General features: G+C 39.4%; 6 protein-coding genes and 1 non-coding gene across 10 annotated transcripts; 2 read left to right on the top strand and 5 right to left on the bottom strand.

Moving 5' to 3' along the window:
* The first annotated feature begins 4716 nt into the window (after positions 1 to 4716).
* On the top strand, positions 4717 to 23243 carry si:dkey-251i10.3 (uncharacterized protein LOC553498 homolog). The gene is made up of 14 exons (XM_017702908.2): positions 4717 to 4955; positions 6472 to 6574; positions 7962 to 8032; positions 8401 to 8614; positions 9721 to 9876; positions 12023 to 12142; positions 13324 to 13418; positions 13819 to 13942; positions 14783 to 14860; positions 14968 to 15358; positions 18398 to 18840; positions 20228 to 20412; positions 21173 to 21272; positions 22063 to 23243. The coding sequence occupies exons 1-14, from the start codon at positions 4948 to 4950 to the stop codon at positions 22360 to 22362; spliced, it is 2388 nt and encodes a 795-aa protein (XP_017558397.1). The 5' UTR covers positions 4717 to 4947; the 3' UTR covers positions 22363 to 23243.
* Positions 23244 to 29346: 6103 nt separating this feature from the next.
* Positions 29347 to 39825, top strand: si:dkey-251i10.2 (uncharacterized protein LOC562682 homolog). Its single transcript, XM_017702856.2, has 5 exons — positions 29347 to 29539; positions 35583 to 35695; positions 37816 to 37925; positions 38543 to 38607; positions 39446 to 39825. The coding sequence occupies exons 1-5, from the start codon at positions 29347 to 29349 to the stop codon at positions 39544 to 39546; spliced, it is 582 nt and encodes a 193-aa protein (XP_017558345.1). The 3' UTR covers positions 39547 to 39825.
* A 7709-nt stretch (positions 39826 to 47534) lies between these two features.
* On the bottom strand, positions 47535 to 51650 carry si:dkey-251i10.1 (uncharacterized protein LOC100038774 homolog). The gene is made up of 4 exons (XM_017702906.2): positions 51423 to 51650; positions 49559 to 50045; positions 48661 to 48801; positions 47535 to 48085 (listed from the first exon to the last, which is right to left on the bottom strand). The coding sequence occupies exons 1-4, from the start codon at positions 51531 to 51533 to the stop codon at positions 47928 to 47930; spliced, it is 897 nt and encodes a 298-aa protein (XP_017558395.1). The 5' UTR covers positions 51534 to 51650; the 3' UTR covers positions 47535 to 47927.
* Positions 51651 to 56985: 5335 nt separating this feature from the next.
* LOC108430427 (pre-mRNA 3'-end-processing factor FIP1-like) lies at positions 56986 to 77769 on the bottom strand. The gene is made up of 16 exons (XM_017702905.2): positions 77483 to 77769; positions 75373 to 75412; positions 75044 to 75104; positions 74532 to 74638; positions 74164 to 74222; positions 73808 to 73918; positions 72660 to 72790; positions 71765 to 71898; positions 71241 to 71340; positions 68632 to 68776; positions 66347 to 66370; positions 65983 to 66040; positions 64974 to 65035; positions 63418 to 63613; positions 61515 to 61673; positions 56986 to 60315 (listed from the first exon to the last, which is right to left on the bottom strand). Exons 1-16 carry the CDS (start codon positions 77541 to 77543, stop codon positions 60189 to 60191), a joined length of 1575 nt encoding a protein of 524 aa, XP_017558394.1. The 5' UTR covers positions 77544 to 77769; the 3' UTR covers positions 56986 to 60188.
* Positions 77770 to 92528: 14759 nt separating this feature from the next.
* On the bottom strand, positions 92529 to 131845 carry prrc2b (proline-rich coiled-coil 2B). Of its 3 annotated transcripts, none has more exons than XM_037533510.1 (31): positions 131690 to 131845; positions 123593 to 123771; positions 122754 to 122931; positions 119834 to 119936; positions 119380 to 119443; positions 118153 to 118296; positions 117339 to 117667; positions 116358 to 116485; positions 115273 to 115436; positions 112922 to 113009; positions 112364 to 112517; positions 111315 to 111648; positions 110570 to 110736; positions 108490 to 108691; positions 107422 to 107635; positions 105039 to 107051; positions 104572 to 104759; positions 104232 to 104347; positions 103880 to 104021; positions 103598 to 103674; positions 102895 to 103176; positions 101003 to 101104; positions 99955 to 100147; positions 99580 to 99677; positions 98803 to 98930; positions 98376 to 98616; positions 97061 to 97228; positions 96862 to 96941; positions 96400 to 96487; positions 93909 to 94118; positions 92529 to 92963 (listed from the first exon to the last, which is right to left on the bottom strand). In XM_037533510.1, the coding sequence occupies exons 2-31, from the start codon at positions 123705 to 123707 to the stop codon at positions 92799 to 92801; spliced, it is 6675 nt and encodes a 2224-aa protein (XP_037389407.1). In that variant the 5' UTR covers positions 123708 to 123771; positions 131690 to 131845; the 3' UTR covers positions 92529 to 92798. The 3 variants fall into 3 exon arrangements, with proteins under 3 accessions (XP_037389407.1, XP_037389406.1, XP_037389408.1); XM_037533509.1 differs by having other exon boundaries at positions 92799 to 92963; positions 131706 to 131845; XM_037533511.1 differs by having other exon boundaries at positions 92829 to 92963; positions 93885 to 94118.
* Positions 119125 to 119265, bottom strand: LOC119262315. Its single transcript, XR_005129545.1, has one exon. It is a non-coding gene; the product is annotated as a small nucleolar RNA SNORA68 (small nucleolar RNA).
* Positions 131846 to 139938: 8093 nt separating the features above from the next.
* LOC108430425 (inactive phospholipid phosphatase 7) lies at positions 139939 to 143697 on the bottom strand. Of its 2 annotated transcripts, XM_017702902.2 has the most exons (4): positions 143316 to 143697; positions 141730 to 142415; positions 140711 to 140743; positions 139939 to 140555 (listed from the first exon to the last, which is right to left on the bottom strand). In XM_017702902.2, exons 2-4 carry the CDS (start codon positions 142205 to 142207, stop codon positions 140167 to 140169), a joined length of 900 nt encoding a protein of 299 aa, XP_017558391.1. In that variant the 5' UTR covers positions 142208 to 142415; positions 143316 to 143697; the 3' UTR covers positions 139939 to 140166. The 2 variants fall into 2 exon arrangements, with proteins under 2 accessions (XP_017558391.1, XP_017558392.1); XM_017702903.2 differs by lacking the exon at positions 140711 to 140743 and having other exon boundaries at positions 139946 to 140555.
* Between the last annotated feature and the right edge of the window lie 482 nt (positions 143698 to 144179).

Here is a 144179-nt window from a genome sequence, read left to right as displayed (position 1 = left end):
TGTTGTTATTCTTACTCAAAGGAGTGTTCATTAGCAAGAGAAGATAATAGTTTGCAGATACTCATGTGTTTGACAGCTATAATAATAGTTATATACAGTTGCTGTGACATACTGGTCGTTCACCTGTGGTCCACCATATATTGTCTTTACCCTCTGCATTTTTGTAGTCAGTGTGTTGCTTGTCATGTAAGCTTCAGTGCTCTGCTGTAACACTGACCGTTCTGCCGCCGTCCTGATGCACATTTGTTTGAGCTGCAACCAAAAAAGCAAGAAGGCTCTGATTACAAAATCTACACCGTCGCCGTATATTTGTCAAATACATCTGAAAATGTATGAAAATACACTGAGCCAAAATACTGTATAACACACTTTACTCTTTGGATACCTTCTGAACTTAATTTGTATTCCAGTATCTTAATTTTAATTATTAGCAAATTAACCTTTAACATGACAAAAGCAAGTGTCGCTCTGTGAAAATGCAGTTATGATTTGATATCTTGTTTATTTGAAATACACTGTGTGTGTGTTAGAGGTGGGAGTCTTTAGGCACCTCACGATTCAATTACAATTCGCAGAGTTGCAATGCAATTATAAAACGATTATCAAAGCATCTTGATGCATCTTTTTTTTTCTATACAGGATCTCTTTCTTTCTCATTGTGTGAGGACTTGGTAGTTTTAAAGCAAAGTAGTTGTAATGATCCATAATGAATTTACTTCCAATATGTTTTATTAATAAATCAAATGGAAGGGATCTCGAAGGCTCTCATTCACTGCTCATTTAAGACGCTGCTGCCACTCATCTGCAATAAAATGCAGTTACGGTGAAATAAGATCCAGTGGCAGTGGCAGTTACAGCCATCATGCCCATTTAATTCAGTGATTTTATAACTTCGTTTTGGTCTCGTTGTAGAGTCAGGGGTCACTGTGTCAGTAAAATATCTTCAAGACTGGACACTGATTCTCAGCTCCAAAGCATGCAACATAGCATGAAAGCCCTGGTTCTCAACAACTGAGAAGACTGCAGGTCACATAGCAACGAAATTTCACCTTGCTCGTAGCTACAAAAAGGCACATTAAATCTGCAATGAGAGACTGTCAAAAACATATAAGTTGCGACTTTTTCGAATTCCCCCATTCTACCTTAAATGGGGCACATTTACATCTGGCGCCTCAGTCAGAATTTAAGATGGAACGGAAGCATTCGAACAAGAAGTGACTTCAGCCTCATAAAACAGCCGAACGTTGAGAGGTATTTTACAATAAGCTGCTCTACTTCTGAGGAAAAGTTTCCCAATGGAAAGGGGAGGGATGTGGCTGTAGCTGAGCTAAAGCTTAAAGCAGAATAAAGTAACCTAAGGTTGTGTTTTCATTCTTTTTTTTTTGCCTATACTTGGACATTCGCATACACTGAGACATACCGGGCATTAAATGTTGCAGCTCCCAAGGTGGTTTGATTTTTGTTGAAAGGACAAAATGTTTACGTTCTGTCAACAATACGGTATAAATATTTATAAAAATATATCGCAACGCATCTAAGAATCGAGTTTTTCCCTCAACCCTAGCATGTGTTTTACTGCATACAAGCATGATTAATGCAAAGTACAATGCAGATCACAAAAGTCAGTACCATTCATTCAGCTTATGTATATTATATCCAGTTATATGCATAACTTGTATTAAGCTTACTACTTAACTTTATCTAACTAAAAAGAATATAGTCAAATATAAATGCATTTTTAAAATATATTTCACAAATACATGCTTTGGCCATTTCCATACAAAAGAATTTGATAGATACTTCTGCAATATATTATTTCAATATGGGCAGACTAGGTGTGAAAGACTTCATTAACTGCATTACTCAGTAAAAAAAAAAAAACTGTGTGCCATAAAACTGCTGCTTGCTAACTGCAAATCCAGGCCCATAACTGTGCATTCATAGTTAATGTGATGAGAATGTGACGGTGCTCAGGACAAAAGGTCTGTTGCAGTTAAAGTCATAGAGACTTACTGGACAGGATGTTACTGGGATTGTAAAAAGTAACATGTTTTATATCAAAGCACAACACTGCACTCATTAATACTCCACAACAGATCACGGTAACCAATCAAAAGCACCATAAACATACAGAAAGGGCAGATAATGTGTACAGTTTGGTCTTTGTGACATCACAAAAACAGTGAATGTTTTGCAGCTTATACAGCCATATGGACTGCATGAACTGAAGAGTCAACAATGTTTTAAAACTTTAACTGTGTTTACACACTGCAACAAACGAATATTTAAAGTAAGGAATATTTAGTTTTCGCTACTGTGCAGGCCCTTTAAATGGGAATTCCACTTTTTTTATTATTATTATTATTTCTGTATAACCTAGAAATGGAGATCTACCTACATCTCAGAATGCCTGTTTATGTTCCTGCACATGCTGTTAGATGATCAGCAGCTAAAGACCTTCTGTAGACACCTTCCTCTTTCTGTTAATCTTCTTCTAAACTGGAGAACTCAGTTCCACCTTGGATGGCAACCTCAGTGCTCAGTTTTAAGAAGCATTTGAAAAGCATATCTCTTTAACTTAAGAGTTTAATTAAGTTCTACCTCCCTTTTGAGATTTATCTTCTCAATCTGAGATGTCTGCTTCATATGATCTTAATTGAATACTCTTAATTTCTTCTATTTGCCATTAAGCTTGATCACCTGCTTCTAAAGATGTTGAGCTGCCACTGGTATGAAAAGGGCTGTATAAATAAAGATTAACATTACTATTATTTTTTTGTTGTTGTTGTTATTGATGTGAAAGGGTTCATTGTAGAGAAACTTGCAATTTCTTTACAGTGATGATGATAGGAACCAGGGGTCTACAGTACTATACTACACACTTAGTTACTGAATGGACTTCTAAGTGTGGTGTATTAGTTTTAACACTGTTCAGTACAGTAGTATTTTGGACACAGCATAAGTTTTGTTTGGGGGGCTACTTTGCCTTACAATGCCCTACATGTATCCTTCCACCATCGAACGATAAAATAAGCCGTTTCCTTTAACGTTCTCTAAGGGAGCTTTAGAGGTGGACGTCTGGTTCCTATCACCACCACTGTGAGCACTTCCGACTCTGGAAATTTCTCTAGAATGGAGCATTTCACACAATCCACTCTGAAACACTCTTGTTTAAGGTTAATGGTGGACTTAAACATTATGATTAAGCTTAAACGTTTAATGATGGAGAAATTCTGAAAAAACTGGTGGATCTCCCCTTTAACGTATTTTGCGGATTTTCAAATAGCCAGCACAGTCCTTCATGGCCAACTCATAAACATGCCTACATTTCCACGGAATTTTTAAAAGTTACACTTCAGTTTTTCCTCTTTAGGTGTCTACAGTTAAACACAATCATCTGCAGAATCGAAGGAAGTTTATTTTTTTCCATATCGAATAAAATCACTCAGAGGAGGAAAGCAGACGTGCTAATAGCATTCGCGTGAGCTTCTTAGCTACGTTAGCTAACGTTAGCTACTAGCGTCGCGCACTCGTGGATAATTTTCATTAAAATAGTCATCAACACAACATAAAACCCCCGAGTTTACATTGTGGTGCTCTTATTGTTCGCGTAATAGTGCTTGGTGACTTCATTCTCACCTGTAATGAGGAAAGTCTGTCAGTATGGCCGTTTTTCAGGAACGTTAGTGTTAGCTTAGCTTCAACTGCTGAGTCACTTATAACCGAACCTACAAGCAGCTCGAGCTCCAATAAACGGTCCTCAGCGCTGCTGCAGCCTTATAAAGCGGAGAGTACAGGTTCTAGATAGATAGATAGATAGATAGATAGATAGATAGAAAGAAAGAAAGAAAGAAAGAAAGAAAGAAAGATAGATAGATAGATAGATAGATAGATAGATAGATAGATAGATAGATAGATAGAAAGAAAGAAAGAAAGAAAGAAAGAAAGAAAGAAAGGATAGATAGATAGATAGATAGATAGATAGATAGATAGATAGATAGATAGATAGAAAGAAAGAAAGAAAGAAAGAAAGAAAGAAAGAAAGGATAGATAGATAGATAGATAGATAGATAGATAGATAGATAGATAGATCTTTTTGTATGAAAATGGTAATAAAATGCATTTGTTAAATGTATTTTCAAAATGCATGTATTTTTATTTGTTATTATATGTTTCTCATTTATAGTTTTAATAGAGGTTACAGATATAACTAAACAGTACTTCTGTGTTCTGCATTGTACTTTGCGTTATCCATGTGCGCATGCAGTGAGACTATCATACACAATGTTTTCAAATAAACAAGATATCAAATCAGGACTGCGCAGGTCCTGTGTTGTAGTCCTGGCGACCCCTGGTTCCTGTCGCCACCACTGTAAAGACATCCGAGTCAGTAATTTTCTTCACCATTAAACCATCTCAGATCAAAGCGTTGCCAGTGGCTTTGTTTACATCTCCATTACTAAGTTACACAGAAAGTTTGAAAAATTAAATTCCCCTTTAAGAAAAACTGCTGTGATGGGCAGGCAGTTTAATTTTACAATATAATAAAAACATGTAATATCAAATAGTACTTTATTAACACCATAAAGAATTATTATTGTTATTATTATTTTATTATTTTATTATTATTGACAAGTTTTTTGTGCTGTTTCCATGTTCTCGATGCTCATTGGATAAGAGCGGTGCTACGTAGGCCCTGTGCGTCTCATGCGTCATATGCAGTGGCGAAGCTGCGGCTGTGAGAGCTACTGAAGCTGCAGTTTGTTGACGCCGTTTTAAAAAGAAAAGGCGCTGTTTTTTCTTAATTAATGGCGGTGTCGACGTTGTGCCGCCGTTGACCCGTAAACTAACCCGTGGTCGTGTGATTTCCGAGCGGAGTGCAGACGTTTCAGCCGCTTTCTCTGCGGACACGTGGCCTGCAGGACACCCAGCGGAGACGGAGCCACGATGAGAAGGTCCGTAAGTTTGTCCTTTAGTCTGTGAACGCTTTACACACCACACACGACCTGCCCGCGCTGTTACTGTCTGGCTGATGCGCTGGAAGGAAATGTGGGCTTAAAATCTTAAAATGTAGACGATAAAATCATTACATATTAGTCCTGTCACTCCCTTTAAATGTTAATGGTAGATGTGTTAAAGGGAAATTCAGACGATTTTCAAAAAAAAAAACAGCATAATTAAGTGGCTGAGATGTAAGCAGAGTTATTCAGAGTGGTTTGGTGTGAAATCGTTGATTGTACAGAGAGATTTCTTTACAGTGGTGGTGATGGGAACCAGGGGTCGCCATGACTACAACAACCGTTTTATTTACTGTCCAGAACCACCAGTGAACCTACACGTGTCTTCTGAGATTTCATATGGAATGTTGATGATAGTGAAGTTGTGGAAAGTCAAAAAAAAAAGGTTTTGCCCCACAGCATTCTGCATGTATCCCTCCACAATGAATAAAGAAAAACAGGATAAAATCATGTCTTAAAACTGTCATAAAGCAACATCCCTTGCAACCTATACTCTTCTGGGAAGTTTTTAAACTAGATGATGGAACATTGCTGTGAGGAGTTGACGGAGCATTAGTGAGGTCGGAGACTGATGTTGGATGGTCAGTTCTGGGTCACTGCAGATCATCCCAAAGCTACAGGATGGACCTCCATCACTTCAGAGAACACAGTACCACTGCTCCGCAGCCCAATGCTGAAGGAGCATTATACTAGGAAAGCACAGTGATATCAGAATCATATCAATGTCGACAGATAATTGCTCAAAAGTTATCAGACAGATTGGACCAACATTTAGATTTCTCAGATAATGGCCAATGAGGGTATATAACATAACAGAATTAGCACTTAGCTGTCTCCTCCAAGCATATTGAGACATCTAGTAATGTCACATTACCTGTCTCGAGGAATGGTATACTAGCCTTCACCCACCCAGCTTTGCAGCATAGTGTGATGTTGGAGACCTAGCTAGGGGGTGGAATTGGTAGTGAAAATTGGGTAAAAATAAATATAAATGTCATATTTCTTTGTGATTAAATGATTAATTAAAAGGTGACTCTGGTTCTAAATTTTATGAATGTTTATGTATGGACATTTCATTTACAAGACAGATATTGGATACTGCCTTTGAATTACAGTTCCCATAGTGCGTCCTTGTTTCACACCCCTTCCTCTAGCCCACAGTTGTCATTGGACATGGTAACCTTAAGTTCATGTGTGGCTACTCCAGAGCATCCCATTGCATTGGCCAGAGCTTTTCTGTGGAGATAATACAAGCTGTTGTAGTCCTGTGTCAGCAGTGGGTGCACCTTAAAGCAGTTTGTTCAGTGTGGGAGTAAGTATGTAAGCCGGGGAGATTTGAATGACAGGTAGCAGATTATTGTCTTGTTTACGTGCTGAAAATCCATATATAAACAAAAATAAGGCTTCATAACTTTAACGACAGGCATGAATTGTGTTTTCTCCCCTCCCACAGAAAAGGTGTTAAAGCTGTTCCAGCAACGATGGCGGGTGGTGGTAACAATGAGGAGGAGTTGTCCCCAGATGATGAACACATCATCAGCGCCAGTGAGGAGGAGGTAATACCAACCCCGTCATCAAAGCTGCTGGCCACGGACAGTAGACACTTGTGGTTTTTTTGGTGGTGGGTTTTTTTTTTTTTTTGACCAAGAGCTTCATCCCTTCAAGACAAGAGAACTGCAGTAATAAGCAACAAGTAATGAGTCATCAGGCTAACGACACATCAAAGGCTTGGCTAACACCTCAACACTCACTCTTAAAACTAAAAATAAAGACTTCTAAATGATAACTGACCAGGATTCACAGTTCAGTTCATTAGGATGGAAACTTTGCATTGAGTTGACATTCGTCAAAATTCAAGAAGTTAATAGGGTTCGTCACACACACACACACACACACACACACACACACACACACACACACACACACACACACACATATATCTCCATCCATCCATCCATCCAGCCATTTTCTAAGCCGCTTCTCCCTCAGGGTCACAGGGGGGTGCTGGAGCCCATCCCAGCAGTCACACATCTCATTTACACAAAAGGTATTTGAATTATCCATAGTTGATGCTAATTAATCCATAGAAGATACTGTTTATACTAGATACTGAATAATTCATAGTGGATACTGACTAATACACAGTAAATACAGACTAATTCACAGGGAATACTGACTTATTCATGGTGGATACTGACTTATTCATGGTGGATACTGACTAATTCATAGTAGATACTGACTAATTCATAGTAGATACTGACTAATTCATAGTAGATACTGACTAATTCATGGTGGATGCAGAATAATTAATAGTGGATACTGTCTAATTCATGGTGGATACTGAATATTTCATAGTGGTTACTGAATACTTCATAGTGGTTACTCAATAATTCATAGTGGATGCTGAATAATTTATAGTGAATAATGACTTTTGGTGAATACTTAACAATTTATAGTGGATACTGACTAATTCCCAGTAAATACTGAATAATTCATAGTGCATACTGACTAATTATTAGTAAATACTGAATACTGACTTATAGTGGATTCCTAATAATTCATAGTAAATACTGAACACTTCATTGTGAATACTGACTAATTTATAGTAAATACTAAATAATACATCATATATACTTAAAATTGTAAATATTAAATAATTCACAGGGTAAATTAATAATTCAAAATAGAAATAAAAAAAAATGTAGTAGGTGGTCAGCAATTAATTTTCAATACAAAATATAGTACATAATGAATGATGGATATTCCTTATTGATTACAAAGGGAAATTTGGGTATAAGTAAAATATAAGTATTCAGATTAGTAGGTGAATAGGAAACCTAGGGTTTAAGGGATTAAAGGAGTGCAGTTGAAAGTCTTACCTTTGAGGTGTGTATTTCTGTAGTTTAAGGATACTATGTATGTGCTGATTGTGTATCTGTACAGGATGGCAGCGATGATGAGAGCAAACACGCCAAACTGCTGGAGGCCATCAGCTCTCTGGGGAAGAGGAAAAGGTCAAAATCCCATAAATCTGTTATTTTTGGGGGTTTTTTTGTATTTTTACATAATTTGAAAACACCAGCTGCCCTTTACATGGTGTGAACATTTCCAGAGAAATTGACCAATAAAATGTTCCAGAATTAATTGCAATAAATTCTCCTTCTTTAATTTAAATTTAGTTGAGAATGTTTTCCTTCCCTTGTAAAGTTACCATTTCAGAGTTATGACATTTTGTTCTCAGAGCTCAGAGATTTAGGAGACACTTTCTTTCAAGCATATGAGTAGTGGACAGTCAAGACATGAATAAATTATTTCCAGTTTGAGTGCAGTTCTGAATATTTCAAATATTTCCTAACTTTTTCACCCTGACTCCTGCCTGCAGGATGAAGCGGACGGAGCGGTCAGAAGCAAGTGTGCAGGTTTCTGAATTTTCGGTCAACGCAGATGGAACTGGTGAAAAGGTCAACCTCTCTGACCTGCTGGGCACCATGGACAAAACACCTGGAGCACCAAACAAAACCAAGCAGCAGCTAAAGAATCTGCAGAACCGCAAAGAGACACTGGAACTGCCACTGAGCAAACAGCAGACAGAGAAGGTCAGTGTTCATTATAATTGTTGCCTGTGTAATTATTGAATAATTCATTGTAGGTACTAAATAAGGCATAGTGGACACTGAAAAATTCATAGTGATTATCGAAGAATTCATAGTAGATGCATCATGATCAGTAACTTCAATAATTCATAATACTTGTTAAATGATTCATAATAGTTATTGAATAATATATAGAAGACACTGAATGATTCATGGTGGTTGCTAAATAATTTCTACTAGTTTCTTAGTTTCTGAGTAATTCTTAGAACATATTTAATAATACAGAATAGTTACTGAATGTTTCATAGTGAATACAAAATAATTATTAGAAATTGTTGAATAATTCTTAGTAGTTACTGAATAATTCATAGTATTTATGGTAGATTTATTGTAGATACTTAATAATTAGTAAGCCATTTGGATAATCCATAATAGTTAATGAATAATTAACAGTGCATACTAAATAATTCTTTGAAACTGTTGAATCATTCACAGTAGATCCTGAGTAATTCATAGTGATTGTGAAAGAAATTATTGTAGATACTTAATTATTCATAAGTTTTGAATAAATTCATTATAGTTACTGAATAGTTAATAGTTGTTACTGAAGAATTCATATAAATTATTGACTAATCCTGAATAATTCAGAGGCGTGAAGGATTTATATAGCTGATATTAATGTTTCATAATGATTGTTGAATAATTCATAAGTTATTTAAAAATTATAGTAGACTAAATAATTCATAGTGATTACTGAAAAATTCACAGGAATTTTTAGTGAATTTATAATAGACACCGAATAGAATTAACTCAGTGTATGATTAAGACTGAGGCATTTATTTACAAATATATAACGTATATGCTGTGGCGACCCCTAAAGGGAGCAGCCGAATGAAGAAGAAGAAGAAGATATAACATATATGCTAGTTTAATAGCAGTTACAGAATAATTTTTTGTAGTTTTTAAATCATGTTTGCAGGTCTGTATAATAATCTGTATAGTAATAAACCTGTTCTAAAGGTCTCGGTCAGCGCTGATACTGATATTTCAGATCAGATCAGAAACTCTCTAGTTATGTGTGCTGATGTGTTGTAACTGTCTCTGAGCAGATCCAGAGAGAGGTGGCATATGACAAGAGCAGTAAGGAGGTGTCCCGGTGGGAGACTGTTATCACTCAGAACCAGAAGGCAGAGCAGCTGGTCTTCCCACTCAGGCAGGACCCAACAGGACCTAAACGCATGGAGCAAGTGGTGGCCGGCTGGAAGGTGTGTACTCTCTGAGTTTGTGTGGTGTTTTTCTGAATTTTTTTATCCATCAGAATAAATATGTCAGTTTTCAGAGTGTTGCGACAGCAGCAGCTTGTAAGTAATGACAGCAACTTTGTAAGTCCTCTAAGTGTACAGTGTGCAACTTTTAAAAGTAAATCATCACACACTCACACTTTTTGACACTGTATGACACACTGCTATCTGTAAACATGGACACATCAAAGAGTCAAAAACAACTTTTGAAGTCTGAATTTTGTCCATGCTTTATTCTTTTAGACAACAGTGTGTTAGAAACCAGATAATCAAGACTATTAGAGATGCACTTTAATGCACTTTAATTTTAGATTGAAACCAACAACCCTCCTACTGTCTACATTATAACTCCTATGTAATGTAATACTTATTTGCACAACTGTACAAATGTTCATTTCACTCTGTATATAATTATTATACTATATGTCTGCACAGACCTGCATACTTGGGGCAGTCATGGGCTGAAGGTTAGGGATCCAGCCTTGTGACTGGAAGGTCGCCAGTTCGATCCCCAGAGCCGACAGCACATGACTGAGGTGTCCTTGAGCAAGACACCTAACCCCCAACTGCTCCCCGGGTGCTGCAGATTGGGCTGCCCACCGCTCCGGGCAAGTGTGCTCACTGCCCCCTAGTGTGTGTGTGTGCTCACTAGTGTGAATGTGGTGTTTCACTTCACGGATGGGTTAAATGCGGAGGTGAAATTTCCCCATTGTGGGACTAATAAGGGTCTCTTAATCTTAATCTAATACTGTATGTATAGATATTCATATTTGCATATGTAAACATTCCTTTCACACTGGCTTTTGTATACTGTATTCTATATATTGCATGTTTGCATGTTTCAGTTAAGCAACCTTGATTAAAACCTGTAGTACATTGAGAGAGATCCTCATTTGCAGTGTAGCCGAGCCAATACAGAAGTCAGCGATTGGGAAGTTAAATAGTAAAATACAAATGAAATGCTAAAGTGAAATAATAATAATCCTAAAAAAATCAAATGAATGATTAAAATTACAAAAATATAGAAACTCAATGAATATGATAAAATATGCATAAATAAAACAATGAAAAAAGGATGTAAAACAAAAGCTTGCAATATTAAAGTAAATTAAAATCAAATAATAAAAATGAAACACCCAAAATCACTTTAAAAGTGACCTAAAATCAAGTAAAACAGTTGCAGGCTTGATTGGAGTTGATGTTTTTGTTCCTTAGTATTCATTAATAACCTGTGTGTTTGTCTGTTCTGTTCAGTGTTGTATGTCATACGTGTTTGCACTCAGCAAGAAAAAATCTTTGTATGTTTAACATACTCAGTTAAGTAAAAATATTTGCTTCTGATTACTGAAGAGTTCCATGGTTTGAGGTAAGTTTGTGATGATTTAGGCATGATGGTAATTGGTGGGCCGGGGCCACGTAGCCCTAAAGTAGCAAACTTCAGACACCAAACATGTCTTGGCTGTGGACGCCCAGGCCTGCTCTGTAGGTGGTGTGTCAAAAACCTGGCTTTGCATCTAAACATTGATGTATTTTCATTTAATAATTACTTACTATTCTCAAAGTGCTGACTTAGTATCTAGAAATAATTTGCTGATGTCTCCAAAATTATAACTTTACAGTAGAAGGAAAAAAACACTTTTCCTTTAATGTAAGTCAATGGACCCAGACTTTTCACAAGTAAATTTTGGGTCTTTTATTTTGGTCCATTTATTATGAAATTTACACAGAATGTAAAGGACAGCTACTAAAAGGAGTATTTTCAAAATTTTTGAAAATAATGAAAAAAAGGAGTATTTTTATGTCAGAAGCTGAAAAATGGCAAAAATGGAGATACAAGGTTTTCCAAATCAGTGAAGTACTTATTTTCTCAAGATTTTGACTTCCTAGAATAATCCGTATTTAGACTGAAATTATTCAGGATAGTAAGTCATTATTTTGAAAAAAGAAGTAATTTCTATAAGCTAATTGTGGTATGCTGCCACCAGAAAAGGCGGGGAAATATAACGGTGAAGCATATATACTTTTCTTTTCTACCTGGTCCTCCATGCTTTACTGATCAGCTACACTGGCAGAAAGGGAGAACTTCAAGGTGATTTCTTCTCTTCGATAGGCTAAAACTCCACTGGAGAAGGAGATCTTCAGCCTCCTCCACAGCAACAATCAGCCCATCCACGACCCCTTGCTCACCCCAGCAGAGGAAGCTTCCATCAAGGCTATGAGTCTAGAGGAGGTGAGACTAACAATGGCTTTATCGTACTGATGTGAGTTTTATTTGTCACATACATAGTCATACACGGTTCAACTAGCAGTGAAATGCTTGGATAACTGCCTGCTCACATGAAGTAATACGGTAACTGGGGGGATATGACATCAAGTGGAATATAGGGATCAGAAACAGCAGTCAAATATAGCAATATTGTACAGAAAAAATTAACAATCATAAAAGGTTAATCGTACAAGGTTAATAGTGAGGCCCAGTCGCATTTCTTATTTTTACCCCTACCCCTTGTTTTCTAGTGTCGTCTTGCCCCTTGGAACGGAGTTAAAAAGGGTAGTGGTTGAAATATTCCCTGTGAAATGGGACCCCCAAAATAAAGGAACATTAGTTCATTAACAGACTACTTGTGGTGCTCTGTAGACGACCCTGCCGGTCTGCAGAGGAGGGTAAAGTCCAGCAACCTCGCTGCTGGGCTTTACTTACATTTAGGGCATCGTATGCCTTAAAAAAAGGGGGTGGGTGTTATTTATTATCACTGACCCTTAAGTCTTCAGTGATATGAAGCTGAAGTCAGCTGTTCACCAGCTTCTCTTACGAATTCCTGTTTCAGCTTAAACGGTGCACCAGTTACATTTTAGCACCTCAGGCTTCAGAACTGTTAGACCGTTTAAGGTGGAACAGGAAATTTAGCCAGCTAGCTAACAAGACTTCAGTATAGTACAAGCCATTTTTTACGCTTGATATGAAGAAAAGGACCAAACATGAAACATACATAAGATAATACAGTGGTTAGCATCATTTTTTTAAGAGAGAAAATTCTCACATTTATTGGTTTCTTTGGTCTCTTGTGCAGCCATCCTGCTGGTTTATCTTTTTGCCCATCACTGTTTGGAGTGTAACTCTGAAAAACCTCCATGTGGAGGGCCATGTTGCCCTTCCCTCTCAGCAAAATCAGGACACTCTACCCCAAGGCGTGTATGCGCAAAAGGGAGGGGTAGGGCTAAGTGGTAGGGGCGAGGGGGAAAATGAGACTGGGCAGCTATTTGGAAGGCGTTTCTGATAAAATGGCCAGTGAATGCACGTTCACGGTTGTTAACTATCTGAAGTTCAGCGTTTGGTGATCCAGCGTTTGGGATGTAGTAGATTTTGGGCTGCTGATCGCGCTTGGTGTAACAGTGCGGTTTGTTTTGCAGGCGAAGATACGTCAAGCTGAGTTCCGAAAGGCCAGAGTGCTCCAGTCTTACTACGAGGCCAAAGCCAGGAGAGAGAGAAAAATCAAAAGCAAGAAGTGAGTGAGGAAATTCAGATCACATGTCAAACGGAGCTGCTGAGAAACTTCACTGACAGTCGTGATTCCAGAGTTGTTGCTGTGAATTAACAGTTATTTAAAATAATAGACTGTTTAACAAGAGCTGCAGATGCTGAATCTCTATCACTTTTCTTGTTCTGTATTTTATTCTGTTTCTTCTTTCTTTCATGTCTTCTATTTCTTTTTCTCTCTGTCTCCTGTGTCTCTCCCCACTCTCTCCTTTTATCTTTCTTGTTCCCTCTTTTTTTATTCTGTCTCTCCCTTTTATCTCTCTCTTCCCTCACATCTCTATCTTTTATTCTCACTCTCTTTCATTTGGTTGATTTTCCCTCTATTTTGTCTTTTCTCTCCTTACTCTCTATCTCTGTCTCTCTCCCAGGTATCATAAGCTTCAGAAGAAGGCTAAGGTGAAGGCGTTTCTGAAGCAGTTTGATGAGATGATGAAGACGGATCCTGCCGGCGCTCTGGAGGAGCTGAAGAAGATGGAGCTGTCCAGGATGCAGGTTTGCAGTTTAGAACCCTGCATTATATAAGAGCATAACTGGCCCATAAAACTCGACTCATGAAAGTTTTTTAGCCTAAGTTTTGTGTCTTTGATCATATTAAGCACAGTTGATTATTTGATATAATTTTGAAATCTAAATACTGATCTTCCTTTAAAATGTTAATTTGATATCATTTTAATCCAATGGTGAAACCTCGAATTGTACCACGAGCCCTTCGAGCTTCGAGTACAGCTCGGCTTGACCCACCATCCTTCAAGGAGCGTGGAAGACAAGCGTTGAGAATGTTCTCTGTACTGGCACCCAGGTGGTGGAATGAACTCCCACTGGCTGTCCGTACAGCAGAGTCTCTTGCTGAGGACACATCTCTTTACACAGCAGATGAATGAGCATTGGATTAACTATTGTTTGCAATATATTGTGCTGCACTCAAGTATTATATTTTATTGTATGGCACTGTGTATTGTAGTTTACTGTATTGCAGAGTTCTGTGTTCAGCTCTGTTCCTTTTCTCTCTGTATCAACAGTGACTTTTTGTTTCTAGCAGTATCTGAGCTCAGGACTGTTTTTCTCTCTAACATATTGGTAACTAGCAAAGATACTTTCTCTAGATAGACAAAGCACTTCTTGTAAGTCGCTCTGGATAAGAGCGTCTGCTAAATGCTGTAAATGTAAATGTTAAGACTTTTTTGCTGTCTTTTTGGCTGTTTTTTGATTGCCAAAAATGGAGCTACAAGGTTTTATTCCAATAGCAGTGATGTACAGTCAGTGTTTTGCAGCCCTACTGTGAACGTTTTTGGTGATTTCAGTGATTCTAAAGACTTTGTTTCTGATTCTCAGGAAAGGATGTCGCTGAAACATCAAAACAGCGGCAAATGGGCCAAGTCAAAGGCCATCATGGCGAAATATGATGATGCGGTAAGGAAAGTTATCTAAAATGTTCTTTATTCTTGTAGCTGCAGAGTATAAAGTGTCTGTTTATATTCCCTGCTTGTTTTTATACTGTATCCACTCCTCTGTTTCAGGCTCGTAAAGCCATGCAGGAACAGCTGGAGATGAATAAGCAGCTCACTCAGAAGCTTGTGGTGCCTTCTGACGATGATGATGATGAGGAGAGAAATGTCGAAGAAGCGGACGCTCTTCCTGACTTCGTGAATGATCCTGAGCCGATCCTGGACTCTGTTAACCCCTGGATGAGGGGCAAGCTGACCCAGGAGCATTCAGAGCCGGAGGTCACTGCTGTCGCAACGGAAACGGCAGTTGAAACTAAAGATGAGGGACAGAACGGCCAGCGAGAGGACGAGGAAGAGGAGGAGAACGAGGAAGAAAAACTGCTGAGGGAGTTTGAGAGGAAGCGCAAGTTACGGCAGGATGAAGACGATGATTTGGTTCCAGTTCCACAAGAAGAGAAGCAGGGTGAGCGTTTTTCACTGTGTTTTACGAAACCACGTCACTTTTTAGCCATTTTTAGCAAGCTGAGGTATCATTTAATAAACACGTTATTAAAGATTTATACAAAAATAATGGACACAGGTCAGGGGTCATCAACTCAAGTGTTACGAAGAGCCATTTTGTCCTTTCAACAGAAATCAAATCACCTTGAAAACCACAGTATTTTATGTCTGCTTTGCCATCTTGGCTGTAAATATGTCTCAGTATGTGCTGAAATAGTAGTGTAGGCTAAAACAGTAATAAAAAGCAGCTGTATCTACTTTTCTCACATCTCTGGCAGGAAGTCTTCGTCAAAAGTTTGAACAGTTTCTTGTAAAATGTCTCTCAATATTTGATGTTTTATGAGGCTAAAGTCAGCTTCTCGTTCAAATTAAACAGCCTGAAATTGTAACTGCTGCACCATTTAAGGTGGAACGGGACAATTTGAACGAGAAGCCGACGACAACTTCAGGCTTCATCATGTTTGTCAGTTTCTTGTAGGAGATTAAACATATCAGGAAACCAGCCGTTGTGATTTATAGATCACATTTATAAATGATTTATAAATGCAAATTAGTCCATCCATCTCCAAATCATCGATGTTTGTCTTAAATATCTCTCTTTGCCATTTCGTTAACTATTAGCTTGTTGTCTAACTGTTTTCTGAGTTGCTATGGTAACCAGCAGACTGTGCACCAACCTTCAGGGCTAAAGGGTGAATTAGCAGTTAAACTGCTGAACGATCAGCAGAGCTTCATTTTACTGCAAAGGAGGATTATTTTATTTTAGTTGCAGACCGCTGTCATAGACGTTATTTACATACAAGGTGTAAAGCAAGAAAATTTCTGTGAAGAATTCTAAATTAAAAAAAATGTTAAATTTTTGTAGTACACTAGTTTCTTATTTACCATACATCATTTAACATCTCTGCACAGTCTACCATAGTACAGTGGGCAGGGCAGAGCAGTGGGGTCTGTGCTATAGACACATCCACCCTCAAATGACTGCTTTTTTTTTTTTTTTTTTTGTCTGAAGAGCAATTGGTGGTTGTAATTTTTGGGGATTATTTTTTCTGTTCTGATGAAGTTCTTATTTATTTTAATCAAACCAACCTGTGTGGAAGAGTGAAGTATTTAGTTTTACACAATATGTACTGTTACACCCTGAATCATCATTGAAACTGACTCTTCAGGTGAACATGGCTCTATAAGGTGACTGGCATGGGGCTCATTACATGGAAACCAACTAGAACAGGGGTTATGGAGAAACATCAGTCTTAAAGGACCAGTAATCAAATTCAACAATAATGTAGGATATAAGCTCATTAACATTTTAGAGAAAAATGAAATATGCAAAATTGTGGCACATTTAATGTTTATTTTTTCTCATTAAACTCGTCATTAAAAGTTACAGAAAAATGCCATATTTATAGATAATGTGTCAACTTATTTTCACTTCTGCATATGACTATACATCCTGCTCACTAATATTGTTCTCAGTCCTGACTTGTAACATGGTTTTTGGGCTTATCGTGTCATATTTCAACAATCTGATTGGCCGTCATCCACGAAATTCACCTAAAGCTGCATTAATTCATCCCAGTAGTGAGAATTGTCTCACAGATCTAACATCCCTGATTTCACTTTTGACTTCAGTTACCAGTTAATGAGAAATCGTGCTTTGTGATCCCTTCTTGATATGCACTCTGCATGCTTGATGTTGGTGTTTTTCCCTTCTCCAGTGTGAATTACTGCGCACTTTACTGCTTTCCCCGCACTAACGCACCTAATCCAACTCATTCAGCTCACAGATGGCTTGATAATTAGCTGGTGAGATGTGTGCAATGACTCAGAGGCTCTAGCACATCTTGATTCCACTCACAAAGGGCTTGATAATTAATTGATAATTAAGTTTAATAATGCGTATTAAATCTGTGTAAATGCTGACCAGTTCCGAGCTCGGCTCCACACGCACTCCTCTCATTGTGTTCTTATTTAGTGAAAGGAAAGGCCTTGTGGGTGTGGCACAGATACACGTCTGAGAATATGGAATACAAAGATAGAAATATCCTTTAGCAAAAGCTTGTCCATAGAGGTTTTACCTCCTGTGTTCCTTTCTGGTAGCATTAGTCAGACGTCACAATAGACAGGTTCTCGTCTGTGGGGGATTTTGTGAAAAACATTTTAAAGCTGATTTGTTCGGCGATGCAGGCGATGGAAACTATCAGTAACATTTATTAAATGTCAATTATCAGTAATGTTTTTTAAATGTCACAGTTTTTTTTTTTATTTGATTTTGTTGTTTGTCAATACTTGAGAATTGAATTGTTGCATCAAACTATATGGCAATATTTTTAACGGGAAAATAATGCAATTACATTGTTGTGGCAGGATTTTCATGAGGCAATATAAGAATTACCAATATGACTACCCAACATTATTTTCACTGTACTCTTTCTGTTACATTATAAGTAGGCTAAGGAAAAGGCTAAAAAATGCACATGATTTAAAATATGCATGTATTTTTTGGAAACATGTCAGACTTTATTTACTCAAATACAACAATGACATTACTGGGTAAAATCTTATTATTTATGTTATGAGATCAGTTAGATGTAAAAAAAAAAAAAAAAAGTCACACATCGTTAAACCTTTTTCTTGTTTTTTTTTTTCCGTATTGTGTACATTTGTTTTATGTGCAAAAACAGTACACATGACAATTTTCAACCTCTTTATTCATAGCAATAAAACTGTTTAATTCTTTAAGACTGATTGACATATGTAAATGAGCTCTTCTAGTTAGCTTCTCTGCATTGTGGCTCATTCAGAAGCAATACGGACCGAAACACTCTTTAAAATGTTCGTGCGAGTGGGCGGGGCAAATTTGCTGTAGGCTGCTGTAGGCGGGCCCATTATATGGGCCCTTTTAATGCGTTTTCATTCAATCGCTTTCAATAATCACATAAAAAATGTGTATACAATGAAAGGTCATCATTTGCAAAGCTTCCCATTTCTTTCCCCATAGTGATCCCTGTGGATGTAGCTGAAGCAGAAGAGGTTGCTGGTGAGAACGTGATACAAATTTCAGATGATGAGGATAAAGAAGAGGAAGAAGAAGAAGTCGTCGTCTCTGAGTTTAACAGCCTCTTTAACAGACTGATGAAAAGCAGCAGCGTGCCCCCAGTGCCGGAGCAGACTGGGGCCGAAGAGGCCGAGCTTCTGGACGAAGGGCTCGTCCGGGTCCGAACCATGGACGACCTGGAGGCCTTGCAGCAGGACGTTGTTATGGACACTACGCAACCTGCACCCGCATCGGCCACACCTGCTCCCAGCATGGAGACCACATCTGAGCCTCCGAAGAAGAAGAAGAAGAAAAAAGGAATTGACCCAAACGAAGTTCTGACCAAAGAGGCCAAAGTCATTAAAATGCCTTTAGCGCCAACTGTGGTGGAAGAAGAGGAAGAGGAGGTTAGTGAAGTGATCTGGAGTTTTTTTTTTTTCCTCATTTTTGAGGATTTTTTTATGTTTGATGCTTCTTAAATGAACGGTACTTATAGATATACCTCATTCTAAATATAGTCGACCAACAACAGGGGGGCAGTCATAAGCTGGAGGTTAGGGAAACAGCCTTGTGACCGGAAGGTCGCCGGTTCATTCCCTTGAGCCGACAATATGTCACTGAAGTGCCCTTGAACAAGGCACCTAACCCCCAACTGTTCACCTGGCACCATGGATGCCCCTAGTGTGTGTCTACTAGTGTGTATGTGGTGTTTGACTGCAAAGATGGGTTAAATATGGAAGTGAAATTTCCCCATTGTGAGGCTAATAAGGGTCAGTTTAATCTAAAACCAAGACCTCTTTGGTGATTCTTTCATTTTACAACGGAGCCTCATGGCTAATGTAGTTAATAAGCAGTGAAATCTTATACCCCACCAATAAGCTTGGTGCTAACCACATGCCTCAGTCATCACACACTTGTCTCAAGCCGTGTGGAGGTGTTCAGTAATCTATAATAGAATTGATTATGTGGTTTCTGACACTATGAAACACTTATGTATAAACATGGGCTAAAGTACAGACAAAGTTTGCAACCTTTGTAATTGACCAGTAAGTACACCTTTGTTTTTTTTGCACTCTCTGGCCATTTTATCAGCTCCGCTTACCATATAGGAGCACGTTGTAGTTCTACAGTTACAGACTGTAGTCCACCTGTTTCTCTGCATACTTTGTTACCCTGTTCTTCAGGGGTCAGGACCAGCACAAGGCAGGTACTATTTGGTTGGTGGATCGTTCTCAGCACTGCAGTGACAGTGATGTGGTGCTGTCTAAGTGTGTGTTGTGCTGGTCTGAGTGGATCAGACACAGCAGTGCTGCTGGAGTTTTTAAACACTGTGTCACTGTCTACTCTATTAGACACACCTGCCTTGTTGGTCCACTTTGTAAATGTAAAGACATAGACAATAGCTCATCTGCTGCTGCATCCTCTAGTCCTTCATCAGTGGTTACAGGGTGCTGTTGCCTGGTGGACTATTCTCTTTCCAGCAGTGAACTCCAGCAGCACTGCTGTGATCTGATCCACTCGCACCAGCTCAACGCAACTTGCAATCCGGGCCACAACCCATGTTACAAAATGTGCTTGAACGTTGTGTGCAGTTGCAGATTTTCACCAGAAGGGTCCCCAAATCCCCTCCAAATTTCTTTTGTTTCTTACTGGTATTATAAATTATTTCAATTATTTAAACTTGTTGTTATTATTAATGAAGAATATTACTGATTTAAAAAAAAAGGGATCAAAAATCAGAACATTTCTGTATAGACAAATATGAGAAATCTGACCCTTTACATTTACCTTCAGGTCCATGCAGAGCAGACAGCCATCATCAAAGAGGCCTTTGCAGGAGATGATGTCATCTCAGACTTCCTAAAAGACAAAAGGAAGCAGGAAAAGGCAGGGCAGGCAGAAGTGGTGGACCTGACCCTGCCCGGCTGGGGGGAGTGGGGGGGTGTCGGCCTCAAACCCTCCAAGCGCAAACGCAGAAAGTGAGTATTGAAATCTCTTCTGGCCAACAGACTGTGAACACACTTCATTGATTAATAGAGCTGTACGATATAGACAAAATACTAGTATTGACATTATACTTTCAGTCCCTAGTCCATGAAGCCCATATGTCCATATATGGTAACAAAGCTCCAAAAAAGCCTGTTTGAAATTCATTGTTACCGTGATCTCACAAAAACCAATGTCTACATTTCTGCTTATTAACCCAGCTGAAATTAAAAGGAGAGTTTCAGCCTGAAGTGCTTTTTAAATGAGGCACAATACAGGGCAGCCAGTTAGAACAAAGCTCATTTACATATCGCTGCTGTCAGAATAAAACCTTGCATCTCTGTCTTTTGTTGTTTTTCATTTTTTCATGATTTGAGATGCCAGCTGCACTCTCAAGTTGCTACGAGTCTCATGGTGAACAGACAAGCAGAAAATGCTATGAAATGACTTTTAATAAAATCTTTTTTGCATTAACTTCTGTTATAAGTTAAGATTTTTTGCTTCTCCTGTAAAGTTTCATTTTTGGAAATAATGAGGTTTTTAGTCAACAGTGGAGATTTAGCAGTAACAAAAAGAGCCTTTTTCATTGTGAAGGGTACAGAGAAGTCAGTTAACAATGAATTGACTGTCATTGGTACATAAAACCACACAAATGTTGTAAGTGGACCTCAAATGTAATCTAAGAAAAATGTAGGATTCATTTCCATAGGAAGAGAATTCTAACAGCCTTGCTTCCATCATCATGTTTTTTAGATTTCGTCTGAAAGCGCCTGCTCCTCCTCTGAGAAAAGATCAGAACCTGCCTGATGTCATCATCTCTGAAAAGAGGAATAGTTCCGTAGCCAACCATCAGGTAAGCAGAAGCTTCATCGGTTTTCAGGGCATTCACCCTGAGATATGTGTGTTTATTGTAGGGCTGTCAAACAATTCAAATAACTGATCATGATTAATCATGTTCTTTTGTGTAATTAATTGCTAGTAATTGCATTTATTTTCTTAAATTTATTCCTGAAGAAAGACTGTTCCATTTAAAAGCAGTGCATTTTGTTATTTCTGTATAATTGGACAAAATAAGCCTGTCAGATTGAGTTTATTACTTTCAGTAATTCAGTTACATTGATTTCATGCATAACCGGAACACTAAATAATTACGCAATTTCCACAGAGTGAAAGCAGTTTCTAATTTTCATCAGCAACATCCAGTGAGAGCAACAGTATTTGCATGTTACACACACAGACACACACACACACACACACACACACACACACAGTCAATGGTTCAGCTCCTCTGAGATTGTAGTGGTGGCCTGCAAGAGACTTGACCTCAAACCTACTGAACACCTTTGGGATGAATTAGTGTTGATTGTGAGCCAGGCCCTCTCATCCAACATCATTGTCTGACCTTACAAATGCTCTTCTAGATGAATGAGCACAAATTCCCCACAGATACTCTCCAAAAGCATTTTCAGAAGAGTGGAGGCTGTTATAGCTGCAAAGGAGGGGTGCAAACCCCATATTAATCCCCATGTTTTTGCAATGGGGCGTCAAAGAAACTCATGTAGTTGCAATGGTCCGGTGTCCACATACTTTTGGCAGTGTACCTCAAATGATTTCACTGTGTCCTTCTTTGCTGTGTCCTGCAGGTCAGTCAGCTGCCGTTCCCCTTCCAGAACAGCACTCAGTTCGAAAGCTGCGTCCGCTTTCCAGTCGGGCAAACCTGGAACACGCAGACCACCTTCAGAAAACTGACTGCACCCAAAGTGGTCACCAAAATGGGTGCCATCATCGAGCCCATGAGCAAAGAGGACCTTCCGCCAGTGAAGGAAAGCTCCGGGGCAGGGAGTGGAGCAACCATCGTGCTGGGGGAGAAAGTGGAGGAAGAGACAAAGAAAGCAAGAAGAAGAAACCCACTGCAGAAGAAGAAGAAGAAGAGCAGACAGTAGAGAAAGAGAGAAAACAAGCATTGGCTGGCGATTCTGATGTGATACGGGCTGGTTTTCCGGTGCCATGCGTTATAGTGATTTGGATTTCATGGCTGTTGAGCATGAGTCGTCTTCAGTGAACCACACTGAAAGAAAGGAATAAAAAGACATTGATTAAACAGCCTCTTCTGTACTTAAGGACAGATTTAAAGTAATGATATTTTTTCAGTATTCTCTGTAGAACCAACTCTACCTTTTATTTACTTCTTATAAAAAAGCAGAGAGTATAAAGGATTTGCTGGTTTTTTTTTTTTCTCTGCGTCTTCTGTGTCCCTTAAGCCCTTCTGTGTCATACGTCATACAGTTTTCCCCTGCTTTTTTAAAGGTAACCAGTTTGAGGAAGTATGTAAACATTGCTGAAGTTACAAAACAAATTCACGTGCCAGTCTTTGCATTCTGTATATACAATCTAAGCTGCTAAATTAAGCTGTTTTGGAATTCCTTGTTTTTGTGATGTCACAGAAACCATGCATGTACAAACAGTATATCCCCTTCATTCAGCCTACAGCAGGTTAACGCTGAGGTTTTAAGGAGTGTTTCAGCCTGGGTTGCTTTTTGAATGAAGCACAATATGGGGTGGCCAGTCAGAACAGAGCTCATTTGCATACATTGGTCTTAAAGGTACAGTACCAATAACAGTCTAAGGGATAAAGAGAGGTTGGGGAAACAATGTAAGGATGTATTATGACTGTTTGTGATATGTAATCCCACACAAATGCCATTTATGGACCTCTGGTGCACAAAATAAAATACAGGAAAAATGTAGGATATGGGCCCTTTAACTATGTGTCTCTGTTCATGTTACTGGTTCCTGATTAAATTGTTATTGCTCATACTCATCATTCCTTGTTCTGTTGCCTCTGGTGCAGTTTTTTTCCTGCAGTTACTCCAGAAAAAGTAAGACATTTTTTATCATGTCTTATTTAAATATTCCATTTCTGCCCACTACGTTAACCAATTATTCTTATCACTTTGGACAAGGGGACTATTTAATTTGATAAGAGAAAGTAATCTGGTTTCCTGTAAGAATCTTTTTTTTCCTTATTTTTTTATTTATTTAACAAAATTGCCACCCCCATCGTTGCAAATTATCTGATGATTATGATTTATTATTATTATTATTAAGCCAAAACAGCAGTATTTATCTTATTTAAAGAGGAAAATATCTGCATAATTAAATGCTTAAGACACATTAACTTAAGACAAATGTTTAAAAGTCATTCAGAGCGGTTTGGTGTGAAATGCTCAGTTCGAGAGAAACTTAAGTCAGAATTGTGGTCAGTGGTTGTGATTTTGGCTTACAACCTATTTTTTCCCATGCATGGTGGAGCAGTACATTCAGGGTAATGTTAGGACAAAGAGTGCCCAGATTATTTCACATTTTCTACTATTTTACCATCGGCATTCCATATAAAAACTAAGAAGAGCCTGGTGTTTTGAATGACTGATTACATCTTAAACACTGATTTATGGAGAACCTTTGAATTTGGTAGAATTATCCTTTAAGCGTTGTTAGGCATGACATGGAGACAGTCAACCATGCAGGGTGTTGTTGGGCCAAATGATCCCCAAAGAAAACATTTTCAGATTTAGCATAATTTCCATCTTCAAAAACTCTTGGGTGGCATTCACCTTTAAAGGTTGTTTGTGGTTGGTCATTAAGAGAGGAGGCAAATGGGGAAAACATGTCATGATACTTGAAGACCTTTGCACAATCTGTACCACTTTAAAAAGGCTGAAAAACTACTCACTTACAAATGATGGTTCTTTAGGGGGTTCCTTAGTAAAGAAAATTGTTCTACATAAAGCCATGAACACTCAAAGAACCCTTTTCTATGATTAAAGCATTCTTTTCATGTTGAAAGTGTTCTTCAGATTGATTGACAATGTGCTGTAGATGGTTCAATATAGAACTTATTTGAAAAGGATTCTGTTATTACAGGCTTGACATCATGCCAATAGCAGAACCGTTTTGGTGCTATATAGAACTCCTTTTAAGAACAATGAATCTAATGAACCCTTTCTCCATGCAAAAAAACTTCATCATGAAAAGGATGCTTTGAGTGTTCATGGTTCTATACAGAACCATTTTCTTTACTACAGAACCCCTGAAGCACCATCGTTTTAAGAGTTAGTGCGATGATATTTTTAAATCTAATTCATGGCTCTTGTAGCACAAAACAGGATTAATATTCTGCCAAATATGAATGAGCATATGAGGTGATGTCATAATGGGCTGCCGTCCAATTAGCTACTTTGTTACTATGCAGTTTATGCAGTTAGTCTACATTGGCTGATGTTACAGACTCTCTGTAATTGGTCTAAACCTGTATTTTTATGATCCATGCAGATGTTCAGTTTTCTAGAAGTGCTGATTATGCCAATTGTATACTCAGAACAGAGTATCATGTAATTATCACAATAACGATGTATTTCCCACTTCTACACCTCGTTATTCTTTCTGGAAGAATTCTGTCAATGGTTTTAGAAAGATTTACTAAAATACACTACATGGACAGAAGTATTGAGACCGCTTCTAATTATTGAGTTCAAGTGTTTCAACCACACCAATTGCTAACAGCTGGATAGAATTAATATAGCTATGCAGTCTCAATACACAAACACTGGCAGCAAACTGGGTCGTACTGAAGAGCTCAGTGGCTTTAAAGATGGTGCTATCATAGGATGTCACTCTACACAAGTCAGTTTGTGAAATTTCTGTCCTGCTAGATCTGCCCCTGTCAACTGTAAGTGCTATTAATTTGAAATGGAAGCATCTACGATCAGTAACAGCTCAGCCACGAAGCGGTACAACACACAAACTCTGCTAAAGCGCACAGTGTCTGTCCTCTGTTGAATCACTCACTAAAGAGTTCTTAATTGTCTCTGGAATCAACTTCAGCAAAGGAACTTCGCATTAGGAGCTTCACAAAATTGGTTTCCATGGCCGGGCAGCTACACACAAGCCTAAGATCAGAATGCACAATGCCTAGTGTCGGATGGAGTGGTGCACAGCGCCGCCACTGGACTCTGGAGCAGTGGAAACGTACTCTGTGAAGTCAATAATCATGCTTCGCTATCTGGCAGTCAGATGCACAAGTCTGGGTTTGGCAAATGCCAGGAAAACGTCACCTGACTGCATTGTGACAGCTGTAAAGTTTGTTGGAGGAGGAATAATGCTGTGGGGTTGTTTTTCAGTAGTTGGTCTATAGGTCCCTTAGTTCCACTGAAGGGAAATCTTAATGCTTAAGCAGTCCAAGACATTTTGGGCAATTGTGTGCTTCCAACTTTGGGGGAACAGTTTGGGGAAGAACATTTTCGCTGTGCAAAATAAGGTCCATAAAGGCCTGGCTGGATGAGTTTGGTGTGGAAGTTCACCAGCCCACACAGAGCCCTAACCTCAACCCTACTGAACACCTGTGGTGTGAACTAGAACAGAGATTGCAAGCCAGGCCCTCTCGTCCAACATCAGTATCTGAGCTCTTCTGGATGAATAGGCGAGAATTCCCACAGACACTTTCCAAAATTGTGTAGAAAAGTGGAAGCTGGTATAGCCGCAAAGGGACCAACTCCATATTAATGTCTATGGATTAGAATGGGTCATAAAACCTACTGTGGGTGTGATGTGAAGGTGTCCCGATTCTTTTGTCCATGTAGTGTACGTATTTCTAACCTCTCAGAACCTTTTGGTGGGAGTTTCATGTAACATAACGAATGGAAATAGGGGTTGGATTTGTCTCATGTGGTGCAGACAGCATGGGCGGAGCTTAAGAGGGAAAAATAAAACCTGAAGTGATATGATACACCCTGAGGTAAACCAACGGCGCCATTCACAGAATGATACAGGATACACATTCAGACAGTTCAGTGAACTTTACGCTCGTCGTAAAGTTTGTCTCCTTTCAAATGACGTTTTGTTGATCTGTTTGTTGAAGTTAAAACATCCTCTAAAGAAAAATGTTAAAATCAGTAAATAAACAGTAGTTTTGCATTGAAATGTACAGAGGTGTGCTCGCTGTAGAGGATGTGTTCACTTACTTACACTCGGAAAGTCAACCACATGTATTTTGGTGGGGTGTCCAAACTTTTGCATGCAATTGTAGCAAATGTGACAGTGAGCAGAATACTTTATTAAAGATTTTATTACTGGTTACTGATGTTATTTGTAAATCTGATTGGTTCTGGTAACTATCCCTTAAGGTAATACGTTTTGATCATTTTCATTATTGTTTTTATTGATATTTTTCCATTGGCATCATCACAGTCTTTCACAAACACACTCAGTCTTTAATACACCCACCGAGCACTTTATTAGGAACACCTGTACACCTTCTCACTCATGCAGTTATCTAATCAGCCAATTGCGTGACAGCAGTGCAATATATAAATTCTTTCAGACAAAGGCATCAGTTTCAGTTAATGTTCACATCAACCATTAGAACGGGGGAAAAATGTGATCTCAGTGACTTTAATCATGGCAGGATTCTTGGTGCCAGACCAGCTGGTTTGTGCTTTTCTATAACTGCTGATCTCCTGAGATTTTCACACACCACAGTGTCTAGAGCTCTTTAGTGCAGTAAAGAAAGAAACGTCCAGCAGTTATGCAGACGAAAACGCCTTGTTGATGAGAGAGGTCAGTGGAGAATGGACAGACTGGGTCAAGCTGACAGATCACGGTAAGACAACCACTCTGTACAACTGTGGTGAACAGAAAAGCATCCCAGAATGCACAACGTGTCAAACCTTGAGGTGGATGGGCTACAACAGCAGAAGAGCATGTTGAGTTCCACTGCTGTCAGCTAAGGACAGAAAACTAAGGCAGCAGTAGGCACAGGCTCAAAAACAGCCTGGTCAATCATCGTTTGAATGCCACAGCCTATCTGAGTTTTGTTGCTGATCATATGTTTCCCTTCATGGCAGCAATTTAACATCTTCCAATGGTTACATCCAGCATGATTATGCACTGTGCCACAAAGCAAACTGGTTTCATGAACATGACAATGAATTCAGTGTTTTTCAGTGGCTTTCCTAGTCACCAGATTGGAACCCTTTGGGATGCGGTAGAATGAAAGATTCACAGCATGAAAGTGCACATGACAAATTTGACTAAAATCTGAAAGGAATGTGTCCAACATCTTGTGGACTCCATGCTATGAAGAATTAAGGCTGTTTTGAGGCTTATTATTCACTTGTTAAGCTTTGGATGTGCTATTCAATAATAACTACTATGTATTATTTAATATCTACTTAGAATGATTAAATATCTATTCTGAATTATTAACTGACTATTAGGAACCATTTTGTATCTAATATGAATTATTTAGTATCTACTATGAATTATTCACTGACTACTATAAATATTCAACAGCTTCTATGAATTATTCAATACCTAATACATATTATTCAGTACCTTCGATTAATCAATTATTCAGTAACAATTATGAATCATTCAGCATCTATTATAAATTATTACGTACCTATTATAAATCATTTAATATCTACAACGAAATATTCAGATTATGAATTAATCAGTACTAAAAATTATACAGTACCTACTATGAATGATTGTTATATACTCAACTGACACGCCAATAAAACAACTTGTGTTGAACTACAGCATAAGCAGGTCTTCAGCGAGTAACTTCTAGAACTGCAGTGGAACTTCTTAGTCCATTACTTACTTAGTCCTTCTTAGTCCAGCATTAGGTACTGAAGTTTGTCAGAGTCTGTTCTTCTCTTTCTGGTCTAAAATGAAAAGCTACAGTGAGAGGAGTGAGTAACAGTAAATCAGAACAGGAGCTGATCCAACACAGCAGAATGACGTTTAACTAAAAAAACAAGAATGAGAAACTAATTGTTACGACTAGAATGGAAAAAGTAGATCACGTTTCTTGTGAATATAATCATTTGAAAATACTCAGGACTCACGGGTCACTTTATTAGGTACACCTGTTCAGTTGCTTGTAAACACAAATAGCTAATCAGCCAATCACACGGCCGCAACTCAAAGCATTTAGGTATGCAGAGGTGGTCAAGACAACTTGCTGAACTGCAGACCGAGCATCAGAATGGAGAAGAAAGGGGATTTAAGAGACTTTGATCATGGCGTGGTTGTTGGTGCCAGACGGGCTGGTCTGAGTATTTCAGAAGCTGCTGATCTACTGGGATTTTCACGCACCACCATCTCTAGGGTTTACAGAGAACGGTCCAAGAAAGAGGAAATATCCAGTGAGCGGTCAGTTGTGTGGCCGAAAATGCCTTGTTGATGTGAGAGGTCAGAGGAGAATGGGCAGACTGGTTCCAGATGATAGAAAGGCAGCAGGAACTCAAATAACCAACTAGAATCTCCGAGGAACGTTTCCAACACCTTGTTGAAAGTGTGCCACGAAGAATTAAAGCAGTTCTGGAGGCAAAAGGGGGTCCAACCTTTTACTGGCAATAAAGTGGTTATATGTAAATCGAGTGTATTTACATATTACTTGAGTATGTAGAACTGAGTATCTTTAGACATGACCTCACACTGGGGCTTGATTTCTAATGGTCAGGACTTGGTTTGTTAAGTGGATGGATTATATTTAGAGGATTGTCGTCACCTAAGGCTGGTGTGATATGGAAAAGAACGAATGGGATTTTGAGGAGTAAAATCTGCATTTTTTCGGCTAATTTTCAACACAACAAAGAGTCTCTTTGTGTTTTTACTGAAAAGAGCATGAAGCTCTCTGTCAGTGAGGAGATTTCTTGGAAGCAGGAGTTTCACCTGACAGGGAATGAATAGTGGATGAGGGAAGGGAGAGAAGTGATGAAAGAAATCAACCTTTTTTTCATGCCGCTGTGACTCAGCACAAATTTCCCTCTAAAGCCAGCTGCCAGAGGACTGTCCAGTCTGTCCCACCTGGGGAATATATCCATGCGTCTCTGTTCACAGTAACTTGGCTGTAGTTTGACATGAATGCTGTGTTTTTTGGTGTTTTTTGGCTCCAGGCCGTGACCCCTGTGCTGGGTTTTCCTACAGGAGCTCCGGCCTCAGTCTGTGAGAGCATGAAGCCTCAACATTCAGGAGTTCAGCCTCAGCCAAACCAGCCTCCGTACATCATTGAAACCAGCAACAGCACCTTTCAGAGTGGACAGCCTCTTACAGGTAAGGCTGAAAGAGGAATTCCACTGATTTCCTTACATTTCTACATATTTCATTCAGAGCAGTTTGGTGTGAAACGGTTCAGTGTAAAGGTTTTAAGTATCCTTGAATGAATTTCAAAGCCAAAATCTTCTCTAAACTATCGTAAAACAGTGTCTCAGACACCAGCCAGTGAATTTAGAACCATTTCATGTAATAACTTTCTGTGAGGGAGCTTTTAGAGGTGGCTGTCTGGTTCCTATCAACTCTACTGTGAACAGTTCTGACAGTAAAATTCCCTTTAAGAATAAAAAAAACATTCTCATGTACTTTCCTGATGGTTTCATCATCCAGACAATCTATTTTCCTTCACAAAAATAGTCTGTAGTCACCTGCTTTCTTCTGAAATGAGGGGTATTTATAGTGAGTTTGGCCTGCTTTGCTGCAGTAACCGCCTCTACTCTTCTGTGAAGGCTTTACTCTAGATGTTGGAACATTGCTGTGAGGATTTGGTTGAGCATTAGTGAGGTCAGGTACTGATGTTGGATGGTCAGTTCTGGATAACAGCTCATCCCAAAGGTATTGGATGGAGCTCAATCACTCCAGAGAGCACAGTTCCACAGCTCCACAGCCCAGTGCTGGGGAGCTTTATACACCTCAAGCCCACACTTGGCCTTGGACATGGTGACCTCATGTGTAGATGCTCCAGAGCCCCATTCTATTGTTCAGTGTTTTTCTGTGGATATTATACACCCTGTATGTGCATAATTAAACACCTGTGGAACCTTAAGGCAGCTGAAATCACTCATTAGTAATAATAATAATAATACATTTTATTTAAAGCGCCTTTCAAACACCCAAGGACACTGTACAGATAAAATGGGAAAAAGGGTCAGATAAAGCAGAAAATAATATAAAACAATTAAGAGTTATTAAAAGCAGTCCGAAACAGGTGTGTTTTCAGTTCAGATTTAAAAGTCTTGAGTGAAGTGCAGGAACGCAACGAAATGGGGAGCGAGTTCCATAACTTTGGGCCAACAACGCTGAAGGCTCGTTCACCGAACCCTTGTAGTCGAACTGGAGGAACAACCAACAGGTGAGCATCAGCGGAACGGAGAGCAAGCAGGGCAGTATAGTGAAACTAAAGAGGACAAGTAAGGGGGGGCCAGGTTCTGTAGTGAACGGAAGACCAAGAGTAATGTCTTGTACTGAATGCGGTATTGGATGGGTAGCCAGTGAAGGGATATCAGTTTTGGGGTGATGTGCTCAGAAAATTTCGACCGTGTCAGGACCCTGGCAGCAGAATTCTGCACATGCTGGAGCTTCTTTATTCTACTGCCAGGCAGTCAGGCCAGCAGATCATTGCAGTAGTCCAGTCGACATGTAACAAAGGCATGAACAAGAGTTTCAGCCGCAGAGTCAGTGAGTGACGGGCGGAGTTTAGCAATGTTTTTTAGATGGAAGAAAGCAGTTTTAGTAATGTTATTGATATGGGCTTCCATTGTGAGAGCTGAGTCCAAGATAACACCCAGATTACGGACAGTAGGTGATGTGGTTGTGACAAATCCAGGAATTGAGATGGATGGTTGGTCGAGTTTCCGAAGAGTGGTTGGGGAGGCAATGAGAATGGCCTCAGACTTGCTATTGTTTAGGTTGAGGAAGTTCTTTGCCATCCAGGAATTGACATCGTGGAGACAGCTGAGCAAGGATTCGGGAGGTTGTAGATCAGAGGGCTTGGAGCAGACATAAATTTGGGTGTCGTCAGCATAGCAATGGAACTGGAGGCCATGCTGTCGAATGATATTACCAAGGGGGAGAAGGTAGATTATAAAAAGCAGTGGGCCAAGAACCGAGCCCTGAGGTACTCCAGACGTTACAGCGGAGCAGGTGGATCTGAAGCCACTGAGGGAGACAAACTGCTGGCGGTCAGCACGGTCGTAGGAGGGAAGCACAGATCGGCAGACAGAAGAGCACAAGCCGGCTACTAAGACTCACCCTAACGCACCACTCTGAACCGCTAGGTTAGTTAGCCACGTTAGCCTACAGTTAACAACCAAACAACAACAGTAGAGCTGTCTGAATACTTTTGGACATGTAGTGTGTTATAAGGCACACTCTTAAAATGATGGTTCTTCAAAGGTGCTTTAGTAAAGAAAATGGCTTTATGTAGAACCACGGAAACTCAGACTTTTGCATGATTAAATGGTTCTTTTCATCACATAAATGGTTCTTCAGACTGATGGAGAATGTACTGTAGATGGTTCTATACAGAAGCTTTTTGGAAATCGTTCTATATATAATGCCAAAAAGGGTTCTTGTACTGTTATGATGTCAAGCTTGCTACAACAGAGGAACCCTTTTCAAAAAGGTCCTATACAGAACCATCTACAGCGCGTTCTCCACCAGTCTGAAGAACCCATTTACAAAGCAAAGTGCCTGTTAATCATGTAAAAAAAGGTTCTTTAAGTGTTTTTAGTTCCATATGGAACCATTTTCTTTATTTAAGCCTTGAAGAACCATCTTTTTAAAATGTGCACGATTTCCATAGTGCTGTACAGTATTTCTATAATAATCAATCATTCCTTCTCTTAAAATATTCCTGTAGTGATGTTTTATGGTGATCAATAATGCTAAACCACTAAGCTTATATACACTCATATAATAATATATAATGAATACTAATGTAATAATGTATAATAAATATACTGAAATTCCACAAGTCCAACTTGCAGTTTACTTGAATTAAACTTGGCCATGTTTGTGTAACATTAGATTGACTTGTTCGCTCTCATTGCAGACGTTGTCGCCTCCTAGTTGACATTTACTGCTATTGCATAATGTTAAACAATACAAATCCAATACTAAGCGTTTAAATTGTGTCTTTTCTCCAAATCTGGTTAGGAAAAGAGTTCTTGGCGTGGTGGTGGTGGAGCTGTCTTATGGATGGTGATCTGAGAACAGTTTCTTACTGTTCCAGCAGAAAAAGAGCATTTAGGACTGAAGAACTCTGAGATGTAAATGGTGTTGCAATCCACAGAAATACAAATGTACAGTGGACTGATTTTCATCAGCAGGGAAGGACTTAATGATTCTGAGGCTCTGGGCAAAAGACAAGAATGGGGCCCTCTGGACATTTTTAAATTAGTTGAAGCTCTGGGCTCCACCACACTGCATGAAATGGTATATTACCAAGTGAAATTAATGTAAATCTAGTCAGTATATCCAATATTTCTCATTTTGAGATTGTTTTAAGGGTATTATTAGATTATCTCACTATATTGGTAGATCATTTTGCCTGTGCAAAGGAATAGTGTGTAAAAACATTGGGTTTAATTAAAAGTCTACATCTCTTTGGCATTTATCATTTAATTTGATCTGTGTCTTTGTCTTATATGATTCTAAATTAATACACATAGCTTTTTCTATTACTGTTAAGATTTATCACTTGTCTGTAAAGCACTCTGAGCTGCAACTGCTATGAAAAGTGCTCTATATTCTTCTTCTTCTTCTTCTTCTTCTTATTATTATTATTATTATTTAGTGTTAAAACTAGCATTATCTGCTCATATACTTACTACAGAAGTAAAATAAACTAAATCCAAAATTAGTTTTGAATAATTACCCAACACTGGAGCTATCTACACTAACATTAAAGGGGAATTCCACCAATATTTCAAATTTTCGGAATAATTAAGTCCTTGAGATGTAAACATCATTGCAAGTGGTTTGACATGAAATGGTACATTGTAGAGAAACTTACAGGCTCTACAGTGGTGGTAATAAGAACCAGGGGTCACAATGTCTAGAACATAAATACAGCCATTATATTCTCTATCCAAAACCGCCAGTGAACCTACACGTAACCCTTCAGAGTACCAATACATTTTAAGCCAAACCTTCATGACAAACTATCATAAACAGTGTCTCAAACATCAGGCAGTGTATTAATAACAAGTTCATGTAGGAACTTTCTGTGAGGGAGCTTTCAGAGGTGGATGTCTTGTTCCTATCACCACCAGTGTGAACAGTTCTGACTCAGTAAGTTTCTCCAGAATGGAGTATTTTACACCTAACCACACTGAACGACTCTGTTTACATCTTAGCTATTTAATTACATAGAGTTTTTGAAAAATCAGTGGAGTTCTTGTAACGAGGAGTGAGGAGGCAGATGAATACGCTGAGATAAGCGAGACTTATTTTGGGCAAATCCAGGGTCATAGTCGAAAAGATCCAGGTTCAAACAGCCAACACGGAGAGAATGCAGATCAGACATGGCAAACAGAAACACAGAACCTCAAACAAGAATCAAACGCTACAAACAATATATACAGCACATCCAGCACAATCAAACATACAAACAAAGACCAACAAGAAACTCAGGAAAACACAGGGCTTAAATACAAGAGGGTTAACAGGTGGGAACAATCAGGGGCAGAGTCACAAAACAAGGGAACAGACTAAAAACCAAAACAAAGAAGCACATGGACAGGACTGGGAAGTAAACACAACACAAGCACATGAACAGGACTGGAAAGTAAATACAACACAAGCACATGGACAGGACTCAGAAGTAAACACAACACAAGCACATGGACAGGCCTGGGAAGTAAACACAACACAAGCACATGGACAGGACTGGGAAGTAAACACAACACAAGCACATGGACAGGACTGGAAAGTAAATACAACACAAGCACATGGACAGGACTCAGAAGTAAACACAACACAAGCACATAGACAGGACTGGAAAGTAAACACAACACGAGCACACGGACAGGAGAGGGAGGGGCCAATCGTGACAGTTCTCCTTTATCACTAGTGTTATATACAGTCTGCTCAGCCTGGGCAATGCAGTAAAGTGACAAACGTTTGGCTTTCTTTCCCTTTTGCTTTTTTCTGCTGTGCTTGGACGACTTCATGTGATTTTACCTCTCAACATCCAGAAAAACACACTGAAGAAGCTTCTCTCTATACTGTATGCTATCACTTAATTGCCTTGTTCACACCAGTCTTCATACAGTTGTGTTATCACATAAACATGGAATAGTCCATTATAACTTTAAACGTGGGGTGGGGCTGCATTGAAATGACTGTAAATTATTATTACAACAATATATAACATATATGACCATATACATTTTTAGAATATTTATATATTTTTGGAATAGATTATTTAGCATCAAGACATACAATATATCTAATTTGGGGCCCCAGGGCAAACACCATCGCTGCACATCAGTCTGTGGCGTATGCATATTTAAATACATACACTTAAAGGTGCAGTATGTAAAATTTAGGTGGGTGTCTATTAGCAGAAATGGAATATAGCATACAAAATCATGTCTTCATTAGTGCATAGTCACCTGTGAATATGAATCATTGTCTTTTTATTAGCTCAAAATAAGCCCTTCATATCTACATAGGGAGTGGCTCCTCTTCCAACACCATTATGTTCTACAGTAGCCCCAGAATGTACAAACCAAGCACTGGCTCTGGAGGGCGCCTTTTGTGATTTTACCCTGAAGCGACAGCTGAAATTTGGTGGCACCATAGCTCCAATTAGAAGAAGCAGAAAGAATATGAATCAGTGGATGCTTCTAGTGCTGCTGACTATTTTGTTTTTGTGTGAAGTTTGATAAGCCAACTTTTGACAAATGGAGGTTTAAACTAATTACATAGCACAAGAAAATGTTAGGCAGAGTAAATCCTTATCAGCAAAGAAGCGAAAACATAAAGAAGCAAAACGAAATCAGGACAGGTGACGGCAGAAAACATGGATAAACACTGGTGTGGTGTTTTCCACATGGAAATCACTGATGAGGCACAGTTGAGTTCAGAGGGATGCCAAAGTTGTCTACTTGCTAGACAAGAAATTTTCTATACCGGTCTACCTGACGGCCAGGAAGGTTCTACTGCATGCTTGGAAAGGGAAGGGAGAGGGAGGGGTACTCAGATGATGCCACAAGATGCCACTAAATCTTACACATTGCACCTTTAATGATGATAATTTTCTTGTTTATTTACTGTTGTTTATATACTCTTGTTTATATATCTTGTTTTTTTTCAGTGATAATTAAGGGTCCTGATTACGCTGGAGTTTTACTGGAGGCTCGCTCAGGATCCAGCACTAATGCTTTGGGAAGCTGGGGGAGTCCACCAGCTCACACTAAACACTTAGGGGTAAAACAAGCTTGTTCATAATCTTAAGTATTTATGTATAGATTCAAAAAAGCTCAATTTGAGATTAATATTCCTTTTTGATGTAATTAGTCATTTTCAGTATGCATATCATATACTAAATGTTATTAAATGTGAGTACCTTTACACTAAATTGGGATTAACGGCTAATGACTGGCCCTAGGTGATCCCCCGGGATGGTCTTTTGTTGCGTTTTGGGTTTGAGAAATCATTATGGATGTTGGATTGTGTTTCTGCCAACATTTCCTGATGCCACACACATTGGCATATACAGCCACATTCAGTAAATAGAATGAAAGAGTGACTGTTTTTCTGCTCGGGGCTGTTTGCAAGAGCCAAACACCACTGCAGACTAATACACAGTAACAGAAACAGTAGTTAATCACTGTCATAATGATAAAAACAGGTCATTTTATGCCTAATATTTGGAATCATGAAACTCACTTTAGTCAAATGACATTAAACGTCCCACAGTCTGGATTTTTCCATCATTTTTCTCCGCCCCCCTCCCCAACCCCAGATGTCCAAATACAACCTTTGTGTAGTTTCTTGTAGCGAAAACAGCCATAATTAATTTTTACATGACCTCTTTTTATAACTTAAAATTAAAAAGGCTGCTTTTGTTACTGTCTCTTGAAGACTTATATGGGTCATTCTACAGAAACATCCACTTTTCTATCTCTCCATAGGAGTCACTGGTGTTACTGATCATCACTGGTGTTACAAATGAGAAAGGTAACACCACTGACATTTTAATGAAAAATACATTTTACAAAATACCTGCTACAGAGCGTCAAACCACAAGTCATCCATCATGGAATATTCACTAAAATATATAATTTAATCCACTTGTATTATATTTTTCACAACTACCTCAGAATAAAGTCGGTCACACGAATAACTTCAACTAAAAGCTCTCTATGAAATCATGAGCTGAATGTGAAAATGCCTGACAACTGAAAAGACACAGTGGACTCACCATGTGCTTTTCTTCACAGGTCCTCAGAAAATAGGTAAGAGGAAGTCAAGTGATGTCATCAGTGTGATTTTTATTTATTTATTTTTTGTACGAGGTGACGCCAGCGACACAACTCCTGGAGAACTTTCAATACATATTTTATAATATTTATTTGGCATTTGTTTTCTTTATGCCATTTAATTAATAGATTTCATAGTCATGTGCAGAATATTGCAGTTAAAATTGCAGAAAACTAATTTAAAATTTGACCTCACCCTTTACACATGACTGTGAGGATGACCACTTCTGTGGTGACCCTGGAATTCTACATAACTGGTTTAAAAAACAATATTGCTAAATTAGTGGCTCAAGAAAATAAAATGACATTGTTTTATTTTAGTACACTTTTGTGAATATTAATAAAATGTAACCCTAACATATCTTTCAAGTGCAATATATCTGCAAACGCTAGGGACACAAAAAAGGACATTTCTATAGAATGACCCATATATGTAAATTATATCTATTTTGATTGGCTGCCCTGCATTGTACCTTATTCAGAAATTAGACTATTATAATTTCCGTGTGGATGAATGGAGTTAAATTGCTTTAGGGTGAATAATGTTTTTTGTGACATCACAAATATCTTGAATTTGAAATGGGCTGTTCTTGCAGCTTATTTTCCATATATGGACTAAGGAAAGGACATTTTGAAACTGTAACAGTGGTTACATACTACATCATGCTTTTATTTAAAAGAGAAAATTAACCTTTTCATGATATGGGCCCTTTAAAGGCCTACTTCTACCATTTTCAACCTCTTCCTGAGCATGCAGTCAGTTACGACAAACAAACATTTCAATGTTTTTGCCTTTACTTAGACAGGAACAGAAAACTCCTTCACTCAGAACTCATTTCTGATAGAAGCCTGGACTGAAGCAGCTGCGATTTGACCTCTATTATAAGTGAGTGTAGAGTCCAAAGGTTTTATAAGCACAGAGAAATGTCTAGATTACTGTAATCATGTATATGCTACAGATCCAGGTTATAAATTGCTGGAATATTCATTGCTGTTTTTAGTTTTCCCACTGCAGCTTCTTGTGGTACATTTCATATTCACTCCAATAATCTTTTTATTCTTCAGTGCTCAGGAAACAGTCATGGTGCCATCACGCATTCCAACACCAACATGAAGAACAACCTCACCGTTTACACCTGGATGCCTCCAGAAACCTCCGACAGCATCTATTTCATGTGAGTGACCAGATTACTGGACATATACAGTACTGCACAAATGTCTTGGGAATCTAAGCAGTTTTGTGAAGTCATTTTACTTGATTTTGTTTCACTATTTCCAAAGCTTTCCTTGAGTCCAGTATTTGCAGTTATCTATCTATCTATCTATCTATCTATCTATCTATCTATCTATCTATCTATCTATCTATCTATCTATCTATCTATCTATCTATCTATCTGTATATATAGGAGAAGGAAAAAACACAGTTTACTTTCAATGGAACCAGACTTTTTTCCAAATAATTTTGGGCCCTTTCTTTTAGTCTGTTCATCATGAAGTTCAAATTATGTCAAAAAACGAAACACAACAAAGATGGCGATACAAGTTTTTTTTCCAACAACAGTGATATATCTATCTATATGTGTGAAAAAATATTATATATTAATATACTACGCACCTAAGAGCTTCACTGACCTTCGCATAATTACATAAATGTGATTGCTTTTTAAAGAGGAGGTTCTCTGTAATATTTTACTGTTATATTGGGCTGCATAAATATTCTAAATATTCTAAGTATTTGAATAGCCTTATTAAATCAAAAGGGTTTATTTTTTCAATTTGCTTTGTTTTTCAGGGCCACCGTAGCCAAAGGTCAAACTGTTTACTGGTTAAATGTCAAGTCAGCAACTCTGACCAGAGGTGAGAACGAACGCCCTTAAAAATCTCTAGAAGACTTTCTCAATAAATGGGAGACATTTTGATGTATAAAGACTCCAAATACATCGTAGAAAACTGTTATAGGAAACAAACGTCCCCTAATTACTGTTCCCTACTCTGGAGAACCATACAGAACATGACTATACTGAACAAAAACGGTTCCCTAATCTCTGTTCTCCACACTACAGGACTATTATAGACTGCACTATTATAGAGGAAGGAACCTGGGGCACGGTAGTGTGGTGGGTAGCGCTGTCGCCACACAGCAAGGAGGGCCTGGGTTTGATTCCCTGGCTGGGTGACCAGGGTCCTCTCTGTGTGGAGTTTGCATGTTCTCCCCATGTCTGCGTGGGTTTCCTCCGGGTTCTTGAGTTTCCTCCCACAGTCCAAAGACATGCAGTCAGGCCAATTGGACATGCTACATCGCCCCTAGGTGTGATTGTGTATGTCTGTCTGTCTGCCCTGTGATGGACTGGCGACCTGTCCAGGGTGTATCCTGCCTCTGCCCAATGATCACTGGGATAGGCTCCAGCACCCCGCCGCGACCCTGAGCGAGAAGCAGCTTAGTAAATGTGTGTGTGTGTGTGTGTGTGTGTGAAAGAGTACCTATTTACTATGCGCTACATTAAAAATAAGTTCTAGTAGTATATCTAATATAACTATTATAGGGTACCTGATTACTATTCCCTGTGACATCACTGTGCCAGTGTGAATAATTTAGAGCATGGAGCATTATGGGTATTTCACATGTGCTGGGATGTTCTCCACAGTCTTTGCGGACGACTACAAATTGACCCCATCGTTTTGCCCCCCCCTTCAGATGGAGTTGTGGACACTGGCTCTGCTGCTGATCCTAAGATGGCCTCTGCACCCGTGCTGCTCCTTCTCACCCTGCTGGCATCAACTCTGTTTCACTGCTAGGAACAAAGAAACAGCATCAGGTTACCAGCAATTCAGCCTGTGGGAAACGACACCATGTGCTTATATAAAATTACCAATAAGCACACGTACATACACATGTTCGCTTTAGTGTGTGGCTTGTTGTGAAAGAGATCAGCGACAATGAGAGGAGAGCAATTACAGAAACATGGCTCGGATTCTTTTTTGTGACTTAAAAACAAGAATGTCATATTTTATTTCTCTTGATATGCAGTATTCTGTAACACATTATCAGGCCTAACACTTCGACCAACTCCTTGTTTCTGCGCTCATTGTCCATTTTATCAGCTCCACTTACTGTATAGGTGCACTCTGTAGTTCTACAGTTACAGACTGTAGTCCATCTGTTTCTCTGATACTTTGTTAGCCCCTTTTACCCTGTTCTTCAGTGGTCAGGACCCCCATGGACCCTCAGAGCTGGTGCTATTTGGGTGGTGCATCATTCTCAGTGCTGCAGTAACACTGATGTGGTGGTGGTGTGTTAGTGTGTGTTCTGCTTGTACGAGTTAGACACAGGAGTGCTGCTGGAGTTTTTAAACACTGTGTCCACTCACTGTCCACTCTATTAGACACTCCTTCCTCATTCGTCCATCTTGTAGATGTAAAGTCAGAGACAATAGCTCAGCTGTTGCTGCACGGTTTGTGCCGCTGTTGGCTGGATATTTTAGGTTGGTGGATCATTCTCAGTCCAGCAGTGACGCTGAGGTGTTTAAAAACTCCAGCAGCACTGTTGTATCTGATCCACTCAGACCAGCACAACACACACTAACACACCACCACCACATCAGTGTTACTGCAGTGCTGAGAATGATCCACCACCTAAATAGTACTTGCTCTGTTAGGGTCCATGGGGGTCCTGACCAATGAAGAACAGGGTAAAAGGGGGCTAATAAAGTATCAGAGAAACAGATGGACTACAGTCTGTAACTGTAGAACTACAAAGTGCAGCTATATAGTATGTGGAGCTGATAAAATGGACAATAAGCGTAGAAACAAGGATCAGTGTATATTTGCATACATTTTACAGTAAAGAAAAAAAAATGTAATATAGTCACAGTCAATACATTCTTTATATTGCAATATATTCTCTAATGTTTTCTAAAAAATACATTTTCACGTGTGTTAAGAAGAGTAGACTTTAATGCTCTATAGTCCATTATTTGCTAATGTTTTCATGGTAATAACCATTTACAGCAAATCCAATTACTTCAAACTCTTAAAATACTTTTTATTTATGTGACATACATGTATGTATGTATATATGTATAACCAATTTCATGTATATGTATATATATGTGTGTGTGTGTGTGTCTATATATATATATATATAGATATATATATGACCTAATATCATTTTCGAGGTTTGTTTTTGCAGTTATTCTTATTTCCATACCCATTATGCAAAACCATCATACCACCATTTGGAATCCCTGTGGTTTTAATCATTCCTGATGCTAGCCTAGCCACTGTGCTGTAGGCTAATAAATATAAACAACCTAGCATCGGTGTAACTCTTACCTCGGTTTATCTATCAAAATCGTTAAGAAGAGAGCGATTCTATCTGTATTCAGCACAAAATGTAAACCAGAGACACAGTTTAACCCTTTTAGCCAGAGACAATATGCCAAACTGAGGTAAAGCATCTAGCCAGCTAGCTATCTTGCTAAATTTAGCCTTTAGCTTGGGGTTCTCCTCATCAGATGATAGATAGATAGATAGATAGATAGATAGATAGATAGATAGATAGATAGATAGATAGATAGATGGATGGATGGATGGATGGATGGATGGATGGATGGATGGATGGATGGATGGATGGATGGATAGATTATACATATAACAAGAATAAAACCAGATCCTATCTACAGGTATATATACAAATAGAAAAAATACCACAGTCTGTGACAATATCTATAACCTGAGATGAGAGATGCAGTGCAATAATGACGCCTCATTATACCCCATTCTCTTCACTGTAACGCTGATTTGAGGATGGTTACCAGCAAAACAGCAGCAGATATTTAGCTGCTTCCTAATTTTAGCTCTTAGATTTCCTTCTATTCACTAGCAAGCAAAAAAAATAAATTAACTGCCACCAAAAGCTCGACTTAAAGCAACTGTTGTTTTTAAAAATTTCTTTTCACCTTCAAGATTCATGGGTTTATAGTCTTTACACCAGAAAATCTGATGTTGAGAGGCGGTGCGGCGCTCTAGGTTGCTAGTAGCCACATTTCCAACAGATGTAGCTATGGTTCATTTTTCTTTTGGCCAGAGTGGGGATGTTTTTTAGTAGCTGGTGAAAGCAGGACCTGCTAAGGAGCCGACTGTCGCTGATAATGGTGAACTCAAATGTAAGAAATGATTTGCTAGGTGAGGAGCACAAAGCTAAAAGCTAAAGTCGGCCATACACGCTCAGAAAATAAGTTACTACACTGGCACTGGGGCAGTGCTCCTCTTGTCACTGTGGTGGTACCCTCAGGGGTACATCCCAGTACCCTTAGTCAGGGAACAGAACTGAACCAGAATTCATTGAAATGATATTTTCTAAGTTGTATTGACTCCACACCCCGCCTCTTCTCCAGGCTTTAATTTCATTGTTCTGATTTAAAACATTTGGTTATGAAAAGGTACAAATATCTACTTTTCCACTAGGAAGAATTCATGTAAGGCACATCACTGGACCTTAAAACCACTGCTGTACCTTTGAGAATACACTTCCATTGTTTGTACCTTGATGAATTATGTACCTGCATAGTACGTTTATTTCTAACAGTGTACAGAAATCTGATCCATGGCAAAAAATGGATTTTACTCTTCAAAAAGATGGTTCTTCAAGAGTTCTTTCGTACGGGGGATGATTCTGTTTAGAACCATTTCATGCTTAAAGGGTTGCTTGTATGGTGAAATGGATCTTCAGATTGATGGAGAATGTATTGTATATGGTTCTATGTAGCACCAGAAAGGATTCTTCAGCACATTCTTCATTGATCTGAAGAACCATTTTAGCATATAAATAACTGTTTAGATACCGTTGGGTTCTAAATAGAACTATTGCCTTCAGCTTAAAATCCCTTCAAGAGCCATCTTTATACAAGGTGTAGCTTTGATGAACGTCCCTTTTATCCATCTTGGATTTTGCCATATAAGGATATGCATGCGACATATGAGACAACATAATTTAAACTGGACGTTTTCAAATATGACACATAAATTTCAGCTGAACTTAAACACAACACAATCATTTGAAAACGTTTTTTCATATGGATTGAGTATATCACTCATGTAAGCTAGCTTCATATTACTTTTTATAACATATCTTTTATAACCGTTTCATATTTCACTTTGATTTTTTGCTTTGAAAGTCTTTCACTGTTTGTATCAAACATAGATAGTTAGAATAAATATGATCCATACTTTATTGTTCTATTTTATTGATGCTTAATGCATATGTCTAGTATTTGACACTTAGCTATACACTGTAAAAAGTGTCTCATCAGATCTACCTAACAAAATTACTTCATATGGTAACAAGCAACTGAACTAGTTTAATTCAAGGCCTTCACAGAGCCCAGACCTCAAGCCCATCAAACACCTTTGAGATGAACTAGAACAAAGATTGTGAACCAGACTCTCTCGTCTAGCATCAGTGTCTGACCACACAAATGCTCTTCTGGATGAATAGACGAAAATTCCCAGACACTCTCCAAAATCTTGTAGAAAGCTTCCCAGAGGAGTGGAGCAGCAAAGGCATCCTAATATTTCTGTCCACAAAGTGTATGAACACAACGTATATGACCCTATATTTTGAAATATATGTCTGTTTATGATATATGGGGCATGTATGACCATATATCAGATGGACAGTAGCTACCTGACTAGATGTTTCCTCATTTTGGCTTCTGTTCTCTTGCATCTGTTTTGTATTGAATAAAGACAGAATCAGTTTTCACCATTTTTTCAACAACTGAAGAACGAGTTACACTAATGATAGCTTGGCTGTATTTATTAGCCTACAGCTACGGCTAGCTTAACAGTCAGGATTGGCCGAGCACTGCTGGGATTCCTAATAGTTGTTGCGCAATGTGTTTATGTAATGTATAATACATATAACATATTAAACAACGTTAAACTCTAGTTTTAGGCAAGAATGTCCCTTAAAGAAAAGGCCTTAAGAATCTAAAAATGTTCAGGTATGGACAGGTTTGGTTTAGCTAGTATCCATAATAAAAACAATGCTCTGGAAATGTTTATTATAATAGCTTAGGGATGTTCCTAGACTTCTGTTATTCCATCTTACAGCCTTTAAAGCCATTCTGAGAACATCCCAATTACTTATTTTTAAGTTGGAAAACTATTAAGTGCCTGATGGTGAATCCCTTACTTTTTTTTTTTTTTTGACGATGTACAAAGTTTTGTAATGTTAAATTGTGACACTTTCTGTCAACTATAATTAAAGAAATGAGCAACTTCTTTCAAAAATAATGTGTGAGTTTATCTCAGTATTTCACTTTTACAGTGGAATTAAATCTGATTAGAATCTAATTATCATAAATCTGCACCATAATTGCTAGATTAAGGTGTTGGAACTGATTCCGACGCCCTTCTAATGTGATAAATGTGACAATGTGACAAATAGCTTTTTGGTAATTTTCTCATTTTTTAAAGTTGGAGGAATAAATTTGCAAAAACACATGCCAAAAAGGTTATTTAAAATCAGCGCTGATGCTCCGATGCAAGAGGAAAGGGGAAATGGAAAAAGTTGTGAGTGAAGAACTCGGTGTGACGTTCGAATGTGAGCCGAGGCCAGCTGAGATCATGTGTCTCACATGCTCTCGCCCCGGAGGCACGAGGCATCTCCGGCATCTCTCGCCACATAAATGTTAGTGCAGCAACATGCCAACATGTCAGTACCTGCTGCGCATAAACCAGCCACAGTGAGTCTCCACTTACAGACACATGCTGATCTGAAATGAACCACTAAAATATAGTTTTAGGGCCTTAGTGTGACTTTTGATCAGCCAATATATATATATATACAAATCTAGGCAGACTCCCAAATGTCTCACTATTCCCTATATATGACACTACGTAGGTCATGAAATAAGGCCTTCTGCACCCAAACAGTGGATTATATGTCTATCAAAGTGCCATTTGGACTTAGCCATGTGTACACAGACCCCTACTGGACATACAGGGCAGTATTTGTGTGTAGAAGCCATAGGCCTGGTTTCAATAACTGCACATTATTAATAATATTCCTTTAAGCTTCTACATATAAGCTTATTCTGGCTGAGATGTTAAAATATCACTGTTGTCAGAAGAAAACCTCAAATCTCCAAATGGTAACTTTACAGCAGAAGGAAAAAACCTACTTTACTTTTACCCCAAACGAGGTTTTCTTCCAACAACCGCGATATACTCCTTAAAGTAGAAAATCCACTGATTTTCCAAAATAAATGCATACTTACAGTGAACAACAGTCATTCAGAGTGGTCTGGTGTGAAATTGTAAATTGAAAAGGTTGATTGTAGAGACTGCAGCCATTCTATTTACTATCCAAGACCACCGGTGAGTCTTCTAAGTTTTATATGTAATGTTGAAGATGGTAAAATAGTGAAAAATCTGAAAAGAATACACTTTCTTTGGGGAATATTTTGTCTTGCGATGGCCTGTACCTCACGTTTTAGGTCAAATCTTCCTCAAGACTATCATTAAGTATTGTATCAGTCATCAGGCAGTGTATTCATAGCCATTTCATGTAATAACCCTCTGTGAGGGAGCTTGTAGAGGTGGACATCTGGTTCCTATCACCACCACTGTGAACAGTTCTGACTTGATAAGTTTCTCTAGAACGGAGCATTTCACAAAAAACTCACACAAAAGACATCAAACTAGAATATGAGAAAAATAAAAGCTCTGGGTCCATTAAATCTATTTTATATGTATGAATCTTTGATGAGGCTGTGTAACACTATTTTTTGTAGAAGTAAAAAGAGGAGCATAAACTGGCTTCAACACTACCACTTGTTTTTTTTTTTAACTCCCATGAGTACCAAGGACTTGAGTTTTTTAATAATGCGGGAATCAGTTGCCATTTGCACAGGACTAGGTTGATGCTCCGGCGAGGCCCTTTCCACAACCTCAAATACACAGAGATTAGTAGAAGCAGGCTGTGACTCACAGAGTTGGCCCACAGGCTGAGGTGTGGCTCCTTCAGCTGCTGAAAGCCAAAAGCATTAACACAAGCTATGAGAGAGTGTGTGAAGTCAGCGCGAGACTTACAGCGAGTACTCGAGACGACTGTCATTGGGCCTAAGCAGGAGATAAGGTGGAGTAAATATAGCAGCGGTAAGTGGCGTGTAATCCACTTCATGCCTTTGATTATCCTTCAATGGACGTCGCAGCACAGCATGCAACAGGAACCCGGAGTGGGAAAAAAAAGATTTGTAAACTGGAAAAGCCAAAAAAGTTGAGCACTGTCCCTTTAACATACATTAAAGGGCCCATATGCTAGACATCTCATACTTTATTTTCCTCACCCAAGATCCACTTATGCGCCTTTAGTAACGGTTATGTAAATGAGCTCTTTTCTGATTGGCTGTCCTATGTTGTGCCTTATATATAAAAAAAAAAAAAAAAGTAGTCCAGGTTGAAACACTCATAACCACTAAGAGTTGGTGGGGCTAAACTGCTGTAGACTGAATAGGTGGATATATGTAAATGTGTAAAAAGGAGTGTTTTTGCCACTTATTTTCCATATATGGACTGAGGTACAGCTCAAACCTTAATTTTACCAACATTTAGCAATAGAAATATTAATAAAAGGATTTTTGCCATTATATGGGCCCTTTAAATCTTCCCTTTTTATACAGCACTTCTGTCTTATTAACTGACAGCAACATGTTGCTGACCACTAGTTGCTAGAATTACAGTAAGCAATTACCAGCAGCTGTAAGTCATTGCTGCAACATTTTTTCAGCCAAAGAATTTGTCATTATTAAAAATTTGTGACATTTTTCAGGGGCTTTTAATTTTTTTCTTCCCTTGATATAAAAGCAAACGTGTGGTCACTAAACTTGAGATTGCAATAAAGCACCTTCTGTTGCTCAAGTGCGACGTCCCCTCTGGTCACAACATGAATGCAATTAAACAGTAATCCGGCACTGCACTTAGAGGTCTCCGCAGTGCAGCCAACATGATTCTAGTACTGGTCAGTCCACGCTGACCTTAAGTCACATGGTCTGGGCAGCCAGCCACCAACGTAGTAGAACTTGCTTCTGTAGTACTTGGAGCAACTTTAGAAGTAATAGGAGAGGTCATTGTGTCATTTCCACCCTGATTGTGGAACACATGCAAGAAAAAAAAAATGCTGGTAGCACTTAAAGTAGCCAAGTTTGAGCCGACTACATACAAACTAAACCCAAACACAAGGGCTTAAACTCTGGCCTTTAACCAAACCTTTGAAAACAATTTGAAGAAAAATATTTTTCTAAACTTCAGTACAGATCACGAGATGTAAACGAAGCAATTCAGATCAATCTAGTGAAAACTGCACTAATTAAGAGAAACGTGTCGAATTAGAGTTGTGCACAATGACCACGATGGGAAACCAGACGTCCAAAGCCTGTTAAGCTGCTTAAAGCTACCTTAAAGTGGTTACATCAATGGTTACAAAATGTTGCCTGATGTTTGAGACTTTCACAAAGGTGATCTTCGTTTATGATGTACTGTAAACAATCATCGAAAAACCTCCGGCATTTAGATTAACAAAAACTGCCAACACAGTCATGACCCCTGGTTCCCATTACTGGCACTGTAAAGAAACCAGTAGTTGTAGTATAATTTTTTTTTAATAAACAAACTGTATAACTGTGGCTGTGCATCAATGATCATTATATAGAGATTGTGAAGTCCTCAAACACTCAAAACAAGCATTACTTCTAACAGATGGGCAAAAAAACCTTTACAGGTCACAAAAAGCTGTGTAGGTTTATTCAGTAGGTTGAATTTATTCAAGTCATGATTAAAAACAGCCCAGTGGCAGAACAGGAAGAACATGTTCCGGGTTTTTGAACTTGAACAGGAATGATGTTGGTGGGGAAATCTCAGAATAAGAAGAGAATTGCGCACGCCTTTTTAAATACATCATCTCTCCATTTGTAACTAGTAGTGTACTACTAGTAGAGCCCCACAAATAAGGCAGAAAAGTCCAGCCAAATAACAATAATATTAATAATAATAATAAATGATAATACATTATGTTACAGGTTTTAACAGCTTCAACTTTTTCCATTTTTCTCGTTTTTTGTTTGAAGGTGAACGTTATTAAAAAAAGAAAAGAAAAAAATAAACAGGTGTGTAGCTTAGATGAATTTCTTCAGTTCGTCGTACAGGACTAGCACGAAGGCGCCACCCATGCCTCTGAGAACGTTGGACCAAGCGCCCTTGAAGAAGGCCTTGCCACCCTCATCCCGTGCAATCTTCCTCCAGCAGTCAATGGTGCCGGTGTACATGATGTCAGCTGTAAACACAATGGCAGGAAGTTAGTCACTCAGGTACGTACAGGCTGATATTTAAGGTTTTGTACACAATTTTTGTAATCATTTTTTAAATAAACCAGAACAGAATAAGGTACTGGATTATATGTTGTGATGTGCAACAAAACCAATTAATTTATCTGCATTTTAACACGTTCCTCTATTTTTTAGTGGGGGGGGGGGGGGGAGGCCTTTAAGTAAATGACCTCTGCTCTGATTGGCTGCCCTCTATTGCACCTCAGTTACACACACAAAAAAAAAAAAAAAAACACACAGTACAAGCTAAAACACTAATTTCAGCTTGAACAAGCCGAACTAAACTGATGCAAGCTGGATAAATGATTTTGTGACATCACAAAAACAGGCTGTTCTTGTAGCATAGTTCACATATGGACCATATATGGTACATTCGGAAGCGTTATCAGTGCCTACACACATCAAACTTTAAAAAAATAAAACAAATGTTCCATGTCCTCTTTTAAGTAATGCAGGGACTTTTATAAAATAAAAAAAAGAAAAGACCACGCTTTCACATTCAGCAAAGACTGAAAAGCTTTACCTCCTTTGCGGCCAGACTGCATCATCATGCGACGACGGACTGTGTCGAATGGGTAAGATGTGAGACCAGCAACGGCAGTCACAGTCTGAGCGATCATCCAGCTCACAATGATGTGGGTGTTCTTGGGGTCAGGCAGCATACCTGCAAAAAAATTAATAAAAATAAATTTTCATTTTCATTTATTTGGGAGTGTAGTGGTCAACACCTCTGCTTTCTATGCTGTAGACTGGGGTTCAATCCCCACCTGGGCAAACACCCTACACTACATCAATAAGAGTCCTTGGGCAAGACTCCTAACACTGCCTTGGCCTACCTGTGTAAAATGATCAAACTAAGTCGCTCTGGATAAGAGCATCAGCCAAATGCCATAAATGTAAACTTCACAGACAAGTAGGTTGTATTAAAAAGGACTAATCAGCTATATTGCAAAAGGCCACTGACTCAAAGGTCTCAAACTTAAGCTGTTGCAGAACAAAAGCAGGTCCATATATCCTTAGTCAAGAAAATTCTAGCACCTAAGTGGTAAATGTTACTAAACCTAAGAACCTTTGCATCTCCTTTAATGATTCATTTGAATGGGCAGTTTGGGATGCTTCACAGAATGTTCAGTTTAAGGTCAAACAGTTTTTCTGCACTGTGAGCAAAGTAATAAGATAAAAATAACTACTTTTTTGTTTAAAAGGTACACTTCTGCGAGTGCCGAGCTCCATAAGCTATGCAGTTCAGTGAAGGCAAGGTGAAATAATTAGCTTCACGTCCAAGCCATTTCCTTTCACCTCACCTGCAGAGATCCTTCGCTAAGACCCTATAGACTTCTTAAACGAGCAGGTTAATAGGATCAATGGGTAGGATAAAAAGTCACTGAAGCACAGCACCGATGAACCCGCTTCAAACTCACCCTTAGCAGTGTCGTAGATGCCAAAGTAGGCCGCTCTGTAGATGATAATGCCCTGCACAGACACATTGAAGCCCTGGTAGAGTCCCTTCAGCCCGTCTGACCTGAAGATCTTCACCAGACAGTTGCCGAGACCAGAGAACTCTCTCTCTGCTCCAGCTTTGCCGACGTCAGCAGCCAGACGGGTTCGGGCGAAGTCAAGGGGGTACACGAAGCAGAGGGATGTGGCTCCAGCAGCACCACCAGATGCAAGGTTACCGGCAAAGTACCTCCAGAACTGCTTGCGCTTGTCGACTCCATCAAGGAAGATCTTCTTGTACTTGTCCTTGAAGGCAAAGTTGAGGGCCTGTGTGGGGAAGTACCTGATGACATTGGCCAGGTTACCCCTCCAGAAGGACAGGAAACCCTGCTCCTTGGGGATGCGGACCACACAGTCCATGATGCCTTTGTACTGCTTGTCGGCTGTGATCTGCTTGCTGGCATGCTGGACCTGTGGCAGCCAAAAGACGATCAAATCAAATTCAATAGTCCAGGAAAGACAACAGATCTCACAACCAGCCTCATGTCACATCTTGGTGTCGCCTGATCTCAAAAGCGGTCAATGAACTACTTCGTTTGCTCTTCTTGTGACCTTGTGGACCTGCAGGAACCACTTCGGTGACCCACAGCCACTTCACCTTCCTACAGCTGAAGTTATCAGGGCCTGGCCCTAGTAGAGGTCTCCCCTTGCCACGACCTTGGTACCAAACAAACTTCCCATGTTTTTTTTTACTTAAACCTTATTTCAGCTTTTCAGCAACGTTAGCAGTGGCTGTCTCAATTAGGCAGGTCAGGAACAGGATGTACAACCTCTGCATACGGAGACGGGAACAGCACTGGCGGTTACATAACCACTCCATGCCCTTCTGACTAAACGGCTCATTTAAAAATGAAGCCAAACGAGTTGAACAGTGCGGCCTTTTCGCTGTTCGATACAAATGGCACAGAACTGTCGTTTAAGGATGCCAGTTGATCGCTTTTCGGGCTTTTTAACAGTTACAAGTCTCCAATGTCACGTCAATGACTAGCTTAGCTCCGCGGCTAACTAGCATTAGCCACTGCTAGCGTTGGAGGGCATCGTTAAGCTACCACAGGTCATTTCAATGAAAACTGAAAGTCCTATTTATAACGTAACTACAGCGTCGAGTCAAGTAAATTCGTTTGGGTAAAGTCTGTCTACCAATTATACACTAAACACAAGTTAACTAGTTAGCATGCGTTTCACTTTTCCGTTCCACCTTAAACGGTGCTGAGGTTACATTCTGGCGCCTGCATCGTTTAAGGTGGAACGGAAAATTTTGAGTAAGAAACTGACAAGTACCGAGATTGGTAACGTAGATTAGCTAACTAGCTAGCTTGGATACAACAAGCAAAACAACGAACAATTTACATGTACAAGTTTAACCTTATATACATTTAGCTCCCTTTGAATTTAGGCAAGAACCGCTAAACAAGTTTGTCCTTAACTGCTACATTTTTTTTAACTGGAGGCAGCTAGGTACCCCCTTATTCGCATTTTCCGTTCCACCTTAAATGGCGCAGCCGCTGCAGTACAACCGCTGCACCTTTTAAGGTGGAACGGAGACGTTCCAATAGGAAGGCGGTCTCAGGCTCTCCAAAGAACGGAGAAACAACTTTTAACTCGCACTAATGAAGTAAAACATATTTTCGGCTTTCGTAGCAGCGCGGCGGCGGGGTCAAATGATGGGGAGAATAAAAGGAGCGGAGTTACTCCACTCTAAACTAGCGCCAAAGCCGGCAGCTCGTCCGCGGGGAGGTGGGCACTCTGCCCGCGTAGAGGAGCGGCTGATGCTCGGCGTCGGGTTACCTGAAGGAGCAGCTTCACTCTCTCAATGGGAGCAACAGCTGTCTTGGAAATCGCAGCGGCGATTCCTCCTGCCAAGAAGTCCTTGGCGAACGAGACGGCGGTCTCACTCATGATGCTGTGCGGTTGGCTTGCTTCCCCCCGAGGTTGATGTCCGCGTGCCCGGCCTTCGCTGCGCTACCCCTCCGCTCCTTTAGCTGCTATTCGGCCGCTCGGTCGAAATGGCCGACTTTATAGACGCTTAAGGATCTTCAGAGAGCGACCCAACGCGAGACACAACGGGATCTCAGCGCATTGTGATTGGTCCGTCCGTCCTTTAGAAGCTCGAATGTCCTATTGTGATTGGTCCATCTGTCCTCCGGCCTATATTTATATACGCTCTTTAAAAATATGGGTTCTTTAGTAGAGGTTATGGTTCTATTTAGAACCACGAGTTCTATATGGAACCACGTGTATGCTTAAATTGTCCTTTGTACGGGAAGATGGCTCCTTAGGCTGACTGAGGATGTGTTGCATGTGATTCTGTATAGAACCTTTTAGAAAATGTTTTTTTTACAACACCAAAAAAAGGTAATGATAATACCGGAACCCTTTCTGGTGCTAAACAGAGCCATATACATCAATCTGAAGAACCACTTCACCATGCAAGGAACCATTTGAGCATGCAAATGGACTCCCTTTACCCTGGAACCCTGGAAGAATCATCTGTACTAATACACTATCGCATTTACAAGCGCATAATTGTAATAATATTCCAATGATTTATGATGATTTTATATATAGTTAAGCTGCAGACAGAAAAATAAGTATTTTATTATTTCCAGTATGTCAGTTTCTTTTTATTATTTTAAGAGCTCTAAAATATTGCGTGTCATTTCGTATTAAAAAAGAAAAGATCTGAAAACAATACAAAATAGTTTGTCCGAATATTTAAAAAAAATGTATTTATCAAATAAAGGTGGTACAAATCATTACAAAGAAGACATATTTCTTGTATGTGTAAATAAATATCACGAAAAACGAAGAAAGTAGTACGTAATGTCACAAACTAAAACCCCTCACGCATTTTTGCGTGATCCTATATATTTTTTTTACACACTCACACTCTGATTGGTCCGAAGCCGAAAACGTCACCGTTCTATTTATACTACGTTAATGCACTGGCCCCGCCCCCTGATTCCCAGGAGCGGTGAACAGACTGACCTCAAACACTGTGAATTATGGCGTCGTACGTTTTGTGCTGGACAGTTACAGGTTAATATGCGCGTTACGGCGCAGTGAGCGCACAAAACACAGTGACCTCAAGCTGACCGGAGCGAACGCTTCCTAGAACTGCCTCACTGAGTTTATGAATGGAATATGAAATATGAGACGGCGGCGTTTCGCCGTTAATGTCCCCCTGATGTTACATTAACACATACGTGTGTGAAGTAAAGATGGGGACATCTCCAAAAACGCTTATGTTAACAAACATGAATCATACTGTAAGTGGGTTTTATTAGAGAACCATAATTTTGACTTTTACAGCGCACTGAACACACCTTGAAATGTGATCATCAAAACGCTTTAAAATATATCATATACATTTTCATGTGCCATCCATTCCAGATTATTAAACATGTACATTCATTTCTGTCTCATGACACTCACTCAAGCATGTTCCACAACAGGATGCTGCGTCATCAAAAGTGACTTTCTTTCTTTCTTTCTTTCTTTCTTTCTTTCTTTCTTTCTTTCTTTCTTCCTTTCTTTATGTTCCTTTCTTTTATTTTCTTTCTTTTTTTCTTCTTTTCTTTCTTCCTTCCCTCCTTAATCTTCCTTTCTTTTTTTCTTTCTTTTTCTTTTCTTCCTTCTTTTTTCTTTGTTCTTCCTTTCTTTCTTCCTTTTTCTTTCTTCCTATCTTCCTTCCTTCCTTCCTTTATCTATCTTTCTTTCTTTCTTTTTCTTTCTTCCTTCCTTCCTTTATCTTTCTTTCTTTCTTTTTTCTTCTTCTTTCTTCCTTCATCGTCCTTTCTTTCTTCCTTCCTTCCTTTATCTTTCTTTCTTTCTTTCTTTCTTTCTGCCATGTTGTGATATTGTGTGATCAGGTCACTTTGAAAGCACAACTCTGGCACCCAAATAATAGATTAAAAGAAAATTATCCAGATTAAAAAATGTAGCTAAACCTTTAGCGTGTCCTTAACGTCCTCAAGCCATTAGCATGGATGCTAGTTAACTACGTTTTGTGTTTTTGCTCATTCTGTGCTAAAATCTCAATACCGATACTTCTTTAAGGCATTGTCAGCAAAGCTACCGTGTCATAAATGACATTGTGTTCCTTGGATGGCTTTTTGGAAAGGCATCTTTGTTTAATTAGAGGAATAAAATGGCTCATCAACTGTGGAATCACCCTGTGATTTTGATGTCAGTGTTGAAAGAAATAAAGCTCAGTTACTTAGGCCCCTTTTGGCTTTTTAAGCAGTACTAAAAACAAATAGCACAGGCCTCTGTGTGGGTGAAGCTTGATTTTATTGTAAATATGAATGTCTATACACTGTTTTTGTATGTGTGCCAGCGATGAACAAAATAAAGTTCATCACTGTCTGTGTGAAGAGTTAAATCACATGACTGGATAATGTCCTGCCAAGTTGTATATATATAGTCCTGAACCGTGAACACGGTGGACATTCTCAGCTGGCACTGTAGTGCAGTCAGCCAAGAATAGAGTTCAGTACAAGGGCTTTTGTCTTGTGTCCTTCGCAGGGCTACGGCTGAGGCCTTGTGTCATTGCAATGAAGCTGCCTCTTTACAGAGCCTGACACCTAGATTAAGGCATGAAAAGTGGTGAAACGGGTCCCAGTTAAAGGACAGATTGAACTGACTCTCTGACTCTGACTCAATGCTTGAGTGCCATCTGTTTTGTACACAAATGTCTGATTCTGAACCAGTTTGCTTCATGCTATTAGTAAAGCAGAGAAAGTTCCTTTGTGCCATTTCTGACTTTGACGAATGTTCTGACCCTGAACTCAGGCCTAGTAACAGAACCCTCAAGGAACCACTGTGCTATTTTTCAGTATGGAAGCTCTCAGCTAGATCTAGTCAAGCCTGTGCCTTTGGATTACTGGTTAGTGCAACAGTAGATAACTAAAAGCAATTTGGCAATCAATGTAGTTTTACTATGGATTAAAGGGGAATTACACTAATCTTTCTAAATCCCTGCATATTTAAATGGTTAAGATGTAAACAGAGTCATTCAGAGTGGTTTGGTGTGAAATGCTCCGTTACAGAGTTAGAACTGTTCACAGTGGTCGTGATAGGAACCAGACGTCCACCTCTAAAAGCTCCCTCACAGAATGTTATTACATGAAATTATTATGAATGATTATTACTGCCTGATGATGGAGACATTATTTTACGATAGTTTTGAGAAGTTATTAGTTGACAGTATTTTAAAAAAAATCTTTTGTTGGTGGAGGAATACATAACATGCAGGGCGCTCTCAGGCAAAATAGTCCCCAAATAAAACATTTTTTCAGATTCATCACTATTTTACCGTCATCAACATTCCACTTAAAAACTCAGAAGACTCATGTAGGTTCATTGGTGGTTTTGATAGTAAATAATGTGACTTGTGTCATTTATATGTACAATATTTATGTTGTAGTCATGGCGACCCCTAGTTCCTATCACCACCACTGTAAAGACATCTAACCCATTTCACAGCAAACCACTCTGAATGACTCTGTTTACACCTCAGTTCTTCACTGAATAATGAAGAACTTTACAATTTGGCAGAATTATTATTATTATAGGGTTATTAGGAATGACATGGGGACAAACCATCATGCAATATAATTATATAATACACAAACATGAATGAATGCTGTGTTCCTCTTTTAAAAAGCAGTCAAGGCTGAAACACTCCTTATATCTTCAGTGTGAGTGGGTGAGGCTAAACTGCTGTAGGCTGGAATGGTGGATAAGTATATTTAAATGTGCTGATTTTTGTGACACCACAAAGACAATTCAAAACAGACTTTCTGGTTTGAAAACTTTAATAGTGTTTACATACGCAGACCTGCCGACCTTGGGGAAATATTTAATGTTAGTAACATCAGCCTAACGTTCTGTAATTCGCAAGCTGTCTTGCTTGTTTACCAGGTATTTATGTTGGCAAAGCAACATTGTTATATTGTCCATGTATTGCAGATTGTTAAGCAAGACTTTACACAATAATGTATTCATAATTGTTATTGCAGCAAAACCCGTAATCGACTGCATGTACCGCAGAAACAACGTTACCTAGAAAGTTACTGGGAGGTCTGTGTGTGTATGTGTGTGTGTGCAGTTAAACATGATGAGAAAGAGTTGCACGTCTTGTTGAAACTTGATGCTATGGTGGCGAGTTTTTTTTTCCATGATTTTTTATTTTATTTTATAATTAAGATTTTTTATTTTATTTTTTAAAGCATTACCCTATTGTGCTACGCTAAATATTTTCCCAAGGTTGGCTGGTCTGTTAGATCAAAGTCTTATTCCATTTTCTTTAGGAATATTCAGTTTTCCACAACACATGTTAAATAAATGAAGGTCAGTCTTCGACATATACATTTTGGAATGAAGCGACAACATAAAACGCTGGTGTTGTCCTTCTTGCCTCAGTCAATAACTGGTGACACTAAACAATTTTCATGTAGAAAACACCATATTTGACTTTATATTTTACTTTGCATCTTTAAATAAGTTCTCACAAATACATTTGGTCCCTCCTGTCCCTTCCGATATCTTCATATTATTATGTAATAATAGCAGTAAATGTGCCTCAGAAATAAACCAAATTCAGTGCATTAGTACAATTTCTCACTAGAAAGTTTTAAAACTTGGCTATGGCTTTAGGGCCAAGCAAGAACTAGTGCAATACAATAATAAAGAGGACACAAAAATAGTAAGCTTATTTTGGGGGATTTTAAAACATACTGAGCAATATTCTAAATGTTAAAGCCTATAGATAATGCTATTTCTAGGTTTAAGTGAATACAAAGAAAAAGCCAATATATGTACATAACACACATTATATAATGCTACATAGGAAGATTACTGTAAGTAACCATCATGAAAGTAACATACTGTCACAGTCATATCAAAACTTTTTTTACCCTTTTTGAAAACACCAGCTGCCCTTTAAATTACATGAACATATCATGATGAATTAACCAACAGAAATGGGCTACATTTACATAAATTAAATGATAATTTGATCAGTTTTTAAAAATGTGTGCATAATTGAAGAGCTAAGATGTAGACAGAGTCGTTCAGAGTGGTTTGGTGTGAAACGCTCTGTTCTAGAGAAACTTACAGAGTCAGAATTGTTCCCAGGTAGGAACCAAACATCCACCTCTAAAAGTCTCCCTTACAGAAAGTTATTACATGAAATGGTTATGAATATTTATCACAGTTTTGGCCAAAAACATTTTTCTACTCATTCAAGTATTTGCTGGGTGTTGTGAGGCAAAACAGTCCCCAAGGAAAAAATACATTTTTTCACATTTTCCAGTATGTGTAGGTTCACTGGTGGTTTTGGATGGTAAATAAAATGTTTACATTTGTGTTGTAGTCATGGCGACCCTTGGTTCCTATCACCACCACTGTAAAGACATCTAAACCATTTCACACCAAACCACTCTGAATGACTCTGTTTACATCTCACACAGTAAACTGTGTGGAAATTGGAAGTTTTAATATGACATGGACAATGTAGAACTGACAGTGCTCCCTGTTACATGTATAACACAAATTAGGACACAATATTACAAAAAACATACATAAATGTTTGATCTATATCAGATCAGTGTGTAACAGCAGTTTTCAGTAAACAGTGCTACAGTTTGGAGTGTAAAATTAACGGAATAGATCAGCAAAACATCAAACTCACACAGTTTTACCCTAAATGTAGTCAAGCCAAGATATTTCTAAAGTCTGAAGTTTGCCTATTTTGCTTTTCACTAGAGCTACGAGGCTAATGTAATGAACAAGTAATGGAATTAGCAGTTAGCATCGTGCAAATCGCATACCGCAATTATCTCTAACAGACATGCTTATCTGCTTTAGCTGATGTTGTATAGCTATAAAAATGGCCAAAATGTTCGTCATATAGCTAAAAACAATAATAGCAGCCACCATTAAGCCTTTCATTTAAAGTCTCTCATTTGACTAAGTGAGATTTGAAAAACGTGTCAATATACAATTACAATAAACAGTCTGTCGACACTTGTTATGAGTAAAAAAAGTCACAGACAGAGAGCTTGGGAAGACGTCAACAAAACTAGAATGCCCAAGGAAAAGTCTAAAAAAGCTCTATACTAAAACATTGCTTTAGAACAATATTGGTTTTCACAGTCATTCTCAGCGCTAACTCTCTAAATTACCGACATCAGTAACTGTCATTGTTGATTCTAGACGTACAAAAACATTTCTCTACGTTCAAATATAACTCTAAAACAATAATAACACCTAGAAGGTGTAGTTATGGCCAGCATGTTGTAATTTTATAAGAATTATTTGCAAACCTCAACAACTAAGAAATTGTGTGGAGCGCAGAATTCATACCACAATTGTTTATAAGTAGAAGAGGAGATATTTTATTATGATTTGAATTTGCAGATAGTACACCATCCCAACTCCGGAGACAGGGGGTCATTTAGTGGGGTAATGCCCCACTAGCAAATCGTCATGCCCCACCAAACCTCAAGTGGTCGGGTGACTAGCAAGAGCATCCTCTGAGATACGTGAAGCCCAACCAGGTGGGAGGACCATACTACCCACCTGGAAAGAGCGAGGAGAATTATTATCTCCAGGTTACAGATGGCTGTGGCATCACCGTAGATCAAACACACTATCAGATGATCCTTGTTGCCTTAGCGGTACAACAGCAGATCAATAGTGAAAATTTCAGCCATCAGATGAGATCTGCAATCACTGATCATTCTACGTTTCAAGAGGGAGCAGAAAGAAGAAAAATGGAGACTCTCTGTAAGCACGCTGACGCAATCTGCAGACACACACATTTTCTAAGCCGCTTATCCTTCTAGGTTGCAGGGAGAGCTGGAGCCTATCCCTGCTGTCATTGGGCAGAAGGCAGCATACACCCATGACAGGTTGCCTGTACATCACAGGTCAGACACAGACATATACACTACCGGTCAAAAGTTTTAGAACAGTTATTTATTGCAATTCAAGTTGTTCAACTCCAATGAATAGCTTGAAATGAAACACCACCATTGGACTACTGAAGACTGGAAGAAGGTATTATGGACTGATGAATCAAAATTTGAAATCTTCGGTTCATCACGCAAGATCTTTGTACGCCATCGAGTAGGCGAAAGGATGGTTCCACAGTGTGTGACATCAACTGTGAAACATGGAGGAGGAAGTGTGATGGTCTGGGGCTGTTTTGCTGGATCCAGGGTCGGTGACTTGTACAGAGTGAGAGGCACCCTGAACCAAAACGGTAACCACAGCATTCTGCAGAGCCATGCAATACCCTCGGGTATGTGCCTAGTTGGCCAGGGGCTCATCCTACAACAAAATAATGACCCAAAACATAAGTCCAAGCTATGCCAGAACTACCTCAGGAAAAAAGAACAAGATGGTCAACTTGAAAACATGGAGTGGCCAATCTCCAGACTTAAACCCCATCCAGCTGGTTTGGGATGAACTGGACAGAAGAGTGAAATTTATTTATGGGAACGTATGCAACAGATTTGGGAAGAACTTTCTGAAGAACATTTGATTTCTATTGTAGAAACAATGCAATGAGTGTGTTCAGCTGTTATATCTGCCAAAGTTGGCTACTTTGATGAGTCAAACATTTAGAATACATTTTGGTCTATAAATTGATTCCATGATTTCTTTTTTAACTCCAATTGCTTATTTGTATTACACTTTCATGTCATGTGAGGTGACAGTGCTATCCACTGTGCCACCAAATCTGCAGACACAACCATTGAAATGAAAAAATTCACAAACGACAGCCGAAGTGTGAAGAATACCAGAAAAATAATGGAATTCAATGCCTTAAATGGACAACCATTCTCTGTTGCTGAGGAGGTTGGATTGGCACATGTAGTCTACATACTGTAGTAATTTTAATATGTCCATTTTCAATAGTATGTTGAATTTATCAAATAGTTTTTTCCAATAAGCGTGTCTTAAATTTCAGTTTCGGCCAAGGACTTTCATTTTGGTGCATCACTAATATTAGTGCCATGTTTTTGTTTTTTTTCCAAAGAAATCAGAAAAAAGCGCTGACTTGAACTGGTTAATACAGAATGTCAATCAAATAAAAATATGTAAACTTTTAAACACGTGTATCTTTAGATTATCTGTCATTACCAACGCCGATTCCTGAAGGAAGGAAGAATCCTGAGAATAATCAGTGTTGGTTTGCTCTATTTAAATGCAATTATGCAATTGAAAAATTTGTAATATAGTTGTATTATTATTATAGTATTATTTAGTATTTGTTTTAAAGTCAAAAAGTTTCAGAAACAAGATGGTACTATAGTACTCTCTTCTACTTACAGACACTAATGAGATTTGGACTGAAAGATTAGAATCTGCACTTTCCACACAATTTATCTGTTTGAGATGGAGAGAAATCATCTGAAATCATTCTTAAACTGATAAAAGTGAAGGAAATCTGTCAGACATCAGTCAGAAATACTCCATATAAAACTGCAGCAGGCTTGGTTCACTACAACTTCTAAGTATCAGCCTTTGCTGGTGGTGTATTTAGTCCTTGTGTTCGTGTTCGTCTCCTGGTCCACCTGCGTCCTCCGCTGCTCTCTCTTCTTTGCTGCGTTTGTTCTTTTTGTGTTTGTGTCTGCGGTGGCCGTCTCCGTCGTCGTCGTGCTGTTTGCTGCAGACGAGAAAAGAAGTCTGGTTATTTTACAGCGTGTGGATCAGGACACGGCTGACGTTAATCAACAACATCAAAAGATTCCGTTCCTGACATGAAGTAGTAAAGAAAATCTCATTTATGAAATTTCTGCCTCTTCCTCAATGTAGTCGATCGCATGTTTGATGTCTGAGGTTTACTGTTGTAGTTACTGGAGCTATGAGGTTACTGTGGGCAACTTGTAATAGAAGTTTACAGTCGCTAGATTAGCACTGTTGTTCAGTGATCTCAAATACGCTTGTTTTATTTATTTTTTTGCTAATTTATTTGTCAAGGGTAGTGGCCATGGCTAAACAACATCAACAGACCTGTAAATGACCTAAAATTAGCATAAAATGCTAATTTAAAATAGTTTTTATCAGTTGTATCTGGCCAGATGTTAAGAAGCACCATAAAATAACAAATAAAACCAACCAACAAATAAAGAAACCACCACTTTTGTGGTTTTTGACACTGCATGGTATAAAGTTATTAGAGAATGTGTCGAGAGGAGAAACTGCCACATCAGTAATGTCTTCTGAGTTTGTCAAACACTAGAGGGCGCTCTCGAAATGAATGGGTTAACATGGAGCATTGAAGCAAAATAATAGTTTCTAAATGCTTAAACATTTTTCTATAGAAGAATACATTAATTTCCTGCCCTTGTACATTCAAGAGGTTAACACAAACTGCTTGAGTTGATCAGCTCACCAATTAATCAATACTCAGCAGCTGTAATGCCAGCGAATCAGTATTCAACAGTGGTAATGTCAAACAATCAGTATTCAGCAGCAATATTGCCAACCAATCAGTGCTCAGAAGCAGTAATGCCAGCCAATCAGTACTTGGCAGCGGTAATGCCAATCAATTAGTATTCAGCAGCAGTAATGCCAACCAATCAGTACTCCACAGCAGTAATGCCAACCAGTCAGTATTCAGCAGCAGTAATGCCAACCAGTCAGTATTCAGCAGCAGTTATGCCAACCAGTCAGTACTCCACAGCAGTAATGCCAACCAGTCAGTATTCAGCAGCAGTAATGCCAACCAGTCAGTATTCAGCAGCAGTTATGCCAACCAGTCAGTATTCAGCAGCAGTAATGCCAACCAGTCAGTATTCAGCAGCAGTAATGCCAACCAATCAGTACTCAGTAGCTATAATGCCAAACGATCTTTTTTCTCACCGTTTGGAAGACTTGTGTTTCCCGCTCTCGTCCTTCTCTCTGTGTCGTCTCTCTCTCCCGGTGTGCTCCTCTCTCCCCCGGCTGCTGTCGCGAGGGTGATGGAAGCGCTCGTACTCTCTCTCGCTCTCGCGAGCGTAATAGCGATAGCGCTCCTCCTCACTGTGATCCATTCAGCAGTAGCAGCGCGAGGGGGAATAACAGAGCTCTTTGTTAGCTTCACTCTCAGTGAGCTACTCTTTCACATACTCTGACAATGAGTGCATTAATAATGCAGTTATCTGATTATTAAGTGGTCTGGTTTCTTAGATTAGATTAAAGTCTATAACTCTTTTAGATTAAGAAATTTGATACAGAAAAGTGGATTTGAGCTCGGTAACGGGGTGTTTCAGTGCATGTGAACCCTTACTCTGATTTCTTTTGTTTCTCTCAGTCTGTGTATGTTTGAAAACAGAGCACTGTCCCAGAAACAGCAAGCAATCTGTTATAAGCATAATTTATAGATTTTGATAGATAGAGGCAAATAAATCATAAAAAGGTTAGGCATATATTTAAAAATATGACCATATACATAGTGTACATACTGTATATGTAAGTATCAAATACTGGATATAAATGCATAATATATGGATCATGTATATACCGATCAGGCATAACATGATGACCACCTCCTTGTTTCTACGCTCATTGTCCATTTTATCAGCTCCACATACTGTATAGCTGCACTTTGTAGTTCTACAGTTACAGACTGTAGTCCATCTGTTTCTCTGCCCCTTTTACCCTGTTCTTCAGTGCTCAGGACCCCCATGGACCCTCACAGATCAAGTACTATTTGGCTGGTGCATCATTCTCAGACATGCAGTAACACTCATATGGTTGTTGTGTGTTAGTGTGTGTTGTGCTGGTCTGAGTGGATTAGACACAGCAGTGCTGCTGGAGATTTTAAACACCTCAGTGTCACTGCTGGACTGAGAATAGTCCACCAACCAAAAATATCCAGCCAACAGCGTCCTGTGACCACTGATGAAGGACTATAGGATGACCAACACAAACTGCAGCAGCAGATGAGCTGTCGTCTCTGACTTTACATTTAAAAGGTGGACTGAGGAGTGGACACAGTGTTTAAAAGCTCCAGCAGCTCTGCTGTGTCTGACCCACTCGTACCAGCACAACACACACTAACACACCACAACCATATGAGTGTTACTGCATGTCTGAGAATGATGCACCATCCAAATAGTAGCTGCTCTGTGAGGGTCTGTGGGGGTCCTGACCACTGAAGAACAGGGTAAAAGGGGGCTAACAAAGTATCAGAGAAACAGATGGACTACAGTCCGTAACTATAGAACTACAAAGTGCACCTATACAGTATGTGGAGCTGATAAAATGGACAATGAGCGTAGAATTAAGGAGATGGTCATAATGTTGTGCCTGATCGGTGTTTATGGCTGACAGGTGGCTGAATTTTATGCATAAAGGCATAAAATATGGATCATACATATACTGTCTATCTGCTACATGCCTGACACAAAGCCCGACAGATTTTTAAAAGCATAAAATCGAAATGAAATACAAAAAACTGTATATAATATGAAGCTAGCACATATAAGCAATATATTGTATCCATATATGAGTAACATTTTCTATCATATCTTTTTAAATACACATGCTACACATATATGTTTGTAACTGAAATGTGTCCCATATTTGAAAAATTTCAATAAGTTCAAATAAGTTGGCATTCAAGTCACACGTATGTCCATATATGACCAAATATAAGTCGGGTGTAAGGGAAGTTCATATTGCTAATTAACGTTATATATTTGATTCATACATTGCCATAGATCAGATTTCCATATGGATATGAACAGATTGGGGAAGAATGTTCTTGACCAGTTACACTCACATATACTCATTTGTGACGGACGTTCGCTCCATCCTTTCTGTCTCTCTTTCTCTGTCCATCTCTCTTTCTCTCTCTCTCTCTCGTTCTCGTCGGGAATGCTCCCAGTGTCCTCCTCCTCCTCCTGCATTCTTCTCCATCACTCCACCCCACTGCATGTGTGAGGAAGAGACCGGAGGATAGCTGATGAAGTTCGGCTCTGCGAAAAAGAAAATAAGCACTGCAATGACCCGACCCCGCTGAGGCCTTTGTGATATATATTCGAAATGCGAAGAAGCTGACGTATTTCTGCTGATTCAGCTCATGGATCACACCACACATCAAAAGTTCGGGGATGTTTAGCTTTTCAAACTGTTTTCAATACAAATGAGCATCTTTTTTTATTATATCACTATCCATTCCCCCCCTTTTTTCCACTGAGTTACACTTAGCACGTTCATGTGATTTTAATTGAATAGGCTGTTTTTGTTACTGTGCCTTTAAGACTGATATATGAGCTCTGTTCTGATTGGTTGCCCTGTATTGTGGTTCATTCAAGAAGCTTCCAGTCTGAAACACCCCATATAGCTGGAGCGTGAGTGGGTGGAGCTTAACTGCTATAAGCTGAATAGGCATATATATGTAAATGCGTTGAGGTTTTGTGACATCACAAAAACAGTAAATCCAAAACAGGCTGTTTTTGCAGCTGAGTTTCCATATATGGACTGTATGGATGGTATGTTTTGAAACGTTACCAATATTTACATTCTACATTGAACTATTTGATTTGAAAAGAGGAAAATTGAGTTTCCAATAATATGGCCCCCTAATATCTGTCACGCTTGGCTCCTCCCATTCCCCCATGTGCTTTTTGTTTACCTTTTGATAGTCCACGTGTTTTCTTTGTTTTGTTTTTTTGGTCCAGCCCCCTTGTTTAGTGACTCCGCCCCTGTGCCTCGTCATCCTTGTGATTATTTAAGCCCTGTGTTTGCCCCTAGTTTTTGTTGGTCTTTGTTTGATGTTTGTTTGTTGGCTGTATGTATTCTCAGATTGTTTGATTCTTGTTTATTTGTCATGTCTGCCCCCCGATCAATCCATGTTGGCTCAATGACGCTAGACTGGACTACAACCCTGGATTTGCCCTCAATAAAAGTCGCTTATCTCAGCGTATGCGTCAGCCTCCTCACTCCCCTGCATTACAATATCTTGTGCTGCTGTTGGAAGAAAACCTTGTATCTCCAAAATGACAAGTTTACAGGAGAAGGAAAAAAACCTACTTTACTTTTAATGTAAGTCAATGGAACCAGACATTTTCCAAATAATTTTGGGTAATTTCTGTTGGTCCATTTATCATGAAATTTACATATAATATATATGACCACAGGCATTTTTAAATTATGTCAAAAACGTCAAAAATGGAGACACAAGGTTTTCTTCTGACAACAGCGATATGTTAAAAGCCCTACCATGGGTCTAAAGCCAAAGAGTGTCCATTTTATTCTTTATTCATGTGATGTCAGCACAAGATTTTTTTACTTCCTTTAAAAGTATCAATGAAAAACTCAGCATATAATCATTACCTCCACTGCTGTATCCAAAAGGAGGAGGCGCTCTGTTAGCATAGCCTGAGGACGGACATCGACTGTTTGGGGAAAGGGAGTTAAGCAAATGTACAATTAGGATCATTCTTGCCTTAAATAAAAATGAAAAATTATTCCTCAAAAAAGCTTTATCACTAAAAATTACTTTATTTTTAATATGTAGCAAAACAATAACAGATCATTTATTACTTGCTTTAACTGCATAAACTGTAAGACCCTGAATGTGGGTCTCAAAAATTTTTTACATTTTCACAGTAGACCCTGAATAACTCAAAACTGGATTGTTGATACATTTTACTGAATAAATTATTTTAGATGGTTCACGGAAGATACTTAACAATTTATGGACATTACTGAATAAATTACAGTACCAAATAATGTATAGTAGATACTGAATATTTTATAGTAGATGCTTAAAAGTTAATGAAAGTTACTTAATAACAAATCACTTATTTGTTGGACTGAATAATGGACTGAATAAATGTTGGACTGAATAATTCACAGTCAATACTTGATCATCATCATCATCATCATCATCATCATCATCACTGTCTAAGAGGATACAGTATACCAGGATCTAAAATATTATTCACAAAATAAATAAATAAAAATAATTATTGTTTTCAGTTGATAATTATTATTTTTCAAATTATCTGATCTACAGCTGTACGCAAATGTTTGGGTGCCCCTGGTCAAACAAAGTTTTGTTGATTTTCTAAGTGTGAACACATCCTTTACAGAGAACACACTTCTGCACATTTTAATACACAATTACTCTTTATTTGATTAATTTAACATTTTGTGGGGAAAAAAATGTGACCTGTAAAAAATATGGCACATTTTATACTATGTTTTATTTTTTAATATAGTAATCTCAACAAAATTTGTTGCTGTGTATTGCACTATGACATATGTAACTGAGATTAAAAGTGCTGTTTAAACACAGATTATTATTATTATTATTATTATTATGTGCGCAGTCTCTGACCTGTTCACAGGCGGCATCATTAGATTTGGTGGAGGGACGAGAGGCGGCGGGAATATACCTGCAGATGAAAAAACAAAACAGCTTGATTTTCATCTCAAACCTCTAGGCTCTGTGCAATTAAACATTATGGGCGATGTTGCCCCTCATATCTAATCTGGGCCTGAAGTTCTGCATTGGTAAAGAAACACAAATAACACACAATGTGTATCACATACATCAAATAGACAGTCATGCAAGCATTTCCGCCAATACGTCTGATCAGCTGCAGTTAAAATCATCTCTCTAAGGCAGACGGCATTCACTTTCACTGAGAACAGTCATTCATTTTTCACCTTTTCACTGTTATTTTGTTCTGGATGCTCACCTGGAAGGGCAGGTGGAGGAATACCTGTGGAGGAGACATCGTCATCATCATCATCATCATCATCGTCATCATCACACTATAATAGTGTATGTTGCATTGGAATCCCACGTATTATTCACTAAATAAATGGAAACTTTAAATATTTTGGGTTGATTATTATTTATCTAATTATATATCTAATTATATATCAAACTATATGATCTAATACTGTGAGCAAAAGTTTGTGCACCTTCAATGACACATTTTGTTGAAGTGTGAATAAGTGAACACATCCTCTACACACACACTTCTGCAATTTTAATACACAATTAATGTTTGATTTTTTTTGTTTGTCCTCTACACATATTTTCACTTACAAAGTCAACAATTTAATTTCTAAACTTTTGCGACTGCATGTAAAGATGATAAGACAGCTAGCATTAGTCACAAGCCTCTGTAGAGATTCCACTTGTCTTTCACTTTACATACAGATAATAGCAAGAACGTATTTAAAAAATGTATGCTGTGCAATGATTATAACGCACTTTTAAAAATGAAGGTTCTTTAACAGTTCTTTAGTAAAGAAAATGGTTCTATTTAGAACCATGAACAATCAAAGAACACTTTGCATGATTAAAAGGTTCTTTGTATTGTGAAAAGGTTCTTCATACTGATGAACTGAAGGTGCTGTAGATGGTTCTATGCAGAAGCTATTTGAAAAGGGTTCTATATGGCACCAAAAGTGTTCTTTTATTGCTACAGTGTCAAGCCTGTAACCCTTTTTGGTGCTGTAAAGAATCCTTTTTAACAAGACAACTCACTCTCCATCAATCTGAGGAACCATTCAATGACGCAAGGGCGACTTTATTCATGCAAAGGGTCGTGTGTGTTCATGGTTCAATATAGAACCATTTTCTTTACTAAAGAATCCTTAAAGAATCATCTTTTTAATTGTGTAATTAATCATTAGTAATTTCATAATTTTGTGTGGATAATCATGATGAATTTGTCTTATTTGCTCAAATTTACATATAATAAGCTATATTAGAGTTATAGCACAAGACAAGCTTCATCAGAAAGTATTTTTTTAAGCAACAGAACATGAGAGGGAGTGTGCTATCGCGAAATAACATTACAACTGTGATGTTATACGTGAAAACACACTCCTCGAGTGTTCTACTGTTTTTACACAACAGTAAAATAAATAAAGAAAGACATTAATAAACTGGGCTGTGAATATGGTGTTTAATATGTTTTAATGTTTGCATTTCCTTCCCACCAAATCATAGTTCCTTAACGAACAGCTCAATGCTACGTCAAAGTACAAGCTCCGCCCACTCGCTGCACTGCCGGCAGTTCGTTCTCCAGCTCCTTACACTAAATTCCCAAACTGTCATCGCCACTGAGCAGCTTTTCAGTCGGTAGCTGTGACAGAAGAACAGCTAAACAACCTGGAATCAGCCAGAAATGAACCCAATACCATTCGTCGAACATGTAGTTGGATCTTCAGAGTCTGACCAAATCAGACTGAGCCATAAAACTGCTGCAATATCAAGTTTAGCTCAGTTGAACAATATTAATGTTGTTTTGTTCCAGCCAGACTGTAAAGCATTTTATAGCCCATTTTGTTTGTCGAATGGTGTTTGGTTCATTTCTGGCTGAGTCCAGGTTGTTTAGCTGTTCTTCTGTCAGAGCTGCCGACTGAAAAGCTGCTCAGTGGTGACGACGGTTTGGGAATTTAGTGTCGTCTCATATTCAGAGTCTGACCGAATCGGCTGTCAGTAAATTATAAATTGTAAATTATCTTAAAAGTGTCTGTTTTCTGTTTGTGGCAAAGTAAGAAGTAAAAACGTTCAAATGGCCTGAGCGTCTTCTACAGCTGTCAAAGTCGCAACAGCGTCTCAGCAGAGCGATACAGTGTTTGTGAAAAACCCATGATGTTATGGCAAAAGATCAGCACAGCTAGAATGCTTCTCAACCAATCAGCTTGCATGTTCGGAACTGTTGTATTATATATATTAACACCGTAATGATATTGCTGTCATTATGCAAACGCAGCCCAATGACAAGTCTTCTGTATATAAATACGGTTTCTGTCTGTTAATATTAAAATATATAAGTAAATCCAGTCCGATCTAAACAAGTTCTGTCAGGTACGTAAGAGATTCTTTTAGAGTTGCAGCACTCGGGAAGCCTGAGATCATTAACCTTACTAATGTTATCATATTTAGCACTTGGTATTTAATATCATGCTACTGAATATCATCAGTACAGCCCAGCACTACCGAACTGGTGGGATATTTTACCTGGAGGTTGCAGGGGTGGGGGCATACCAGAGACCGGAGGTGGGCGGTGCAGAAAGTGTGGTGGTGGAACCCCTATAGGTGGGAGGGGAGGTGGAGCTGTAGGCGGAGTCAGGGGCTGTGACTTGTTGCCATGATCACCCAGAACCTGCAAGTTGTCAAAAGAGTTTCTTTACAGTCCAAGATTTCAATTTTCAAGCATATTTATGGCCTAAATTGAAATAAATGGTTGTCGAGAACAATTTAATAATGCAGCAATTCCTTAAAACGGAAAAAAAATCTATCTAACTTAAACTTTACCCTTTAATTATCATACCACAGGGTTCAACCTTTGCTGTCATGTCTGCTGTCGGATCAGGATTCTGAACGATGGCTGAGAACAGTTTATCAGTTTATCAGACCTGAATTTACATCAGAAACAGCATTGTCTGTGTTGAGCTCTAACTCTAACTGAATGAGCTTTACTGCACAGCAGGCATGTCCAAACCTTTGAAACTCAATGAACACAAAAGCTTTTGAAGATTTTACCAGCCTGGTCATTTCAAATGCAGGCAGAGAGAACAAACTGACCAGTTCCACCTGACTGTATAACCACACACACAAAATAAACACAAAATTTATGATAGATAGGCCCAGCTATGCCGCTCATGCTTTTTTGCAAAGACCAATCGCTGAGCTCCACCTAAATATTTTGGAATTTTTGATGTTTTATTTTTGCAAATAACTCCAAGAATTTTAAATATTTCTCAGATTAAAAATTATTTGTTGGTTAACTATGTACATATTTTAGTGACGTTTTGTTGTTATTAAAATTAATTAACAAATGACTGCTTGAATGAGCATCTGGTGAATATCTGACTTCAGTGTCATATCACTGAAGAATTAGGAGTGGGTGATAATAAATAATTGTCATTCCCTCTTTGAAAGCATATGATGTCCTATATGTAACTAAAGCCCAGCAGTGAGGAGCTGAAATTTATCCTCCTCTGCTGTCACTGCAGACGGGCCGGGTCGCCTACAGAGCACCGCTAGTAGCTGTTATTGAAGTGATGTTCTTTTTATTTGTTGTTCCCTTTCGTAGAAGAAGATTTCAACCACTAATGTCATCAATGTAATCTTCGCAGAATTTCTAAAGAAAATTAACTCAGTTAATTACGATGCATATCAATTACTGTGTGCTTCAGACTGTTATGAAACACAGTTCAAAAAGAAAGTAATTACTAAATTTCTGGTAATTTACAGCACTGAGTAAAATTTCCTTTGGTGTAGTTTTACTAGAAACAATCAAAATAAGCTATATTTGAAATTTATTCAAATATTCTCAGAAAAACACTGCAGATCATAGCTCTGCCATAAAAATAAAAACGCATCAACATTTCTGTTGTCACGATTGGCCCCTCCCAGTCTTGTCCATGTGTTCGTGTTGTGTTTTGGTTTAGCCCGTGTGTTCTTTGTTTTGGTTTTTTAGTCCAGCCCCCTCATTTCGTGACTCCACCCCTGATTGTTTCCACCTGTGTTCCCGCCTGTTCCTCGTTTACCCTGTTATTATTTAAGCCCTATGTTCGCCTCTGGTCTTGCTGTTTGAACTGTTCTGGTTGTGTTTATATGTTGGTTCGGTATTTCCGTGTTTATCATGTCTGACTTTAAATCTATCCGTGTTGGCCATTTGACTTTGGACCGTTATGACCCTGATTTTGGATTTGCCCACAATAAATGTCTCTTATCTCCGCATATGCATTCGAAACCTCGCTCCCCGTTACATCTGTAGAGCGGCTGAATAAAAGATGACGCTTGTGAGGGGGCTTCTTCTTTGCGCCCCCTCCCCCCCGCCAATTCAAAACTCTTCAAATCTCGTCTTTTGCATGCATGTGATTTGAATGTAATCCTTACTACTAATCATTTTATTTTTATATTTTATCTGTAATATGATTACTGGCCTTTTTTTTGTAACTGTAACGGAAAACACTTACCTTTACTTTGTATCCCGATTATGCAACACTGTTACACGTATTACTACACAATCCTGGTCTCTGACAGTATATAATGCATTATGTTAACAATTTCCACAGCATTATAAACACTGCTATAAAGTGCAATGAATTTTTATAAACGTTTATAGCCGTGTGTTCTTACAGGTACGGAAAGTTTACAGAAAGTGTTCAAACTAATTTTTAATCTATAATTCTAAAAAGATTTCTGCCTTTAATTTTGCACAAGATGGGTTTCAAAATGGTTAGCAATGCCTTTGGTTTCCAACAGTTTTTAAGGGTGCAGCGATTTCATTATCAAAATCGCTGAAATTTCCGCATGAAACAGTCTCTCTTTCAACGTCTTCAATGGGATCTGCTGTTCATGATCGAAGCCAGACATCTGGGTAGAGCCTATCAGCGCAAAGTGGGCAGGGAGGGGGTGGGGCTTATAATAGGGACACACCCACATTCAAACGTCTGTAGTTGGTGAACTTTGGGGTTAATTTTATTAATGAATCCAAATTTGACCTCACAATCTACAACTGTTTGAAACTTGAAAGTATGTTTATTGTTCAACCCCTCTTTAATACAAGCCAGCATTATATTGAAAAAGAAAATTAGCGGTACATCTCTAACACTCACCTGAATAGGATTCTGCTCTGGAATCTCTCTTCTTCGGCCCTCAACTCTGCGAATGGCACCCGTCTGTCCACCAATCACATCAATTGTCCCGCCCATTTTCCTGTACACAAAGAAAGGAGGTTGGTCAGACAAAAGCGAGCAGGTGCATTGTGGCACATGGACTATCCAATGTTGTCTTTTTTCCTTTTTACTAAGGCATGTATAATATCACCTTAGGCTAAAAATGGTTAAAAAAAGTAGCTTCAACTGGTGTTTTTTTCTCAGCTGCTGAGAAAATCAAGAGCTGTTGCTAAAAAAAATGTTTTGACTTTTCATTTTGAGCCTCTTTAGCATTCACTCAATTTGGGCTTTAAAAAACAGATCACTGTCCACTGTCCACAAACTTATATATTTACATGACAAATCTAATCCTATTGGCCTGTCCTGCAAGGTGTATATTTGTGGAAATTAAGATTTCTGTGTAATGGGATATTTTTATGTGAAGTTGTCATTTTTTGTATATTCTGAAGGAATGAATACGTCACCTGTTAGGTGGAGGTCCAGCTTTCAGCCTGCTGGACGCTGTTATGGCCTGGGTAGTAAAGTCAGTCTTGAAATCCAGTTTGACTGAAGAGTTTTCAACTTCCTTCTCCAAACTGACCGTTCTGCCTTGCTGGACCTGAAGGACACATAAAAAAAAGAATTTTTATTAACCCAGAAGCAAAAAAACATTGGATATATCACAGCTGTAGTTTAGGGCTGTTAGATTATTAATAAAAATATTGAAATCGTAACTTGAAAGATTTAATTTTCAAATCAGTTGACTGCATTTTTTATTACAGTCTACATTGTCTGTCAACCTTGCTTAAAGTGGACAAATGTTACCTAATAATAGGGAGCTTGTGAAGTGCTGTGACATCACAACCACAACTATGGCAGTCTGGCACACTGCGTTTAATGTAATGAATTATAAATTACTGAATATTTACATTTATGGCATTTTGCTGACACTCTTATCCAGAGCGACTTACAATTTGATCATTTTTTTACACAGGTAGGCCAAGGTGGTGTTAGGAGTCTTGCCCAAGGACCCTTATTGGTATAGTGTAGGGTGCTTGCCCTGGTTGGGGATTGAACCCCAGTCTTACAGCGTAGAAGGCAAAGGTGTTAACCACTACACTACACCAACCAGTGTTCGTATGACTATTGGTACAGTCATACGAAAACCCTGTATCCCCTAGATAGTAACTTTAAGGGACGAGGAAAACATTATTAACAGCTGTTAATGTAATGTTTGCTTTTTTAAAATATCTGCTCATTCATTCATCATTACATGCTCACACAATGTAATGTAATGCTTAAAAAATGAGGGATGTTATAAGGTTTTCTTATGACAATGATGACAAAATGATATCAGCCTTAAATATTTCTAAACAGTACTGTAATTTTGTTCTCAAAACTGGGAGGAAGGCAGGGGTCCAGTCCGAGCTGAAGCCTTCTCTGCTTCTCACAGTACGCCTTCCACGTCTCTTCATTGAAACCGTAGTTAAAATAGTCAGACAGATCAGCACCTACACACAGACAAATATGTGTCTTTAAATAAATAATATGAGCTGCCGCTCAAATGCAGTTTTAAATGGCTTTTAAAGTGATACTTTCAGCACCTTCAGTTAAGAAATGAATGGAATTATCAAATGAATCCAGTAAAAACAAAAACTTCACTTCTGACACACATCACTACTGTTTAGCAGGAACCGCAATTGTCACGCTTGGCTCCTCCCACTCCCCCATGTGCTCCTGTTGTTTACTTCCCAGTCCTGTCCATGTGCTTCTGTTTGGGTTTTCAGTCCTGCCCTCTTGTTTCATGGCTGCACCCCTGACTGTCTCCACCTGTGTTTCCACCTGTCCCTTGTTATCCTGGTTTGTATTTAAACCCTGTCTTGGCCCCTTGTGTTTCCTGGTAAGCTACTGAGCGAATGTTTATGATTGTCTTCTCGTGTATTTTTCACCTTTGCTTTTCTAGTAGATTCTCGATTCGCTGTCTTTGCCCTTTTGCTACGTTGCCTTTCTGGTTGACTTTGTTTCTTGACTTTCCTCCACTTGAGATTAAATCTCTCTTTTTCAGTATCTGCACGCACCTGAATTCTGCTTGCACGTAACAGCAATGCTATCACAACAAGAGTCCCATGTAATTCTACAGTTAAATGTAAGTTCAGTTGATTTAAATGAACCAAAAAACTACTTACACACAATTTTAAAGAAATTTTCAAATTATGTTAAACTGAAAAATGACAAAAATGGAGATACAAGGTTTTGTTCCAACAGCAGTGAGATGTGTGTGTGTGTGTGTGTGTGTGTAACAACTGGTTTGTAGTGAGAAAACAAGTGATAATAAACACTGACTTATATTAGTGTAATGTTAATCAGTTAAAATTTACATTAGAAAAAAATCAGTTTAAAACATTATATTTAAAACCTTATGTTAAAATTCATACTTTTGCCTGCACCCCTGTGCTAGTACCCCCCCCCCCCCCCCCCCCCCGGGCGATTTAAGTTAGAAACCCTGGTGTAATCAGTGATTTTATTACCTGGCTTCCTCCAGGGTTTGTCTTCATATGTATCAGCCTCCGCCTCAACTGCATGCAGTCCATTAAAGCCACTCAGCGACTCTATGTCCACACCTTTACACTGAAGTTTATCTGCTCCACAGCAACAATGAAGAAATACAGAACTCAGCTTTATAAAGATAAGAACAACAGGAGATCTAACAGAGTATCTTCTGTGCTGGAAATATGAGTCATTCCCATAAAATCTTCACACAGATTTTATAATACTTTTGCATATTGATAATACAAATAGGCCACAGGGGAAATTTAATTACTGTGGTATAAATATCTTTCAGATATCTTTTAATTTCTTTCAGAAGTTGCTGAAGGTTGCTTACTTGTAGCTGCCACTCCATATCCTCGCACTGGCTTAATGCTGAGATTCATTCCAGACCCCCTGTGAAAAATACAAACAAAATTACAGTAGAATTACATTTCACTGTCACAGAAATCTTCTAACACTCGTAGTAATATCAATTACCAGCTCAAAACCAACTGTCATTTTCAAATGGTGTTCAAAAAATATGAATGTATATCAGCAGGATGATGACGTGACACATAATTTTACTTTTCTTTGATGTAAAAATGGCCTATGCTCAAAATAAAAAGGATTCATGCAGTTTATATAAAACTTAAATAGACTTATTAAGTAACAGTACAGAGTTTAGATGATCTAATGTTCCGAGACAGGAAACCTGCAGCGCACATGTAAGCCGGAGCCCCCGTCTTGATGTTGCCAATGGTGACCTTGACGTCATCTTCATCATCGCTGTCACTATCCTCCTCTTCCTCATCCTCTGCACTTTTAGCTGCCTGGAAAAAAAGACACCTTTGGTGTTATTTGCTATTAAAAACCACCTTAAAGCCACATTTGAGACTTTTATTTTGCATCCAGTGTATCTTTACTCTCCTATTCATGTGCTCAATAAGCAATAATAATAATTGATAATTATAACATTCAAGTAAAGTACGCTCTCATTTTTTGCACAATATCAAATAGAAATATATTACATATAAAGTATTTATTTTAAAAAGCTCCTTCAGTTTCAGTCACATGTATGTAGAAAAGTTCTGGGCGAGCTTTAGCCATTTAGCTCCATTCACTCCTATTTCTTGAGGACTCGCTCTCAGGCACCCTCTGTTTTGCAGTCCTGTTTTTGATATAATAGCAGAAATACGACGTGGCCAAGCTCCTCATAAACCGGCTCTGGTCAGTACCTGCTCTGTGTCATTTTTCTCCTCCGTGCTGGTGCTGCTCTCAGGAGCAGGGTCTGTCTCTCTGGAGGACAAAGCAGGCACTTCAATTGGTTTCAGTCTCATGAACAGAAACTCAGAGTGAATCAGTAGATTTAGCAAATGTTTCTTTGTGAGAGAATAACATTTTATTTGCATAATCAAGTATAACAAACTCATTGTGACAGCGTTTAAAAAAAGTGTGATTTTTAACTGTGGCCATATGCCAAATGGAAAATGACCATCTTAATATTTATTTTATATATAATAAATAATAACTAAAATTGAACAAAACAGATCAAGACATCCCTTACCTCGTTTCATTGTTTACTGGCTGATTCTTGGAGTTTTCATCTGATGGAATACAAAGAAAGGCTTATAATAATATGATAATAAATAATAGCAATAACATATCAATAACTCATAACTAACCTGATCATCTCATGCAGTCATGGAATTGTTTGAATTTATGATTTCTTAAAAGTGCAAAACACAGCTGTGTCTAAAGGAATAGTCTAGCATTTTTACAAACGATGGGTTTTTATTTTAATTCTTATTTTTGTTCCTTTCAAAATCTCATAGACTGAATCTCAAATGGCTCCCTACTCCTTATGTAGGAAACTATGTAGGTCATGGTCAAGAAATAAGGAATTCTACACTGAAACAGTGCTTCATGTGTCAAATAAAAAGCCATTTATAATCAGCCTTTAGCAGCAGGACTCTCTACTTAACATTTAGAGCCCTATTTGGGTGCAGAAGCCATCGTTTTAAGCCAATATTTTAAGGTGGTAATCCACCAATTTTCCAAAACTTCCACATATTTATGTCGTTAAGTTATAAACAGAGTCATACAGAGTCAGAACTGTTCACAGTGGTGGTGACAGGAATCAGACGTCCTTCTCTAAAAGCTCATAGAAAATTATTGCATGAAATGGTTACAAACACGCTGCTTAACATCTGAGACACTATTTTATCATCGTTTTGTGATAAAGTGCCTAAAATTCATTGTTAATCCGTTTATTTTAAGCCATTCATGGTGGAGGGGTACATGCAGTGCACAGTGAGGCAAAATAGTCGCCAAAGAAAATTATTATTTAAGATTTTCCACTATTTTACCATCGTCAACATCATATATAAACACTCGAAAGACAAGTGTAGGTTCACTGGTGGTTTTGGATGGTAAATAAAATGTTTATATTTATGTTGTAGTCATGGCAACCCCTGGTTCCTATCACCACCACTGTAAAGAAGTCTGAGTTGCTACAATCAACCATTTCACACCAAACCATACCGAACAACTCTGTTTACATCTCAAACAGTGAATTATTCAGAAATTTGGATAAATCTGTTGGATTCCCCTTTAACATACTCTTTGAAAAGTTTTGGTTTTCGGTATAGCCTTTTTTTGCTAATCTATTTGCATGATGCTAATTCTCCAGCAGCACTAACTTCAGCTCCCTGTGTTCCTCCGCCGGAGGAAAGTAGGACCGATGACGCACAGAAACGCATCACTACCCACAACATTCAAACCAAGCAGCGGAGCAAAAAATAGTTCCAATCGTGAACTAGCATATTAGCGTTCATAACATTACATAATATACAATTTGGAAGACTACGGGAGATAGTCTTTTTTTGCGCCGTATCTTACACATAAAGGCAACTGTTCTATTTAGAACCACGAGTTCTATATAGAACCATTTGCAAGTTGTTCTCTGCGTGGAGAAGTAGTTCTACAGATGGATGGAGAACGCGTGGTAACCTATGTGGCCCTATGCAGCACCAAAAAGGGTTCTGCTACAACAGTAGAAGAACCCTTTTTGGTGCTATATAGAACCATACAGAACACACTCTCCATCGACCTGAAGAACCCTTTCAAGAACCACGTAAAGAAAATGGTTCTGTGTAGAACTTATCATTTTAAACGAAGTTTTTTTTAATTTTATTTCTAAACCTAAGAACCACTGAAGAAACCATTTTTTGGTTTTTGATTTTAGAAGCAGTAACTTCTTATAAACTCGTTTTAAATTCTCTTTAAAAAAAAAAAAATATATATATACACACACACACACACACACACACACACATTTTTTCTTGCAGGTAAGGGGAGGTATATATTTGTTTGAAGCATCTACAGCAGAGCAGTGCCTGAATGAGGTGTGAAGTTGGCTTCCTATTCGAATTGTCCGGTCCACCTTAAACGGTGAGGCCGCCCCATTCAAGCGCCAGTACATGTATGAATGTAACTGCTGCACCATTTAAGGTGGAACGGGAAATTTGAGCAAGAAGCTAACTTCAGCTTCGCGGGGATGCGCTACTCATTCCGACGTGTTAATGTCCTTTAAGGTTGTAAAGGAAGGCTGTGCTTTCGTAAAGAGGTGGATGTTGTGTCAGGGTGGTTTATTCGGGTGTACAGGCTGTGTTTACCCCCGTAGAGCCAGTGCTCTTCATCCTCGACCTGCTCGGACTCCGCAGCTGCAGTGGCCATTCTCTGCAGGAGAAGCTCTACGACTCCACGGACATCGTGAGACAGAGTAACAGACTGCGCTTCTTTATGGATGAAAAGCGGGAGATCAGCGGAATTCAGGTCTGAAATGGGACACTCCGTGATTTTCTCTGCTGCTCCATAACCCCGTTAAACCCTCTGCTCCTCCTCCCGGGTCCAAAAGCCCTCCGAAAATTGATGGGGAGTCGATTCCAAAAGAATCGATGCTTCGCCTCCAATACGTTTGATAGTCGGGGTCGACTCTTGGCCAATAACTCTAAGATTCGAAATGTTTGGAGTCGACTCTTCGTCATACGGTGACCCTAAGGTGACATGGTGATTATTGTTTTAATAAGACGTGGCCACAAATTAATATACTGAGACCACTAATTTCTACACTGGGGATCTGAATTAATATACTGAAGCCACAAATTAAGTTTCTTATAACTCATGGCCTCAAAGTTGTGGCCTCAATATATTAAATCATGGCTTCAGTGTTTTAATTTGTGATCTCGGTATAGTAAATTGTGGCCTCAGCATATTAAATCTTGGCCTACAGTAAATATATTAGATTGTGGTCTCAATATAATATTTTGTGGCCTCAGTGTGTTAATTTGTGACCTGTATATACTAAATAGTGACCTCAATTTAATAAATTATGGCCTCAATATATTACATCATGACCTTAGTACATTTATTTCTAGCCTCAATATGTCAAACTGGGGCTTCAGTATTTTAACTTGTGACTTCAATATAGTAAATTGTGGCCTCAGTATATTCATTTGTGGTCTATAGAAAATTGCAGTCTCAATATATGAAATTGTGGCCTCAGTATAATATTTGGAGCTTCAGTTTAGTACATCATGGCCTTAGTTCACTAATTTGTGGCCTCAATATATTAATTCGCGGCCACATTTTGTTAAAGGACAGTAAGCAGGTCTCCTTCGTTGCTCTGTAGTGTAATACAGCAGAGAGTCTGAGTTTGTTTAGCCAGATTTAAACGGCGCCAACACTGCTGACCAGCCGCTCAGCACAAACTCTGCTCACAGAACCGTTCTAGATCCATCCTGCAGGGCAGCTCCTCATATTCTTCACAATTACAGTCTCAATAAACAATGATTAGATTTCACAAAACGTTGCGGAGAAATAAAATGTAGCTGAGATTTGCTGATTAAAAAGCTGATTAATATGAAGCCAACTTCAGCCTCTTCAGAGAGGATCAAGATAATACCCAACTTTTCTCTTTCAAAGACTACAGCAGCGGGTATCACTCCACCTCTGATTCGTGAAATAAACCGAATTTTCATCATTTCACTGCGATTCTCCCCTAAAAAACTGGGTAATCTACTTCTGGGATGGTTTGGTCTTTGTTGTTTCCCTTTAAGAGTCGAGGAGTCGACTCCATCGATTCCAGCGGCAGGAGTCGAATCGGAGTCGACTCCAGAAAACTCGAAAACGAGCATCACTACCGCAGAGTCCTGCACAGCTCCGTCACATCACTCTGCTCTGGGCAGTGAAACGCACCACTGGCGCCCTCTGTCGAGCACTGTTAGAAGTGGAACAGAGAAGCTTTAAAGGGCCCATATGCCACATTTTTCGCGTTTCAAATATATATAAATATAGAAATAAAACAAATAATATATAAAATCTAAATCTATCTAAATAATTTAAAGAAGAATTTCAACCTAAACTAGAACAACGTCTCGGTCATCAGGCAGTGAATTCATAACCATAATATGTAAAAACTTTCAGTGAGGGAGCTTTTAGAGGGGGACGTCTGGTTCCCATCACCACCACTGAGAACAATTCTGACTCTATAAGTTTCCCTAGAACAGGGCATTTCACACCAAACCACTCTGAATTAGTCTGTTTACATTTTAAGCATTTATGTTGAACTGTATTATTTTTTTAATTATTTACCTTTAAATGGTAAAGAAAAAAAAGCAACACTATTTTTTGCCATTTAAAGTGAAATGCACTTCTCCTTTGAGAAGACTGCTACAGCATCAGACATTAATACCGCACTCCTCACCTGCAAGAGAAACCATTTTTTATTTTTAATACAGGTACAGACGATAAACACCACACTCTCTTCTGACCTACAACCGGTGACTGTATATAAAACACACTGAGAGTACCGTTCGAAGTGAAAATTTGGTGAAAATGTGTACTTTGTGTTCAGCTACTCTGAAATCACAGCAATACTGCTGTATTATCGATTCAGAGATGCTGAACTGTAACATGCTTTTGACAACTACGTCCCCCCTGGCCACTTTATCAGAAACCCCTCCCTCATAGCTCCACCATGCTAGTATACAGTTACAGACCGCAACTCATCTGCTGATGTACAGTGTGTTAGCCATCCGCCCTTCTTCAGTGGTCAGTTTCTTGCCACAGAGACAGTTTTGTAGTGTTTCCAATAAAGTGGCCAGTGAGTGGAAGCACAACATAGGCGTTTCTAATAAAGCAGCCAGTGAGCGGAAGCTTATGGATGGTGTTTCCAATAAAGCGGCCAGTGAGTGGAAGCTTATGGGTGGTGTTTCTAATAAAGCGGCCAGTTAGAAGAAGCACAATGTGGGCGTTTCCAATAAAGTGGCCAGCGAGTGGAAGTAGAAGGAAGTTTCTAATAAAGTAGACGGTGAGTGTGAAATTCCTCTAGAACGCGCTGATCTTGGAGTGGACACACTTTGGTTGACTGTAGATTCGGTTCTTGGCTAGTCACCAGGCACACGACATCTCAGAAGCAGCGTCACTGTTACGCCTTGTACGGACTGGGCTCCATCCAAACTCTGATTGGGCGTCGTTGGCCACTTGACCCCGCCCCCAGCGGGCAGAGCTACGGAAGCTTTGCTGTTTCCCTCTCCATGCGCGAGGTTTGGCATTCATCTGCAGGAACAATATGACTATGCCATGGTTATTGTGATAAATGACATGATTCTCCTTTCTGAGTTTATGAGGGGTGATCAGCAGTTCTCGAGCACTGGACAACTGCATGGATCATAAAGACACAGTTTTGGACTAATTATAGAGAGTCTATAACAACAGCCAGTGTTGGATGGGAGCCCATTATAACATCATCTTTTTCATTTCTGTATTCACAGGGCTGGGCAATATTAACACATATTAAACGCTGCATTCACGGCCCAGTTTATTAAATTCTTACTTTATTTATTTAACTGTTGTATAAAAGCAACAGAACGCTCAAGGTTGTGTGTTATCACGTAGAACACCATGGCTGTGACGATCTACGGCCAAATCACAGCCGTGATATTTTTTCGTGATAACGCACTCCCTCTCTGTGTTCTCGGGTTTTCATAAGCATCTCCACTGCACATTTTGTCCATTCTAACTTGCTGGAAAACAAGAAAAAAATTATTTTATGATACATGTAACGTATCAAGAAAATGTCTGAGCACTGTGATACATTTTTGCCACATCGTCCACCTTTGACCACAAAATGCCTCAACCATCACACCTAATTTATAGGATCTATAAAAGAAGGAAAACGTCTAAAATTCTTCTCACAAGTTTGCGTACCTGGACAAAGACTGATGTGTTCATCTGTAGAGTCTCCACGCGCTCCGTTAGCTGACCCAGCCAGTCCATGTGTTCAGCTATAGACTGCCTCAGATCCCCGCTGCTCTGTTTAGATACAAGATTCGTAACATAGCGCCTTATGAGTGCTTAGATGAATACGTTTAAAGATCGTGTATCATGAGAAAAACTAAATTTCCTTCTTTTTTAAAAGAACACACAGTGAAAACATTGCTAAAGTTTCAGAAAGTTAGTGTTCACTTCGTAACCCATACAGTCCACAGATGGAAAATAAGGTGCAATCCCATGTTGACCTCATTATGGCTGTGAGGTCACAACCATGAACACATTTACACAGGACTGTCAATTTGGCGTACAGCACTTTACCCCACCCTTTCATGCTGACGTGATAAAGAGTGTTGTTACTGCGCATTTCACTGTGGGGCACAATACAGGGCAGCCAATCAGAACAAAAGATCAGAGAATATTTCTATTTATTACTGTTTACTTGCTGAATTTAATATGCTGGAAAATAGTAAAAGTGCAAAGGCACTTTTTCCTTTTTATTTCAGTACTTTTTTCTTCTCAATTTATTTCAACTCAATTCTATTACTGCTTTTTTAATTAATTTTTCTTAAATGTTATAATCCTTTACTTGACTGTTAAATTTGAGTTTGCCTATTTATACTCTCGTATTGAAATCAATAAATAATCTTGATTTTATTTTTTACCTTCTTAAGCAAATCTTAATAGTTCTCATAATTCTTCTGCCATTTATCTTGTTCTGTTAATTGTTCGTACATTTGGTTTATTTGAGTAAAACCTGATTAAATTCCATTTTAATTTCTTTTTCAATCCCTTTTATGTTGTAAAAGCCTGGCTACACTGAAATTGAGGGTCACCCTCAATGTGTTTGAGTGAAAACCGTGGTTCATTGACGTGCTGATTGATTGATTTTCCCAATATCTTAAACTCAGCATGTAAACAGAAACTGAGCAGTAAGATTCGCGTATTTACCCCAGTCAGGTTCTCTCTGAGGTCCGTAGCTGCGAGACGGATGTGCTCCAGTTTATCAATCTGCTCCTTCAGTCGATCCTCCAGCTCCTGCATCATCATCAGACCTTCATCCATCCTCTTCCCCTGCCTGCCCACCATACTGCAGATAAACGCTGCCACAACAAGCACAGAGAACCTTATTAACGGGGACAATGACACTTCATGTTGACCTACAATGAGCCTAAGCTAGTCTTCATATCAGACTCCGCAGAGATCCTGAATCTGTGGCTGAACATCATCATAAACTTTATTACATATGTTTCATACGTTTAAACAGCCAAAGTGCAAAAAAACAAATCAAAAGGCACTCAAACAATACAACAGTCAAATAGTTTGGAAACTCTAGAACATTTATACTGTTATTCTAGAACCCTCTCTCCTGACTCAGTGTTCTAGAATGTCCACCACATTCACAATGTCCAAAGGTTCTCACCATCCATGATGTTCCAAAGTGATCTCCCCAAGTCAGACTGTTCTAGAATGTCCACCCCATTCATGGTGTTCTAACTTTGTTCACCCTCATCCATAATGGTCCCAAATGACCTCCCCAATTCAGACTGTTCTAGAATGTCCACCCCCATTGTGTTCTAAATATGTTCTCTCCATCCATAATGGTCTTAAATGATGAATGAATGAAGCCTTTATTGTCACATAGTCACCAGAGTAACCAGCGAAATTTTGATCAACCCATCCGAGCACATACAATATGACATGGGGGGGAGACAGGACAGGAAGACAGGAATAATGGAAACTACAGAGAAACAGAATACATTGGGTGAGGGAGGAGACAACCCCCCCCGACTGAGTTCCTAAGGAAACTCAGTCTGGGAACAGAGAGAAAAAAAAAAAAAGAAAAAAAAAAAACACCTCAGCATTAGCACAGAGTTCCACACACACAGAGTCCATGACTTGCAACAGGGATGAGGGCGGGGGGGGGTGGGGACAAACCCAGCACAGCAAGCGGCCATCCGGATCATACCATACCGGGAGGGGGTAAAAGCGGCGAAGGCGTGGGAAGGGGGAGCGGTAGGAGGGAGTGAGGGAATGGGGAGGGGAGGGGAGGGTAGGGGGGGAGAAGGGGCCTGAAGAAGGCGCCATACTCGGCATCCCAGTCCAGGTATCTCACAGTTCGCAGGGTGGAATAGCGATAACACAGCAAAATTGCCATGGAGACAACCTTGATCGGGCCCAGGCAGAGTCAACAGTCAGCAGGAATCCAGGGAAGTGGGGGGGGGGGGGGGGGGGGGGGGGGTGGATAAAAGAGCGTCTCGCAGCAGTGTTCCTCTGGGGGAGATGTGATGTACCAGCCAAGGCCAAGGCCCACGCTGATACGGGGAGCCGAAAGCAGATAAGAAAGGGTTGCAGGCTTCGAGCGAGTAGCCGTGTTTTTTACGGCAGCTCACCAAGTCCATTATGGTCACTCCAACGATCCATTTTCCTTTGCAAAGCCGCCAACTTCTCTACGATGTTATCCAGGGTACGACTTACAGTCAAAGTCTGAGTGTTGACAGCTCTGCCCACCACGTCAATCATGTCGGGCAGGTTCAAGGGGCCGTGGACAGCTGCCCCCATTCTGCGAATTTTGCGATACACCAGGACAATGCCTAATCCAATCAGCAAAACACCTGTGATCATGGTTCCGAATAGGTAGACGTCCTCAATATCCTCCACGGAGAGAGCCGCCAGGCACACGACACGCCACCTCTCCCATGCGTCCATCGTGTAGCCAGCTGCAAACATTCCGGCAGAACAGGTTGGTTCCCCTGAACCAAGACTTCTCGTCGAGAAGATGGTGTCAGTTGCGTTGAGAGACCATTTGATCAAATCCATTTTTTAGGTTTGGAGAACAGCGCGGAGAGAGTCTCTCAGTCAAGAGCTCAGACAGTAGACTAGACACAGAAGCAAAGCAGGAGAGATAAAGGAGAGGAGAGGGAGAAAGTGCGACCGCCTTCGTTGAGAGCCAAAGAATAAAGATCTCCCCAATTCAGACTGTTCTAGAATGTCCACCCCATTCACGGTTTTCTAAATATGTTCTCCCTCATCCATGTTCTTACGTGATCTCCCCAGTTCACACTGTTCTAGAATGCCCACCCCATTTAGTGTTCTAGATGTTCTCATCATCCATAATGTTCTTAAATGATCTTGTCCATTCAGTGTTCTAGAATGTCCTCTTTTTATACTGTTCTAAAATATCTCTTGTATTCACATCCTAGAATGTCACAATGTTCTCTATTCACAATGTTTTAGAATGTTCTCTCCTGTATCATAACATGAAAATTCTAGAACGTTCTCACATGCTTAATAAAATGTGCCAAAATGTCATCTCCTCCATTCACAATGTTCTAGAATGTTCTTCATTCATACAGTTCTAAAATCTCTCTTGCACTCACAACATCCTAGAATGTTCTCACCTCCTCAAACCGTTCTTTAGTAAAGAGAATGGCTCTGTTTAGAACCATGTGCCTGCTTAAATGGTTCTTAGTATGGTGAAATGGTTTTTCAGACTGACGAGGACTGGTGTGTATGGTTCTAAAAAGAACGTTTAGTAAAGGGAGTGGTTCTATTTATGACTATTTGCGTGCTTAAATGGTTCTTTAGATTTATACATAATGTGTTGTACATGGTTCTAAATACAACCTTTTTGAAAATGGTTCTGCCACTGTAACAATAGAAGAACATTTTTGGTGGCATATAGGACCGTATCACAATGCAAAGAACCATTTAAGCATTGCATAGAGCTCACTGCTCTAAACAGAACAACTCATTTGACTAAAGAACCCTTAAAGAACCTTTTTTAAGAGCGAAGTCATCAAAAGGAGTGAGAACATGGCCGTGGTAACAGAGTAAAAAGCTTTGCTTGGTTAAATGGTTCTTTAGATTTATAGAGAATGCATTGTGTATGGTTCTAAACAGAACCTTTCTGAAAATGGTTCTATACAGTTCCAAAAGGGTTCTGCTACCATTTTGATGTCAAGCTGTAACAAAAGAAGAACATTTTTGGTGCCATTTAGGACCACTTCACAATGCGAAGAACCATTTAAGCATCATATAGAACTCCTTTTACTGAAGAACCCTTAAAGAACCGTCTTTAAGAGCGCAGCCTGTAAAAGCAGTGAGAACATGGCGGTGCACTCAGAGTAAAAGCTGGTAAAGCCGCAGGGGAGTCTGGATGTGATGGTTCTGTGATTCGGGTCCGACTGACCAGTGAGCTGACCTGTTCTTTCGGCTTTAGCATCACATCTTGACCACTTACACGGAAATAAGCGAGACAAACAGGCTTCCAATTCCAACCTTCCGTTCCACCTTAAGTGGTCCAGCACTTACACTGTTGCTGCTGCACTATTTAAGGTGGACCGGAAACTTCGAATAAGAAGTTGACTTCAGCGGCTTGGGACGCGCAGAGAGGTCCGTCTTTTAGAGGAGATGACCGCGCGCGGGCTCTCGGTGAGCTGTTCGTGGTCAGAGCTCTTTTCTGGACACTCGAGCCTGCAGGTTCGTGTCGGAGCGCCGAGACGTGGCGAGAATTGAAGCACGACCGGCTCAAAAACAGCGACTAAACCCAAACTTTTCACCACGGAATCGACGGGATTGCTGCCTCTTTGACGCCAAACGCGCAAATGATGCGTGACTGACTCACCTTTGAGCGGGTGTAACAGACAGAAAGCGGAAAATGCCCCCTGCTCGGACTCCGTTGCCTCGGGGGCAAAAAAAAAACTGGCAGAAATGTTGGGTCTGCTGACGTCACTGCGGGAGGCTCTCAGGGAGCTTTTCTTTACGGACCGCGGGCCTCGTTTATCTACGGAAGTATGAAGAGTCCAGAAGTAGTTATAATTTTCTGGATTGTTATCTTGAGATCACGACTTAATTATCTTGTGATCTCAGGATAAAAGTTATGGTGAGGTCACGACTTGTCTCGTGATCTCAAGCTGAAAGTTATCATCTTGAGACCGTGACTTAATTATCGTGCAATCTTAAGATAAAGGCTGTTATCTAGAGATCTCAAGCTAACAATCCAGAAAACCATAACTAGTTCTGGCCTTTCCGGACTACGGAGCCCTGCTGGTGACATCCCATACAAATAAAAAGTGTGGCCATGCCTTATTAATGTGTGGGAATGAGATCCTAATACATTTCCATGACTTAGCAAGGCGTGGGAATGAGATCATGCCTTACTTTAGGATCGCATTTGCACCACTTACTAATTCGTTCTCATGCCTTAATAAGTCATGGCCACACATTATTTTTCATAAAAAAAATAAAGGCTGTTATCTAGAGATCTCAAGATAACAATCCAGAAAATTATAACTACCTCTGGCTTCTTCAGACTACAGAGCCCTGCTGGTGACATGCCATATAAAGAAAACTAATGTGTTGCCAAGCCTTATTAATGTGTGGGAATGAGATCTAATGCATGGCCAAGACTTAGTAAGTCGGGGGAATGAGATAAGTCATGGCCATGACTTTGTAACGTGTGGGAACAAGATCTTGCCTTACTAAGTCATGGCCACGCATTAGGATCTCGTTGCCACGACTTAATTATCTTGTTCCCATGCCTTACTAAGTAGTGGGCATGCACTATTTTTATTTATACAGGATGTCACCTAAGAACATTATCTAGAGATCTCAAGATAAAAGTCCAGAAAATTATAACTACCTCTGGCCTCTCCAGACTACAGAGGCCTGTTGATGACATCCTGTATTAATAAAAATAATATGTATTAATACATGGGAACAAGATCCTAATGCGTCGCCACAACTTAATTATCTGATTCCCTCACTTTACTAAGAGATCATGCCTCATTAAGCTGTGGTCAAGATTTATCTCATTCCCATGCCTTACCAAGTTGTAGCCACACATTAGGATCTTGTTCCCACACCTTAATAAGTCACAGAGTTTCTCTAGAACAGAGCATTTCACACCAAACCACTCTGAATGACTGTTTCTTGCATTATTTTAAGCCATGCATTCTTGTTTTTGTGCACAGATGGAAAACTTAAGGAGGGGGTTTTGCTTTTACCCCTTAAAAGAGATTTTAAGTAAAGACAGTAGTTCCATATAGAACCATGGACACTCAAAAACCCTTTGCATGTGTAAATGTTTCTTCAGATGGAGTATAGAACCCTATATGGTTCTGTATAGCTCCAAAAAGGGCACTGATCTTGTTACAAGCTCAACATCGTAGCAATAGCATAAAACCTTTTGATGCTATATAGAACCATATAAAGCACATTTCCCATCAATCTGAAGAACCATTTCAAGCATTGAAAAGAATCATTTAAGAATGCAAATGGTTCTTTGAGCATTCATGGTTCTATCTAGAACAATGTGTCAAGGAACCAATTTTTAAGAGTGTGCAGTTCTCACATCCACACATCAACACTGGAAGCACATCCAGGGAAAAACAAGGGTTTGGTAAACAGGCATCTGGAGGCCTGTATGATGGACAACACTGGGCTCTTTCTCCAATATCTTCCTAAGTTTGTTCTTAAATGTGTTCTTGAGAAAAAGCCTAAGAAAATGTCAACGTCAGACTAGTGACATGTTCTTAAACCGCAGAACAGTTCTCACCCTTGTTCTCTTGAGTGTGTGTAGATTCTGTTCACTCCTCAGAACAAATCTCAAATAAGAAACGCCGGTGGTCAGAATCTTCATTAAATCTGCGTAAGTGGGTTTAAGAAGAAATTTGTTCTTAATAACAGTCGCCGAATGAAGCCCAAACATTCTTTATATATAGTCTTTATATAAAATCTGATCTGCAAAAACAGCCAGTTTTGAAAAACACAAGCGCCAACACATTTAGCCTATAGCAGTTTAGCTCCGCCCACTTACACTGAAGTTATAGTGTTTCAACCAGGACTGGGTTTCGAGTGCAATACAGGTCAGCCAATCAGAGCCGAGCTCTTTTACATATGTAATAATGTTCTTTTTGGATTTTAGACCCAATTCTCTCCCCAGTTCAGTCATATCCAATTCCTATATCCAGTACTGGAATTTGTAATTAAGCTGGCTCAGTTTTAGGCCTAAAGACAATGTTTACTGGTGGAAAGAGAATGAAGATCATTTATTCAGATATGAATTATTACGTTAATGTTCATTTAAAGGGACCAAATCATGACAAACCTCACTTTTTGATGTAGTATATGAACACTGAAGTTTCTAAACACACTGTTCACTTCCAGCCCAAAAAATTCATATAGATGAAACTGCAAAAACCTCTTTAAATCTTACCCTACCTCTTTAGCCCCACCCCTTCACACCAAAGTTATAAGCAGTGTTTCAGCCCAGACTGGTTTATAAATGAGGCTCAACAAGACAACCAATGAGAACAGAGGTCATTTACATAGGCATTAAAGGTACAATAACAAAACAGCCTGCTTACTTCTAAGGCAGGGGTGTCAAACCCAAACACTGAAAAGGCCATGTCAAAAAATCTCAGCAGATTTGTGGGACAGCAGTGTTATTTCTTTCTCTCTCTCTCTCTCTCTGTCTGTTATATAACCTCCAGGGTATATTTCGGGGTTTTTTTTTTTTTTCAATCTGAATTTTCATGACCAAATCATAAAGGCAAATTATTCAGTAACTGCATGAAACAATTGTACATTTTTATTTATTTATTACAAATACTCCCTTCAAATGAACAGAACATGTGTTTTATGATCACACCTATTGCTACATGCTTACAATTTACTGCTGAAATCCAAAAATCTCAGACGTGGTTATTTTATTAAAATAAATTTTTACAGAGCAGATCACTGAAGAGGCGCCACCTGTTTATTGTTTAAAGCCCAGATTTGTGGAAAAATGGGTCGACTTTCAGTAGAAGAAGAAAAAAAAAAAGTTCAGCTTCTATTATAAGGGTTTAAAATTGCATTACTCATATATTTGCCTGTAAAGAAGACAGTTACAGCCTCATACGACGCCCCCTTTCTGAATGTAGCTTATGAAACATGAAAGTTATGAAGAATATGACAAAGTGCATTTTGGAACCACCGGTTGGTCTCAAGGAGTTGAAGAGCCATGAGCCTTCTGCCCAATGACAGCTGGGATAGGCTCCAGTGTTTGTCTCTTAATGAACTAGAAATGACGTCCTCTGTAAAAAAGCAGTCTGCTTTATTTATTTTTTTCTCTCAATGAGATCATTTAACAAGAAAAAAAAGAGCAAATAAAGATCACATCTCTGAAAGGATAAACAACAGTAAGGGATAAATAGGCCGAAGGGTCAGCGATCATGAGCGCCGACCCTGACACAAAATTAAATACGTAAAAGAAAAACTTCAACAGTAAAATATCCATCGTTGTTACCCCCCCCACCCCAACTCTTTAAATACAAGTCTACAAAGAAAAGCGAAAGGGCAATAATGTGTGCCTGTACAGTTATTACTGTGAAGAACAATACTATCATCTGAAGTTCAAGTGTCCAAAGCAGTGCTGAATGTACACCTACCAAAGTAACGTCCAAAAGAAAAGAAAAACCAGCCCAAGGGTCCTGCAAAATCAGTCCATGGGACAGCAGTCCGTTTAGGGAATGTCCTTTAAGCGGTTTCTTCAACAAAAGCACGGCAGCGAACAGCATCCTGGACCATCTTTTCACTCCCCCCCACCCCCACCCCCACCGAAGGCAAGCACACACATGGATGGCTATAGTTTTGTACAGCTGTGGCGTTGGAGCAAAGAAAGTTTGCGTTTCGTTCGCCAATGAGGGTAACTAGTCAGGTCTTTTCTTTTGTCCGGACAGGACTGCAGGATGAGATGATGTCCTTCTCACATTTCCAATCGTAACATGAAATGAGAGTCTCCTCCGCAGAGTTTCTCCAACCTTCTTTATATTTAAAAAAAAAAAATTAATCAAAAAAAAAAAAAAAAAAGGAGGGGGGGGGGGGGGGGGGGGGGGGGGGGGGGGCGGCAAAAAAAGTAATGAAGTAACCTGGTTGCCTTAAATCATTTAGTACAAATAAATGAACACACTCCATGTGTTTCTGCACATTTTAATGCACAATTACTGCTCACTGGCTAAATGTAACATTGGAAGAAAAAGAAATCATAAAATGCAGTTTGCAAAAAAATGTATGGCATTTGTTTTATTCTTTCCAACATATTTCAATAAATTAAATTAAAAATAACCAGTAATTGTGCATTAAAACATGCAGAAGTGTGTTTTCTGGCAATGATAGGTTCACTTATTCTCACGTAAATCAACAAAGACACTAAATCTGACTGGGGTGCTTAAATTTGGATGAAACCCTAGGACTCTGCAGCCAATTAAGACAGCCAGGCTAACTGTCGTGATTTTTGATTATTTAAATAAAACAGAACGCAGCACCAATCAAAACACAAAAAGCTGAACCGAGGAGGAAGGAGAGAGAGAGAGGGGGAAAAAAAAAACCCCTACGTCCAGAGAGGTAGAGAAGTGCTTTAAAGGAAAGATGAAAGGAGGGGAAAAGGAGGTGATCCGGAGAAATGCTTTAAAAGGAAGGATTTGGAGGGAAGGAGGAGGGGGGAGGAAAAAAAAAAAAAATAAATCCACAGATCCACAGAGGAGCTTTCAAGGGGAGGCGTACACCACCGCTCAAAAGTTTGGAATCACCATTTCCGATAAGAACTTTGGGCACACAGGCATAACGTGACTAATATTAATATTCTTTAGGCCTCAATTTTTCAGAAGCTGTGAAAATGAGGAAATGTGGTTGGATGATCACACAGTAACTGAGAAAGCGCTAAAGCACTTACAATAACAGAACAAACAAAACGACCCATATTAGAAAAGAAGTGACAATCGTGTTGATAAAATAGCTTTTCACAGTAATAAGGTTTATTAATAACTTTTTTTTTCTCACCATATCAGATTCTTATTGTCTTTAAACTGTGAATAAATGACTGGATTGCGTTTTAGTGTCTGGTTCACAACAATAAAATCCACCATATATAAACGATTGTTTAATAAAACTCATTAATGTAAGTGACTCCATCTTTTAAACAGTAGTGTAAGCCCTGGTGGAGGTCCTGTCCAAAAAAAAAAGAAAAAAGAAAAAAAATAAATACAGCTGCATTTGACTCAATACATACAAACAAAGCGATAGAGAGGAGCTATATTTCTATATGGTAATGTGTCTGATTCGCGTTAGCATTAGCCATAGCACAAAAAAAGCCACTTAAAGTAAAATGATCAGACGCTCCAACAAGTTAGCGGCCACCCATAGCTCGGTTCACCAGGAGGACACGACCCACAGCGTTTCACAGACACACACAGCCTTCAGAATATCAGCGTTACTCGCCCTCGACTGGCTCTAAAAACAGGCCTTTACAAATAAGAGGTTTTCATGGTCTTTCTACAAGTTAAAGGGCCCATATCCTATCCATTTCCCCCACTTTCTGGAAACATTTGTGCTAAAATGGTCATGACCTCTACCCCTCAGAATCAAACAAGCTGTTTTTGTTGTGCCTTTAAAACCATTATGCAAATGAGCCCTGTTCTGATTGGCTGCATCATTTAGGAAGCTCCCAAGGCAGATATTTCAGTGTGAAAATGCGGGCAGGGCTGAGCTCGGTGTGAGTGGGCAGGGCTAAGCTGCTGTAGTCTGAATAGGCAAACGTGTGTAAATGCATTGGTTTTCGTGACATCACAAAAGTAATCCCAAATCAAATTGGAGCTTTGTCCACTGGGGATAAACATTATTTGAAATATGGGGGGGTAAAAATATTGAAGAAAACTTGGTTTTCCATGATATGGGCCCTTTAAGTTTCTCATTCAAGTAATACTGCGCAACCATTTGGCGAAAAACCAGGAAAATATCCTCAAATTGGGGTTTGAAGTTTTTGTTTTATTGAGTAAAAGGTGCCCTTTAATAATAGAGCAAAAAGGCGTCGATTATGATTTATATATTTATTAAAAAAAAAAAAAAAAAAAAAAAAAAGTTAAAAATTCCATGGTACCCAGTAAAAATGACAAAATGGTGCCACACTGCAGTTTTTTTGTTTTTGTTCTTTTTTTTTTTTTTTTTTTAAAGAGGCTTACAGTTTAAGCTTCCGACATGTTCGTTGATTCTCAGTCATGTCAATCAAAACTACAGTCCAACCAGGTGGGCATAGGTTTGGCAATGGGTGGGGAAATGCATAAGCTGAAGGTGGTGATGATGCATCCTTTTTTTTTCAGATGTTCTCTTTTCAAACTTTGATGGAGAGAAAACATGAAATCTGACATTGTTTTTACCCATTATTCTTCTCTTGAAATGGAAAATAAAGGTTAATAAATAAAGATGTTCTTGAGAGTGTCTGCTTAGAAAAGTCCCAAGCTATCGTGTATGTATATATATATATATATAATATAGTATACATTTTATATACTTTTTATATATATATATATATATATATATATATATATATATATATATATTTTTTTTTTTAATTTATATATATATATCTCTATATGCTGTGTTTAAACAGTAAGTGTCTGATTTTGGTGCACCTGTGGTTTCAGTTTGTTGTCCTGGTAGAGTGGTGAGATGAATGTATGTGAAGGGGGAAGCACAAAAAAATTGAGAGAAAAGAAAAAAAAGCCAAACAAAAACAGGATAATGGAGAGAGGTCCGTAAAAGTTGCCTGCAGACGGGTGAAGTTTGAGCAGAGCGGTTTCAATGGCAGCAGGATGGAGTCAGACGTGAGGTCCAGCATTAGGCCTTGCTCTCCTCCACTTTAACAGACTGAGGCTTGATTGCTCCGGTTCGGGCCGGTTTGACCTGACCTGGGGCCAGCGGCTCTTGCAGTTTGTTGGAAATCACAGCCGACGAAGCCTTCAGGTCACCTACACCTGGCCGAGCCTCACGGAGAGCCTTCGCCTGCATAAAGATAGACAAAAAGAAAAGTGATGTTATAACGATTTCTGGACATGTACATGCTTTTTTTTTTTGTTTTTAATAAAATTTATTTTATTAAATTTTTAAATTTATTTTTAAGATGTGTTCTCCTTTAAAAGAACAAGAAGGCTAAGAATCTCCATGTTGGAGGAAAAAAGAGAAAAATGTATTTAATATTTACAGAAATGTTCACAGATGCTTATTGCAAAATATCATGGTTTTAACACATTTGTATGAATGCATTTTCTGTCCTTCAAAAGAACAACATGCTAATTTTAGTGATGCTGAAAACAACAAAAAGGAAAAATTAATTTTAAACATAGGTTGCAGTAAAATAGCCAGTGTTTCTTTTTCCAAGTTAAAAAAAAAAATAGTTTGTCCTTCAAAACATTAAGAGCACTTAGTTTTTTTTAAATTGACGTTTAGTATTATTAAAATAAGATGTGAAAATTCAGCCAGTGTACAGAGATGCTTCTAACAAAACAGCTGCAGTTTTCTTATCTTAGTTCTTGCAGTACTGACATCAAGGAAGGCTGCAAAATGCAAAGAAACCCTCTAACCAGTCACAGTGTGCTGTGAGCATCATGACCAATCACAGCTCAAGACGGGTTCCTGTTAGTTTCGATTAATTACTTTGGTCAAAATCATGCCGACCACTCTTGAAAATCAACCAGCTGTTTTGAAAGCATACTGCAACCCCGGTATGTACACAACAATCAATATACAACTACAATGTGGTATTTCAGACATATCATGCACCCATCATATGTTTCATAAAGACTTTCTTAAAAGAATAAAGCTTACATTTATGAGGTTAATTTCACAACTCAGTGTTTTTACTCCAGCTACAAGAAGTAAATGTAAAAGAAGAACAGAAAGAGAAGTGGATTAAATGAAAATTACCTATATTTACAGTGGGTGGCTCACCTTCGTGCCCTCCTCAGCCCCTTTAGATGCGGTTTCGGGGTTGGAAGGGGGGGTGGAGTGGGGCGGCTCGCGGCCCGGGCTGGGGTAGGGAGGGGAGCGGATGATGACGGCCTTGTTTACCTGCATTACAGGCCGCTGGATGGGGTTGGGGAAGGGGCCAGTGGTGGGGGGGCGCATGTGCATCACCATGCTGCCTTGGGGAGGGGGCACCTGGACAGGAGGAAAATAAATTAATAAACAAACAAACAAACAAACAAACTGTTGTGCTTTGTTATAGTTAATTTATATACAGGCAAACATATATACACATACAAGTATTGCAAAACTAGTAAAAGAAAATGTACACACACACACACACACACACACACACACACACACACACACACACGTTATTATAGTTTTGACATTTTTCAATAGTTATATTCATTTCAATTTGGTTTTTTCAGTTTAGTTTTAAATGTCTATTAACAGTTTGTTTTTATTTAATTTCAGTTACAGTTTTAGTTTTTAGTATTCTGACACTAGGTATTTGATAAGGAGTAGAACAAAATGAATACAATAGTAGACTGAGTTCCGCTCAGCTTGAGCTTTTCTTAACATGTTTTCATACTTGGATCGTTCCAATGTCTGAAGTGGACTTGGACCACGTTTTTTTTGTGCATATGTGGAGACGTCAAATAAACCGAGACCCCTCTAAACGGGCTCAAAATCACCTCTAGACTTGCTCTCCATTTGGTTCATTTGTAATTTGTTTTGTAGTTCGACTGATTTGTGCACTGTAAACAAAACAGCCCCCAGTCTGAGGCTCACTGTACACACACAGCCAGTACTCCAGCACTTCAGCAGATAAAAGCAGACCATTGAGGATCATTTATAATGGTTCTACTCAGGATATTGCCTGCTGTGTTATCATAAGACAGATGCCCTGACAGCAATAGCAGGGGGGGGGGTAAAAAAAACAAAAACAAAAAAAAATTGTGCAATGCACCAATCGTTTTAGCATGGCCAACAGGGGAGCAGGTGTGTCTGGTGGTTCCCCTCACCACCTGAAAAGTTACTTTTATCTGAGAACGCTGCCCACGTCATAAGCACAAGCAAGTGCTGTGAAAGGGGTCTGATGGGTCTGAGATGTCATCTATGCCAAAAAAGGACCAGAAAGAAAACTTGAGTACTCTTTATAGTTCCCTTTTTATTGTGAAAAAAAAGCATTAAGGTCAGAGGCAGGTTCACTTTAATAGAACGCAGTTGGGTTAATTTCAAAAGAAACTCCCTCAAAAGATAGTCAAGCACCAAAGCGGTCGACATCTTAACTCTCATTCACACACAGAATAAAAAAAGCTTAGGGTTTTAGTTGTGATTTAGTTTCTGAAAAAAATATTTTATTACAGATGAGCATAATTTCTCATGGCAGGTTTGTTTTAGTGATCGTTTTAGTTTACTGTGATCAGCCTGACGTGCACGTGCACACACTCACACGCTTTGGGTTTACTATACGACTCACTATACAGATTATAAAAGACTTGGTGCCTTACACCATCAGACTGATTTTTGGGCGACTGAAATATTGAGCATCCACACTAAACGGAACAGGGATCACACACTACTCAACTTCTCAGCCGTTGCTGAACTGAAAGGAACTAACGAGAGCTCATGCAACTCATGTTCTCCCATTACTGGGAGACCCAAATAAACAAACGTGGAGCTGATGCTGCTGTTTTCTCTGCCGCTTGCATGACACAGTAAAGAAGCAGCAGGTAAGATGTTTAAGTGAGGACCATGGATTTAAAAAATGTGATCAGTGTTTGTTTTTATTTTTAAAATGTACATAAACTTGATTGTGCCTTAAACTCAGCTCATTAAATAGCTTCGCTCCATACATGAGTGACTTTTCACCATTTCTTTGCTTTTACTTGCTGTATTTTCTTCTTCTGCGCTTTCTGTTTTCAGTGGCTGTTGCAGGAGTCAGATCTGATTGGAGTCTATCAGTTCACACTACATTATGCTTAAAGTCGGGTCAAAATGCAATCAGGAGTCTGCTCCCCTCACACACTACTTGACTCTCTCTCCAACGGTCAACTCCGACTGACCCAAAAATCTGCAGACTAGAGCCAACAGAGCACAGACTGGGCCAGACTGAGAATCAGGGAGAAATAAAATCAGGGTAAAAGTTGCGTAGTGTAACCCCTGCTTAACTCAGGGGTGTCCAATCTCATCCGCAAACGGTTTCACTCTAAACAAGCTGAAGCACACCAGTTTCTACTCATTTAATCAGTTGGTCTTAGTCTTCAAACATTTCAGCAAGTGACCTCCAGCATTGTGTCCAGACTGGACACCCCCTGCACTGTTTATATACATACGTGAGTAAAGATTATAAGTGCATATTTTGTACCTGCTTGCACTCAAGTTACAAAACTTTTACAGGACTTGGCCAACAATTACTGTGTCATAATCTCTGTATGCTTTAATAATGTAAATGCTGTGGTGTGAATACCTGTTGAGTATAATGTCCAGGGAGGGGGCCTACAGCAGGGGGGGCGCCAGGACCAGAGGGCTTTCCACTGGGACTAGCAGAGCCAGGCCTAACAGAGAAATCAGACAATCCATTATGCTTAAAGACAGCACAATACCAGCTGACACATATTGGATTTTCTTCCATTTATAAAAAAAAAGCCACTTTTAACACTCACTTCACTTAATATGTTCATTTGCAAGTGTGAATTACATTCAGACAGCAAACAATTCCCACACACGCTTCGCTGATCAGCCAACTACTCATAGCTCTCGTATAAACATTAGGCTACATATCAATTCTGTTATTCTTTGACTGAGCTAAAAGTAAGATTTGCTTTTAAGTATTTTCTGTTAGCACTGGGCTGATACTAAAACAGGGTGTCAAATCTAACATCTCAAATTCTGCTTTGGTAAGTCTCACATGTCTACTGTTTCTTCTCACCTGTAGGAGCCAGCAGGTATTCCAGGTGAGTGGTTGGCCTTGTCGGAAAATTGGAACCCTTTCATCTCCATCTGCGAAGGCTGTGGGGGGATGAGCAGTCACCAATAAACCAAACATCAAAAGACAACTCTTCTAATCCACTCTAAACCATGAGGGTAAATGTGGGTAATCTCTAAATGCTGATATCCTCCCAGCTCACCTCTCTGCTGGCTGGCATGACCGGCGGCTGTGAGCCCGGAGGCATCATGCGGCGTGGAGCATTTACAGAAAGGTTCTGGCCTTGCTGGAGCTGGATGGACTGTGGCAGGATCAGGTGCTGCTGGGCTGAACCATAACGCAGCTGAGAACCAGGTAGGGGCATGGTCACCTACACACACACACACGGATTTACATTTTATTCATTGAAAATTCGTTTCTGAGAAAAGTTTGAGAGCCTTGATCATATATAGAACACATCACATTTGTATTAGACAGAACAAACAGAAAATATGCGCTATAAGTAGCAGAAAAACATTTAAGTGTGTGTTCTGTAGAGGTGTTAAACGGGAACTCCACCAATTTTTAAAAATTGACCATTAAATGTCTCAGATGTAAACAAATTCATATCAAATCAGAACTGTACACAGTGGTAATGATGGGAACCAGACATATGAAGAGTGTGTCTCTAAACACTCCATCACAAAGTTATTAGACAATATGGTCATGAACACACTGTCTGATGCCCGGGATATTGTTTTATGATAGTTTTGTGATAAAGTTCTGGCCTAAAACCAATCCATTAATCCATTCATGGTAAACGAGTACAAGCAGGGCATTGTTAGGCAAAATAGTTCTCAGAGAAAACATTTTTGATTTTCCACTGTCTCACCATCATCAACATTCCAAATAAAACTCAGAAGACAGGTGTAGGTTCACTGGTGGTTTTGGACTCGTCAATAAAATGGCTAGTTTGCATTGTACACATGGTGACCCCACCACTGCAAAGACATCAGAGTTTCTCTCTACAACAGACCATTTAATGTTGGACCACTCTGAATAACTTTATACTGCAACGAAGGAATTATGCAAATAAATAAATAAATACAAAACCTGGTGGAATTTCCCTTTTATCAATTTGAATATCCACTAAACACAATCTGACTGGGGGTTTCAAACATTTGCATATGACTATGTACCTAGAAACAGAGCAAGAGCAAGAGCAGTAAGAGCAGTAATTCCAAAGACTCGAGTCAGTGTCAGAAATAATATAAATCAAGTATATTTAGAGATGACTTAACAACTCCACACGATCACTGCAGAGTAAGTAATGACTTGGCATGCTAACTGGTTGGGTACAAGCTTCCACTTGTTAGCAACATTAGCCTTGTAGCTCCAGTGATTAAGCTAAAGGAGCAAACTTCAGACACCAAACAGGTCTTGGCCGATCAACTACATCTGGACTAAGGATGGAAACTGTCCAAATTTTATTTTGACAATACCATCACTAATGCTAGAAGGGGAAACACTTTGGTCACCTGGATGAGCTGGGAGTCCATTAGCTGGGAGGTGCCCATGCCTGGAGCCTGGTTCATGGGGCCGTCGTAGACCAGCGGCTGGCTGCCGTTGATAGGCTGGTAGTGGGAGCCTGACTGAGGCTTAACCATGTCTGAAGGCTGTATTCCTGGAAAGGCTGAGTAAGGGCCTTTTAGAGGAGCTCCGCCCGACAACACCATCGGACTGGGTTGGGAGAGGTTGGGGTGCATGTACACTTGGGACCTGGATATCAGGTGAAAGCAGAGTTAATTGTTAAGCTATTCTCTCTCTTAAATCAAGTCATTATTATTTATATAGCACATTTGTGTTTGTCAAAGTGCTGCCCCCCCAAAAATTCAAGCAAGGTCAAAGAAATACAATATAAATAAAAATTTAACACACAAATAAAGCAATAAAACTAAATGATACCTGAAAGGAGGGATGGAGTTGAACATCTCCTGCGACTGAGAGACAGGCAGACCCCCCCTGAGCCCCAGCTGGGCCTGAGCCTGCAGAGACGTGTGCAGGGAGATGGGAATCTGCTGGGCTGCTGCAGCCTGATCACATGCACACAACAGAAACAGAACAAGAAAAACATTACAAAAAAATATTTGAGAACATTGTTATGTGGTAATAATTTTATTTTATTTCAGTGAATTTGCATAGAATCAAGGATTTGGAACAAAACCATTTGAACAGAATCTAAACAGAAACTGTCGCTCTACAGTTCTACATCACCCTGTCCATTTGGATCAATATAAAAATGGTTAGTAAGTTTGTTATGGCTCACTGTGCAGAAATTAGGTCTTAAAATAGTACAAAATCAGTGACCAGTATATTTTCATAGCAAATTTAAAGTCGAGTTCTCACTCTAAGTGAAGTGGGATTCGAAAAATATATTTTTTTCTTCATGTTAACCATTTCTCATCCCAAATTAGTGATCAAAGAATAGTTAGAACGGATTCCAGGCTTGCAGCATCACCATGCAGTAGACTTTCCTGCTCTAACAGACCCAATTCAAGTCATCAGTAACATGAAAAATGAACAAACAAGCTCAGATTTGTCCACCAAGAAAAACAATGAAATGTGACGAAATTGTACTGCAGTCCATGTTCAAGTCAAATTTATTCCAACCACGAAACACGAAAGCAGGGTTGCAACAGCTCCATTAAAGACAGGCGCATCATGGGCTAGCAAGACTCTTACCTGTTGGTAGCTCTGCTGCTGAGTCATAGTCGGGGGAACCAACCGAGGTTGACTCTGAAAGACGTGGCCGTCGAGGTAAAGCGGGGGAATATGATTACCTACAGAGAGAGAAGGGTAAAATACTTCAGACTGTATATACCCAAACTCATAGTTAGCTGAAAAAAGCCATTTAAACTTCGCCATATTACAAGATTTATTACAAGATAAGTTTGCATGCTTTGACAATACCATAAGTTAACATGAAAATGCCAATAAAGGTTGAATCTCATTTGAACAAAAGCCAGTGGCTAAACTGACTGAGAACTTTAAGATGAACTCCAATTACTTTAGTTTAGAGTACAACTGCTAAAATTACTAATATAGAGAGGTCGTCACCTTGCATGGAGACAGAGGGAGCAACAGAAGCCACAGGCATGGGGGGCATGGAGACACCTCCAAATGAACTGTAGCTGACCCCACTTGAGGAACCAACGCTGCAGGGGGGCTGAGAGCCTGAACCCGCACCGCCGGGAGAGCCCTGCTCTGGGAGGGACTGAGAGTTTTCCCAGGCTTTACGTGCAGACTCCATCTGAGAAGACAAAGAAAAACAGTCAAGACATCTGTGGGGAATTTACTAATGACAGTGTTTACCAACCATGATCACTAAATAACTAATTCTTTCCTAATATTGCAGTGCCTAATACCTAAGTAATTATTTGTCCCTTAAACAAAACAAACAAATATAAACATTTCACCTCATGAGCACTGAAAGCACTGTACTGCAGGCATACTTTTCAAAACAAAAACAAGAACCACACACACACACACACAATTATTTTCCACCCTGTATATTGCAGATTTAAAATGATGTTTTCATTGCCATAAAGACTGATATGCCAATGAGCACTGCTCTCATTGGCTGCCCCGTGTTGTACCTCATTAACACAAAAAAAAAAATAGTCCAGACAAACACTCCTTAACTGCAGTGAGAATTGGCAGTAGCTGGTAGGTTTTGGAAGCATCACAAAAATCACAAAAAAGGGCTGTTTTTGCAGTTTAGTTTCCATATGGTACTGTATAGACTGGGGAGTGAGTCAAATATTTAAATGAGCTCTGCTTTAATTGGTTTCCCTGTACTGTGATAATGAATTTGGCTCCAGTGTAGCTTCCATATACGGACTGTATGAACTGGGGTGTGAACGGTACATTTTGAAGCTCTAACAATGTTTACATGCCGCAGCTAACTCTTACTGCCAAAGGTGAGAGAAAGAAAAGAAGATTTTCAGGATGTGGGCCCTTTAATGAAATCTGATGCAGTCTTGGGATATCTATAGATACTAGGGCTATAAATGAGATTCACTATAACCTAAACCACAGAGTTTGTTGTTTTTTCTGTTTTCCTCAGGCGTAGATCAAGTGTGTGTAAAGGCTGTGTGAGTGTCACCTTGAGAGTGAGGTCCGTGGTGGGGAAGGATATGGGGTTGAGGTTAATGCCAGGCTGCAGGTGATCTCTGCGCAGCATCGGAATACCCTGAGCAAGGCCCGCCTAAAGATGGGGGGGGGGGGGGGGGGGGAGACAAAATGTGTTACAATAAAATACAGCTCCATTTTCAAATTCATTAAAAAGTATAAAATAAATTATTCTTGTGGCTAATTAGGCAGGTATGGGGTACAACCCCAATTCCAGTGAAGTTGGGACGTTGTGCAAAGCATAAATAAAAACAGAATACGATGATTTACAAATCCTTTTCAACCTATATTCCATTGAATTCACTACAAAGACAAGATATTTAATGTTCAAACAGATAAACTTTGTTTTTTGCAAATATTCACTCATTTTGAATGTGATGCCTGCAACACGTTCCAAAGAAGTTGGGACAGGGGCATGTTTACCACTGTGTTACATCACCTTTCCTTTTAACAACACTCAATAAGCGTTTGGGAACTGAGGACACCAATTGTTTAAGCTTTGTAGGTGGAATTCTTTCCCATTCTTGCTTGACGTACAACTTCAGTTGCTCAACAGTCCAGGGTCTCCATTGTCGAATTTTGCGCTTCATAATGTGCCACACATTTTCAATGGGAGACAGGTCTGGACTGCAGGCAGGCCAGTCTAGTACCCGTACTCTTTTACTACGAAGCCACGCTGTTGTAACACGTGCAGAATGTGGCTTGGCATCGTCTTGCTGAAATAAACAGGACGTCCCTGAAAAAGACGTTGCTTGGATGGCAGCATATGTTGCTCCAAAACCTGGATCTACCTTTCAGCATTAATGGTGCCTTCACAGATGTGCAAGTTACTCACGCCATGGGCACTAACACACCCCCACACCATCAGAGATGCTGGCTTTTGAACTTTGATCTGATAATCCGGACAGTCCTTTTCCTCTTTGGCCCAGAGGACACGACATCCATGATTTCCAAAAACAATTTGAAATGTGGACTCGTCAGACCACAGGACACTTTTCCACTTTGCGTCAGTCCATCTCAGATGAGCTTGTGCCCAGAGAAGCCGGTGGTGTTTCTGGGTGTTGTTGATATCTGGCTTTCGCTTTGCATGGCAGAGTTTTAACTTGCACTTGTAGATGGAGCGACGAACTGTGTTCACTGACAGTGGTTTTCTGAAGTGTTCCTGAGCCCATGTGGGAATATCCGTTACAGAATGATGTCGGTTTTTAATGCAGTGCCGCCTGAGGGATCAAAGGTCATGTGCATTCATTGTTGGTTTTCTGCCTTGCCGCTTACTTGCAGAGATTTCTCCAGATTCTCAATCTTTTGATGATATTATGGACTGTAGATGATGAAATCCCTAAATTCCTTGCAATTGAACATTGAGAAACGTTGTTCTAAAACTGTTGGACATGCAGTTTTTTACAAAGTGGTGAACCTCGCCCCATCCTTGCTTGTGAACGACTGAGCCTTTCAGGGATGCTCCCTTTATACCCAATCATGACACTCACCTGTTTCCAATTAACCTGTTCACCTGTGGAATGTATCAAAAAAGTGTTTGAGCATTCCTCAGCTTTCCCAGTCTTTCGTTGCCCCTGTCCCAACTTCTTTGGAACGTGTTGCAGGCGTCAAATTCAAAATGAGTGAATATTTGCAAAAAACAATAAAGTTTATCCGTTTGAACATTAAATATCTTGTCTTTGTAGTGTATTCAATTGAATATATGTTGAAAAGGATTAGCAAATCGTTGTATTCTGTTTTTATTTGTTTTACACAACGTCCCAATTTCATTGGAATTGGGGTTGTATGAGGCTGGCATCCATCTTACACTGTTACATTTCTCACATACACAAATAATAAATAAATAAATAAATAAATAAAACCTACATTGCTGGCAAGAGCATCCTGTAGCTTGGTGACTGGGTTCGAGACAGCCACTGGCGCAGAGCCAGGAGGGAGGCTGAAGTCAGAGTCCTTTGCGCTGACTCCAAATTCAATAGGGGGAACAGGGATGACATTGTCCACGTGGATGTCCACTCCATTTACTGGGGTGATGGGGCCCTCCAGACGCTCCACCCCTTCAGAACCCTTTCGGTTCTTCAGAGAACGCTCATTTCCGATGGGGCCAGGTTTGTGCTCTTTGCTCTGTTCTGGCCCCGCGTCCGAATCCTGGAAGTAGAAGAAGGTTTAAAAAGAATACTTTACACTATTACAAAAATGCTAATGTTTCTAAAATTAAAAAAAAAAAGAGTAGGGGTCAGTTGGCATTATATAAAAAGACTCATGCTAAATAGATTTTTTTCACCACGCAGAAAAATGCCCAGTAACAGTAAAAGCACTACAACCCCCACCCCCCAAAATTTACTCTGACTGGCCGCACTGATCACTGACCGTGGGTTTCATAAAAGACAAGAAACAGAAACACCCAAGAAAGGCAGAGGCGTATTGGTGATAAGGATTTAAACAACATGTAGGGCTCATTTTCTGCCCCTGCCAAAACGGTGCTGAAATTGTTAAACTGAAATAGTCCTTCATACTATAATACTATTATCATGACTGTTGCATTCAAATACACAAATAAAAGCCCTACCTCTGAATTTGGCTCACTCCCAGTGTATGACACTTGCTTCGTCCAAGAGTCTCCACCAGATGACTGAACTGTAAGGGCTTTGAGGTAGGAAAAAAAGTTTTACTAGCAAGTCTATTTAAAATCAAAATTACAAATGTCTATACTCAAGCTCCATCCATCCATCCATCCATTTTCTAAGCCGCTTCTCCGTCAGGGTCGCGGGTATACTCAAGCTCTTCATTTAAAAAAACAAAAAAAACAACAAAAAAAAAAAACGTACTCATAAGTCAAGATTTGTCTCACCTGAGCTGTTGGTCTCCCATATCTCAGTGCCCAGGTTACTGGCTGAGAGCGTCTCCTCTGGCTGTTCAATAGACATGCTGCCCTGCTTCTTAGCAAAACGGGGAGGCATTTTTGAAGTGATTGGCCTGTTTTTCACTGCAACCTATAGGCATACACACATTGAATATCCTGTAATATGTCTCAAAAATTCCAAGGAAAAAAAAAAAAAAAAAAAAAAAAAAAAAGCAAAAACAACAACAACCACAGACTTCTGTGCCATACGTATTTGGGAAACTAAACAAACAAGAGTGTAACTGATGTCTTGGTTAAGCTGAGAACATTTAGGTCTTGCTGAAGGATAGCTGTAACCTACCGGTGTATTTTGCTCCTTTCTCCTTCGGTCCTCCTCCTGTGGACGTCTCTGTTTTTTGGAGAGGGCATCTTGGAATCCCTCAGGACTCGGAATAGAAGCTCCTGAATCGCTTTCAACTGCATTGGGAAGAAGTCACAGAAAGAAATTAAATTTTCAAGAGTAGCACAAGCAAGCTTTACCAGTAAATAGTTTGGGGACAGCTTTCTTTGAGTTATCATATAGCAGCCATGTGGTAATCCACTGGGTATCATTAGCTTTAACACTGTAAATAGCAAAAAGGAATTAATTAATCATTTTCACTGAAGTGGCACTTTCCTGATGGATGTTGTTTTGGTCTTACTTGGATAACTGTTCAGGTCGTACTGAGAAAGTGACTCCCCCATGTCTCCTTTGATGGCTCTGGTTTTCAGCTCCTTCTCCATTTTCTTCCCTGAAGACTCAGTAGTGCTGGTGGACAGGCTCTCCTCAGGCTGTTCCACACCGTAAACAGACCCTGTGTTCAAGCCTGGAGCTGCATCTTCTGGACTCCTGCACAAATAAAGCCATGGAACTTTGACAGCAGGGTGATTGTAATAAGATCAAGCTCTTTTGCTTATTTTATGTACTTCTACAGCTGTGCTGAGAGATAATAAGAGAGCTGAGTAAGGTGGGTGAAATGAACTAAAATTCAATATTGTGTTTTTAATAAACAACATTATAGCAGCAACCAAAATATAACAAAATCCACATGCACTCTCATACCATAAAAGTTCACTTTATTAGAATACTAACCAAAAATGAAAACCTTATTGCAGCATTTGCTCTTACCTTCTGCAGTTGGGCGACACTCCATTCTGCCAGCCATCATTTCGGTTAGATGAGCTGCCACTCGAAGGAGTGTCCGTGGAACGGTTCATCTTGCTGCTTTCCAAAATGGCGATGTCGCTCTTGCGGTTCTGCCGCTCCACTAGAGGGCGCTGGCTTGAGAAACTTCTCTTGGAGAGCTCTCTTTTTTCAGAGCCTGGTTCACTGTGACCTGAATCAGCTGCCGTATCACCGTGCTGGGCACCACGTTTTTCTCTCCAGTCGTTAAAATCGCTGTTTTCTGACCCAGTCTCCCAGTCTTCACCTTGATGGCTGAATTCCTGTTGTCTGTTTCCAGAATACTGACCTGGCCAGTGGTCCTCTCCACCTTTCGAACGATTGGGCCAAGGGTTGGCGATATCTCCGTTGACATACTCTTCGCTGTTCCACTGGCCTCCAGGCTCTCTCTCTTGACGCAGTCTTCTAAAACGTGGAGGCTTGTCTTGGCGTGGAGGACGTCGTCTTCTCAATGGCCGGTTGTCAGGGTTATCGTTATCTAGATAATAATCACCTTCTCTATCTTCTACACCGTTCTCCACAAAGGAGGCAGAAAACTTTGGTGGGTACTTGAGTGGATCTCCTTCTGCTGGTTTCCTTGAGTAAGAGTCATTCCCGAAGTTGTATCCATTCTCTTGAGAGGAACCGCCTCCAAACTGGTTTCCTCTTCCCCTCCACGTAGAAATCTCCCTCGACCCGAACCCACGGTTGTAACCTGTGTTGAGGCGTGGAGGAAGGGATCGACCGAAACCTCTTGTTTTGGACTTCTCCCGCGCTTCTCCGCTGCTCTGATCGTTGTTATATACCTTATTGGATCTCCACGAGTCCCTGTCCACCCTTTTGGTGTCACCACTTGCAGAATAAGCGGCTTCTCCGTTTTCAGCCCCCTTCTGGCGACGACGTTTAGGCAGCTCCTCATATTCTGAAGCTTCACTCAGCGTTTCACTTACGTTCCTTCTGCGTGGTTTGCCTCGTTGCAGATCTTCAGTTTTGACAAACTCCCGCGTGCCCCGTCCCCTGGTGGCTCGGTGGCTGTTCCCAGAGTTGTAGGCGCCTCTAGAGTTATCTGTACGTCCTCCACGGGTGCCACTGCGAGAGCTGAACTCTCTGAAACTTCGTCCACGGCCACGTCCAGCTCCTCTGGCTCCGGCGAACGCCTGCTCTTCATCGATGAAGATCCAGTTGTTCCGACGTGGAGGAGTTGGGGGATCTCTACTTTCAGAGTTTTCTTTAATCTGGGATTTAGTGCTGTCCCAGTTTTCTTTATTGGAATCTTCAACTGGGTTGATTATCTTTTCTATTTTAGGTGGAGATGGCTGCTTCTCCTCCAGAGAAGAAGTCAAAGGAGCTGGGGCTGAAGCTGGATGCCTACTGGTTAAAGGCTGGTTGTCCTTTTTCAAATCATACACATTAGTAAGCACTTCCTTTTCAAGTCTGTACGGAACAGGCTTCTCTTCTGGTTCCATTTTGGGCTTCTCATTCTCCTTATCTTCAACCTTTAAAGCCTTTAGCACTGGCTTCTTGATGGGCCCCGTTCTCCTAAAGGTTCTTCCACTAGATTCAGACGGCTGGCTAACACTGCTGCTGCTACTGCTAGAGCCAGGCTCAGACCACTGAGCCTGTCCACAATTGGTGTCTTTCTTCAGAGAACCGTCTTTCTTCCAGAAATCAGAGTCGTAACTCTTCTCCTTACCCTCACAAGCATCGTCTCGGGAATCTAGGTTCTCTCTCTGGGGTCTACTAGTGGAGGGCTCTTTCTGGTGCTCTGCTTTAGAGTACTCACTCTCTCCTGGGTGCAAGCGGCCATGAGCTGAAGGCTGATGGGTTTCTTCGTGGCAGGCGTCTCGCTGCGAACCTATTGACATGTCAGAACCGCGGCCTTGGCGATATGCCTGATGGGGGAGGTCCTCAGCAGGGCTGTCCACTCGATCGTTTGCTCGGTCCTCATAGGAGTCCTGCTGAGAGCATGACCTGTCACTCCTGAAAAAGTAGATAAAAAGATGATTATACTGTACTATAAATTATTTGACCTTTTTCAAAACAATGTAAATTTATGATTTAACAATTTTCAAGTTTCTGGAAGTTCAGTTACAGTGCAACTATTTAAAACATAAAAACAGAGAGGCAATATATTTTAATTAGGAACACTAAAATCTCAGTCACTGTAATGCTCAGAAATTGTATGCATGGCACTAATAAAAATAAATAATAAAAAAAAAAGGCAGAAAATTTTGGCCATAGGGGAAAAAAGGCCAAATCAAAATTTAAAAATAGAACACCTGCCAAATTATTCATTACAGTAATTAAAAAATGTTAATTTTAAGACAGACAGACAGACAGACAGACAGACCTGTCATCGGTGTGACTTCTGTCAGTGTTGTCATGCTGCCTCTGGTAGGGTGGGGTGAAACTGCGAGTTGGAGGGTATCCCTCTTGGCTCCAGAGAGGGTAAGGCTCAGCGGAGGGCGCTCTCCTCTCCTGGTGTAAGCTGGGATGGCTTCCCTCATCAGAGGCAGAGCCAGGACTGTTGAGGCGATCCTGCTGCATGACGGGCTTCATCATTCCTGCACATGGTCCACAGACAATCAATGGTGAGGAAGAAAACCTAGAGCCCTTTCACAGCAGACATATTACATTGTCCAGCAGATGGTGCTGCAGCTGTGAGCAAATGAACCCCAAATTTGTTTTTAATAATGCTACAAAAAAATAAAACAAGCCATTTTCTGTAAATATAAACATCCAGTAACGGCAAAATTTCAGAAACAAAATCATATGATCTTCAGATTTCTTTGCTTTAGGAGTATTACTACCTTTACTGCCAAGATGAACTCAGATCATCAATTACTCCTGTGATTGATATTGCTGTTATTTATTTATTTATTTTTATTACTGTTACAATTATCAATGAAAACAACATTATACACATCTATTTATATGGCATTTTATGTCCATTACCAAACAGGAAAGTGTAAAAGGAATATAAGTGAACCACTGAAAAAATAAAATACTATAGCATGACTGAAAACAAACAAAAATACTTCTGATATATGCTAAGCTAAAGTTTCTTCTATTATTATAACTAGGATTATTATAAATCTACTAGCAACTGGGGCGGGCAATATAAAAATTTGTTAACACAATCATCTTTGTTACTGTGATCACAATATGCATATCTGAGCATATCGTGGATATATTCGATCTTTAAAGTTCAGTGATCGCTTGCATATGAAAAATAAAGAGAGCATAATTAGTCCTGTTTAATTAAATGTAATCAATGTATTAGCAGGTGTTTAATAATGTGTTTTATATCAGTTTTAAAATGTTGCAGACAACAAGCACAAAATGACTTAAAATCACTGAACAGTAAAAAAGACAGTGAAACAAAACCAAAATGAAAATGTAAGAATAATTAACTCACCAGAGGAGTGGACACTTGGAGGGTAATAATCGACTGGGGAGCGGCCCTGGGTCATACGGGGGTCCATGTAGGTAGGCATCATCATCCAGCGTGGATCAAAGCCCAGAACATGTGGAGGATAATATCCTCTCTGCGGGTGCCCTGAGCCAGACTGGGGTGGATGACCGGACTGCTGCCACTGCTGCATCTTGTACACTTGCTCCTGAAAACGACAGCGTAGAATCATCATACATAATATTCGCATCAAATAAGAAGACATTTAAATCAATTAAGACTTTGCAGATGAGATTAACACAAGACTGTAGAAATGACTAGAGTATCCACAGAAATTCTATGGCTGCATAATCTCTCGTTGTGGTTACTGCTCGATACCAAGACTGCACTATCGATACCAAGACAAATGAATCTGACCAACCACAACACTTTTTACCGTGTGCTGTGAGAATCTTGACCAGTCACCGTTGCATATACATTTCTGATGAATGATTGCATTATTTTGACCAGAGTAATTTTATTTTTCTGGTCTGCATGAATACAATCTTTAACCATTTAGCATTAATCTTTCATCACTGTGGTTACAATCCATTTCAAACGTTTATCACAATATGCAGCAATACAGTTATAATACCAGTGCTCTATATCAAGCAGCACTAGTTCCTACTAAAACTTGAAATATTTGCTAATTCGACCATAAACCACTCAAGCCAGGTTCTGAAACTTCTCTAATATCGACTATTTCACCTTTAGGTGCCTGCATTTATCTGCTTGCTTTAGTTTTTTAACCTTCATTTTTTTCTTTCTATCTGATTTAAATACTTGACATTTTTAATGCTAATTAAAGGCACTTTTATCAAAAATATTTTAATATCCTATGTATTTTAATATCTTACACTAAATGTTTAAACTTTTTTTTTTTTTTTCAGTTTGCTCTTGCATTATTGTTTGCTATCCAGTGTCGACCAGAGGAGAATGAGTTCCCCCCTCTGAGTATTGGTTCCTCTCTTAGGGAGTTTTCAGGGTCTCAGACCCACATTTTTCTGTAAAGCTGCTTTGTGACAACGCCTGTTATAAAAACTGCTATATAAATAAACTTTGACTTGACCTTCCAAATACACTATCAGAAAGGGTCCCTCAGTCACTAAATAGGAAAATCATACTCTGGGGGCAACTGCAACACCACTGTAGCAAGCAAGTAGGCATGTTTACAACAGATGTAGGGATAGTTACTTTTGTGATGGAATAATTTCTGAATGGCCACAGAGTGGACTGATGCAAAGTGCTCTGTTCTAGAGATGAGTTGGAACTGATCGCAGTGGTGGTGATACGAACCACACGCCGTAAAAGTTTATAACAAATACTTACGAATGTGCTGCTTGATGCCAGAGTCATTGCTTGACAATAGCGTTGAGAAGCCTTGGGCCTAAAACATTTATAAAAACCTACTCATGGTGTTGAGGTATGTACAGGGTGTTGTAAGACAGCCCTCAAAAAGCACTTTCAGATTTTTTTTATACCATTGTCTACATTACATTTAAATCGCATATACTGAAAACAGAGGTGTGGGTTCACTGCTGGTTTTGGATAGTAAAATAAGGGCTATTTTACGCTGTAATTATCACAACCCCTGGTTCCCATCACCACCACTGTAAACTAATCAGTCTCTACAATAAATAATTTCATGCCAAACCACTCAGAATGAGTTCCTGACCCTCTGCACTATGAAGAAACTTAAAAAAAAAAAACAACAAAAAAAAATTGGATAACATTGGATAAATAGGCTATTCATGTATTTATTTTTGTTGCCATGGCTGCTACATGGTAACTGGTGCCATCATTAAGAATGTGGAGGTCTTTCAGTCTCCAGTTGCTGGTGATCAGGTTAAGTCCAAATTTTGTCTGGCTACATTCGAGACCACAATTCCAGGCCTGATCAAAGCTCCCCCTTCTCCTGGCTTTACAACAGAAGCCACATGCTCTCTTTGAACTCTGCTAAAGCTGTTGTTCCAACACTGATCCTGGAGAATTACAGGATGGGAGACTTCAGGGCTTGAGGCCTTTGAAAGGTTCAGCTGTTGCTCACCTGCTGCTGATGCTGCTTTTGGAAGCGCGGCGGGACGGCTTTTTGGTGCCGACCGTAATCCGGGACAGGAGAAGTGGGCTCCGGACCATCATCCTCATTCCGGTAGCTGAAACCGTTATCTCTGTAATCCTGGCTGGACGACTGATCAGAGGGCTGCTCCGACACTTCTAAAAAAGATTTTAAACATTGATGCAACATTATACATACAATCATTCCCATGCATGACTGAGTGACTGGAATGAAACGGAAAGAGTAGGTTTTCTTTAATATTCTTACAAATTCATCATTCCACGTTCAATATAAGAATGCAATTAGACGGCAAAGTTGGAATAGGAATTTTGGGCCAGTGCAGATGTCAATAAATGGTCATGCATAAACATGAAATATTGAAATCAAGACTAAAATATGTATTTATGAAGAGTAAAGAACACAAATTAAAACATTTTAGCGCAGTAACCAGGTGTTCACTTAAACATTTTGCGCTTCCTGAGTACAATAAAGATATAAATTTTGGTCTCGAATATTAATTACATCTAATCACCTTCAGTTATTTTTGTTATAAACTATATGCACAACTATCTGAACATTAGATCGACATGCATCTCTACCCTCAAAACAAAAATGATATCGCTGGTCAAGAATGATGCCACTGTCAAGCAGTCAAGACTAACAAAGTTAACCGATGATCATTGAGGGGGTGCTAAAGGGGGTGTCGTCACTAAACCATCACTAAACGTGTGTTTACCTTTAGTGCCATACTGCCAGCTGTCCTGGTGATGTTTTGCCAAATCTCTGCCTGGAGACTGTGACAGCTCCTTACTTTCCACACCATGAGGCTCCCTCTGTGTGTCCACAGAGCGAGCAGATCTGTCAGTTTTGCCAAACTTCTCGTCCAGCTTTTTGAGTTTTTCTGCACAGGCGGCCAGCCTCTCCTCACGAGCGCGCCTCTCCTCCTCCTCACGCCGACGCCGTGCCCTCTCCACCGCCTCAGAGAGATCTGCAGAGATGAACTTTCCCCGAGGAGGAGCCGGGCGCTGATTATCTTCTTGATCCTCAGACTCACTGGTCTTCTGCTGGGCCTAACAAAGAAATTAAAAGAATGACAATTAAAAGAATGACACTTCAAAAATAATTAATGACCTAAAAAGCAAATGTGATCTGCTTTTCATGTTCTCTGAACAACCAGTACATCAAAGAGAAGGAGGCAATTCAACTGGATTGGTTGACTATAGAAGATTAAACAATTACAAACAATAATAAATAATAATAATAATAATAATAATAAGATTGAGTTCACACTTTCAAAGTAAAATTCAGGTTCTCCATATAATGAATACATTGACTTTTTTTTTTTTTATAATTTCATTGAAATCACACATACAGCTTGTTGATGTTACTGTCTATACCCTATAACTGAGCATGTTCTCCAGTCACATTTGAGTATGTCCCCCCCAAAAAAAAAAAAAAAAAAAAAACTAAACTAAAAACAACAAAAAAAAAACTAGCAAGGGGTTTTGTTTAAAGACAAAAATATAGAAATATATAAAAAAAGGACAAGCTCTTTGCTTATTTCAATCAAAATGTCATGTACTTCTCACATATGTTCTGCGCAAGATTAAGTCAATTAACATTTCATACCTCATCCATTTCTAATTTTGAATCATGCAAATTAAAAATAATCAGAGAAAACTGTGCTGACACCCCCAACAAGTCATCTAAATGTGAATGCACTTTAAAAGCGGTAACTGGGTATTTAGACAGCTCTCATGAACGCCTAGCTTTAGCTCTTATTACCTGCGAGTCTGTTGAGATGTATCTGCCGTTGGTCTTCCTGGAAGGCAGAGGATCTTGTGGGTGCTGGTAGGAATCTTCCTCTTGCTCCTGTGGATACTGACCTTCTCCTGAACTCATAGAGCACTGACGTTCACGGTGAAGCTCCCACTCTCCCCTACAGCAAACGTCACATTTAACTTTTAGGGTTGAAGAGTTTTGCTTTACTGTAAAGTCTAATTTATAGCAGTACAGTATGTTTGGTAATTATTATGGTAACATCAGCCTGCACAGCTGCAATATGCAAAAAAAAAAAAAAAAAAAAAAAAAAAAAAAAAATTCGAACCCATCACAGTGTGCTGTGACTATTCTGACCAATGACCATTACCAATGAGCTTCTGTAGGTGAATCAAGATATTTATGAAATCCAACAAATAAATTACATTGGGTCAAAAATAATGCAGGCCAATATTTAACCGTGAAAAATTACGGATCCACCAATGAGCTTTTAATATATTGCAAAGTATGGATCTTATTTTGTCCAATGAGATGCAGCATTAGCTTATCATTTTATATACTCACCAAATCTTATTCTTCTCACTAGGGCAATGATCCTCTTCATCATCACTAAATTTGAGCTTCTCACTGTAATCCACCTCCTCGTGAAGACCTAGAAAATAATCAATTTAATTACTCAAACATTTTCGGACTTAAGTAGAGGTACCATGATCCAATGTACAAGATCCGCATTTGCACTGATACGAACCTCATTACAGATCAGGTAAACATTATCGATCCACATTTAATGTTCAGTCACGAACATTACCCATGTTAGTCATGCATTTCATTTAATCTGTTCATGTATTTATCGGTTTAATTCCATATAATTTGGTGTGTACTATAGTTCTAGAAAAAACAGTCCAGAGTGATTAAAGAGAGAGACTCCTGTAAATCCTTGTGTTTAACATGAATTCAAGCAAATTCAGTCAAATTCTCCCCAAAACTACCCTTGAATTTAACCTCAAAACCTAACCCACACACTGGTCCTAATCCTAACCCCAACCCTAAGACTACTGAGAATCAACTCCATTTAACCAGATAATGTTAATAACCAACATCTATAAATAAATCAATTGGGGTCTATCCAAATAAAGTGGAACATTCATACATGCATACACAGAAGCGTCGTATAAGAATCTGTTAGACAGAAAGACTGCAGGCAGTGATATCTACGATTTCTGTGGAGTTACAATTAGTAACCAACCTGTACAAAATAAATAAATGTATACTAGAGTGCCACTATGATGCAACAGAAGAGCCACTTTATTATTATTTCATAAAGGTGTGAAAAGCCTTTTAAATTTTTAATCTCTTATTCTCCAGGGTATATTTTGGTTTTTCCATCACATTCACATCCATTCACATGACCAAACGGTAAGGCAAATTATTCAGTAAATACATTAATTAAAAACGTTACTTTTTTTGTAAAAGCTCCCTTCAAATTAACAGAAAATGCGTTTTATGATCATACACATTGCTATATGCTCACAATTTACCGTTGAAAGCCAAAAATCTTAGACACCCTTTTTTTTTTTTTTTTATTAATTTTTAAAAAGCAGATCATTGAAGAGACACCATCTGGGATCCAGTTTTTAGTTCGGATTTGTGGAAAAATGGGTTGACTTTCAGGAGACAAAAAAAAAAAAAAAAAAACACATGAGTTCAGCTTCTTTTATTATAAGGGTTTAAGATGACATTACCCATCTATTTGACTGGAAAGAAGACAGTTACAGCCTCATATGACACTGAATGTATCTTATGAAATATAACAGTGATGAAAAATATGACAGTGTGTTTTGGAACCACCGGTGCTCCCAAAGAGTTGAAGAGGACCTGAACTACTCATTTTATTTTTTCTCCCCAATTTAGTCGTTTCCAATTCCACCCACTTAGGACTCCCCCAATCTCCCAGGACAGGCTTCCTCCGAGACCGGTGAAACCAGCCACCGCTTCTTTTCGAACTGCTGCTCACGCAACATTACGGGACAGCCGAACGCACTCGGAGGAAAGCGCCAACCGCCAGATCTGTTACGTCAGCTAATAGACACCTGCGCTGACTAGCATCGTGTTGAGTGATGGGAGGAGAAGGGGGGCCATCCTACCCACCCAGAGAGAGTGAGGCCAATTGTGCTCTCTTGGACTCCGAGCTACAGACGGCTGTAGGATCACCAGGGATCAAACTCGTGATCTGCTGATGACAGGTTCTACACTTAGATGTTTGCACCACTCGGGACAGGTTCTTTTTTTAGCCACTGTTGGAAGCTTTACAAAAATGCATATGTATCAAACCACTGCATGTGCATGAATAATATAAACCTACCTCATCAGCGGCAGCATGAATGGTTACATTCATTTTGATCAATATTTTTCCTTAGGAGCAGAATCGTATCACAATGTGGCACTAAACTTACTTTGCTATTTTTAATGTGTGGTCAAGGCTGTTAGGCACTGAACACTACTGTTTGGGAAGAGCTAAAGTCTGCTCTTCAAACACAGACCTCACTACGCACAGCTGTCTCGGTCTTCTTTAAATTAAAGTTGGTCCAGCTTTTGTTTGTGAAGGTCCTGAGTATCAAACCTGTTTAGCTCATGCTGCATTTGACTACGACTGAAGCTTTTAATTATGAATTTTCAAGAAGAAAATTAGGAAAACCCAAGAAAATGGCACCTCCACTGAGAATTCAGCATTCAGCAGAAAAAAAAACAAACAAAAAAAAAAAAACCCCAAGCTGGCTGCTCATTACTTTACACCTTGAAACATCACATGCAGTTAAATGTAAAGTTCATGGTCATCACCTGAACAGAACAGTAATATCGGTCAGGATTATACTGGCATTGACAAATTGCCCAAGACTGGTTCCTGGTTAACATACCTGCCCATCCGTCCTCACAGTCATTGTCCAGGTCATCCAGGTCCTTCAGGTCATCAGGGTTGATGATGGCGGGACGGGGCGCCCTATCTCCAGGGCGACGGATAGGACGAGGGGAGGGACGAGGGGGCATTCGGGTGAAGCGGTTCTCCCTTCGCACGTCTCCACTAAAAACACACAAGAATGAAACAAATCACATTCCTCAGAGATAATGAACTTCGATAAGTACCATAATGGGTTCTTTCAGTGATGCAACAGAATAACCACTTTTGGTCTCATTAATGTGTGAAAAACCTTTAAAAGGTCTAGGCCCATTCACATTTCATCCCTCACCCCCAAGAGAAAATATTGTCAACAAACATTTTTATATTTATTTATACTTTTCTTAGCCATGTTTACTGTAGAGTTTTAACAAATGGCCTTTTGTTGTAGAATAGCAATATTCATCACCCACCCTTTGCAGAAAGGTGAAAATACTCCAACCTTGTCAACTCACTCCTTTGTTTGTACTGAGATGAGCCTTTGTCTCTCAACCTTAAGGTGATAATCACCCTCATCTCGACCCCCTACATCTCATTTCATATTCTCCTTCTACACCCCACCCACAAACTCCTTTTCTTCACCGTTCCTCCCCCACAATTTTAAACATATAAAAGATCCTTCCAAAATATTCTTGTTAGCCTACTGACAGACTGACTGCTGATCGATCACGCTGCACCCATGATTCGAAGTATGTGTAAAACTCTAGTCAACGCTGAAGCTCCCCTACCACTTAGCCCTACCCCTTCGTTTTTGAGTGTTCACATCTAGGGGTAGGGCACCCTGATTTTTGTTGACAAAGTAAGGTCAAGTGTTAGAGCTACATGGCCCTCTAAACGGAGGTTTTGCAGTTACACTCCAGAGTGTTACCAGAAACAAAGGAAAAACTGGCAAGATAGCTGCACAAGTCACCAAAGAAATCCAAGAATTTGGTAAAATTTATGAGGCTGATGGATGCATCTACAGAATATAACCCAAGGCAAACTGTAGCTTGAAGCCAGAGCGCCCATCTAAGGCGACAGACAAGTATCTCAGAGTTTGGTACTTACTTGACAGGCTCAGGAGCAGTGAAAGCTGGTCTAAAGGTGGGCCTGGCCTCAAACCGCATGGGGGCAATCACAGCGGCAGAGCCGTGCTCAGTGGAGGAAGGACCATCTCGGGTGTCTTTAGGGCACATCTAAAGAAAATCAGAGGGGAAAAAAAAGTCAACAAATATATAAAAAAACAAAACACAAAAAACAAGCAGTCGTGTACATAATAAACGTTTTCTACCATGAAAATGCGACAAACGAAAGCATAACAGAAACGTCCAAACAATTAAGAACTTGCATTTCAGCCTGAGAAAAACAAACAAAAAACTACTTAAATTAGGCCAGACAACATTAAGGCTGTAAAACAATAAAACAACTTGAACAGTTGGCTACAATCTAAAGTTGGGATATCAACTGGGCTAGCCAGGTAATCGTTATTATAACTTTATTCATCAGCCAATCTAACTGAAGTTTTAGTAAATTACTGACCAAATTCCTTTAATACCTACTATAACTTCAGCTGGATCAGTTATTATGAGAGCTAGCTATCATGTCTGCTCTTCAAACTGCAGACTAACCAGCTGGTTCAAGTTATTTTGCCTCTTTAAAGATCACATCGACTGCATGTAGCGCTTCAGTTCTATCCATCACACTGAACGTTTTTCTGTAATGACAGGCTTGTTATTTGACAGGTTTTAAGATTTACTTTTTAAATAATGCAACAGCTGCAGCTAACAGGAAAAAACATTCTGTACTAAATACATGTTTCTGAACTGACAATGACAAATTGATTTATGAACATCTCTGTTCACTTTTCATAGTACAATAATAGTACATAATACAATAATAATAAAAACCTCCTAAAAATCCCATCTTTAACTCTTCTCTGCAATGTATAACATTCTGTGCACACGAGCCATCTCGGTAATTCTGTGTGAACTGAAATAGGTCTTAATTGTTGGTTTTTTTTTAGCCGTTTCCTCCCTGTACTGTACTTACAAAGGCAGGCAGCATGTCGTGGTAGGTGGTGGTGGTGTGGTGAAGCTGGTACTGCAGGGCAGAGGGCGCTGCTCTGCGTAGTGGCTGAGCTGGTCGTAGCGACGGCTCTTTCAGATCGGGAGATGGAGCTGTGGCAGTGGGGGCGGCATTGGCAGATGAGGACAAGGAGGAGGAGGTGGAGGATGAGGGGGGAGGAGGAGGTGGAGGAGGAAGAGGTGCTGCGGTTTCAGTCGGGCCACTGACCTTGCCCTCTGTCTCGGAGGAGAGGGCAGGGGACAGAGAGAGGGGCTGTAGATTTCGCCCGCCCCCCTCCCTCCAACTCGTTACATCTGTGAAAGAAGAAAAATTAATAACTAAACTACAGGAAAGAGGACAATTCACTTACATTTAATTTATATACACAGAAATTTCCATTCGCTTTTTCCCAAAAGCAGATTTAAGATTTCATGCACATTCTGCTTTTTTGGATTTTAATTTTTTCCCCCCTTGAGGTCCACTTCAAACAACTACACAAACAACAAGTTTTATACATCAAAAATAATTAATTAACTTTTAGGGAACCATCTCCCAATCTATACATCAGGAATATGGAAATGTTATTTCTCAAAACTTCACAGAACAAGTGCATTCCAAACAGGCTATTTATGCAGCATAGCCTGCGTTTATGAACTGCAGACTGGGAAGTGAATAGTCTACTTCAGGCTTTTAATTAACAATTTTTACATATTATTACTTCCAGCTCCTTGGTTTAAAAACAAACCAAAAAATTTGGTTTTCCATGATATGGTGCGGCAGGTGGAATAAAAACACTCACTCTGTGGGCGGAGGCTTGGTCCTGGCCCATACGACAGATCGAAGGCGCTTCTTTCCTTGCCAGCCTTGTCCTGTTCTCCTGCTGCTTTCAGCGTCGGAAATTCCTCGTGAGAGAAGGGCTGCAGTCGGCTTGAGGCCCTTAAACCTGCAAAACAGGCCAAGGATGGTGAGATGTGTGCAGTTAATCACATGTTTACTAATTACTTATCAGGCATTTATTACAAGTTTCAGTTCAGCAGTTAATCAGCACTTATTCTTCTTTTATAAGTATATATCTATTTTAACTTTTCTTTTTTTATGAATCTGTACCTTTTCACTTCTATTAAGCGCTCATCCTATTTTTATTTTTTTTGCCATTTCACTGTTTAATGGGTTGCATTTTTATGTATCAAGAGAGCTATATGAAGACCATATGTAGATTAAATAATCTTACAGTCAGGGTTTGAGAGTCAAAATTATATACAGTGGGAGCAAAGGGAACCAGTCATTTAAAGAGTTTACTGCCTTTAAATGGTTCCTTGCAGAGACTTATTACATCAAACGGTTATAAACACAAAGCCTAATATCCAAGACATTGTTTTATGATACATTTGTTCTTTAAATTACTTTTAAACTCCATTTATGGTGGAGGGATACATGTAGCATGTTGCAAAATAGCCACCAAAGACAGCGTTTTCAGATTTTCCATTACTTTACTACCACCAACATTCCTTATAAAACCTCAATAGACATGAGTGGGCTCACTGGTGGTTTTAGATTAGTGTCGTAGACACGGCAACCCCTGGTTTCTATCACCACTAATGACACTCTTTATAATTAAATATAAAACAAATCCAAATTTGGAGGAGGTGTCCCATTAGTCACTGCTGGTCTTTAGAACATTCGCTCCTAACTAGTGCTTTTCACCATATCAACACAGCAGACACCTAATAAAAACAACTCTCAGGGACTCCAGCGCGGAATGAATTGCGCTGAATGTAGGACCTTGAATTCACTTCTATTGGCACAGATGCAGCCTATAAAAGGCGACAAGGTTCTGACGTTTTGCTTTACGCACACAGAGCATAGGCCATCACAAACAAATATGATAATGACCTTTGGGTTTGTGTGCAGTTTTTCTATACCTGACGTACATGTTGTGAACAGGATAAAGAAAGAAAGAAAAAACAACAACAACAACAACAACAACAACAACAACAAAAAACCATGAACAGGATAAAAGTGTTACCATCTTGATCTACTGCCTTTCCATTTAGTTGTGCCCATTGCTTTGGTCCACCTGTGCTTGTGCTCTGTAATAGTTTAAAAACAAAGAACAAACCAAAATTCTGCATCATGACGTCATTCCAACACAACTTGAATTGTCAGAATTATACATTTTTAAAAATGGATTTAACAAACTTGATGGAAGGAACAATTTCTACTAACAACAACAAAGACCAAGCTTTAAACATTTGGGACGAAAAATTATTTAAATTTATGCAATCAAGTTGCTTTGATACTTTATGCAACTCTGCTTTCCGCCTGAAAGCAGAGTTGCAAAGCTCTCTCTCCCCTTCTGACTACATTATATACATAAATTATTCTGTTGTGTATACTTTTCAAAAAATAAAAAAAATTAAAAATAGTTAAAAAGCCAGAAAAACAGCCCGTATGCTGAAAAGTCACATGCTCCTTCTTACCTCCTGGCTGGCTGCCGGTGTTGGCTTCTGAAGATTGGAGACAGATTTCTGCAAAGGCAGCTGCGGCTGCGACTCCTGCAGCTGTGCTGTCGATGCAATGGAACTGAAAAAGAAAAGCGTAAAGAAAGATGTGTTTAGCCTCATTGCTGCACTCATGACACTGACAAGGAGACAAAATGTGCTGACTCATTTCAATCAAGAGCCCCCTTAAAAATAATGACATCATAAGAGGGAAATAATATTTTCAGTTTGACCATTTTTAAACAACACGGTACTGCCGACTGCTTTTTAGCTTCTTTTCCGACTTGCCAAATCTCAAAAAATTAGATGTTATGACATCGCATTTGGTGAATAAATCCAAGTACTGTGATATTTTTTTGATGCATCACCCACTTTACTATGCATGATTTGTTATTGCTCAAAAAATATTTTATTTATTTTGGTGCTGGATGAGCTGCCCGTTGGCTAAAATTTCTGAATGTTTCGGTATACCCATTTTAGAAGCTTAAGTTAATCCTTTTTTCATTTCCGTATTATTACAGCACATCTCTTCAATTTTATACAACCATTTGACAATCAGAGAAAATGTTTAATATATTTTTATTTTGCTAAACAGTAAAAACAAAACTGAACAGTGCATCAATAAACCTGTCAACATTGCTCATTAACACTAGCTGTGCAAGGCCTGGCAAAACACTTAACCGCTGACTGAATTGCTGGCTTCTTATTTAAGTACGTTCTGCGCATGTTCACATTAGCGCAAGTTTATAATGTTCCACATGGTGGGTCTGCAGAAGAGATCAAGTTTAATCTCTAAAAGACGGCGGTGGGACAGGTATCCAGCTTATGTGCCTCAGAACATGACGTCTTCCTCATGCCCTTCTTTAGAGAATACACGTGACATATGCTTTCCTGATTGACAATTTTTAAAAACATTTTAAAGTAATTAAAAACAAGCGCACCAGCAGAAAACTCGAACACCCTGCTGATCGTCTCACTATCACGGGACTTAGATGCTCATTGTCATGGTAACGTCTACAGTGATTCTCTACGCATGCACGTAACTTTGGATCAGATTACTTGCAGTGTGCATGTAAACACAGATTTTCCATCCAGAACCATGAACACTCAAAGAACCTCTTGCATGACCAAATGGTTCTTCACACTAAGGAAAATTTGCTGTATATGGTTCTACACAGAACCTTTTTGAAAAGGGTTTGACATAGGACCAAAAAGTGTTTATCTAATGTTACAAGCTTTACATCTTAACAACAGCAGAACATTGTGGTGTTACGACAATAACTTTCAAAAAGGTTCTACATTGAATCATATACAACAAGTTCTCCGTCAATCTGAGGAATCATCTCACCATGCAAAGAACCTTTTAAACATGTAAATCGCTCATTGAGTGTCCCTGGTTCTATATTGCTCCACTGTCTTTACTAAAGAACAGGTGCTACAAGAGGAAACAAAAGAGCTTAGGTCCATGTTAGATTAACGCCAGCACCAAAAAAAAAATCCATTCCTTTACTTCTGCCTTGAAAATAAGGTGGAAGACTTCAGATGAAGTGGACTAGACAGCGGGAAGTGATGGAGGATCTACTGAGTTTTCATTTGAAATGTGACAAACACACCTGACACACACTTCCTGCTGATGTCAGGTTGACCAAGTTAAAACAACAAGTCTTTATTACAGTAAATGTTCCTTCTCCACCAACTCTCTCCAATCATCGCCTACCGAGTTACAGCAGCATAATGTTCTCTACCCACACACAGACCTTCAGAAAAAAAAAACATCTCCTTCACTCATTCATGTAAACACACACACTTTCCTTTCACTAGCACTCCCCCTCTCCTCTTTGTCTTGAGAAAGCAAAGAATCACCTGCTTCTAACCAAGGCCAAAACACACACCCAGGACACGACCCACGGCTCTGTGGAGATTCACGCCATCTTTAAACATCTCTATATCCCTCTGCATTTCTATTCAGAGAAGGAACTGCTTTTTAAAAGACAGCTTTGTCTAATATAGATCTAAAAATTAACTAAACACCACTACCAGTTTTTTGAAGAAAAAAAAAAAAAAACCCTCAAAAAAAAAAAAAAAAAACAAAAAAAAAAAAAAAAAAAAAAATGAAGTGAGAAAAACACTTGAATTACACCCAATTAAAAATTTTCTGCATAATTAAGAGTTAAGACAGTCATTCAGAGTGGCTTGGTGTGAAATTCTCCATTCTAGAGGAATTTCTTGAGTCAGAATTCACAGAATTGTTCACACCAGACTTCCATGCCATGCTCCTTCACAGAGAACACACGAAATGGTTATGAACACCCTGCCTCATGCCTGACACTTCGCCTTAACAATAGCTTTGAGAAGATTTTGAAGTTCAACAAAATTTTAAAATCCACTCATAGTGGAGAGACACATGTAGGGCATTGTGAGGCACATTAGTCCCCAAATAAAACATGTTTCACTACTTTACCATCAACATTAGATAAACTCAGAAGACACGTGTAGGTTCACTGGTGGCTTTGGATAGTAAATAAAATGGCCATTTTTACGTTATAGACATGGCAACCTGATCACCAAACCACTCTGAATGACTGCTTACCAAATAATGCAGACATGTAGGAAAAAAAAAAGCGCAATTCCTCTTTAATGAACACTGAGAAGTCTTGGGAATCTTGGAAAGTTGGAATATTCAAGTAGGCCAGTTTAGTGGCCCTGAATTTATCGGACCTTATTAATGAAATACTCTTGGCAAATATACAACAACAGCATTTGGGTCCAACTCTCCTGACATTTCGCATTTCTGAGGTTCCATCATGCTTACTACAGTCATTTGATTCACAATTGACATTGCCTGGTGCCAAAATACAAGCCACAGCACTGAGTCAGTCCACACAGCGGACCACGCTACCTCTTTTGATCGGATTGTTCCTGCTTGTTCGCCCATCCTGTTCCGTCTTTGGGCACAATAATCACGTTTGGATCGTTTCCTTTATTTTCGGATTTCAGGCTCGGCAGGTGAGCGGGTGGGGGCATGCGTCGGGCAGCGGCCACTTTACCGAGACTCTGCAAGCCATGTCGTGGAACAACTGATCGAGAGGGAAAGAAAGGAAAGAGGATAAATGAACAAAATCAGCCCTTTAACCGTGCTCTCATTTTATCCTGCTTAAATACATTACAAACAAATGCATTTACTTCATGATTAAAACACACACCACACTGCATCACTGCCATTACACACAATAAGCCCATATCCTACATTTTTCTTGTTTTAATTTGATAATATAACTCCCAGCCTCCTCAAGGTGCATGCAGCCTTTGCGAAGGCCTATTTAATAAGAATAGTTACAACTCATTTTACCTGGCCCTTTTCTAGATAAAATGCTGCAAACCGAAATATGTAAATACGGTTTTATTGACCTCACAAAACAGGATATTTTTGCTGCTTATTTTCGATTATATGGGCCGGGGAGTTGTTTATGTTAATGTTTAAAAACAACCAACGTTTACTTGCTCTGCCAAAGTTGTTTCAAGACACCAAGGAAAATAGTTTTCCATGATACAGGCCCTTTCAAATCACTAAGGACAATAATACTAAGGACTTTTCATTGCAGTCGTCACAACAAAAATCATCCTGACATGACAACATAGACATGACATAACATTACCATCACATCAAGCTTAACTTGTGTTGAACATCTGAGATTTCTTAAAACATTTCTTCAAGTAAAAAGTTAATTATAATCTTACCTGTGGTTTTCTGAGTTTCTATTGACTTTCCCTTGTACTTGTCAAATAGGCTGAGCGAGGAATACTTGCTTTTCCCATCCTTGGACTTGGTTATTTGCCCCAAACGATCGGACATTGCGATGTAATGTCATCGAGTAAAGAAATTTTTCTTTGCGCCTCTTCCTCTGTACCTTCTGTTTCTGTGGATACAAATAAATACATAAACAATCAGTAAAGACATGGAAGGGGACACACACTGCATTCTACAGAAGCTAGAATTAGAATTGTTTACAGTGGTGATGACAGGAACCAGATATCTATAGCGTAATACCCCCAAAACCTCCCTCTGAAAAGTCGAGACCTAAAACTTACTTTTAAAATACATTCATGGTGGACGGATACATGCAGGGTGCTAGGAGGGAAAATAGTCCCCATAGAAAACCTTTAAAATTTTTACACTATTTTTACCATCATTTAAATTCCATCAAACTCAGAAGACACACACACAGGTTCGCTGATGGTTTTGGACGGTAAATAAAATGTCTATATTTGTGTTGCAGTCCTGGCGACCCCTGGCTCCTATCACCAACACTGTAAAGAAATCTGATTCTCTATAATCAACCATTTCATACCAAACCACTCTCAACCAAATCATTTTGAAATTCTGAACAACTGGTAAAGTTTCTCTTCAATAATTTACATTATTTTCTTAACCAGTTTGAAATCTTTTAATTGTAGGAGAGCTAATCTTTTGCATGCCTGGCTTTAACTCAAATATGCACATTCAGCTTGAGCTGAATATTTTCCTCCTGGCAAAATCCAACAGCACGTGTTCGAATTCACATTCAGTACACCATTAAAAAGACCACCGTGCCCTACGTTCAGCTCAGTGTCACTCAGTGTTTTTCCATCACATAAAAAGTACAAAAGAACACAGGGCAAATCAAATATAGCGCCAGCCTCTATTGCTCTTAACTGCTTCAATCTCTAACGCAGAGTCATTCACTTGACCTGGCAACCCAAATGAAAATACGACTATGATGTACAAATGAAAAAAATGAAAGGTTTGCTTAATATAACATAACAAAAAAGTCCCACTACATAATCGCTGCTGCTGGAGCAAAACATTGCATCCCTACTTTCATTGTTTTTAAATTTGACACTTTTAAAGTGCCTGTGGTCCTTCACATTGTGCGCAAAGTTCATGATGAACAAACCAACAAACAGCCCAAAATTACTTTAGTTAGTTAGATTTCTTTTTCTCTTGCATTTAGAGATTTAGCAACTGTACATGTACAAAGTACAACCGGTGAATAACTTTCCAATGTCCACTAAACAGCTGGTGTATTTTGCCAAAGTTCTCAACTTTTAATGTGTGGGCAGCCCTAATCTTGTGTAGAGCCTATGTTAGCTGAATCCTCACCAATCACAAGGCTGACGGGGACAATTTTATATCATTAACATAGCTTTACCAAAACTGCGCCCCCTCCACCTCCAGGGTCTTTCCTTGTTCAAGTGGAAAGCTAACAACCAAGCGAAAGACAACCTGGAAAGAATAACTAAATTAGCCTGTAACTAATCAGCAAGTGTTTCCTGATCAATCATAAATGGTCTCTGGCTTTGAATAAAATCATTCACATCATTCAGATAAACTGTTGTCAAGAAAATATAAAAGCAATTTGGTACTTTGCCCACATGTAGAGGCATTTTCAGCTTTGGTGTAATTTTGAATAAGAATGCACAACAATACTGGACTCGTATCAGTTTCGGACTGTTCTCTGATGAGGTTATGCTAAGAATGGCTATGCGGAGTTTCTAAAATGTCCGAGTTACATTCAATTACTAAAATTTGCAACCAACTCGCCTCTGTAATGCTAATTTCTACATTTACGTGCATCATCTGATATGTACATGAAAATTATCTGATGTCGGCCTACAATTCTCATGGCCCAAATTTTTAATTTTGTGGAAACTTTTCAATCAGATTGGCATCTGCCGCGCCAGCCTCTAATAAAATAAAGCATAAAAATCACATCCCGACAATTTATGCTCTTTAGACAAAAAAAGCCCAATCATTTGAGGGTGTGTCCATATCATCAGCCACACCCACCTTACTCCAAAAGGCTGCACCCACAAGCCTAGTTATCATCACTTATTGCGATTTCTATGAAGCGCAGTAAACGAGAGATGCTCATTAGAGAGTGAAAGGCACTGGCCTTTTTTCACAGAATAATTTTTTTTTTTTTACTTTTTGATATTGCAAAAAAAATCTTTATACCTTTAACATCACTAGGGGTGCAACGATTATTTGACTTAGTCAACTAAAATTGACTAAATCAGTTGCCAACTAATAGTTGTTGATAATTTGGTGACATCGTTACACATCTTGCTCGCGCTCACTAGGAAGGTTTCATGTACTGGAAAGTTAACAAAAGTGCGACGGCTGCCTCGGGAACAAAATCCTCAAAAGTTTGGGAGCTAAACTCAGAAAAAAGGTTGTCAGTTGTGTTGTTTGTGAAGCCGACCTTAGCTGGCATGGGAGCACATCCTTCATGTTGGAGCATCGGAATAGGAAACATGTTGGTCCACTGAATGAAACAGATTCTTGGTAAGATATGCCCCGTCACAATCCACATAATAGCACACTCACTACACACTACATACACAAGCTGCACTTATTTTATTGTACTGCACTCTGTATTGTAGTTTATTGTATCTTATTGTTATTGTATTGCATTGAATGGCACAGAGTTCTGCGTTCAACTCTCTTTTTCTCTTGGTGTCTGCAGTGACATTTTGTTTCTAGCAGTATCTGAGCTCAGGACTGTCTTTTTCTCTAAGCTATTGGTAACTAGCAAAGATACTTTCTCTAGATTGACAAAGCACTTCTTGTAAGTCGCTCTGGATAAGAGCGTCTGCTAAATGCTGTAAATGTAAACAACATAGTGTGTAAAAATAGTGCATATACCATTCAAAATGCACCCATTTGGGCAGTGTGTGAAGTACAGAAGTGCGCGGTTTGGGACACGGCGATAGTTGTAACGGCGAGCTAGTTAGTTAATGTTAAATTCCGTCCTACTTCATGTCGTGAGCGGTAACGTTTTGTTTGGAAATGCTTCTCTCTGTAGTCGTTAACTGAGTTGGAACAGAGAAGCAAGTAACCGTTATCCACAGCGACCCTCTTCACGTTCTGGATAACATTTACAGTTTTCAACACTATCGTCGTCTTCATGTCGAGGCAGCCGGTGTGTTCAACTCTGGCAAACACAGGAGTGCGACTGCAAACAGCTTTTCTCCACTTGCTAACAGTTTAATAAGGTAGTTCTGCACGAACATATAGGGCAGATGGACGAAGGGTTACTGTTGAAATATGTTTCAAAATTGATCAAATTTAACTGTTCATAGAGAACAAGTTCGCCTCAAACATTCGCCGCTTTCCCATCGACTCCATCAGAGCGCATCGAGGAGTACCTGCTCTCAGAGGAGCAGGAGTCTTTCACAGGAGCGCGGAGAGACCCAACCTTCCTCCGTTCCACTAAAGATCGGTTACTGTAGAGTTTAGTTTCAGCCGAGTGGAGACAAACAGCACAATGCACAGGATTGAGGGAAAATGAATTACGTTTTGTTATATTTTATTGCTGCTACTTTGCACAGCCTTGGTTTTAAATTTTGACAGGAAAAAGATTTTTGTATCAGCAGGAAAATTCATAATAGTGATTTTTGAATAAGTTAATCATTTTTATTGTCTTTATTGTTAGTTAGCAAATGTATAAAACAACCTTGAGCGAACTTAAAAAGCCAAAAGCTACATAAGAGTCATTTAGTAACGTAATGATTTATAATCTGAACAATCAATGATCCGTTTCCATATCAATTTACCCTTTCCATATCGTTCAGGCCTCATGAGACCAGAAAAGAGTGTTAAATGAACCAAGGAGTCACAACCTCTTCAGCCTCTCAGCGCTTCTAACAGAAAGAAACAATCACGGATCCGTCCACTGATGAAAAATAAAATAAAATAAATAAATTTAGCATTCACGATCAGGACTACGTCACAGTGTTTTTTAGTCAACATTACAAAACTGTCCTCTGCAATAGTGGCGCAATGAGAAAATTGGGAATGAAATGATGTAGCAGATATTTGCTGCGGATCAGCACCAGACAGATGATTAGACTCACTGTAAACTGATGTCCAGGACAGCAGACTGTTTAGGCAATGCCAGGTTACTGTGTGAAAATATCTGCCTTTCATTCATTTCATTGTACTTGTAATCCTACATACATAAACGTTTCATTTCACTGTAATGTTATTATTGCTTATTAATCTGTATCTGCAGAAAAAATTCAAATATAGGCCCAGAGTTCAACATATTGGAGCATCCCTACACAAGGGATAACTAATTTTCAGTCAGACGGTGAGGCCAGTATAAAACTGTTAAACAATAAAACTGTTATAAAGACTAACCCAATATACTGCAAGACCCTGCTGTAGCACAAAAAAACAAGCACTAGAGCACATACACAACAGCACAGGTAAATTAAAGCAAATTTCATTTTGTGCTCATCTCCTTTAAAGTGCAGAATAGACCAGGGCCAAACGTTTTCTCCAACACAGCCTTTTAGACAAGTAAACAAAAAAAGAGAAATCCTACTGCCAATAAAACAAGAATTTCTGGAGCAGCTGCACAGGGTGCCCAATGCCCAATGCCAAGCATGACCAGAGGTGTATAAAGGCCCCCAGCTTTGGCCTGGGGAGCATCAGAACTGCGTTCTCTGGAGTGACAGAGCTCCATCCAGAACTTTTGGGATGAGCGTGACTGATCCAGAACCGAGGCAAAGAAAATATGCTTAAATGTGCTTTTTCTTAACTTCATTCTTATGAAAAAAGTTAAACTTCTTAAGAAGTTCAGTTTTTTTTCTGATCTCCTTTCTTAAGAACAATTTTAAGAGCACGTTTTTAAACAACAGCCTCAAATTTGTCTTAAGTTGTAAGAGTTTTAACCGAAATCAATTATCAGACGCTATCTCTGCTCCTCCTCCTCGTCATCCTCGTCTCTTACTTTAGGCCGTCACCTCACAAATCACCCTTTTTTCTAAGGAGGATTTGTTTCCTGTTTCCACAATCACCTCTTGTTCTTGGTCGATCTTCTGAGCAGTCTAAACTATAAGGTTGAAATAAATTCACAATATATCTCATGTTTATTGAAAACTGTAAAACGTAACAAAGTACATATCACTGCTGTCAGAACAAAACCTCAGATGGCTATTTTTGTCCTTTCTCTGTTTGTGACAATCTGAAAGTGACTGTTCTTTACATTGTGTGTAAATTTCACAATAAACGTACGAAAAGAAACAGCCTTAAATGACTTGGTCTGGTCCCACTGGCTTACATTAACAGTAAAGTATGATTTTTTTTTTTCCTTCTCATGTAAAGTTACCATTTTGGAGACACGGGGTTTTGTTCCAACAGCAGCGATAAGAAAACAACGAAAACTTTAAGGAACTAATGCAGCTTTTCTGAAGAGAATATCTGAGAACTTCAGGAGAACTGCATTCAAAAACATTATGCACTTCTTAGCATTTGTCTTAAAAACCTTGGCAAGCTTTTTCTTACAAAAAAAAAAAAAAAACGTGAATCCGGCCCCTGATCATCTAATATCAGTACCTGACCTCTTTAATGCTCAACCAAATCCTCACAGCAATGTTCCAACATCTAGAGGAAAGCGTTCCCAGAAGAGTAGAGGCCGTTACTGCAGTAATAGGGGGATAAACTCACTATTAATGCCCTTCATTTCAGCAGAAACGCTGGAGAAGCTGGTGTCCACCAGCTCTATGCTAAAGGAATGTGTCGATTAGACCGTCTTCTCTTACTAAGTACTGTAAACGCCAACCAGAAACCAGGTTTCATTAAAGGAACTCACCACTGTGTAAAGCGTATCAAATAAAAACACACAAATTAATTAAATAAAACTGAAAATCACTATCAGGGTGCGGCACCAATACTGTTATGCAAGTATTGCTGGTATAATCCATCACTACACTGAATAACACAAGGATCTCGCCATCTGTGAAGCTAACTGTGAAGGACAGATTGACGCGGCTACAACTGAACAACAGCCTTGATGTCCCTGTAGCGGAGCCCCTTTTCCCCCATAGTCATGGTCCCACCCCAGAGAGCTGGTTGGGGTCTTCTTACTAGGGAACATGGATTTGGTTCCTGTGTTCAGACACCCACAAGTGCGCTGTGATTGATCACTTCACTGCCCTCACTGAGCATCACAGTTATAATGAAAACAGCCAAAAATAATAATAATAATCCTAAAAAAAAAATCCTAATGTTGCACAGTATCAAATAAAATCTATAGTCTTCCCCCTCAAAAAATACGGTTCTTCCAGGATTCTTTAGTAAAGGCAACAGCTCCATTTATTTCATGCTTAAATGGTTCTTCATATTGGTGGAGAATGTGTTGGTTCCATTTTATGAAAAGTGTTCTATATAGCACCCAAAAGAGTTATACTACTGTAACAAGCTTGACATCGTTAACAATAGCAGAACCTCTTTTAGTGCTACAGAGAATAATTTTCCAAAAGATCCCATATAGAAGAATACGGGAAACATTCTCGACTAATGTAAAGAGACATTTCACCGTGCAGAGAACCATTTAAGCATGAAATACAGAGAAATGATCTATTACCTATTTTTAAAGAACCTTAGAAGAACCGTCTTTAAGTGTGCATGAATGCACTGATACATGCGCTACTTCTTGCATTTTTTATGCAAATAAAACTTAGTCTGTTTGTAGACTGGAAAACAGTGTTTTGAATTTACATACATTTAATGTGCATCATTTCCACTCAAATAAAACATATTACATTAAAGCTCTGCTTGAAAAACTGATATACAGCCAGCCACTTCTTTGTGAAAATGAAGGCACATCTGAATCAAGTCATTCCAGAGCTCTTTAGTGTACATTTTTACATGTGTCTGATGAAAAATACTGAATAAAAATAATGGATATCAGCCCAAAACTCCTGTATCAGTGCATCCCTAATACAAGAGACTCACATTCAGAAGTCTTTTGCCGTCTACGCTTGATGATCTTGTGTTTAATGCCAGGTAGTCAACGTAAAATTAACATTTAACGTGACTGAATATATAAAACACTCCTGGAAAAAGTCTTAAAGGGTTAAACAGCCTAAATCTCTAGGCAAATCTCTCAGAAAACAAAGATAGCGGTTAGCTGATATGCTAATGCTAAAACGCTAAAGCCTAGCGTTCAAATCTAAACGATAATATTCAATAAGAGAGACAATTTCGCAAATAACTCCCGAATCCCTCAACAAAACATCACATTACGGCGTTTACTCGCGGAAATCCGCAGCAAAAGTGTCTGTCTGCTCTCATTTCTCACGGTTCGGTTGATAAAAGCCAACTAGCATCATATGTAAACATCGCTACGAAGCAGCTGAAGTTGGCTTCCTATTCGCCAGCCTTCTCGTTCGAATTTCCCCGGTCCACCTTAAATGGTCTCGCAGTTTCATTCAGGCACTTCAGGCACCAGAATGCAACTGCTGCACAATTTAAGGTGGAACGGGAAAATTCGAACAAGAAGGCTAGAGTGTCGCTAACCGTAGCAAAGCTTAGCCATTTCCCCCCCTCATCTGTTGAGACAATTAAGCACGATTTATATCCAAGTACGACTCCAGTAAAAGAACAAATGATGGACGAGGATGTTAAAGTTTGTTAAAAAGTGAAATGACACGGAACGTTGGGTTTTAACCAAGTAATGCGAGCCTGTAACGTTAAAGCTGAGCACAGCTAGCAGGAATTTAAAAAAACGGGACGGGACCTTCGTTAGACGCGGGTAAAAACATGTATATTTACGCTGTTCGGGTCGACCCGCCGACAGTGTGGACGTTAGGGGTGTAAAACAGGCCCGGGCACTAGAAATAGGTCTGTTATTTTGGCTGCCTCTCGGTTTGAGGTGCATAAAGAAGAGAAGATTAAAAATGGCTGCAGCGCCAGAACAAAGCGACGGTGAAGCCGAAGGGGGGGCAGCGGAGCTTTAGATTAAAAATAAAGGCGGAATTTTCGCACAAACGGCCGTAATAACTCACCGATAAGACTGGTTACCTTTCGTGCGTGTCAGATGTTCCGAAATTTGTCCACTTGCTTGTGAAATCTGAAAGGATGGAAGAAGATTGTAAGGCCGATTCCGTGTTTTTTTTAAATCTGTTTTGCCGTTTACTTGTGTTGCCACACGGCCTGCTGTCGGATATGACGTGTGTGTCAAACAGCGACCCCTAGAGTCGAGTTCAAATACTACAGACACAAGAGTAAAATGACTTCTGAAATTAGATTAATAATACTAATAATAATAATAAATACTAATAATAATGATAAATAAATACGACTAATAAAAACGGTAGAGAAAACAGTAATTCTACCTCATTCCTGTACTGAATGGGGAACTTCACACATTTTTCATAGTTTCTGCATAATTCATTGGTTTTGACGCAAGCGATGTCAGTCAGAGTGGTGCAATATGAGCTGAGGTTTTAGAGAAACTTATCGAGTCAGACCAGTGGTGGTGATAGGAACCAGACGTCCACCTTTAAAAGCTCTCCTTCACAGAAAGTTATCACGTGAAATTGTTACAAATACGCTGCCCACGGCCTTTTGAGATAAGATTTAGGCCTAAAAATGCATCTTTAAAATCTGTTCATGATGTAGGGGTACATCCCTCCTGAAAAGGACCAGATTAGATACGGTTTTGCTTTCTAATGGGAACTGGCTTAAAAGACCACTAGTTTCTTGTAGAACACATTTAAATCCCATTAGGAAACCATTAAATGCATTTAGAATCGGCCTGTTAAACCTTCACATTGTGGTATCAAGTTGAGCATTTGCAATTTAGGTATTTCACACTGTACAGTGCAAAATTTCTTCAGATTCAGGGAATCCAGAGAAATCTCTGCGCGTAAAAAACAAGGCCGAACACCACGACCCCTTACACAGCACTACTTTAAAAACTGGAATATTTCTGTGATGATCACCTCACGGGGTTAGGAAAACTTTGGTGAACTGTTGTCAATAAACGCCGTCTGTCACTGCTTACATAAATGAGAGCTAAGACTGTACAATACACAATGGCAGTCATACATCTACAACATCAAGAAACGCTGCCTCTTTCTCTGGGCTCCAATTCATGTGAAATTAACCGATGCACAGTGGAGACATGTACTGTGCTCTAAAGACTCAATGACTGTTTAGGGAAATAACAGACTTTATGGTCTCTGGGCCAAAGAAGAAAGGACCATCTAAGCTGTGTCCCAATTCAAGGGCTGCATTCTTCGCGGGATGCAGTCTACGAAGGTGTGTCCTTCGAAGGGTGTGTAGACCAAAGAAGGTCTACTTCTATGGCAGATTTCCTGCTTATGTCACAGTACCACTGTTCCTGCTTGTATGTCATGAAACGCCACTCTCGTCAAGTTATTTTAAAGTTCTTTAAAGACAGAGGCAGAATCTTTGATTTTAAAGTTCTCTTCTCTCTGCCTGCTGCTTGTTCCCCAAAACAAAATGAAACATAAGTATAAGTTTTGCTTCAGACCACATTGGCTTTTTTTAAAAATTTGTATCGTTTGCTATTTGATTCAGTTTAAACCCAGTAATTACATTTAAAAGTGTCTTCTCAGCTGCCATTAGCTCCTCTGCTGACACTGCCACGTTCTCAAATCTCCGCCAGCACGCAATGAACCTTGGGATATGTTGGCTGATGAAGGATCTACCCATTGAATCGTTCATTGCCATGGAAAAGAAGGACACATTTCTGAGCAACATATAAAGGAGCCTTTGAAATGGGACAGCCTAGTTGCTCCGCTGTGATGCAAGCAGCCTTCAAATGCAGCCTTCAAATGCAGCCTCCAAAGGATGCAGTCTCTGAATTGGGACACAGCTCTAGTGTTACCAGCATAAAGTTAAAAATCCAGCATCTGTCCTGTTATGGAGGGGAATATGGGGTAACTTGCTCATTTGTGAAGGCATCGTTAACATTGAAGAATGCTTGCACATTTGGGCATCAAATATGGAATGAGCATATATTTATTTAATAAAAATAAATAAATAAATAAACAAAGGTTGTAAGCTAGAACATTAATTATCAGATTTTGGTACATTTTTGAAAACAGGTCACATAGAATTTACCATTTAACTGCTTTCTGCTTTTCCTAGTATTTCACATGCCGTCCCAGATTTTTGGAACTGAGATTAGTAGCTGATACTAACAACCACCTGGAAGACCTGGTAGACATCAAACTGCCCCCATCGGATAAACAGCACTTAAAGCTTTCATCTTTGAGAGAGAGGAGAAAATCAAGCTGCTTCCGATCTGAAAACATCCACAGGTGTTTCTGTCCATCCTTCCACTGTGAGAAGACGACTCAGCGCTGTGGGTCTGAAAGGATGTTTAGCTGACAAGAAGAACCTCGCTGAGAAAAGGAGACGGACACATCAAACAAAGAAGCTGAACAATGGGCTACAGTTCATCGCGAGTTTTTGACAGAAAAAAAGCTTTTAACTAGAGAGGATCGAGCCTTTACGGCGCTTTGTTCCTTACCAAACATTAAGATGTGTTAGCCTCAGTACTCCACTAGATGGCGCCAAAGTTTAGCTGCAGCGTCTCAGCCTAACGCACACTCTGCAAAAGCCTTATCAAATGCTTACATGTGTGCTTTGTGGTCCAGACAAAAAATTCAGCTTGTCTAACAACTTTATCAGAAACATCCCTCTTCTAATTCCACTTTGCTGCAGCGTAGGTGTGTTTCTAATAAAATGGCCAGTGAATGGAAGCACAAGGTAGGTGTTTCAAATAAAGTGGCCAGTGAGTGGAAGCACAAGGTAGGTGTTTCTAATAAAGTGGCCAGTGAGTGGAAGCACGAGGTCGGTGTTTCTAATAAAGTGGCCAGTGAGTGGAAGCACAAGGTAGGTGTTTCTAATAAAGTGGCCAGTGAGTGGAAGCACAAAGTAGGTGTTTCTGATAAAGTGGTCAGTGAATAGAAGTACAAGGTAGGCGTTTCTAATAAAATGGCCTCTGAGTTGTATACTGGGAGTTAGATTATGCAAAGTATGAATCTCTAATGTCCCGTCAAAAACACGTTTATGCCGTCTTTTTATTGGCCCAATGTTGGAGACAGAAGCAGTATCATTTGCGCTGCCGTCCAGCTGAGTTTCCCCTGTTTCTCCTTCAGAAACAGTCTGCCCTGAAGCCCCCAGGGGCCACTCATCTGTCCATCTGCTTCTTTTGACCCCCTCTCTATCACTCCATTCACAGAGGATCTGCAGCAGACAGGCTGAAGTGAGCAATCCTGAGAGCATTTTTCACCCCTGCGTTTTATCAGTGTGGCTGAAGTTCAGGTTTAGTGATCAGCTCTCTGCTAATGTGCTAATGTATAAGAATATATTTTAAAGAATACTTTGACAGTTTACTCTTCTAAAATACCATTAAAAGCACATACTGAAACTGTTTTGGCCTAAAAGTAGAAAAGGCTTGAGCGCTGATATCACAAGGGGAGAAAATGGGTGTGGCCAAACTAGTGATGTCACTAATACTATGACTAATATTTACACATGATGCTGTTTTCCTCTAAATAAGCCTAATTGACCTTTAACATGGTAAGCTACGGCAAACAGACAAAGAAGACAATCAACTATGTTTAAAAAAATCAAGCTAGCTGTCCATTCACAGCAGGTCACTGCGTAGAGTTCAGAGCAGGAATTAAATGCTCATTATTTTAATTTCATGCAAACTGATGCAGTGTAGATGATTCTGCTGTCTTCAGGCATCAGGAATAAATGTCCATGGATGACAGCTTTTAATTTACATTATTTATATCAGGGAAATTTTCTATTAGCAAATCATTAGCAGACTGCCACGTAGTGGCCACTTGTATTTCCACTCACTGACTGAATTACTATAAACACCTATCCTAAGTTTTCAGCCACTGGCCACTTTATTAGAAACACTGACCTATACACACACACACACACACATATATATATATATATATATATATATATATATATATATATACATATGAGAACTCTTCACATTGTTCACTGTTTCAGAAACGTGATGACAGAGTGGGCAGAGCTGCTGTAATGTGTTTGCTTGTTCACCACACCGAGTTTGGCCAGCAATAGTCTCTGTAATTCTGCTGAACGCTCTGTGGAGGAACAGAGTCGACTGGCCTGTCAGAGCTGTAGATGTGGCCCAGTACAGATTAAACCATATGTGTCACAGACAGCAGCGTGGTCAGCCCTGATACTCTAATCTGACCTACAGCAAGCGGACAGTTTATCTACAGTATGCATGTGCTTGTGTTGGTAACTCTGGCTGAGGCAAACAAACCCAGCCTAACTCAGCTTCATCACACCACAGTCAGGCTTACAGGATCTGCTCAGTCAGGGCTCAGCTATAAATGGGCACAATGTATACACAAGTCAACACTGTCAAATCCAGTTGCTGACATGCTTCAAAAAAGCTTCATCATCATTTAAAAAACATGAGGTGCTCTATACATTGTGTGAATGATAAATGAACCAGTAGAAATGCTTTCTCCTCTGTAAACAGGCCATTCTGGAGACCTTCTGACACCAGCAAAATATAATTTAATCATCACAATTGACCACTTAAATCTACTTAAACTGCAGGCCTGTTATTTAATAACATTTAGTAACTACAATTCCAGCTGCAGCACTGAAAATAATTCAGAACCAAATTAAAATAATTGAGTTGTGGTCAAATTAGAGATTTTATGCTTCAATGCATTATTTCCCAAAGGACCATAACTGAGGCACCATAAATTATCCACTATCTACTATGACTTATTCATTACACGTTAGGGACTATTCAGTATTCACTATGAAGTATTTCTACTGTTATTCAGTATCTACTACAAATTATTTAGGAATCACTGTCCATTATTAAGTAGCTGCTATAAATTTTTCAGTACCTACTACAAATTTTGGATGAACAACTGCAAATTATTCAGTATCTACTATGAATGATTCAGTAATCACTATAAGCTGTTCAGTATCTCCTCTAACCTACAAAGTAACTACTAGGACTTATTCAGTATCTCCAATGATTGATTCAGTATCTACTATAAATGATTCAGAATTTACTATGAATTATTCAGCATCTCCTATGAATTATTCAATATGTAAGTTTAGCAACTGCAATAAAAACAAATACAAATTACACAGCAATGACAAAAAAATGGCCAAATAAACTGGACTGTTCTAATATGCCTTTAAGATGTGAAGTTTCAGTTGAAAACAACAAAGACTATTTAAAGTATACTGAAAAAATGATGAGCAAAAATTTAATTGAACATTTCAAAAGCAGATCACTGTGCCTTATAAAACACATTGAATGTGGAGCAGCAATAGAAATACAACAGGACTGGAAACGAACAGCATTAAAAACAAGAAAAAAATATAAAAGCAAGGGAAAAAAAGAATATTTACAAGAAAAGTAATGAACTGAAACCACGAACACTTTATGCATATTTGCATCCAGTTTATAAAATACCCAACTGAAAATACACCATCATTTCACTTAAAGGGGAATTCAAACATTTTGTATAATTCAGTGTTTGAGATGTAAATGGAGTGACTGAGAGTGAACCTACACGTCTTCTGAGTTTTATAAGGTCTGTTGATGATGTTAAAACCTGAAACAATATTATAATACTCCCATTTCAAACAACGACTATTTGTCTCAAAAGCCTGCATCTATCACTCCGCCAAGAACATGCTTAACAAAGCCAAGTTCTAGGACAAAAATCCTCGAAACTATCGTAAAACAATGTCTCAGTCATCAAGCAGTGAATTAGTAACCATTTCACGTAGTAACTTTCTGTGAGGGAGCTTTTAGAGGTGGATGTCTGGTTCCCATCACCACCACTGCGTACAATGCTGACACCAAGTTTCTCTAGAATAGAGCGTTTCACACCAAACCACTCTGAAGGACTCTATTTACATCTTAACCACTTTCCTAGACATTTTTAAAAACAATACACAGAATAATACAGAAATTTGCATCTTTGTGCAAAAAAAAAAAAAAAAAATCAATATATAATGTACCGCACACACCACAGGCATAACAAGCTATCAAAATACTGTGTAAATGAATTATAATAAATAAACAGCAGCTAAATATAGTAAATTAAATAAGTGGAACATTAAAACATGCATGTTAACAAAAGGATCATGCATAGCGGGGGAGTGGTTTTCGTGCAGATTCACACACACCACAGTACTGTGGGCAGGAAAGTGAAAGTGAGTCTCCTGAAAAGAACAGATGTTGTAATAAAGGTGAAGAGTGACACGCTGACCACTCAAACAACTGGCATTAGAGTCAGTCATTGCAGGTTCTGTGTTTTTCTGTTAAATACACTTTCTATTTTTTTATGCTGGAAATGAATAACTTTACTTACTGGACATTTAGACTAGAAATGACTAAAAAAATTGGAGGGTCTCAGACTTTTGCACAGCACTGTAAATAGAAACTGTTGCATAGTTCGGATGACGTTCATAGTTAAAGCTGAGAGTGGTGTACGGATGGTGTGTGTGCTGAAGCATCATCGGGTCCAGAAATCTATATCATATAATAATACACTGTACATCATCTAAATTTGGCAAGAAGACATGTATACAATACCAGCAGCTCTGAGGAATCAAGTCTAAAAGAATCAACTGCATAAATAGAAATGAAACAGTTCACTCGATAGATTTTTTTCACATTAGCTTCACTAAACAAGAGAATGAAATTGGGCCAAAAGACTCGCAAAATTTACACACTACACAAAGTCACCTGTTGACTGCAGCATACATCAAAACCTAGAGTGGCCACAAAGTCTTCTCTAGCCATCTTCAACTATAGGGCTGTGTGCAGAAGTTTGAACACCGCCAGACAAATGACGTTTTGTTGATTTTCTGAGTAAAAATAAAAAAAATAAAAAATGTGAAAGAACTTTTTCACAGGCCATATGTTATGCTTCATTTTCCCCCTATATAAGTAAATAAGCAGTAACTGTGTGTTAAAACATGCAGAAATGTGTCCTCCGTAATAAAGTCTGAACTATGTTTACATGTAGAAAATCAACAAAAACATGGAATCTGACTACGGGGTCCTAAACTTTTGCATACACCCACGTATATATGGTACTACTCAAAAGTTTGGAATCTGTTCGATAACATAAAAACAATTTGGTTTCAGAAGAATGTATAAAATCATTGTAACAGGCTCGCCCTATGCAGCTTCACAGCTTCAGGTAATCAGTAGAAGCTGTAAGTAAAAGTGTAGAACATGCTAGACGTGTCTAAAACGAAGAACCGAGTCGCAGAACATACTAATATTGAACGTGAAAGCTGTAGATCATAAATAAAATTAATATCCAGAATTCATCATATTCCTGAAGTGGTAGACAACAAAATCAATGTAAACAGATGACCACAGTATAGTATTATTCATAACTGAGTAACTTATCATTCACGTATTTCTTGAAATATTGAATAAAACTAATTTTTACAAATACCTTTTGTAACTATTTTCCCCAATATTTCAAATATTTTGGAAATAATGAAACGTCAGTCTTCCAAAGTTCTTTAAGTTGTTACATTATAGATAACGTACTATAATAATATATAATAATTTAAGCTACCTGCCTCATCATGACTAACATTTTGAGGCATTTTGGGACCTCAAATTCTGGAAATGTTCATATTTCATTTGAGAGATGATGTGATTAGAACTTCATTCTGTATGATAATTTTATTAGAATTTCATTCTTGATATTAATTTTATTACAACTTCTTTCTGGATATTATTTAGTTAGAACTTCATTCTAGAGGTTAATTTAAATTTAAATTCAGGCTTCACTTCAGATATTAATTTTAGTAGAACTTCATGCGGTACGTTCATTTCTTTAGAACGTCATTCTTGATGTCAATTTTATTAGAACGTCATTCTAGATATAAATTTTATTAGAACTTCATTCTGGATATCAATTTTATTAGTACTTCACTCTCAATATTTTTTCTTAGAACTTCATGCTGGGTGTTAATTGGAACTTGATGCTGGATATTATTTTCATTAGAACTTGATTCTGGATATTATTTTCATTAGAACTTCATTCTACAAAACTACAAGCTAGATATTAATCTTGATCGGTTAGTCATTCTCCACAAATCAAATTTTAATTTGAAGTTATGATATTCAAATAACTGATTATGTAATTTTAAACACTAGTGAATACAATAATAATAAAAACAATAATAAAAAAAGAATGATGATAATAATAACAATAATAATAATAATAATAATAATAATAATAATAGTGTTTCACATAATCACATGTGAAAATTGTATATATTTCAATACAAACAAAACAGAAACAAAAAATACAAACAGTCTGGAGTTAATAACTTCTTCTGATTCTTCTTGCGTGACGCTCTTTCTGAGCTGCAGAGAACCGTTCCGCAGTTCTGCGGTGCTGTGAGAACGTCTGTTTCAGCTCTACGGAGTTCTGTTTTAGGGGAATGGGCTCCAGCTGAGTGTTCCTATGGAGATGAGCGTTTGGCAGGCGTTAGACGAGAGCCACACCGTCTCCACCAGGCTGAAGTGTAGTAAACCCAGCGCGAAGCCGCAGGCCATGTCCGTGACATGGTGTCGGCCCAGAAGAACCCGGGACAGCCCCACCAGGAAGGCCCAGACCACCAGCAGGATCCGCAGGGGCACCGCCAGCACCAGGTGAGACAGCAGGAACTTGGACACCATCGCCGCCCTGCTAGCGTGAGCCGCTGGGAACGAGTACACGTCCATCGCCACGTAGTCCAGGAAGCCTGGGGTCATTTCCCATGGTCCTTTACGCCTGACCAGTTTCTGGACTCCAGCCACCGTCAGGATGTCGAGAATGAGCGCTGAAAGGAGAAAAATGGCCTTTTATTACGATATACAACTCCAGGAGCACTGTTGTGTCTGATCCACTCAGACCAGCGCAACACACACTAACACACCTCCACCATGTCAGTGTCAATGCAGTGCTGAGAATGAACCACCACCACCCAAATAGTACCTGCTCTGTGAGGGTCCATGGGGGTCCTGACCACTGAAGAACAGGGTAACAGAGTATCAGAGAAACAGATGGACTACAGTCTGTAACTGTAGAGCTACAAAGTGCAGCTATACAGTAAGTGGAGCTGATAAAATGGACAATGAGCGTAGAAACAAGGAGGTGGTCATAATATTATGCCTGATCGATGTAATATGACAATGTTTCATTATAAGATATTCAGTATCTTTATGATAATGACTGAATTACTTCCGTACTGCTGAGTACTGACAAATTCTTCATTCCAAAACAAATTTCAGTACCACAGTAGTCAGTAAGCCAATAAGTAATCTTTCAAAATCTACACAGCTAATAATTTGGACTGTCTAAACCACATGGTTTTAACATGGGAATTCCAACCAAATTTTCAGAATTTCTCTACACCTTTTATAGTTGTTGAAATGCCATTTAGAGAGGACTGAGTTATGTAAACTCAAAGCCATTTAATTTACAATATGGTCACAAATACAATGCCTGCCTGAGACATTATTTTAAAATAGATTTGAGAAGGTTTGGGCTTCCGACTGTGCTTTCAACATGGTGGTGGTAGTATAAGGGAAGACTGATTGAAAAAGAGGGGAGAACTTAGGCTGGAGTTAATGGCAGCCTCTGTCTGTAGTTAGAAGGCCAGACCCCACTCATAGCTATAACAAGACTAATGTAGGACTGAGGAACAGGGAGGAAATGGGGTGGCGGTGGGGACTGCAAACCCTTCGTCACAGGAACGGAAGGTGCGGATATGAATTTATAGGGCATTAGATTGGAAGGAGGAGGGGGTTCTGGCATGTTCCTCCTGCCAAACATCAGGTATAACATAACTACATTAAAATCTCTTGATAATAAAGAGATACATGTAAAGAAATCTGAACCATTTCACACCAAACCCCTCTGGACTGACTTTAATTAATTGAAATTATGGAGAATTTTCAAAAAGTTGGCAGACTTCCCCTTTAAAAGCACTGTTGTATTTTCAGTATATTTACCCAGCAGCAGATTGACCAGGACTTCCTGTCCAGCTAGAGTGCTGCTCCTGGTGAGACACACCAGTGTGCCACAAATCCATGTGATTCCATGTCCGGTGAGCGCGAGCAGTGTGAAAACAGAGCGGACGCTGCCCCAGGATGACGAGGTGTGGACACAAACTCCGAGCCGCTTGGATAAATGTATATCGATGGCCAGGAGGGAGTTCATGGCGATGCCTTTGAAGGAAGGGTTGAGCTGCATGCAGTCTTCTTCTGGCATCCTCGGCGGTTCTTTTCGCTCTTTGGAACCTTCGCCAGGTTCTTGCTGGTGGTCACTCTGTGGGTTTTGATGATACTTGCCTGGGCCGGCTCTCCTGGATGCCCCCCGGTTGTTGTCGTTGCTGCTGTTTCGCAGGGGCTGATGGAGGGATAAAAACTCCAGCCTTCCAAGGACGTTTCCGCGGTCTCTGGCTCTCGCTCGACTCTGACTGTATGGCATTTCGAATATCTATAAACACTATGTTTGTCTGTAAAACAGATGGGGATCTCCAATACAAACCAGTGGCGCAAGTGGCTCCTATGTAGACTGGCAGGTCTAAGTGCAAATGGGGGCTGCAGTTTGTCTTGAAAAAGCACCGTCAGACAGCCTATATTTAGCCTTGTAAGAATGTGTGCACAATTGTGACCGGGGTACAGGGCAGGCTATCCTATTAAGACAGAAACAAAGACAGAAAATCAAGCCAAGTCATAGCAGCACTATACGAACACTTCTCCTTAAAGCTAAAATATTTCTTCATGTACTATCAGGATATTTAACTGGTTTAACTCAAGTCAAATAAGTACTGTGAAGTCTATATCCACCCAAATCAATCCAAAACAGTTTACCTTTAGCATGAAATTCCCAAATTTCTACATAATTCAGTGGTTGAGATATAAACAAAGTGATTCAGAGTGGTTTGTGTGAGATGGTTCAGATTTCTTCACAGGTGGTGGTGACAGGAACCAGGGGTCGCCATGACTACAACACAAATATAGACATTTTATTTACTGTCCGAAGCCACCAGTGAACCTAGATGTGTCTACTGAGATTTATGTTGGATGTTGATGAGAATAAAATATGTTTTCGCTGCATGTCAATGACCTGGATGTACCCCTCCATCAAGAATGGATTTTAAAAACACATTGTGGAGCAAAACTACTGTACAACAATGTTTTAGGAATCAGAATCAGGCAGTGTATCCAGAACCATTTCATGTAATAACTTTCTGTGAGGGAGCTTTCAGAGGTGGACGTCTGGTTCCTATCACCACCACTGTAAACTATACAGTTCTGACCCAGTAAGTTTCTCTAGAACAGAGCATTTCACACCAAACCACTCTGAATGACCCTGTTTACATCTTAGGTCATTAATTAAGCTGAAATTCGGAAAGAGTGGACTTCCCCTTTAAGACCGTACACGATGTGAACAGACTGTGTCGTTATGAAAGGCGGCGTTAGGCCCACGGTGGTAACACAGGGTCAGCGTGCACGGATTTAGGAGCCTGAATGGCGTAAATAGGTTCAGCAAATCTAACATCTCTCGAAATGATGAATGAAAGGAGCCCCACCGTGTCTTCTGTCCATGCCTTCCTCTGTCCGTCCGTCCTCCCTCGTGCAGCTGCTGGTTCTCTCGCGCCGGCGGCTGTTTCTTCCATTTAATCCGTGATTTTCAGAAGCATCGCGCCGTCGGTGCGGAGCCGCGAGTCCGTATGAACAGAAACTCCGGGCTGCTGTTCTGGGTTTAAAGGGCCTCTAACGGAGCTCAATCTCCGCAGCTCTCTCCTGCGAGCCTGCGTATCCGGTGTGCGCGTGCGCGTTCGGGAGCGCTGGAAAACGTCCAGCACGTGCAATTATAGATCTACGGAACCCCTAAGGTGACATGGTGATTTTTTTTGTAATAAGACGTGAGACGAATTATTATGTTGAGGCCACAAATGAACTTTCTCATAACTCATGGCTTCAATATAGTAATTTGTAGCCTCAATATATTAAATAGTAGCCTCAATACAGTAATGTATGGCCTCAGTATATGAATTGTGGCATTAATATATCAAATCTTGGCCTCAGTATACTAATTTGTGGCCTCAACTTATTAAATCGTGGCCTCAACTTATTAAATTGTGGCCTCAATACATTCATTTGGGGCCTCAACTTATTAAATCGTGGCCTCAACATACTAATTTGTGGCCTCGAATGATTAAATCATGGCCTCAATACATTTATTTGTGGCCTCAACTTATTAAATTGCATTTTGGTGGCTGTCGGGCAAAGAAGTAATAGAGTTTGAGTGGTGGCGAAAATTAGTTGGACTCAATAGGAGAAACGAGGGATGGAAAAACGACAAATAGAAGAGTGCGGGTCAGTACGGTTGTGGCTTAGAGCTTGGGGCCTACCCTGAATGAGTACATGAATTTTGGTGACAGTTGTGCAAT

Source organism: Pygocentrus nattereri, chromosome 23, assembly GCF_015220715.1.
Source record: "Pygocentrus nattereri isolate fPygNat1 chromosome 23, fPygNat1.pri, whole genome shotgun sequence".
NCBI lineage: Eukaryota > Metazoa > Chordata > Actinopteri > Characiformes > Serrasalmidae > Pygocentrus > Pygocentrus nattereri.
Note: the sequence above shows the minus strand (reverse complement) of the source record. Positions and strands in the feature narration are given on the sequence as shown.

Excerpts from the sequence above, each read along its gene's own strand:
- si:dkey-251i10.3 (XM_017702908.2), top strand. Across the intron at positions 6,575-7,961 it reads TCAGCGCCAGTGAGGAGGAG|GATGGCAGCGATGATGAGAG; the intron begins GTAATACCAACC and ends GTATCTGTACAG. Across the intron at positions 18,841-20,227 it reads TGGAAGAAGAGGAAGAGGAG|GTCCATGCAGAGCAGACAGC; the intron begins GTTAGTGAAGTG and ends ATTTACCTTCAG.
- si:dkey-251i10.2 (XM_017702856.2), top strand. The coding sequence starts at position 29,347 with ATGAATGCTGTGTTTTTTGGTGTTTTTTGGCTCCAGGCCGTGACCCCT. Across the intron at positions 29,540-35,582 it reads GAGTGGACAGCCTCTTACAG|TGATAATTAAGGGTCCTGAT; the intron begins GTAAGGCTGAAA and ends GTTTTTTTTCAG. Across the intron at positions 37,926-38,542 it reads TCCGACAGCATCTATTTCAT|GGCCACCGTAGCCAAAGGTC; the intron begins GTGAGTGACCAG and ends TTTGTTTTTCAG.
- si:dkey-251i10.1 (XM_017702906.2), bottom strand. The coding sequence starts at position 51,533 with ATGAGTGAGACCGCCGTCTCGTTCGCCAAGGACTTCTTGGCAGGAGGA. Across the intron at positions 50,046-51,422 it reads GAGTGAAGCTGCTCCTTCAG|GTCCAGCATGCCAGCAAGCA; the intron begins GTAACCCGACGC and ends TGGCTGCCACAG. Across the intron at positions 48,802-49,558 it reads CATCTACGACACTGCTAAGG|GTATGCTGCCTGACCCCAAG; the intron begins GTGAGTTTGAAG and ends ATTTTTTTGCAG.
- LOC108430427 (XM_017702905.2), bottom strand. The coding sequence starts at position 77,543 with ATGGCCACTGCAGCTGCGGAGTCCGAGCAGGTCGAGGATGAAGAGCAC. Across the intron at positions 68,777-71,240 it reads CAGAGCAGAATCCTATTCAG|GTTCTGGGTGATCATGGCAA; the intron begins GTGAGTGTTAGA and ends GACAACTTGCAG. Across the intron at positions 66,041-66,346 it reads TCCTCCACCTGCCCTTCCAG|GTATATTCCCGCCGCCTCTC; the intron begins GTGAGCATCCAG and ends TTTCATCTGCAG.
- prrc2b (XM_037533510.1), bottom strand. The coding sequence starts at position 123,707 with ATGTCCGATCGTTTGGGGCAAATAACCAAGTCCAAGGATGGGAAAAGC. Across the intron at positions 108,692-110,569 it reads AAAAGCAGCATCAGCAGCAG|GAGCAAGTGTACAAGATGCA; the intron begins GTGAGCAACAGC and ends TGTCGTTTTCAG. Across the intron at positions 96,942-97,060 it reads TCATGCCAGCCAGCAGAGAG|CCTTCGCAGATGGAGATGAA; the intron begins GTGAGCTGGGAG and ends ATCCCCCCACAG.
- LOC108430425 (XM_017702902.2), bottom strand. The coding sequence starts at position 142,207 with ATGCCATACAGTCAGAGTCGAGCGAGAGCCAGAGACCGCGGAAACGTC. Across the intron at positions 140,744-141,729 it reads CCTGGTCAATCTGCTGCTGG|TGGTCAGGACCCCCATGGAC; the intron begins GTAAATATACTG and ends CCTGTTCTTCAG. Across the intron at positions 140,556-140,710 it reads CATGGACCCTCACAGAGCAG|CGCTCATTCTCGACATCCTG; the intron begins GTACTATTTGGG and ends TTCTCCTTTCAG.